Below are 138,734 nucleotides of genomic sequence, written 5' to 3' on the forward strand. Positions count from 1 at the left end.
CCAACATGGAGAAACCCCATCTCTACTAAAAATACAAAATTAGCCTGGCGTGGTGGCGCATGCCTGTAATCCCAGCTACTCGGGAGGCTGAGACAGGAGAATCACTTGAATCTGGGAGGCGGAGGTTGCAGTGAGCCAAGATCGTGCCATTGCACTCCAGTCCGGGCAACAAGAGCAAAACTCCATCTCAAAAAATAAATAAAATAATATAAGGAACATAATACGTTAACCTCGCAGTCTTTTTGGGAGCAAAGGGTTGGAAATGGCCTGGCACAGGTGAACCCTCAATGAGCTTAGCCCTTGTGTTCATCTGAGGTCTCACTGAATTCTGGCAACCCTCAGAAACAGGCATCATCAGCCGGGCACGGTGGCTCCTGCCTGTAATCCCAGCACTTCGGGAGGCTGAGGAGGGCAGATCACGATGTCAGGAGATTGAGACCATCCTGGCTAACACGGTGAAACCCCGTCTCTACTAAAAATACAAAAAATTAGCCGGGCATGGTTGGGGGCGCCTGTAGTCCCAGCTACTCGGGAGGCTGAGGCAGGAGAACGGCGTGAAACCAGGAGGCAGAGCTTGCAGTGAGCCGAGATCGCGCCACTGCACTCCAGCCTGGGCGACAGTGCGAGACTCCGTCTCAAAAAAAAAAAAAAAAAGAAAGAAACAGGCATCATCACCTCCACATTACAGAGGAGGAAACTGAGATGTGCCCGAAGCCCCCAGGATGCCAATCCTGTGCTCCCAACCCTCCACGCCTGCACCACCTCCAGCCTAGTAGCTGGCACCCTGGTGCCCACACAAGCCCAGTTAGCAAGTGTTTTTTGTGGCATGAATGAAAATGACTCACCAGGTGCCTGTTTGCCCCCTCTGGTAGGGGCAAAATTTCCTTGGGATTATTTGGTGTACTTAAACTGTATGGTTGACGCATTAATGTCACTTCCTTAGAGGCTGTCAGTCACTGCCCACTCCCAAACATTAGCTCTCTAAGAAAGGAATGCAGGAAGAAGCATGATGGGTAGAAATGGGGCAGAGCAGCAGGGGCGGGAGGGATTCTCAGATTATAGCTTTTTAGACAGCTTGACTTTCGTATATGTAAACACCTTCATATCCAAAAAATAAACCAAAAAAGAGGAGGGGGAGAAGCATTAGCTTATTATTAAAATTGATTAAATAGGGTGGGCACAATGGCTCATGCCTGTAAATCCAGCACTTTCAGAGACTGAGGTGGGAGGATTGCTTGAGCCCAGGAGTTCAAGACCAGCCTGGGCAACATAGTGAGATCTAATCTCTACAAAAAATACAAAAGTTAGCCAGGCATGGTGGCACGCACCTGTGGTCCCAGCTGTTAGGGAGGCTGAGGCAGGAGGATCCCTTGAGCCTGGGAAGTTGAGGCTGCAGTGAGCCATGACTTCACCACTGCAGTCCAGCCTGGGCGACAGAGCAAGATCCTGTCTCAAAAAAAAAAAAAAAAAAAAAAAAAGAACTATACTTTTCACTGTAAAAGACAAAGATCAGCTCCATATTATTTTCTCTCAGGGCCTCTAGTTGGTAACTTCCACTCGCTGTCTGATGTCACGTTGTCCATCCCAGAAGGTCCTAAAGTCCAGGGAGGCAGGGGAACTCTCTGCTGCATTCCCCTGGCACCCCATTCAACCAAGTGCTGGTGAACAAAATGGCTCTTCGCAGGCTGACCAACTGACCACTGACTCCCAGCTGCCACCCAGCCCCAAGGCCCAGGCTCTGCTTACCACCTGCCATTCCAGGGCCTACTGGCATTTCCTGGCTTTGGTAACACACCTGATACCTGATGCCTGTAAAGGGGACCCACCTTTACTTGGGCCTCACACAGGGGGAAACCCTCCACCAGGCTGTGAGCCTGTGGGTCACTGGGTCTTGACGGCCAGCACCGGAAGGGGCCTTGAGCTATGTCCAGGATTTCAAAACGCCCTAGGGGAACCTCCCAGGGCCCTCCACCCGCTTCCCAGGCAGACCTATCAGCCAGACAGCTTCGCTCTTGCCTCTGGGTTGAGACTGTGGCAATAATGGCTCTTGGGTTGACGAAAGGAAGTAAACTGTGTTGGGTAAATGCAGACGGACAGATTCTTTTCCAAGCTGGTGAGACCAAGGCAGGCGAGGCTGAGCGCTGCCCTTTTATCAAGGCTTGACTGAATGACCTCATCCAGAGTCACTTTCAGAGCTCGCTCCAGCACTCTCCTTCATGGAGCCCCAGGGTCAGCAGTGGAGAGGGTCAGAGCACCCCCACAGCGAGATGACCTGGGCTCGTCTTGCCTCTGCCACCAGAGCTGTGACTGTGGGCAAGATATTTTACAGCAGGACCAGTTTCTTGTCCGAAGGCAGGGCTATTAACAGGACCTAACTCAGGATACTTGTGTGGATAAAATCGTGTGTGAAGAGCTTTTAGGGCCTTGCTTCTCAAAGAGGGGCCCCAGGCCATCAGCACACCTGGAGTGTGCAGGGGGAAGCTCTCAGCCCCACCCCAGCCCTCTTTACAAGACCCCCGCGTGGCACCTGTGGCGTGGCACCTGTGTGCACTCGTGTTTTCAAAGCCCCCGGACATCCCAACCACAGCCCAAGTGTTCTGAAAGTGGCCCCAGCCACACCTGCCTCCAGGGCGAGGGCTTGTTCCTCACTGACTCCTGCTGCTCCCAGCAAGACCCACTTCCGGGTCTGCAGGGAGAGGCCCTAAGGGCACAGAGGTGGACAAAGGGCTGCCTGCATCACTTTATCTTTTCTACTTTATTACTTCAAATTAACAACCACGATAAAGCTCAAAAAATTCCAATATTTACACAGGAAAAAAGTACAAAATTCCCCCCAAAGTTCTTCAGTATTTTTTTTTCAGTTTTTTAAATTACAAAGTAATAAAAAGCTTTGCTCTTTAATTAAAAAAAAAAAAGGAAAAAGGGGAAACAGAGGTAAATAAATTAGGAAAACACACACACGGAGAAAACAAACAAAAATAAAATAAAATAAAAACAAAAAGGTGTTAACTAGGAAGGATGGGTTAATCCAAAACCCAGCCCTGACTCCAGGCTCCTCCTCAGAAAGGTGGAACCAGGCAGAGGGGGGACCCCAGGTGACTGTCAGGACCAGGGAAGTGATTTATAACTCAGAGCCAGATGCCTTCTGGAAGCAGTCTCCATGGATTCTGCCCTAAAACCAGGAATGGAAGATGGAGCTGCCACCGGCTGATGACGGGCTGGGGGGGACCAGTGGCAGCGAGGACCCTCTGAGCTCTGAGGGATGCGGAGGTCACCGCCCACCCCCATGTCCTTGTTAGTAGACACAGGAGAACAGGAATTCGGGCTGGCAGGCGGGGCGGGCCGTGGCACCTGCTGTCTTGGGAAACACAGGTCAACACATCCACACACACACACACACACGCAGGGGACGCCGGCCCCCACCACCTCCCCACCCACTCCATGGAGAGGCAGAGGAGGAGCCTGGAGGCCAGGGGGACAATGGAAAAGCCCAGCACGGGAAGTCAGCCACTGTCATCTCAGAGTGGGTGGGGCTGTGCGTATCTCCTGGATTCTGAGGCTCGGGAAACTCGGTGGGAACTGCCTTCAACTGACTACACCACTCCCTGATGATGCTCGAGGGCCGGCTTTGGCTCTGGGACCTGTCACTTCTCCGACATGGACCCGACCCGTTCCTCTCCAGGCAGGTGGTGGGTGGGGGCAGGAACAGGAGGCCGGGCAGGCCCTGGCGTCTGGCTCCTGTAGCCTGGTGTTGTCAGGGGAGCATCTGGCAGCCTGAAGGTTGGGGGCAGCGGGCACCACAAGGGGGCAAGAATCCTCAGTGCTGAGGGCATCTCATCTTCTTGCCATTGGCAAAGAAATCAAAGAAACAAACTCCATCGTCGGTTTTGTGCTGGGTTTTTTTGTTGTTCTTTTGAGTGGTTTATTTTTGCCTTTTTTTTTTTTTTTTTTTAAAGAAAATACAGTGAAGACACTAGAAGGGAGAAGGGAGAAGACAGGTGAGGTACACAGCTGTCTCTGGCTACTTTTTTTTTTTTTTTTTTTTTGAGATGGAGACTCGCTCTGTCCCCCAGGCTGGAGTGCAGTGGCACGATCTCGGCTCACTGCAACCTCCACCTTCCAGATTCAAGCGATTCTCCTGTCTCAGCGTCCCGAGTAGCTGAGATTACAGGTGTGTGCCACCACACCCGGCTAATTTTTGTGTTTTTAGTAGAGATGGGTTTTCACCATGTTGGCCAGGCTGGTCTCAAACTCCTGACCTCAAGTGACCCACCTGTCTGGGCCTCCCAAAGTGCTGGGATTACAGGTGCGAGCCACTGCACTTGGCCCCCCAAACTCCTGTCTTCTCGTCCCTTGGTCTATCTCCCTCTGGGCCCCAGAGCCCGGCTCAAGGCCCAGCACGCTAGGAGATCCATCTTCATGTGACAGAAACGGATTCTCTCCCTTCTCTGCCCTCCTGGTGAGCATCTCCCCACCCCACCCCCAAATATCTGCCCAGCCCGCCATGGACAGCTTGGTTCCTGGGCCTGAGATCCGAGGAAGGCCAGCCCTGTTCATGCCTCCACTCTCTTGTGTGGATGAATTTCTACAAAACAGACCACACACAGATTGTCCCAGTGTAAAGTCGAGTCCCCTGACGTGTCAGACTACTGCCTACAAATGGACACACATTCCCCAGAGAGCTCAGATTATACCCTCGAGAAGCCCAAAGAACCCCTGCCGCCTCCCATTCCCCAAGCCAGGCCCCAGAGTGGGGCATTTCCATACCCCGCCTCAAGGCCTGGTGCAGTCCGGGAAGAACCAGCAGGCTCACGCTGGCCAGAGGGCCTCTCTCAGTCCTACTACAGAGGCCTAAAAAGGGCTCCTTTGCTTCCTCCACAGCCCTGTTGTGAGTCTTGTGCAGGAATTAACTTGCGTAACAGCCCAGAGGCTGAGACAGGGCTAACGCCGTGGGAGAGGTCAGAGTGTGAGCCCATGGCCCCGTCTCTGCTGGGAACCAACCTTCCAAAATATGTTAAGGCAGAAGGAGATAGAGACCTGGCCGAGGGCAGAAAAAGTTTTCCCCGCAGAAACTAATCCATGAGGGGTCAGGCCTGAGCAGAGAAACCCTTGGCCCCAAGTCAGGCAGCCTCCGAGGTTTTAAACTACTTGAGGCCCCTTAGAGTTCTGGGGCGCCTGGTACCATCTTCCACTGCCACTGCCACCCACCCCTCCACAACACATTGGTCTCTTTCTGGGGCCCTGGGAGCTTCTAGGTCGGCTGGGCTGGCTGCATCTGCAGCAGTCATGGACTCACCTAAGCAAACACTGGTCCAATGGGGGCTCTCCTCACTTCCCGAGATGGTCAAATGGCACACTTGTCTTTTGAGGGTGGGGAGGGAGAGAGAGGGAGGGACAAGCTTCAAGTCAAGTCCCTTAGCCGCTGGCGATGGAGATTTGGCAAGTCTCTCCCCACTGAGGAGGTGTACCCCCACCCCCACCTCCAGGCAGCCCCTCAAGCTGAGGGAAGGCCTGTGTGATTCCAGTGACTCTAAGATGTCCCTGTCTGTAGCTAAGAACGTTGCCCAGGGAGGCAAACCTGCTACCTAAGTAGATGGCCAATGAGGGTTCTCTCGCAGGACTCCCTCCTCGCCCACAGGCAGGAGGACGAGGGCAGGGCTCCCACCCACCTCTGCCAGGCCACCTGCCCTGGGCAACTACAGATTCCCCCTTCCCAAGTGTCCCCATCCAAACATAGCCCCAAAGAGGATGGGACCTCACCGCCCCTACACCCCATGCTCTTGCCAATGCTCACAGGGGCTCCTGGGGGCTCCCTGATGTCAGGGAGCAGCAATACCTCATCTCTGAGCCCCTGCTGCCCACCCTGGCTGGGCCCCTGGCAGCGAGGACTGGAGCCCAGCTGTGCCACTTGCCAGGGAATGTTACTGCCCTGAGCCTTGGTCAATGACTCTGCTCAAGAGGGCTCATCAGACCTCAGAGGATTAAACGAGGCCAAGTCCCGGCTCAACAGAAGGGGTTCACTCCAAAGCAAGCAGCGTCGATGGAGAGGGAAGAACAGAGCCACGGCCTGACCTCCCACTGGGGGGTCTCTAACTCAGTTCTGAGGCCCAGAGGGACTGGCAGGGGGGCAGCTCACCTGTGAGGCTGGGATCCGGGAGACCTCTTGCCGCCCAGTGAGGTCTGAGGAGGAGACGTTGGCGGGCGCACCCCTGTGCAGCCTCATACTCACCTTCCTCTCCCGGTCGACCCGCGAGATCGCTCTGGGAGAAGTATTGCCTGGAGGGAGAGTGGGAAGCCACCCTCAGAGTAGGCACAAACAGCCCCCCAGCCACCCTGAACCCAGCCCACTGCCTGAGTCCCTGCTCACCAGCCGGCTGGATGCGGGAGGCTGGCGTGGAAGCCACGGGCTCGGCGGCACTGCGGAGCCGGTTGGCAGTGGCCCCTGTGGGTGGGCCAGGGGGCAGGGCTCGGGTCGCGGACCCCCGTAGCTGCCCCATCCTCTCCTCGCGCTCGTGTTCTCGCCGCTCCCGGTCCACATCCTCGGGGTTCCGGGCTGCACCCTGCAGGGATGCAAGAAAAGACACCAGTCAGCCCCAGAGGCCAGGGTGCTCTGGGCCCAGCAGCCCTGCAGGGCACAGCAGGGGAGGGAGGCCAGGTGGATATCTCAGAAACCTTCTGCTCCAGCCTCCCTGACAAGCGTGGGAAGCCAAGACCCACAATCACACAGCACAGAGACACGAAGCCACACAACCACCGGAGGAAGGAGAAAGCAGGGGTCTGGGGGCAGAGGGAGGTCAGTCTGCCCTGCTCTCCTGGGATGGAGCCAGAGAAAGGACAACTAATGTGCCCAGGATGATCAAGAGCACCTCTTGGCCCTCCTGACCTGGGGCTGGGCCTGCCCTGGCCCCCCTCTGTGTACCAAGAGCCCTTAACTACTCAAGGTTGCTAAACCGAGCAGGGAAGCTGTTTAGAGGCCTCTAGCAGACTGGCTAGGGGTGTCCAGAGGGGGAAAAGAACAGGCCCAGAGTCACAAAACTAGTGGAAGGCTGGGCTAGGACTCAGACCACCTCTCCCGGTACCTAGCCAGGGGCTCTTCTCATCAGGGAGCTGTCCTTCCCCCTGCCGGGACCTGGCAATGGCTTCTGGCAGGTGCAGTGGAGGCCACAGCCAGGAGGCCCAGGGAACCCACACAGACACCGCCTGCCTTGGGACAGAAGCTCAAGGGGAGCTGGAGAAGAAAATGGGGCCACGTTCCCCACGGAGGAAGAAGAGGCCCAGCAGGCAAAGCTGGAGCAGAAGGGGTACCCTAAGCCCCCAGGTGCCCTGATGTCCAGCCACTGCCGCCCCTGGTGCAGGAGGAAGTGAGAAGGGGCCAGAGAAGAGCATATGTGGGGGCAGCGCCCGACTGCGTTACCTAGTTCATCCTGGGGCCGTCCACAGGGAAGGGCAGGGGGCTGGCAGGAAGGGGGCCGCATCTGTGGAGGAGAGAGCTCTGGGCTGAGTTGGGGGCCTGCTCATGGGCACAGGGTGTGGTTCCTGCAACCCATGTCTCTCCCAGGAGACTGGCCAAGAGGTGGGGGCGGGCCCTGTCTTTAAGCAACTCCAGGAAGTAGTGGCTAGGACCAGAATGATCCCTGAATCTTAGTGAGGCACCAAGGCCCAGAGAGGCCTTGTGACCTGCCCGGGGTTGCACAGCTCAGGGCAGAGCTAGGGTCTGAACCCAGGCCTCTGCCACCTAGTCCCACTCTGCTCTCTGCACCCCAAGAGGTCACTGTTCAGAGCCTTGCCTTAGAACACTCTAGAAGATGCATCTTCCCATCCTCCCACCCAGAAGCCTCTCAGGCACGCCTGGGACCACCGGGGCTCTAACTCCTGACCTCCGGTCCTCACCCTGGGCTCCCACTCGGTTGCAGGCTGGCCAACAGTGACTCAGCCAGAGCCACAGCAAAGCCTGGGGAGGAACACGAGCTGTGGCACCTCCGTGCCGAACCTTCTGCGGGCAGAGTCACATCAACCCTGCGAGGCAGGTCAATCTCATTTCCATGCTTGGGATACAGAGGCTGAGTGACTCGCTCCAAGGTGTGGAGCCCTGCAGCCAGCAGCCAAGCAGAGGGCTGGAGCCCCTGCCCTTTGTGAGCCCAGCAGGCTCAGGCCATTGCCAGCCCGGAGGCAAGAAGTGGGCGACTCTCCATGGTCCCATCCAACCCATAGGACGCAAGAAACACACAGCAGGGAGCTCTCTTGGCCTTTATTGCCCATAGAAAACATAAAAGGTCAGCAAAGTCACACGAGCATCCACCCGTCATCATATGGACCTCTGTCCTTGGCTGTGTTGAATTCCTTCCCGGCCGGCTGACTGGACCTCGGAACACAGTGGCTATATGTGCTGAGAGTGGCTTCCAGGCTCCAGGGATCCACAGATCCCAGCACCCCGGTGCAGCCAACAACACAGGGTGTCCTGTCTACTGTTGGGTAGCATGGGAAGGGCCTGGCCTCAGGGTGAAGGTTCCCATTGCATGTTTTCCAGGTGCTTCTGCCAGGGGACTGCTGGAGGTGGTTCAGCTCACTACAGTGGCCGTGGCAATGAGTCAGAGATTGGCAAAGGATAAGGCTGTGGGTGCCTCTGCCCAGCTTCTAACTCCAGGGCCTGCCTCAAGAGGGACTCCAGGAAGGCGGTCAGACCAGCAGCAGTGGGTGGAGAGGTGCTCCTGGCCTGGTTGGAAAAGAGATCTTGCTGGCTAGACAGTCTTGTGAGACTCCATAAGGGAGGAACCTAGAGCAGTGATGTCCACAGAACGTTCTGGATGAAGGAAATGGTCCCATCTGCCTTGCCGGATGTGGTGGCCACTGGAGGGCAGTGGCATGATCTCAGCTCACTCCAATCTCTGCCTCCTGGGTTCAAGCGATTCTCCTGCCTCAGCCTCCCAAGCAGCTGGGATTACAGGAACACACCACCATGCCCAGCTAATTTTTGTGTTTTTAGTAGAAATGGGTTTCACCATGTTGGGCCAGGCTGGTCTTAAACTTCTGACCTCAAGTGATCCGCCCTCTATGGCCTCCCAAAGTGCTGGGATTACAGGCATGAGCCACCAGGCCTGGCCGACATTTCCAGTCTTGATTAATTTTAATTCATTAAAAATGTGTCACATGTGGCCAATGGCTACCATCTTGGACAGTGTCCGTCTAGAGAATACAAAATCCATTCTTGCAGTTGTGCTGAGCTGGAGGGCCAAGCCCATCACGAACCAGACTTGGGAGTGACTATCTCGATAAGAAAGTGCCCAGTGCCCAATGCCCTGTGGTGGAAAGAGCTGGTCCCAGGTGCCCAAGGCCATGGGCCCCATTTGGAGCCAGAAGGTCTAGGGTGAAGTCAGAGAAGACGTCCCCTGCCCATATCCCATTTCCAGCCTTGCTGAAAAGGGCAACAGAGGCCTCTCCCTGAGGTCCCTAGCCTGCGAGACCCCCATTCTCTGCCTGACCTCTGTGTTACTCCTTAGTGAACAAGAAACCCAGAGAGAAGAGAAGCCCAAGACCAATGTGCCGACCTTGGCTTCCAGGAGAACAGAGCCTCGGTCCTAACCATCTAGCAGGGCGGCTGAGGGCCCTGCCATGAAAGAGGCACACCAGGATGAAGCAAGAGGAGGTGTTTAATGAGTTCAGGTTCAACACAGAGGCCGCCAACGGGGTCTGGCTATGAGTCTGTCCTGGGACCCGTTCCCACCAGGCCCCTTGTGGGCAGTGGCCACCATCCCTCCCTCAGGCTGTCCTGGCCCTCAAGGACCCCATGGCAGGGCCTTTTCCACCATGGCCTCCACTGTGCTGCCATCTCTTGGGAACAGGGGGTCATCCCATCCTCCCAAGAAACACTTCCTCAGGCCTGGCCCCGATGGGCTCAGGCACACCTGGCGACATCAGAAATGGGACCCTGGAGTCCAGACCACAGGCCAGTAGTTTTGGGGGGACAGCTCCTCCACCTCCTCCACCGGCCTATCTGGGGGGCTCTGGGTGCCCAGGGGAGCCGGGCACCTGAAAGGGACAAAAAGCACAGCTGAGGCTCAGCCTCTTGCGCTCACTGGTCAAGTGGCAAATTTTGGAAAAGCCAGACCTCAGAGGATCCTTACCAGTACGTGGGTGAGTACGTGGGCCCAGCACAGGGACAGGGGCGGGGACAGAAAGGTCCCTTCGCTGTCATGGGGCTGTCACGGGGCTGAGCCTGGCTCGAGGAAGCCCCCTTTTCCAGAAGAGATGTGAAACAAGACATACAATTTCACAGATTCCAGAGCTCTGGGTACGGCCGGCCAATGCTGCTCCCCACCCAACCCCACCCCTGGGACTCTTAAAAGAGGGAAACAGAACAACTGCCTAGCCAGACCCAGGGGCCCATGACCAAGAAGAAAGCAAGCACCATGACTGGGTCCAGGCTGGCCCGAGGGGCCACGGTGCAGGTAGCCACCTGGGATGTGCAGAACAGGAGCAGCAGGACGGTGTAGGCAGCAATCAGGGCAGCAGGGGGCGCCGCCAGCACCACCCATGCCCTGCTGCGGGCACCCAGGAGGGACCCCAGGCGAAGCCAGATCCTCCTTGTTCCGACGGGAGACAGCGCCCTGCCTGGGCCCTGCTGCCCATGGTGGCACAAGCTGTCAGCACGGATGAGGCCGGAGGGCTCTGGGACCCCAGTGAGGTCAACCACACTGTCCAGCTCGTACCTCCCGTCTGTCGGGAGCCCCGCCCGCCACCGGCTCACTCTGGCCCTCTGAGTCAGGGCCTTCCCCATCCAGTCCCCCAAGCCCGCCTTGGCCTCCAGGTGACTCACGAATTTCAGCATGTTCCAGTCAAAGACGTAGTCATAGGAGAAGCCCTGCCGGTGGAAGAGGTTGCGGAAGAGCTGACGTAGGTAAGAGTAGTCGGGCTTGTCGTCAAACCGCAGGGAGCGGCAGAAGTTGAGGTATGTTGAGAATTCGGCTGGAGAGTGTTGCAGAGGATAGAGAAGGCCACTGTGAGGCCCACGCTCCCAGACCCCCTGCAGCCAGCACTGTCCTAGCCACCCACTGTCCCTAGATACTTCCAATCTGAGAGAGGCAAGAAAAGGAGGCAACAGAGCCATGGCCTTCCCTACCCTACCGTGATGAAAGCCTAGCCTGCCTGTGAGCAGAGCCTCTGCTGCTTTCAGAGCAAGGGAAGACCTGCGAACAGTGGCCAGGAGCCACTGCCAGGTAGCCGGATCCAGGAGCCATCCATGCCCACAGCTCTTCCGCTGCCCTCGCCAAGCACCCTGGGGCCCGCAGATCAATCGTTGCCATAAATTCAAAGGACTGCAAGAGCCTGACGGGACCTTCTAACACAACCTAAGCAAGAAGAGGAAAACTTCCAATTCCTCCTCAAAAACACTGGGGAGAGGGCCCTTGGGAGATGAGGCAGGAATGTAGGCTGGGAAGCAACAGGTGTAACAGCCAGGACAGGGAAACCGGGCCTTCTGGCTGTGCCAAGGAGTGGCAAAGAGCCAGGGATTACTGCTCAGGTGCCAAGGGCTGTGGGGCAGCCCAGTGTGGGCTTTGTTGTTGTTGTTTTTGAGATGATGTCTCACTCTGTCACCCAGGCTGGAGTGCAATGGTGCAATCTCGGCTCACTGCAACCTCCGCTTCCCGGGTTCAAGCAATTCTCCTGCCTCAGCCTCCCGAGTAGCTGGGATTACAGGTGGGGCTAATTTTTGTATTTTTAGTAGAGACAGGGTTTCACCATGTTACTCAGGCTGGTCTCGACCTCCTGACCTCATGATCCACCTGCCTTGGCCTCCCAAAGTGCCAGGACTGCAGGCGTGAGCCACCGCGCCTAGCCCCAGCGTGGGCTTTGTATGGCCTCACCTTTCCCTTGGACAGTGCCTCAGGGGCCCCCAGGCATGTCCCCTCCCACTGGGCTACTCACAGGGATAGCCTTTGCAGAGGACCTCGATGGGCGTTGACATCTTCTTCTCGCTGATCCGTTCATACTTCTGGCGCTTGGTGGCTGCTTTGAGCCCCTGCCAGGGCAGGGAGCCCAGGTTGAAGTACATGAGCACGTAGCCCAGGCTCTCCAGGTCATCTCGACGGCTTTGCTCTGCACAGAGAGTCAAAGACTAGGTGAGGGACAGGGGTCCACTCAGGCCCCTAACTCATCCTCTGGGTCATGCTCCTCACAATGCACCAGGACCCTCCTGCCCCCACATCGGATGTTGCTCACTGCACGCATTTTAAACAGGCACTGCTATTATCCTCCTCCTACAGAGAAGAAGCCTGAGGCAGGGCCTTCTCAACTTAATTTGGGCCTAGTTTTTCCAGCTCAGGCACTTAATCATTCAATGACTATGAGAGGGCACCTACTGCCCCCTTGCCTGGCCCACCCCGTGGAGAGGTCACAAGCTTCAGCATCAGACAGGGCCGGGGTCAAGTCCAGCTTTGGCAATAGCTAAGCTGCATGACCTTAAGCAACCCATGTTAAACCTCTGAGCCTGTATCTTCCAGCCTGCACCAACAGGGCAGAGGAGGAAGCAGGGCCAGGGAAGGCGCCCGGGACACATAGCTTGGCTTACAAAGGGGAAGACCCGACTGTGCAAGGACACGGAATAAGCACGAGCTTGGGGGCAGACGGGGTGGGGACTTTCTCCCTAGAAAAGAGCCTGGGGGCCTCCATCAGGGTAGGGGGTGAGAGGGCTCCAGAGAGCTGGGCCCTAGCCAGTGGCCCCGGGTGCACACTGCTCCAGGCCTGGCTCCCTCACCAATGCCCAGGTGCGTGTTGATGGAAGCGTAGCGGGCCGTGCCGGTCAGGTTCTTGTTTTCCCGGTAGGGAATGTGCTGGTGGGTGCGGGCGTCCCGGTACTTCTTGGCCAGGCCGAAGTCGATGATGTAGACCAGGTTGCCCTTCTTCCCCAGCCCCATGAGGAAGTTGTCGGGCTTGACGTCCCGGTGGATGAAGTTCTTGGAGTGGATATACTCGATGCGGCTGATCTGGGGAGGAGGGGGGCCATTTGTTCAACAGAGGGGCCCTTGCCTAGCACTCTGGGCCAGGCAGGGGCTGGGGCCACAGAGGTGGAAAGGCAGAGGGAGAAAGGTCTGCCTTCGACCATGAAGGATAATTAAGGGGCAGGCCAGAGAAGGCCTCCTGGAAAATGTGACATCAGGATGAACTCTAAAGGGGGAGTTCACCAAGTTGGCTGTGAGACAGAGAAAAAGAGTATTGCAGGAAAGCTAATGGGAAGATCCAGAAATGAAGAGTCTGCTAGAAAGGCAACTGGTTCCCCATGGAAGGCTTGCCTGCCCGGCCCCACACTCACAGGACTTAGGGAGCCAGAGAGGCAACAGATGTGGGCGAGGGGCAGGCAGGGAACACGGGGGAAGTCTAGACCAGGAAGAGGTGACAGAGGCAGAACACAAAAGACAGGGCTTCCGAAGGATGCCAAACTCAGACAGGCACATGGACCTCTTTCCTTTGATATTTTTTTTTTGAGATGGAGTCTCGGTCTCTTGCCCAGGCTGGAGTGCAGTGGCAAAATCTCGGCTCACTGCAACCTCTGCCTTCAGGGTTCAAGTGATTTTCCTGCCTCAGCCTCCCGAATAGCTGGGACTATAGGCACGCGCCACCACACCCGGCTAATTTTTTGTATTTTTAGCAGAGATGGTGTTTCGCCACGATGGTCAGACTGGTCTCAAACTCCCGATCTCAGGAGATCCGCCTGCCTCGGCCTCCCAAAGTGCTGGGATTACAGACTTGAGCCACCTTTTCAGTCGAGTTTTTAAAACTCAAACTAATATCCATCCACATGCCGTGGCCTCTGGCTCTGGCCCCAGGTTCAGCACAGCTCAACATCTCCTGCACCTTTCTTGAGTTTCACACCATGAGGGGCTCTGGCGACCCTCTGCTCACACACCTTCAGCCTACATCGCAGGGCTTTTGCAGACCAAGATTAAAACCCCTGTACGAGATCTCCACATTCCATTCCAAGTGCAAAATTCTACAGTTTTGTATATTTAAGAAGCTTTCCTCCCTATGCTGATGAAGGGCTTAGTACTCAACAACAGCCTGTTAGAGGGGCCTGTTTTGGCAAGGCGCTGAATGGTCTCTCACCTAATCCCCTCAACAACCAACAAAGGAGAGACTCTCACATGAGGCCACTGAGGCTCAGAGAGGTTCGGCGTTCACCTACGGTCACTGGTCTGGAACAGGACCCAGGTCTGTGTGACCGACCGCAGGCTTTACATTACCCAGGGCAGGCCAGACGTGGTGGATCATGCCTGTGATCCCGTGTAATTCCCATCTTGGGAGGCCAAGATGGGGAGACTGCTCAAGGCCAGGAGTTTGAGACCAGCCTGGTCAACACAGTGAGACCCCCATCTCTATTTCTTACAATTAAATGATATTTTTGAAATAAATAAATAAAACTACCCCCAGGCAGAGTCCCAGGCCCTGACTCGGCAGGTCTGGAGTTGGGCCTGAAATCACATTTTAAATAAACAACTTGGCTGGGCACGGTGGCTCACGCCTGTAATCCCAGCACTTTGAGAGGCTAAGATGGGCGGATCACTTGGTAAAACTCTGTCTCTACTAAAAATACAAATATTAGCCCAGCGTGGTGGCATAGGCCTATAATCCCAGCTACTCATGAGGCTGAGGCAGGAGAATCGCGTGAACCTGGGAGGCGGATGTTGCAACGAGCTGAGATCGCACCACTGCGCTCCAGCCTGGGCGACAGAGTGAGACTCCGCCTCAAAAAATAAATAAACACCTAGAATTCTATAGCCAGTGGACAAGGTCCCCTGGCCCAGGCCCATCCTCTGGCATCCTCTGGGGGCAGGAGGTAGGGCTGGTATCCTGGGCCCACAGGCATCTGGCTGGGGATGGAGGGGATGGGGACTCACCATCTGGTCGGCCAAGAGCAGCACCGTCTTGAGGCTGAATTTGCGGGAACAGAAGTTGAACAGGTCCTCGAGGCTAGGCCCCAGCAGCTCCATGACCATCACGTTGTAGTCACCCTCAGCTCCGCACCACTTGATGGACGGGATCCCCACTGGGGGTCAAGCAGAGGGCCTCTGTCAGGGGTCAGAGGCAGCCAGCCACGCCCGGCCCACCCTGTGCTCATGGCTGCCCACCGCCACCCACCCGGCGCCCGCCGCCGCCCACCCTGCGCTCACCGCCGCCCACCCTGCGCTCACCGCCGCCCTGCATCATCTTGTAGAACTTGCTCTCGATGTGCAGCTGGGGGTGCTTTGTCTTCACACACTCCAGCTTGATGGCGACTTCCTCACCAGAGGCGATGTTGGCACCTGCCCGGGGCAGGGAGGCAAGGGACCAGGGTCACCCTCAAAGGCCAGGCAGTCCCAGGCGCCCCACTAAGCATTTCTGAGATCTGGCATGTGCCGGGCCCGGGGCCATCTGCCCTTGAGGAGCTCTTGGGGGAGGCTGGGAAGGGGGCAAAGGAGCCCCGGCAAAGGGTTCCTGAGGGGAAAGAAGGTCAGCGCTGTGAAGGACAGAGGTGACACACAAGGGCTACCCAGGGCCACAGGTTGGGGCGACAAGAAGGCCCGATGTGAGTGGGGCAAGGGTCAGGTATGCAAAAGGCTCACAGACCACCCAAGGGAGGGGGCTGAGTCCTAGAGCAAATTCAGGCAGTGAGGTCTGTTGGGTTGAGATGGTGGCACGTGCAGAAGAGGCCCAATGGGGCTGGGCTGCCGAACACACCAGAACAAGCCAGGACCACCCTGGCCTACAGGATGAGGATGGGACAGCCACAGCAACCCCTCAGTCAATGCTGATGCCTTCAGAGGCAGCCCTGCACATTCTAATCCAGTGTCTCATTCGATTCTCACCCCCCATTGTAGAGATGAGAAAACAGAGACCCAGCTCAAGGTCACATGACCTGTAAATGGCAGCCTTGAGCATCAACCCCGGCTCTGCTGGCCTCCAGCATAGGTCAGAGGTCCTGCCTGCGCCTCCCCGTCTCCCCCAGTCCACTCCTGGCTTCTCAAGGGGCTCTAAGAAAATACCCTCACACACACCAAGGCCCCGCTCTCTGCCTGGGCCCACTGCCCAACTCAAGAAGTCACAAGAAAGACCAAGCCCAAAGTGTACCTTGCCTCAGTTTCCCTGGCTGTATGGGTGGATGAGATGAAGGGCTGGGGCTAGGCTGGGCGACAGGGTGTCTCCTTCCTGGGGCCAGCAGCGAGCCCAGCAGGAGGAGTAGGACAGTGTCGCAACAGCACACAAACAGGCCAGAACAACCCCCAGGGACACAGCCTCAGGAGGAGTTCAAGACAGGAGAAAGGCAGGACCTCACATCAGAGGAAAAGATGAGACTGTTCATTAATAATGTCCCTGAACAACTGGCTGGCCACCTGAGAAAAGACACCATGGCTCACACCACAACCAGGAGAAATCTCAAGTGGAGGAAAAGTTTGTATATAAGAAATAAAGGTGGGGGTGTGAGTTGGCACAGCCCCTGTGCACCTCTTGGGTGAAGCTGAACATAAACAAACGCTCGCCCAAGCAACCCCACTCCTGAGTGTACATCCTTCAGAAACACGTGTGCACCAGGGGGACAGGACAAGGATGGACACAGGAACAAACAGCCCAAGTGCTCAGCAGCAGAAGAACGGGAACAGTGGCGCAGTCACCAGGGAATCCCAGGCGGCGGTGAAGAGGAAAGGATGCCTGCTTCACACAATGACCCTGGTCCCAGGGGTGCACTCCTCACAGCAGCCAGAGGGTGGAAACAACAAACATCTGTCACAGATGCAAGGATGAATGGAATGCAGTGCCTCCATGCGGCGGAATATTATTCAGCAATAAAGAGGAATAAAGTACCGATACACGCTACGACACGAGTGCACCTTGAAAACATTCTACCCGAGGCCAGGCACAGTGGCTCACGCCCGTAATCCCAATACTTTGGGAGGCTGAGGCGGGTGGATCACAAGGTCAGGAGTCCGAGACCAGCCCAGCCAAGGTGGTGAAACCCTGTCTGTACCAAAAATACAAAAATTAGCCGGGCGCAGTGGCAGGCATCTGTAATCCCAGCTACTTGGGAGGCTGAGGCAGGAGAATCACTTGAACCCAGGAGGCGGAGGTTGCAGTGAGCCGAGATTGTGCCATTGCACTCTAGCCTGGGTGACAGAGTGAAACTCCAGCTCAAAAAAAAAAAAAAAAAAAGAAGAGTGCAAGCACAGTTCTACTTGTTTCCATATCAAAACAGGTAACAAGACTGGACAATACAGATTTAAACACGAAAGAAAGGAAAAAGATTAAATGTCAGACGTTGGTTCCCAGGGAGGGACACCTTAGGCCATGCAGTATTCTATATGTATTTTTTGCATCCACTCAACATTTAATAAGAAATAACAATGAAATGTTAGAAGAAGGGAGAATTGCCTTATAGCCTTGGGGTTAGGCAAGGCTTTTATTTTTATCCCTGATTCAAAATCCTAAAGCCATTAAAAAAAAAAAAAAAAAAAAAGCTCCTTCCTCTCCAAAAAAGAGAAAAAAGAATCCCTTCTGCATGGCAAAAACACCGGAAATAAAGTCCTAAGAGACATACTCACTTGCAATTCTTATCACAGGCAAAGAGCTAATATGTAATGAGCTCCTACAAATCAGTCAGAAAAAGACTCAGCAGAAAATAGGCCAAAGGATTTGAAACACACACTTCACAGAGAAAGAAATCATTAATAGAAAAGCCTTACTCATAGGGAAAGATGCCCAACCTCCTTGTAAGAGAAATGCAAATTAATATGATCGTGAAAGACCATGTTTCACCTAGGATTGTCAAAAGTCTTACGAGATAACACACCTGTCTGTCGGCAAGACTGTGGGGTCGCTGAGCACTCCTCCCAGGTGGTGGAGGCGTGAACTGCTGAGTCGCCACTGGAGGGGGATTTGACACTACTCAGCCCTGACCAGCAACCCCGCTTCTGGGAGTTTACCTGACATCCTAGCATGGTGCAAAACAAGGCGGGGACAAGGCTGTCGGCTGCAGGCTGTTTGGAACAGCAGAAGCTTGGAAACAACCCAAATGTCCCTCCTGAGGGGGCTGATTAAATAAAGAATAGCCCATCCATAAAACAGAATACAATGGAAAAAGAACGAGGAAGCTCTCTCTGCACACAAGTGGAAAGACCTCCAAGATACAGGAAGTGAAAAAGCAAAGCACAGAACAGTGTATATTCCACACTCTCATTTCATTTTTCTTTAAAAAGGTGGGGAACTAAGTATCTGTGTTTGGCTCTAGCTACATAAAGAAACATTGAACAGAAATATGACTGTACAGGGCTAAGTGGGTCAGGGAGGAAGGGGTGGGGGACGCTTCATTGGATACTGTGTTATAAGTTGCAATTTCTTTCAACACCTTTATTGAGATGTAATTCAGATAACTCTCCAATTGAGTCACTCAAAGTGTGCGACTCACTGTTTTTATATATTCACAAGCTTGCGCAGCCATTACCACAATCAATTTTAGAACACAGGACGGGCGCGGTGGCTCACGCCTGTAATCCCAGCACTTTGGGAGGCCGAGGCAGGCGGATCACAAGGTCAAGAGATCAAGACCATCCTGGCCAACATGGTGAAACCCCATCTCCATTAAAAGTACAAAAATTAGCTGGGCGTAGTGGCGCACGCCTGTAATCCCAGCTACTCGGCAGGCTGAGGCAGGAGAATTGCTTGAACCCAGGAGGCAGAGGTTGCAGTGAGCCGAGATTGTGCCACTGCACTCCAGCCTGGCGACAGAGCAAGACTCCATCTCAAAAAAAAAAAAAAAAATTAAAAATTAGAACACAGCATCTTCTTATCAGCTGATACCTTCGTATCAGCATCTGCTGTGGGTTCCGCATCTGCCAATTCAACCATGGATCAAAAATACGTGGGGGGGAAAAATAAAAAATAACAATACAACAATAAGAAATAGGTTGGGTGCAGTGATGCACAACTGTAGTCCTAGCACTTTGGGAGGCTGAGGAGGATTACTCGAGTCCAGCGGTTCGAGACCAGCCTAAGCAACATAGTGAGACCCTATCTCTACAAAAAATACAAATATTAGCCAGGCGTGGTAGCACGTGCCTGTGGTCCCAGCTACCTGGGAGGCTGAGGCAGGAGGACTGCTTGAGCCTAGTAAGTCAAGGCTGCGGTGAGCTATGATCACACCACCACACTCCAGCCTGGGTGACAGAGCAAGACCATGTCTCAAAAACAAATAGGTAAATAATATAAAAATTAAAAATACAGTACAATAACTATTTACATAGCATTTACATTGTATCAGGTATTATAAGTAATCTAGAGATGATTTAAAGTATATGGAGAAGGCCAGGCGTCAGCATTTTGGGAGGCTGAGGCAGGCGGATCACCAGGCAAGGAGTTCCAGACCAGCCTGACCACCATGATGAAACCCCATCTCTACTAAAAATACAAAAATTAGCCAAGGTGCTCCCATGGGAGCGCCTGTAATCCCAGCTACTCAGGAGGCTGAGGTAGGAGAATCTCTTGAACCTGGGAGGCGGAGGTTGCAGTGAGCCGAGATCACACAACTGCACTCCAGCCTGGCGACAGAGCGAGACTCCGTCTCAAAACAAAAAAAAGTATACGGAGGATGCGCGTAGGTTATATACAAATACTACAGCTTTTTATATCAGGAACTTGAGAATCAGAGGATTTTGGTATCTGAGGGGGATCCTGGAACCTATTCCCCACAGGTACCGAAGGTGGAGGGCTGTATTTTCTTTTTCTTTTTGAGACAGGGTCTCAATCTGCCACCCAGGCTGGACTGTAGTGGCACTAACACAGCTCACTGCAGCCTCAACCTCTGGGGCGCAAGTGAGCCTCCCACTTCAGCCTCTCGAGTAGCTGGACTACAGGCGCAAGCCACCACACCTGGCTAATTTTTGTATTTTTTGTAGACAGGGTTTGCCATCTCTAGGCTGGTCTCCAACTCCTGGGCTCAAGTGATTCACCTGCCTCAGCCTCCCAATATGCAGGAATTACAGGCATGAGCCACTGTGCCTGGCCCAGGAGGGCTGTATTTTCATCACCCTGAAAACACCTGTAGCCTTTAGTGGGGTAAGGTCCTATCTCCTCGCTCCATCCCCTGCCCCCGAACTAATCTACATTCTGTCTCTATGGATTTGTCTTTTCTGGACATTTCACAGAAATAGAATCAAACAGAATCATACAACGTGATTTTTTGTGACTGACTTCTTTCACTTAACACATTTTTGTGTTTTGATTTTTAGTTTTGAGTATTTGGATTTTTAATAAAAGAAAAAGAAAAACAGAATGAATAACTCAATCTAGCCAGCAACAGGAATGAAAGTACTTTGCAAACTGTAAAGAGCTTTTGACACATCAATGCTCGTCACTGGGATCAGCCACACAGGTTTCCAGGGGACAGTGAGGATCCTTAGAGTCCCCTGGCCATGCTCCATTTCCCCATGAGCAGAGAGGCAGGAGAGTGCAGCGGTTGAAGTGTGAGTTTCAGAGCCAACCTACTAGAGCCCAAATCCTGACTTGGACATCCCCTGGCCAGGGGTCCTCGGACAAGGCACTTCACCCCTCTGAGCCCCAGGTACCTCATGTGTAAACCGATGAGACTATCTGGCTCATTGGGATGTTCTGACGGACAAACATGCTTACAAGAGTGCCTGGCACACAGTCAATGCTCCATGATGTTCGGCTTGGTGGGAAGTGCAGCCCCTAGGCTAGAGATGAGCCGGTGTCCACCCAGTGGGAGGAGGGGAAGAGGGAATAAGCCATGCTATGAGGAAAGGAGAGCCTCCGGGAGGGCAGGCTGCAAGGGCTCCTGGCTCCCAAACAGGACTGTACTGGACAGACAAGAGAGGTCACGGCACAAGCAGAGGCCCAACAGCAGCGGGTGCAGCAGGAACCATGGGGTGGCAGAAAAAGACAGTGGAAGAGGTGGGCAGGGAAGAGATGTGAAGGGCCTTGAATGGCCGGCTAAGATCCTGGCCTTCAGCCTGAGGCACCAAGGGCCATGTTCAGGTGTGTGATCACAGGATCTCTCAACCGTGGCACTACTGACACTGGAGCTGGAGAATTCCTGGTTGTGGGGCTGCCCTGGGCACTGCACAGTCTAACAGCACCCATGACTTCTACCCACTAGATGCCAGGGCACCCCTTTCCCCCTGAATTGTAACAACCAAAAGGTCTCCAGATCTTGACATATGTCTCCTGGGGGACAAAAATCACCCTGTTGAGGCTACCTGGTGGATACGAAAGGGCTGGAGGAGGCTAGAGGGGTAGTGGAAGGCCTGGGAAGGCCACTACAGAGACCAGGCAAGAGCTGACGGTGGCCCTGCCTGGGCAGGGTGCAGAGACTGACTGACACTTTGGAGGCAGGGCCTGCAGCACTTGGTGATTCGGCAGATGTGTGCAGGGAGGAGAGGTGCTGGGGAGGTAGTGGTAGACAGGACCCTCTTCCCCTCGAGCCCTTATCCACTCTTCGAGTACTACTGTTTCCATTTCTTTTTTCTTTTTTTTTTTTGAGACAGCTTCACTTTGTCGCCTGGGCTGGAGTGCAGTGGCATGATCTCGGCCCACTGCAACTTCTGCCTCCCGGGTTCAAGCGATTCTCATGCCTCAGCCTCCCGAGTAACTGGGATTACAAGCAGACACCACCACGCCTGGCTAATTTTTGTATTATTAGTAGAGATGGGGTTTCACCATGTTGGCCGGGCTGGTCTCAAACTCCTGACCTCAAATGATCTGCCCGCCTTGGTCTCCCAAGTGCTGGGATTACAGGCGTGAGCCACTGTGCCTGGCCTACTGTTTGCATTTCTGTTTGACATGTGGAAAAACAGACACCAAAGGTCAAATGATCATATGCTACAAACTTCCCAGGGACAGGGACCCAAGCTGCTAGGCAAAGCCTCTGACCCCCGCAAGTGCTGGAAACCTGCCAGAGCTGCCTCCCCCTGCAGCAGGTCCTGCCACCAATGAGTTCCTTGGTGGCCTCTAAATTCTATCAGGAAGCCGCCAGGCTTTTCTCTGAGCTCCCTTAATTCTTACAACCGCTAAGCTGAGGTTCAGAGACGTTAGGTAACTGGCCTAAGGTCTGACAGAACTGGATGGGGCACAGCCAGAATTTGAAACTTAGTCCCCAGAGTCCCTGTGTTTTTTCTCCACTCAAACTCCAGGTGAGGCTTCCTGGCAGAGGCTGTGTCTGGGAGCCGGCTGAGCATAGATGCAGGGGTGCCCCACATGCGAAGGCCTAGAAGCTAGAACTGCCCGATTTCAGGAACAGAAGATGCCCCATGAGTCAGACACAGTGGGGGGACTGCCAGTTCCCAAAACAAACTTGGACACAGAAAAGGGCTTGGACTTGGCTGGCCCTAGAGGGGCTGGGAACTTGGCAAGTTCCAGGTGGCCACGGGCGTGGCCAGCCTCACACGGGGGCCTACTTGACACCTACACAGACACATGGATACAATCGGGGACATGGGTGGACTGGAGGACAGGGGATGAAGCCCACCGTCCCGGCAGCAGCCGCGGCGGCAACCTCAGTTCCCACCCGTCAGAGGCCTGGAGTATTTCCCACACTAACTCTCACCCCTGGAACCACCTGTCAGCGAACAACACTGTTCGCCACCCCTTTCAGAGCTGAGGACCAGAGACTCTAAGAGGTCTAGAGAGTTCCCCAGGATGCAAGTCTAGCAAATGGGCCCAGATTTGGCCACCTCTGGACCCTGGATGGGCAACAGCAGTGCCTTAACAAAGCAGGCCCCTTATGATGTCTCTTGGCTGACCCCTTATGATGCAGAGGGAGGAGGGGCAGAAGCCACATCCATAGTGTGCTGGCCCTCGGGTGATCCTGGAAAGCAGGGCTTGGAGGACGCATCCAGCCCCACCTGCAGAGGCCATCTGGAGTCAGGCCCTGGCAGAGCACTGGGGATAAGAATGTGGCCAGAGTGTTGAATAAATGGAGCCAGCAAGGCTGGCCGGGGACGCCCTACAATCACCACTGTCCCCAAACCAACAAGACAGGGGCCCAGGAGGGTGCTGGCAGGATAGTGAGTCAGGGCAGGGTCCCCTGAGGCCCTTGCAGCAGTGAAGATGGGAGAGTCAGGAGTCTGACTCGCCTCCCCAGACTCAGACCCAGAGGACCCAGACCCTTAGAAATCAACTCCGAACTAGAAACTAAGACCAATGGTGGGGGCGCAGCGCACAGCACTACTGCTGGGCCCAGCACACGTGGGTATTTTACACGCCACGACCTCACTACTTTGCACGACCCCATTTTGCAGATGGGAAAGCCAAGGATGGACGAGGTCATCACCTGCTCAAGCGCATACAGCTCACAAAAGGAAGAACCAGCACCCAAACCTAGGTCGAATTTACTCTAGAGCCAGTACAAAGAGGAGTAAATCTGTACTTAGTTTTTAAAATGAATGAGATGACTATGCAGATAAACAGGAAGTCCTGTCCCCAGGGAGGTCCCACCACACAAGATTCTGGAAGTTCTGAGTGATCTTGGGCTGTCCCCCCTCCAGCCATGGGCCTCTCTGTCTCCTGTCTGCAAAAAGAGGGACGGGACCTGGGATGGGCGCTGTCTAGGAACAAGTCTGTGCCAAGAGCTGTCTCCATGCCCTTTGACCTCCAGCCAGTGGCTCCAGACTTCAGTGCTCAGCCCAACAGCTTCAATAATACGAGGGTCCTTTACACCCACTCCAATTTCACAAACAATAAGGAGCTGGGTACACTCATTTCAGATGAGAAGACTGAGGCTCAGAATGATATGGTGACTTACTCCAGGTCACACAGCAAATGAGGAACACGCTGGGGATCTGAACCCGGACTGGCCCCCACATCTCAGCCCTTTTCTTTCCTTCTTTTTTTTTTTTTGACGGAGTCTTGCTTTGTCGCCCAGGCTGGAGTGCAATGACACGATCTCAGCTCACTGCAACCTCCACCTCCCAGATTCAAGCCATTCTTCCGCCTCAGCCTCCAGAGTACCTGGGATACAGGCATGTGCCACCACACCCAGCTAATTTTTGTATCTTTAGTAGAGACAGGGTTTCACCATGTTGGCCAGGCTGGTCTCGAACTCCTGACCTCAAGTGATCTGCCCGCCTCGGCCTCCCAAAGTGCTGGGATTACAGGTGTGAGCCATATCTCCTGGCCTCCTTTTTTTTTGAGACATGGTCTCACTCTGACACCCACACTGGAGTGCGATCTCAGCTCACTGTAGCCTCAACCTCCATGGCTCAGGTGATTCTCCCACCTCAGCCTCCTGAGTAGCTGGGATTACAGGCGCGTGCCGCCATGCCCAGCTACTTTTTGTATTTTTCTTGTAGAGATGGGGTCTCACCATGTTGCCCAAGTTGGTTTCGAACTCCTGGACTCCAGCAATCTGTCTGTCTTGGCTTCCCAAAGTGCTGGCGTTACAGGTGTGAGCCACCGCACCTGGCCATCCCGGCCTTTTTCTATTCTGCTGTGAGGCTACTGTGCATGTCTGTGCATGTCACAATCCGCATTTTCTCATTGGTTTGCTTGACTAGCCTTCAGTGAACACCCACTGCGCTGGGCACTAGCAGATATTACCAAATGCCTGCCTCCCCGGGAGTAGCTTGGGGTCACAGAGAAAAACCTTTAAACCAGCTGCACCACACACTCTCCCTCCCTCTGAGCTCCAGGGTGTCCATAGGGGAGGCTCATCTACTAAGCACTCAGCAATGAACTGCACATCTGGCTGGCACTTTAGAGTTTACAAAATACTTTCCCATCTGTCATTTCATCTCTGCCTTGGAACAGTTCTTGGTCAGTCAGGCAGCATTATCACAAACTACAGATGGGGACACTGAGGCACAGAGGAGCCGCATGACCTTCCCACAGCCACACAAAGCCACGTCTAGAACGCAGAGCTAGACGTCTAACGTCTCCCTCGGCATGTTCTGTCTTCCACGCTCTCACTCATGTGGAGGGCTGTGGGCATACAGGCTGCTTCTGCCAGTTTTCTAGAGCGGTCTTGGGAGGCCAACTTGACCATCTGTGCCTCAGTTTCCTGATGTGCCAAACAAATAATCTGGTACTATCTCTAGGGGCTGCAGAAAGTACCCTGCAAGGAAGTGCTCAGGGAACTCCCAGTCTCCGTCCCCGTCTCCACTGAGGCTTCCTTAGCACATTTCATACTCTAAGGAACCCTAACCATGGGGTAACAGAAACCCCGAAGTTCTGAAGTGATGGACACGGCACACAGACTTGGTGTTCTCTGCACTGGACAGAGCTGATTTTCATTTTCCAAGGAGGGTAACCAAGGCACAGAGGTGTGTCTAGCCTGCTTCTGAGGGTGCAGGGACAGGAATGAGGATAACTCGTAGAGGGGCTGGCCACCTCACTCCAGCAACTCCAAGCCTCCACCCGCTAATCCACAAGCACCAACACTAAATACCTTCCCTTTGGACCAATAAGCACAAAGGAAGGGCCAAGACTCATGACCGTGCCCCTCAGAAGTGGCACTGAAAGGCGCAAGCCTCATTTCTCCCAGGCCAAGGGGAGGACTGAGAGATCAGTGATTTGTTTAAAATGCAACATCACAGCATACTCATACTTTCAACAGGAAGCACATCCGGAGAGAAAAAGAGAGAGAGAACTCCCTAATGAGGAGACCGCATCCCCCCACCCCACCCCCGAGGTTACAGGGGAGCCTGCGTCATCCCAAAGCCTGCCTGGGCTGGGTTCCAGGAGGCCAGGACATAGAGAGGGGGGCCTGGCTAGGGGTCCAGCAGCAACCCAAGTCTCTTCTATCTACCAATATCCTTCTCCCAGGAAGCAGGGGAGAGGATGTGAACCCCGCCTGGGTTTTCCCACACCCAGCTGGTGACCCAGCTGACCCGGGACACTGAGGCACAAAAGAACCGCATGACTCCTGCAGAAACTGGAGCTAAAAATACCCTCCAGTGCCCAGCCTGGCCTGCGAGAGGAGCCCCCTGGCCTGCCTCCCGACAACCTGCTGCTTCCTTCCCCATCTGGGATGGCCCTGGGGCAAATCATGCCCCTGGAGCCACATTCTGACTTCAGATCCCCAAATCCTGGGGTCTTTCCTCCTCTTGGTCCCACGGGCTGGCCCCAGGGGCTCCAGCTGGAGCTAGGAACACTTACCCAGGTAGATATCTCCGAAGGACCCGCTCCCGATCTTCCGTCCCAGGCGGTACTTGTTCCCCACACGTAGCTCCATGGCTCACTCTTGCTGCAGAGGAAGCAGGAACATGAGGGTCAGCGACGTGGGGAGCCGGGAAAGGGGTCCAGTCCACCAAGGCCAGGCAGAGCCACCAGGAACTCGAAGACCCGCATTCTCGAAGACCACATTCTGCAGGTGTCAGGTGGCCCACAGCCTGCACTCCACACACCTGGGGAACAGCTAAGGCAGGCTGAGGACAGGTTTCAGTGTGGCCAGAGAGGAAGCAGCCAAGCAAGCATGTCTTTGGGGGATGCTCATTCAGGGGCCCCTCAAAAGAAGCTTCTCAAAGGATCACAACGGGCATCAGCCCTCTTACACCTCCTACCCCCAGGCTCCCACAGCCTGGCCTGGTCTTCCCAAGTACTGCCCCTGCCCAGAGGCCAGACCTCGCCAGTGCCCAGCACGCCTTGCAGGAGAAAGTCGCATCCCCTACTGGGGGGAAGGCAGAAAAGAATGCCCTCGACCATCCACCTTCCAGCCACCTCCCCATCTCTACGTCATGACACCAAGAACCTCACACGGACGCCCACAGCCGCTTGGATAAACTGTTTGGAGCTGGCGTCCTTTAAGACTAGGAGGGTCTCCTAAGAGGGCCCTCATAGAACAACAAAGGGGACTGAGCCAGGGTTTTAGCCGCCTGCCCCGGATGGGTGGGAGGAGGAGTTCTGATGTGAGCAGCTTCTCTCCTTCCTCAGGGCCAGGGGGTAGCCCTCTGTCTGGCCTGGGGCAGAGTAGGGACCCCTCTGCTCTGGCCTGGGGCAAAAGTCCGGACACCCTGTTCCTGGTCAGCAGAGGAGGAAACTGAAGGCCTGGAGGCAGTGCTGCCGTGGGGACAGGGACCAGGGACTGCAGTAAACAGGGGGAGGGGTGTTTACAAGAGGACCAGCATCAAGGACTAGCAAGAGGGAACTCCTTTCACAGACAGGGTACTCAGGCTCACAGAGGCCATGCCACCTGCCCCACACCACCCTGCAGATGGTACAGCCTCGCCGAGGACAGGGCTCTGGCTGTCCCACCTGGTGGTCTCCCACACTCACAAACAGGGCAAAACAGGAAGACTGCAGAGCAGCTGTGCTGGCACAGAAGATCAGCCCCTTGCCCGTGCCAAGTGCTGCCCCCAACAACCAGGCCAGCCTGGGAGGGAGATGGATTCCAGGGACAGTGGGCAGATCCCAGGAGAGACAGGGAACCCCGGCACCTGGCTCCCAAGGAGCTCACCAGCCCTCCACCAATAACCACGAGGCAGGGACCTCCACCAGAGCTGGCCAAACTCTGGGCTCTCAATCAAGGGCCGCTGCCCACATGCTTGGCCTGTCTCAGCTGAGGTGCCACGCTGCCAGGGGAACGCAGTCCACGTTTGCAGGAAACCCACACGCCACACACCCCACGTACACACACGTCCAGCTTCCCGAGTGTGTACACTCCAACGGAAGAAAGAAAAGCAGGCACACACAGTGAGCCCTGTTGGGGGGTAAGGGGGGGTGTGCACGCAACCCCCCCCAACACCTCAGTCCATTTTCTGCCAACACCAATTCAGAGACCACACATGGCAGCCAGGAAACCCGCAGGTTAGGAAAGGAACATAAATATACCCGCATCCTATATTACATAAATACCCACGCCGGGTTATATAAATACCCGTGCCCTCTGTCTGGGTGTCTTACATAAATATACTGCACATGACCCCCCAGTCTCTCCCCACTCACCGGCTGTCTGCAGAGAACGAGGGCGGGGAGGGGCAAGCCCTTCAGGACCCCCTGACTGCTATGTGCCAGCCACCCAGACCCCCAGTCGCTCCCCAACACCCCAGGGGTCCAAGGTCCCTGGGGGAGCCTAGACTGTCCCGGCACCAATACCCAAAAAGCCTCCCAGAGGAGAGCAGAAAAGCTTCATTCAGGAATGGAGAGGCTTTTCAGTTCTTTTGCTGCTTCTCCCATGGGGGAGGGGGGGAGATAAACAAAGTGGGGGGAAAAGTGGATATAAAGGTTCAAGAGTTTCAGCAGGTTAAAAAAATTAGACAAACTACCAACCAGCATGGCACACGGGCAGTGCTTCTTACTCCCCGACCACCATCGCCTACCCCTGAGCCGGGGCCCTTGTCCCTCGGACGATTAAAATAAAAATTGAAGGGACATCATAGAAACGAAGGCAAAGGAGACCCAAACACAGGCATTGCTTGGAAGCAACTTGAGACACTTGTGTCCCCTTCTCCTCTCTCCAAATCCTTCTCCAGGAAGGAGGCTATGCCAAGAAGAAAATATGCAAGAAAACTAAGCGAAAACTTGGGGAGGGGGCTCACCCCACTTCGAGTTAGGGTATTAAGAAGAGCTTGGGAATCCTCTAACGACACCCAGACACTGTTTTGCGTTCCTTAGAGACTTGCAAGACATCAATCTCTCACACAAAAATGGGAGAATCCGATCCGACAAATAACCCCCACCCCTTTCTTTCTCTCCACAAAGAAAAACAAATCAGTGGCCTGGTGACCACACACCTCTTCACCTTAGGACCCCCAAACGCCCGTCATCCAACGAGCGGGCGCAGCCTTGCGAACCCCCAGGTCCGGGCGCCGGGGCCGGGAGAGCAGGGGGCGCCGGTGATTGTCCGATGAAACCCTTACGCGGGCCCGAATCAACAGTATCCGGCGCCCAGCACCCCAAGCCCCCTCCCTCAGCGTCCCCGAATCACAGCCGGAGTGGCCGCCTGGCCGGCCGGAGCCTCGGAGGGTCCAGCGGGGGGAAGCGGAGGCAGGCCGGCCGGGGGGCCTCCCCCGCGAGCCTGCAAAATAACAGGCCCCCTCCTCCTCGTCCCCAGCCGCGCCTTTGTCCTCGCCGGGCCGAGCGGGCGGCGCCCGGGCTGCCCCCCCTACACCCCAGCGCGAACGCGCGTGTGTCTGCCCTCCCTTCCCTCCCTCTCCAGCAAAAACAAAGAGGCTGAGGGAGCCCGATTCCCCCCAGGTTTGCACCCCTCCGCGGGCCCGCGGCCCCCCAATATTTACCCCGCCGGGAAGGCGCCGATGCCGGGCCACTGCTCGGGGGGCTGCCGCGGGCGGGGGCGGCCCGCCGGGGCGGATGCCGGAGGATTCGCGGAGCCGCCCGGCGCGCCAGCCTCTCCCGGCCCAGCCGCCGCCGCCGCCGCCGCCGCCGCCGCGCTCCGCTCGGCCCCGGCTGGGCTCTGGCTCTGGGCTCTCGCCGCCGCCGCCGCCACCGCCTCCCTCCTCCCGGCCTCCTGCCCGCCCGCCCCCGCCGCCGGCTCGCGCGCTCTCGCACCGCGCGCGCCCGCCGGCTCCCATTGAGCCCCGGGCCCGCCCGCTGATGTCATCCCCGGCCCGCCGCCGCCGCCCCGGAGGATTTAAAGGGCCCGCGCCCTCCGCGCTGGGGGCCGCAGCTGCGAGACGCAGTTCCCCAGCCTCAGTGCAGGCGCGCGGGCTTACGCGTGGGGGTGGGGGAGCACACAGATACTGACACCCTAATGCAGTCCAGGGCACAGGTGGAAAAGACGGGGTGGGGGGGGCAGAGGGAAGAGGAGGGCGCACAAAAAGTGGAGGTGAGGGGATGGGAGGGGAGGGTCTAGACCCAAAGTCTCCTCTCCCCGCCTGCCAGGATCTCTCTCCTCTCCAGGCAGAGCACTGGGCCCCTGCGAAAACAGGCGGCTATTCACGACACTGCAAAAGATGTTAGACTGCTGGAGGTTCAGTCCGCCTCCAGGTTCCGAGTGCCGCAGAGAACACAGGCCAGGTTGATTCAGGGCAAGAGATTTGAGGAGACAGCTAGGGATGTCGACACAAGGCCCAGAAAGGTAGCCTGGGCTCATACATTCTCCTCCCGTGGAAAAACGAAGGGCAAAGACCTCTTCTTCTTTTCCCTGAAGCTCAAACTGTGATGGGCACAGAGAGGACCCCTCAGATCCCAACCTCATTCTCCCCTGTTGAAGGAGGGGTGCCACAAGTACCAAAGCACCGACACTTGAGTCTGGGCTCCGAGTGGTGCACGTTTAGCCAAGTCACCTCCCAGCTCTGAGCTTGGGTTTCCTTAAACAGCAAATGGGAGGAAGGACCCTGTCCTCCCCAGGTCACAGAATTAATAAAAGCTTCTACCGGCACCCAGAGCCGCGATGAAAGGTTGCAGAACAAAGTCATTAAAGTGATGATATTTACACTGAGCCATGCAAAGCTTCCAATTGTGACACACCTATATTCACACAGTTGTGACTGTGGACACGCAAAATGCCTGAGGCCCTGCGTCCAATCCCGGAAGCACAGTTCCTGGGAGGAGTCACTTCTATAATAGCCGTATCTTCCCTCCTCGAGGCTGAGGGACTGAGTCACACACGTGTCCAAACGGGCAGGAGCCCCACAGACTAAGTCCTTTCGCCGGCCAGGAAACTGGCCCAGAGAGGGGAAGGGCTTTGCCCAGGACCACAAAGCCCAACAGGACAGCTCTGTTCTCCCAGCGATCACCAGGAAACTGGGTCTATCTAGAGCCCATTTCCAAGAGCAGGAGAGTGAGAAGCCTCCTCCCAGGAGGGCCTGCCTTCAGTGACACCTTTGCCAGAGCAGGGGGTCACCAGCCAGGTGGTGGGCTTTACTTGGCCTGCGCGGTGCTTTCTGTTGTTGTTTTGTTAATTAATCCCCAAAGTTTTTTTTTTTTTTTTTTTGCTTTTTGTTTTTGTTGGTTTTGAGATAGAGTCTCACCGTGTTGCTCAGGCTGGAGTGCAGTGGCTCAATATCGGCTCACTGCAACCTCTGCCTCCTGGGTTCAAGTGATTCTCCAGCCTCAGCCTCCCTCCTGAATAGCTGGAATTACAGATGTGCACCACCACACCTGGCTAATTTTTGCCCAGGACCACACAGTATTTTTAGTAGAGACGGGGTTGGCCAGGCTGGGCTGGAACTCCTGACCTCAAGTGATCCGCCTGCCTTGGCCTCCCAAACTGCTGGGATTATAGGCGTGAGCCACCATGCCTGGCCACTCCCCAAAGTTTTAAAACTGGAAGATTTCATATTTCAGATCCAGATTCCCTGTTTCTCTGGAGGCATTAGGAGATCCGGTAACTCTGGGCCCAAGTTCTCAGCCGGCCTGAGCACCACCCCACTGCCACCCATTTTGTTTCTTTCCTCACATGAGCCCAGGCAGAGAGGCCTGGGCACAATTGAGCAGGGGGTGAAGTCTGCCCCTGTGTCCTCCAGTCCTTACCACCCCTAACCTTCCAACCTGGGCCCTGCTTCCCAAAGCCCTCCTCTTCTTCAGCACTTTCAAGGCAACCAGCCCTGGGAGAGGAGGTTATTTGTTATCTCATTTAATCCTCTCAAACAACAGCAGATTACACTGTATTCTTTCAGAGAAGGAATCAGGCTCCTCCCAGTGCTTGCCTAAGGGCACAGATCAACCTCTCCCTTAAACTGGGCCTGGCTGGAACAGACCCCCTGCCCCTTCCTAACCCAGCCAGATCGCCAGGTCTGACTGCAGCACGTTCACGTTCTCCCCTCTGCATTCAGGACTTGTAACCACACCTCCCACCCCAGCACCCCCACCCCACCCCCTGCCCCAGTTAAGATCCTGCTCAGTTCCCTGGGCCAGCCAGGCTGAGGAGCCCGGCTCATCCCCAGGCCTGCTAGGGAGCCTCCCTGCCTCGCCATTGGAAGGACATGCTGTTGTCCACTGCCTGAGTTGTGGGCCCAAGTCCTTGTCCTTCCTATCCCTGGAAGACCTGTCTGTGGGCCCTTCCAAAGAGCTTTGCAGTGAAGCTATAAGGGAAGGCAAACCATGACACAAAACCCAGCTGAGGAGGGGAGACTGGTCCAAAGTGAAAAAAAAAACCTTACGTGTTCCAGCAGCCCCACAGCCTGACTTCTCTCTCCGACTTGGTTCACAGTGATTCCTCTCAGATTTAACTCCTAACTTTAAAACCCAAGGGTGGGGCCGGGCACGCCCCTGTAATCCCAGCACTTCAGAGGCCAAGGCGGGTGATCACCTGAGGTCAGGAGTTCAAGACCAGCCTGGCCAACACGGTGAAACCCCGTTTCTACTAAAAATACAAAAAAATTAGCTGGGCATGATGGCGGGCACCTGTAATCCCAGCCACTCGGGAGGCTGAGGCAGGAGAATCGCTTGAACCCAGGAGGCGGAGGTTGCAGTGAGCCGAGATCGTACCATTGCACTCTAGCTTGGGCGACAGAGCGAGACTCCGTCTCAAAAAAATAAATAAAAAACAGAACAAAACAAAAAACTCAAGGGTGTGGCAAAGTTCCCCTAGCTACCTTCTCTGCAAGCCAACAAGAAGATGAAATCAGGCTAGAATAGGTGTGGGGTGAATTTCCAGCTCCGAAGGGGCCCACCCTGGGTTTCAGCTGCTCTGCATTGGTTCAGGAATAGTGGCTCTCACAACACCTTTCCAAACTGGCTTTTGTCGTTTTTTTAGAGACTCACTCTGTCACCCAGGCTGGAGTGCAGTGGCAGGATCATACCTCGCTGTAGCCTAAAATTCCTGGGCTCAAGCGATCCTCCTGCCTCAGCCTTCCAAGTAGCTGGGACTACAGGCATGCACCACCACACCCAGCTAATTTTTAAATTTTTTATAGAGATGGGGTCTTACTGTGTTGCCCAGACTGGTCTGAAACTCCTGGGCTCAAGTGACCCTTCTGCCTCGCCCTCCCAAAGTGCTGTGATTACAAGTGTGAGCCACTGTGTTCCCAAACTGACATTTTTTACCTGCTCCCTATTGCAGACCCTTCAAGACCACTTGGCACGCAGGAGCACTGGGCTGGGATCCCAAGGACAGCCCTGGAATTCCCAGATAATGACGATATGGCTGCAGATAAACCCAGAAAGATTTCAGTACCTGCCCCAGGAATCTCAGTCTTGACTAAGGACTCATAGATTTACTAAACATCAAGGGCTGGCCTGAAAACGGCCCTCCAGGATCTGTCCTCCACTCCCCGCACCTGGCTCTCCTGACCTCAGCTCCTGTAAGTTTTCTTCTTGCTCACAGCCCTGTAGCCTCACTGGCCTCCCATGGAATGAACCTCTGGCCTCAGGGCCTTGGCAGGGGCTGTTTCCACTGCCTGGTGCGCTCTTCCCGCAGAGCACCAACCCCCCTCACCTCTCACCTTTCTCAAGTCCCCTTCAGAGGTAGGCCCTCCTGGTCTCCCAGTTTATTTATTTATTTATTTTTTGAGACAGAGTCTGGCTCTGTCTCCCAGGCTGGAGTGCAGTGGCCCGATCTCGGCTCACTGCAACCTCCGCCTCCCGGGTTCAAGCAATTCTCCTGCCTCAGCCTCCAGAGTAGCTGGGATTACAGGCGTCCACCACCATACCTGGCTAATTTTTGTATTTTTAGTAGAGATGGAGGTGTCACCATGTTACCCAGGCTGGTCTTAAACTCCTGACCTCAGGTGATCCATCGACCTCAGCCTCCCAAAAAGCTGGGATTACAGGCGTGAGCCACCACGTCTGGGCCCAGTCTCCCAATTTAAAATCCTGGCGCTGGGCCACAGGCGGTGCCTCACGCCTGTAATCCCAGAACTTTGGGAGGCAGAGGCAGGCGTTGCTTGAGCTCAGGAGTTTGAGACCAGCCTGGATAACATGGCGAAATGCTCTCTCTACAAAAAATACAAAAATTAGCTGAGCATGGTGGCTGGGTGTGGTGGTGCATGCCTGTAGTCCCAGCTACTTGGGAGGTTGAGGTGGGAGAATCACCGGAGCCCAAGGAGGTTGAGGCTGCAGTGAGCCTTGATCATATCACTGCACTCCAGCCTGGACAGCAGAGTGAGACCTTGTCTCAAAAAAAAAAAAAAAAAAAAAAAGAGTGAGACCGTGTCTCAAAAAATAAAAATAAATAAATAATTTTAAAATAATAATAATAAAGGCCAGGCACAGTGGCTCACACCTGTAATCCCAGCACTTTGGTTAGGAGGCCGAGGCAGGTGGATCACTTGAGGTCAGGAGTTTGAGATCAGCCTGGCCAACATAGTGAAACCCCATCTCTACTAAAATACAAACATTAGCTAGGAGTGGAGATGTGCGCCCGTAATCCCAGCTCCTTGGGAGGCTGAGGCAGGAGAATTGCTTCAGCCTGGGAGGCAGAGGTTGCAGTGAGCCGAGATCGTGCCACTGAACTCCCGTCTGGATGACAGAGCAAGATTCCATCTCAAAAAAAAAAAAAAAAAAAAAAATAGGCCAGGCTCGGTGGCTCATGCCTGTAATCCCACCACTTTGGGAGGCCGAGGCAGGCAGATCACGAGGTTAGGAGTTCGAGACCAGCCTGGACAACATGGAAAACCCTGTCTCTACTAAAAATAAAATAATAATAATAATAATAAAACCCCACCCCCATGGGTCACTGCCTTCCCCTTCTCTGCTGTCTGTTTCTATTTTTTTGTTGTTGTTGGTGGTGGTTTTTTGAGATAGAGTTTTGCTCTTGTTGCCCAGGCTGGAGTGCAATGACGCGATCTCGGCTCGGCGTGATCTCGGCTCACCGCGATCTCGGCTCACTGCAACCTCCGCCTCTCGGGTTCAAGCGATTCTCCTGCCTCAGCCTCCCGAGTAGTTGGGATTATAGGCATGTGCCACCACGCCCGGGTAATTTTGTATTTTTAGTACAGACAGGGTTTCTCCATGTTGGTCAGGCTGATCTTGAACTCCCGACCTCAGGTGATCCACCCGCCTTGGCCTCCCAAAGTGCTGGGATTACAGGCATGAGACACCGTGCCGGGCCGGGCCTCTGCTGCCTGTCTCTTTTTCTCCTGGCCTGTATCACTATTTAACATGCTCTGTAGGGGACTCCACATCACTATCTAACATGCTCTGCAGGGAATTTTTATTTTTTTGTCGCATTCCTTACTTTGGGGTCTAAGCTGCATAAAGGGAAGGAGTTAATGCTATTTTGGGCACCACTGTATCACCAATATCTAGGATCTATTCCAGCACATAGGAGGTATTTAACAAAGATTTGCTGGATGAGTGAATGAATGGACGGTGAGGAGACAGCCTCCTGATCTCTGACCAACTCCAAGTGCTGTCACCCACCGTTCGCCAGGCTCTTTAGAGACACGTGGCCTGTACTGACGAGGTCAGCTCTCACTGCACCCTCGGGGGCTGGGGCTGGGGGTGGCCTGCCAGGGTCTGTGCCCTTAACCGCTCTCCCAGGCTAATGGAAGAAATAGTTTCTTTTGGCTGGGCGCGGTGGCTCACGCCTGTAATTCTAGCACTTTGGGAGGCTGTGGTGGGCGGATCACCTGAGGTCAGTAGTTCCAAGACCAGCCTGGCCAACATGGTGAAACCCTGCCTCTACTAAAAACACAAAAATTAGCCAGGTGTGGTGACTCACGCTGGTAATCCCAGCTACTTGGGAGGCTGAGACAGGAGAATCGCTTGAACCCGGGAGGCGGAGGTTGTAGTGAGTTGAGATCGCGCCACTGCACTCCAGCCTGGGCGATGAGTGAGACTCCATCTCAAAAAAAAAAAAAAAAGAAAGAATTTCTTTTTTTCTTTTGAGATGGAGTTTCATTCTTGTTGCCCGGGCTGGAGTGCAATGGTGCGATCCCGGCTCACTACAACCTCCGCCTCCCAGGTTCAAGTGATTCTCCTGCCTCAGCCTCCCGAGTAGCTGGAATTACAGGCATGTGCCATCACGTCCGGCTAATTTTGTATTTTTAGTAGAGATGCAGTTTCACCATGTTTGTCAGGCTGGTCTCGAACTCCTGACCTCAGGTGATCCACCTGCCTCAGCCTCCCAAAGTGCTGGGATTACAGATGTAAGCCACCATGCCCCGCTGTGGACATGATTTCAAGAAAAGTCCTAGGTGTCCCCCATCAGGCTCCTGCCCCTGAATCCATCCGCTACAGAAGGAACTGTGGACTCCAGTTGGGAGAGCTACAAGCTTCATTTATTCCACTCTACTGCTTTTTTCATTTTTTGTTTGTTTCTTTGTTTTTTAGAGACAGGGTCTTGCTCTGTCACCCAGGCTGGAACTTAGTGGCATGATCATAGCTCACTGCAGGCTCGAAATCCTGGACTCAGGCGATCCTACCACCTTAGCCTCCTGAGTAGATGGGACTATAGGTGTATGCCACCATCACAGGCTAATTTTGTTTTTTGTTGTTGTTGTTGTTTTTTGGTGAGCGGGAGATTTACTCTTGTTGCCCAGGCTGGAGTGCAATGGTGTGATCTCGGCTCACCGCATCCTCCGCCTCCCAGGTTCAAGCAATTCTCCTGCATCAGCCTCCCAAGTAGTTGGGATTACAGGCATGTGCCACCACACCCAGCTAATTTTGTAATTTTTTTTAGTAGAGACGGGGTTTCACTGTGTTGCCCAGGCTGATCTCGAACTCCTGACCTCAGGTGATCCGCCCGCCTCAGCCTCCCAAAGTGCTGGGATTACAGGCGTGAGCCACTGCGCCCAGCCACAGGCTAATTTTGTTTGTTGTTTTATAGAGACAGGGTTTCTATGTTGCCCAAATGGGGTCACTACATTGTTTGAGCTGTTCTCGAATTCCTGCCCTCAAGTGATCCTCCCCCATCAGCCTCCCAAAGTGCTAGGATTGAAGGCGTGAGCCATCATACCTGGCCCCCCTCCACTGTTTTACAGATAGAGACACTGAGGCCCAATGAAGAAATTAGCCTTGTCCAAGGTCACAGGCAGCATGTGATGGCAGCTCCACATGGTTAAGGAGCTAGCTTCAAATAGCATTCTGCGACCAGGCACAGTGGCTCACACCTGTAATCCTAGCACTTTGGGAGGCTGAGGCAGACGGATCACCTGAGGTCAGGAGTTCGAGACTAGCCTGGCCAACATGGAGAAACCCTGTCTCTACTAAAAACACAAAAATTAGCTGGGCATGGTGGCGTGCGCCTGTCATCCCAGCTACTCGGGAGGCTGAGGCAGGAGAACACCTGAACCTGGGAGATGGAGGTTGCAGTGAGCCGAGATCCCGCTATTGCACTGCAGACTGGGTGACAGAGCAAGACTCTGTATCAAAAAAAACAAAAACAACAACAAAAAAGAAGCTAGCTTCAAATAGTATTCTGCAGCCAGGCACCGTGGCTCATGCCTGTAATCCCAGCACTTTGTGAGGCCAGGGTGGGTGGATTGCCTGAGCTCAGGAGTTCGAGACCAGCCTGGCCAACATGGTGAAACCCTGTCTCTACTAAAAATACAAAAAAAAAAAAAAATTAAAAAATAAAAAATAAAAAACTAGCCTGGCATGGTATGGTGGTGGTGACTGTAGTCCCAGCTACTTGGGAGGCAGGAGAATTCCTTAAACCCAGGATGTGGAGGTTGCAGTGAGCTGAGATCGCACCACTGCACTCCAGCCTGGGCGATAGAGCAATAGAGGGAGACTCCTCTGTCTCCAAAACAAAAAAACAAATAGTATCCTCCCATTTTGTAACAGTGTGACACTAGGCAAGTTCCTAAAATTCTTGAGTCTCATTTGTAAAATGGGGATAATATAAATCACAAAAACAATGTAGCCCAGAAGCAGCCCTGAGTAAGAGGAAGATGCTTACATTACAATGTTGCTATTCTTAGGAGCCGAGCAGAGTTCAATGCAGGGCTCCTGACTTGGGCTTCTCTGAGCACCTGAGCCCTGCAGGCTGTATCCCCCGCCTCTCCTTTCCTTTTGTCACCCTTCCTCTGGAGGGGCCACCGCTAGCCCCTTCTACGGTGGGAGTTGGAGATATGCAAACCTAGTTGGGCCCAGGGGAGCTGCTAGCCTTGCCCATCTTGGTCTTGGCTCTCGAAGGCCCCTGTGGGAAGCTTCTCAGGGTCCTCCCCTTTTCAGGCCCTGTTCATGGAGAGTCTGTGGCCCACAGGCTCCAGAGGTTCCCCCGCCCCCAGCCCTGCCAGCCTGAACATGCTGTCCTGGGGCACTCTCCTCTCCTTACCCAGCTAGGCCTTGGCTCTTTGTCCCCAGACCCTTCCATGACATCCTACCCACCCCTCACTATTCCCAGGGCACAGCTTTGGCCCCAGGCTCTCTTTTCAGGCACTTCTTCCAGGGAACCTCACCACTGGGCCGTGCCCGGTCAGGTCACTCCTGCCAGGGCTTCCTCCCTCCTCTTCCATCTTCAGCGGAGAGGCAGCAGGGCAGGGTAGCAAGGTCTGGGTTTGGTCCCTGGTCAGTCTGAATTTCAGCGCGACCTTGGAGAATCCACAGCCCTTCTCTGAGGAGCTGGACAAAGTGAGTGCTAAAGCTCTCAGTCTCCCCAGCTGAAGCTAAGGGCAGGGCTGGATGGGCAAGGACCCTACACTCCACATCCCGGGCACTAAGCTGAGAAAGACCTTGAGGTGACAAATCTGGGCTCAGTGGGAAACGGCTCTCCCCGCACCCCTTACCCCCATATTCAAAACCTGAGCAGCTGCCATGAGCTCTACCTTCCAACTGGATTCTGAACCCAGCCACTCTCACCACGTGTGTCTTCCACTTGGCTACTACAGTGGCCTGTTAACCACTGAGATCTGACTGTGGCTACTGAAAATACACCAGTGGCTCCTTCTTCCCTTAGCATGAAATTCACATTCTTTCCCAGGGCCTGCTATGATCTAGCCCCTGCCTGCCTCAGACCCCATTTCAAACCTCACTCTCCCTCCCTCACTGTCTGTCATCTCACCATGCCTCAGGGCCTTTGCCTGGCTGTTCCTCTGCCTACAATGATCTCCCCAAATCCTCCATGACTGCCTCCTACTCAGGGCTCAGATCACAACTCAAAAGTCACCTCTGCACAGAAGCCCTCCTTGATTGGTCTTCAGTGGGCTTCCTTCCCCTCTGTCCTTCCTGTACTGGGGATATCCTGCTTTTTTTTTTTTTTTTTTTTTTGATACGGAGTCAGTCTGTCGCCAGGCTGGAGTGCAGTGGCGTGATCTTGGCTCACTACAACCTCCGCCTCCCAGGTTCAAGCGATGCTCCTGCCTCAGCCTCTTGAGTAGCTGGGATTATAGGCGCGCACCACCACGCCCAGCTAATGTTTGTATTTTTAGTGGAGACGGGGTTTCACCATATTGGTCAGGCTGGTCTGGAACTCCTGACCTCGTGATCCGCCCGCCTCAGCCTTCCAAAGTGCTGGGATTACAGGTGTGAGCCACCGTGCCTGGCCAGCTGCTTTATCTTCTTCATGGTGCTTATGACTGGCTGAAACATTAACTTGTTCATTTTTAATGCTCTTAGAGTCTCTCCAAGACAGAGAAATCTCCCATAGGTGCTCCTGTGGGTACCCAACTGGTCATGGGTGCCCTGTAAATACTTGTGCAATGGTGATGTTGTGTGTGTGATCTCGGGGGTGAAGGCAGGGCCTGACACTTTCCATCCTGAGCCAGATGTTCCCTAACAGCCCTCCCTCAGGGCCACCTTGCACCACCCATCCCTTCTCATGGTGGCTGCCTGTCCTCCTGCTCTGCTGGGGCCCTCTGTCCTCCTGCTCTGCTGGGGCCGTCTGTCCTCCTGCTCCACTCAGCATTCCCTGTGCTGTTGCAACTCCCAGAGGAGCCAGGAGCGCCTGTCACGTGTCCCCAGGAGCAGGGAGCACTACATAAATCCTCGGCATCCCCAAAGGGCCACCCGTGCCCGGCCTCCAGCTCACCTCTGCCTGCTTCCTTCCCTCAGCTTGGCCTGTCACCCCCGGCCCTATGGGCTCCTCTGACCCCTCTGCTCATCACAACATCCCTTGTTTGTGCTGCAGTCAACCAGCGCCCAAACCTGCTCCTTCTGTCCTCTGAGAAGCCAGGGCTTCCCGTTCCCAGCTCACACAACCACTCATTAGCTGGGCTCCGGGAATGAGGATGATTGCTGCGACTAATAATCCCGATGCCCACAGCAGCGCTCCTCGCTCGGCATAGTTGGTGCGACTCATCATCCTGCCACATCACACGTTCACCCACAAGCATTTCCTGATGCCAACTCCTTGCAGGGCCTCAGAGGTCTGCGCTGGCCCCAGCTTGCCAGGAGCTGACGATCCGACAGGAGAGGCTGAATAGACACAAGAAAAAAGAGGGACCTACAGTATTGAGAGAATACGCTAGACAGTGACCGCCACAGGAAAGTCAGTGTCTGGGGGCAGTGGTGGTGCCAATGGCTGGCGAGCAGCCGTCTCCCCTTCGCCCTGGGCATTTTGTGATGTGGGCAGTTGCTATTCTTGTAATTTTATGTGAAGTGCTACACAAATACAGCATTGAGACAAGTCTCCGACCCCTCCTTCCCCTGCCATCAGACTGTCTCCCTAAGCCCTGTCTATAGAGAAATTCTGAAGTTGACACGGGGGTGGAAGGGAGGAGGCAGGACTTGAAAGTAGGTGGGATGCCGGGCACGGTGGCTCACGCCTGTAACCCCAGCACTTTGGGAGGCCAAGGCGGGCAGATTACCTGAGCTCAGGAGTTCAAGACCAGCCTGACCAACATGGAGAAACCCCGTCTCTACTAAAAATACAAAAAATTAGCCAGGCATGGTGGCGGGCGCCTGTAATCCCAGCTACTCGGGAGGCTGAGGAAGGAGAATCGCTTGAACCTAGGAAGTGGAGATTGCAGTGAGCCAAGATCATGCCATTGCAGTCCAGCCTGAGGTTGCACTGAGCCGAGATCACGCCACTGTACTCGAGCATGGGCAACAAGAGAGAAACTCCATCTCAAAAAAAAAAAAAAAAAAAAGGTAGATGGGTGTCGGGCGTGGCGGCTCACACCTGTAATCCCAACATTTTGGGAGGCCAAGGCAGGCAGATTGCTTGAGGCCAGGAGTTCAAGACCAGCCTGGCTAACACGGTGAAACCTCATCTCTACTAAAAATACAAAAAAATTAACCAGGCATGGTAGTGGTGCATGCCTGTAATCTCAGCTACTCAGGAGGCTGAGGCATGAGAATCACTTAAATCTGGGAGGCAGAGGTTGCAGTGAGCCATGATCACACCACTGCATTCCAGCCTGGGTGACAGAGTGAGACTCTGGCTAAAAAAAAAAAAAAAAAAAAGTAGGCCGGGCATGGTGGCTCACGCCTGTAATCCCAGCACTTTGGGAGGCCAAGGTGGGCGGATCATGAAGTCAGGAGATGGAGACCATCCTGGCTAACGTGGTGAAATCCGGTCTCTACTAAAAATACAAAAAATTAACCGGGCGTGGTGGCACGCACCTGTACTCCCAGCTACCCGGGAGGCTGAGGCAGGACAATCACTTGAACCAGGGAGGCAGAGGTTGCAGTGAGCCAAGATTGTGCCACTGCACTCCTGCCTGGGTGACAGAGCAAGACTCAGTCTCAATAAAAAATAAACAAATTAAATAAATAAATAAATAAATAAATAAATAAATAAATAAATAAATGTAGGGGGGATCTGGATGGTGGTTGGCTGGGGGAAGGAACAGCCCTGAGCAATAGCTGAACGGTAGGAACCTCGGATATTTGGGGGTGGGAGGGGCCCACTGTGGGGAGACCAGTCAAATGGCACCCAGGCCTCCCTCAGGGGAGAAGGCTGAAGAGGACGGGAGAGGTAAGAGGATCTCTAATCCTAGGAGCTGACTAGGAGATTTAGCCAATGGCTTTGCTCAGAACAGCTTAGAGTTTTGCTCATGGACAAGAGGAGAGAAAAAAACTAGGATTTACTGGATGGACAGCGTGCAGGCTCCCCACTGGGTACTCAGCACTGAATCTGGTTTAATAAATGCCACAGGAATCCTGTGAGCTGGAGATCACCCTGCCCATTTTGCAGGTAGAAACCTGAGGTTCACAAGGAGTTCAAGATCAGTTCAGGCAACAAGGGAGACCCTGTCTCTATTCAAAAAATAAAAAAATTAGCTGGGCATGGTGGCACATGCCTATGGTCCCAGCTACTCAGGAGGCTGAGGAGAAAGGATCGCTTGAGGCCAGGAGATCGAGGCTGCAATGAGCCAAGATCATGCCACTGCACTCCAGCCGGGGCAACAGAATAAGATCCTGTCAAAAAAAAAAAAAAAAAAGGAGGAAACCCGAGGCTCAGAGAGTTTAAGAGAATCTGACCAAATAATGCATAAAAGTTAGGAAGGGCCTGGCGCAGTGGCTCACGCCTGTAATTCCAGCAGTTTGGGAGGCCGGGGTGGGCAGATCACGAGATCAGGAGATCAAGACCATCCTAGCTAACATGGTTAAACCCTGTCTCTACTAAAAACACAAAAAATTAGCTGGGCATGGTGGTACGTACCTGTACTCCCAGCTACTTAGGAGGCTGAGGCAGAAGAATCACTTGAACCCCAGAGGCAGAGGCTGCAGTGAGCCGAGATTGTGCCACTGCACTCCAGCCTGGGTGACAGAACAAGACTCCGTCCAAAAAAAAAAAATTGGCCAGGCACGGTGGCTCACGCCTGTAATCCTAGCACTTTGGGAGGCCGAAGCGGGTGGATCACTTGAGGTCAGGAGTTCGAGACCAGCCTGGCCAACATGGCAAAGCCCCATCTCTACTAAAAAAAAATACAAAAATTAGCCTGGCATGGTGACGGGCACCTATAATCCCAGCTACTCAGGAGGCTGAGGCAGGAGAATCGCTTGAAACCAGAGGGTGGAGGTTGCAGTGAGCCAAGATTGCGCCACTTCACTCCAGCCTGGTGAAAGACCAAAACTCCATCTCAAAAAAAAAAAAAAAAAAAAAAAAAGGCTGGGCACGGTGGCTTGAGCCTGTAATCCCAGCACTTTGGGAGGCCGAGGCGGGTGGATCACGAGGTCAGGAGATCAAGACCAACCTGGCTAACACAGTGAAACCCCGTCTCTACTAAAAATACAAAAAATTAGCAGGGTGTGGGGGCGGGCGCCTGTAGTCCCAGTTACTCGGAAGGCTGAGGCAGGAGAATGGCATGAACCCAGGAGGCAGAGCTTGCAGTGAGCCGAGATCGCGCCACTGCACTCCAGACTGGGAGAGAGAGCGAGACTCCGTCTCAAAAAAAAAAAAAAAAAAAAAAATTAGCTGGGTACGGTGGCTCACTCCTGTAGTCCCAGCTACTTGGGTGACTGAGAAAGGAGAATTGCTTGAACCCGGGAGGCAGAGGTTGCAGTGAGCCAAGATCATGCCACTGCACTCCAGCCTGGGAGACAGAGACTCCGTCTCAAAAAAAGGAAAAAAGCCAGCCAGGCGCGGTGGCTCATGCCTGTAATCCTAGCACTTTGGGAGGCCAAGGCGGGCAGATTGCCTGAGCTCAGAAGTTCAAGAACAGCCTGGACAAGATGGTGAAACCCCATCTCTACTAAAAAATACAAAAAATTAGCCGGGAATGGTGGCGTGTGCCTGTAGCCCCAGCTACTCAAGAGGCTGAGCCAGGAGAATCACTTGAACCCGGGAGGCAGAGGTTGCAGTGAGCCAAGATCACACCACTGCACTCTAGCTGCCTGGGTGACAGAGTGAGACTCCATCTCAAAAAAAAAATCGCTTAGGAAGAACTTCTGTTTTCCTCTCCAGACCTAGCCTGGAGCCTCACCCTGCCTTGGGGACTGGGCACCTTCTGCCTTTGTCTCCCTCAATGCATGGTAACTGGGCACCCCTCTCAGGACACCACAAGTCCGATCACCACTCCAGAAGCACAGGGATTCTGGTGACCGTTAAGGTAGCTGACTCCCAGGCAGATGTCTGCACCCCATCAGGTTCACTAACTAACCCAGTGGGGTGTAAGAAGAAAAAAAATCAGAATTTGTATTCTTTAGTTTTTAATCTGAGCCTGCTAAATATTCTACTTCAATGTAGGTTTTTAAAAATTTATTTATTTTTTGAGAAGAGTCTTGCTCTGTTGCCCAGGCTAGAGTGCAGTGGCTCTATCTCTGCTCACTGCAACCTCTGCCTCCTAGGTTCAAGCAATTCTCATGCCTCAGCCTCCCGAGTAGCTGGGACTATAGGCCTGTGCCACCACGCCTGGCTAATTTTTTTTTTCTTTTTTTTTTTGAGACGGAGTCTGGCTCTGTCTCCTAGGCTGGAGTGCAGTGGCGCGATCTCAGCTTACTGCAACCCGCGCCTCCCGGATTCAAGCAATTCTCCTGCCTCAGCCTCCCGAGTAGCTGGGACTACAGGCGCAAGCCACCATGCCCGGCTAATTTTTGTATTTTTAGTAGAGATGAGGTTTTGCCATGTTGGCCAGGCTGATCTCGAACTCCTGGCCTCAGGTGATTCACCCACCTCGGCCTCCCAAAGTGCTGGGATTACAGGCATAAGCCACCACGCCTGGCCAATTTTTGTATTTTCAGTAGAGATGGGTTTTTGCCATGTAGGCCAGGCTGGTCTCAAACTTCTGGCCTCAAGTGAGCAGCCCGCCTCAGCCTCTCAAAGTGCAGGGATTACAGGCATGAGCCACTGTTCCCAGCCCCTAATGTATGTTTTATAATGCGCTTATGAACACAGCAGAACACATATACCTAAGTTATAAATACTAAATATACAATTAAATACAAAATGAATGCTCAAAAATATTTTTGTGGGTTTTTTTTCAGTCTTTATTTTGTTTCCTTTCATATGTAGTCCTGCAGATCAAAAACATTTTCCCAGATGGGGTATGCAACCACAGTTTGCATTAGTGTTGGAGACCCCTGGAACGAGTTCTCACTTGAGGGGCAGCAATGATAAAGATTACTTGAGGCTGGCGCAGTGACTCACGCCTGTAATCCCAACACTTTGGGAGGCCGAGGCAGGATGATCACTTGAGCCCAGGAGTTCAAGATCAGGCTTGGGAACATAGGGGACTCTCTCTCTACAAAAATAAAAAAAATTAGTCGGGCATGGTGGTGCATGCCCATGGCCTCAGCTACTTGGGAGGCTGAGGTGGGAGACTCGCCTGGGCCCAGGAGGTCAAGGCTGCAGTGAACCATGATCACGCCATTGCACTCCTGCCTGGGCAACAGAGCAAGACCCTGTCTCAAAAAAAAAAACAAAACACTCTGCTTCAAGAGGCTGGATTCAAATTCTTAATTGGCTACTTTAAGCTCCAGGCTATGTGGCTGGATGAGTTTATAGGACCTTCCTAAGCCTCAGTTTCCTTATCTAAGAAATGGCGGTGGCAATAGCACCCACCTCAGTGGGGATTAAAAGAGCTGCTGTGGCCAGGCGAGGTGGCTCATGCCTGTAATCCCAGCACTTTGGGAGGCTGAGGAGGGTGGATCACCTGACATCAGGATTTCAAGACCAGCCTGGCCAACATGGTGAAACCCCATCTCTACAAAAATACAAAAATTAGCTGGGCATGATGGCTGGTGCCTGTAATCGCAGCTACTTGGGAGGCTGAGGCAGGAGAATCGCTTGAATCCTGGAGGCGGAGGTTCCCGTGAGCTGGGATCGTGTCACTGCACTCCAGCCCGGGCGACAAAGTCAGACTCCATCTCAAAATAATAATAATAATAATAATAATAATAATAAATCAAAGAGCTGCTGTGCATAAAGCCTGTAGCTCAGAGCCTGGCATGTGAACAGTAGCTGCGGTTATTAATTCAGCTACAGGGCCTTGGCCTGGCTAGTTATTAATTCAGCTACAGAGCTGGGCCTGGCTGGGCCTTTCGGTGGGTCCAGAGATGAAATGTACATGGGTCTTGCACGGTGGAGCTGACCTACTTAAGGAGACCCAAACCTAGGAACTGGTCATTATAAATTAGCGTGAGCAGGGCTAAGACAGAGACAGGGATGTCAGTAGACACTGACAGAGTGCAGGGATTCTTCGGGAAAGCTCTGATGCCTTGTGCAGAAAACAACAGAGAGATGTCTGAGAACACAGATGTAAGTCAGACACCCTCTTAGGTTAGAGAGGCAGTGTAGCCTAGTGATGAGGGGGCCTGGAGTTAAGACAGACTGGGATTGAATCCTGGCTTCCCTTGGGCAACTTACTTAACCTTTCTGTGCCTCAGTTTCAGTATCTTTTTTTTTTTGAGATGGAGTCTCCCTGTGTCGCCCATGCCTGTAATCCCAGCACTTTGGGAGGCCAAGGCGGGTGGATCACCTGAGGTCAGGAGTTCGAGACCAGGCTGGCCAACGTGGTGAAACCCCGTCTCTACTACAATTAAAAAATTAGCCAGGCATGGTGTCGTGTGCCTGTAATCCCAGCTACTCGGGAGGCTGAGGCAGGAGAATCGCTTGAACCCGGGAGGTGGAGGTTGCAGTGAGCCAAGATCGCACCACTGCACTCCAGCCTGGAAACAGAGGGAGACTCCATCTCAAAAACAAATTAATTAATTTAATTAAATTAAATAATATGTATCCATTTCGTAGAATGACTCCAAAGTGCCTAGAACAAGAGACAGCCACACGAGGTCCTCAATAAGTATCAGCTATCAGATTTTTGAACAGACATGTTGTGGGGCTGTGAAAGTTTCAGAAAGTGTCATTTCCCAGGCCCAAGGCAGCGACTTGCTTCTGGGTCCTGGTGCTGTTATTTCAAATGACTAACATTGTGACTATGTAATGAACCACTTCCAATTTTCTGTGAATTGGAAGATGACTGTCCTAATTCTGTTTTAGAACATCAGAGACCCCTGGATACCCAATTGTTAGGGGAGCCTGCTAACCAGACTCCTGTCCTGGAGTGGCAAGCCAGGCAGAAAGGGATGACCTTGAGGGGGGGTCACAGACCCTTTCTACAAGATTATTTTAATGCTAATGCTCAGACACTCCCAACAGGGCTCAGAGCCCTTTTGCTCTCATCCAGTGAGAGCGTGCTGTGGGTGCACATTACAAAAAAGCCCGGTTAGAGAAATGGAGCAAGCCCCCCAGGGTCTAGAAATGGATGGCTCTGGGAAATGGGGATTTCCCATCCCACTGAGGTGTGGCCACAGGTTCCCAGCACCCAGACCCCCTCTGAAGATGGCCAGGGAGTTAAGAAGATGAGGGGCCAGGGTGGGGGTGTACAGTCAGAGACTGAGCAGGCCTTTCAAAGTGGGAGGAGGGCCTGGTAAGTAGGTAGCTGGGGAGTTATCATTCCCATTTCACAGTTGAGGAAACGGAGGCCCAAAGCACAGAGACTTCTGTTTTCTCTAAGCAAAGATTAGCCTGGTACAAGTACAGCTGATGACCCAGCCCTGACATCCTCCTCTCCCTAACTCCCCCATCCAGGCATTTGGTGTAGACACCTCTGAGGGAGTTAGGAGCCCTGGGGGCCAAACCAACTCGGTTACTGTTTCCCATGTGGATCTTGAACAAATCACCTGTCTTCTGAGCTTGTTTCCTCATCTGTACAAGGGGTTGGTTACTATGCCCCACCTTCACCCCTTCCTATTTTTCTTCCAATCCCCTCACTCTGAAGCTTGCCCAGAAACTCATCCCAAAGGGGCAAACCCATCTGGAGGCCTGGAGGTCATTGGCCCTGGCTCAGGGATCCTGTCTGCTCCCAGCCCACAAGGAGCGGATATGGGCCAACCTAGTGGTTCGTGTCCACCTGGCCCAGACCCAGAGATGTCTTCATTCTGGGAGTTTTCCCAAGAGCTCATCCCCGTCCTTCTCTCCCCAGCGCTTCCCGTTCTCTGGTCCCTCAGCACCTTCAGTTGGTCCAAGTCTTTTCTACAAACACACAAACATGCAGACCCTTTTTCTGCCAGACCCATGATGGCGGTGTTTGTGGGGACAGGGCCTACATAATTTAGCTCATTTAATCTTCACAACACCCTGGGGAGGTAGCTCTATGTACCCACTTTCCAGATGTGGAAACTCATGGTTACAGAGAGCAAAGGTCTTTCTCCAGATCCCAGTGTTGGCGGTGGAGGTCTTGGCCTGTTTTTTTTCTGTTACGTCTCCCTGTCTCCCTTCACAATCTTCCATGGAGTGTTCAGAATGGTACCCAACCATGGCCAGTCTCTCAAATGTTACATTATGCAGCCATTAAAACAATGATTACACATACACAAATGACTCACCACAACGAGAAAATGCTTATGACACAATATTCAAGGGAAAAGCAGGACATAAAAGTTGCAGATACAGTATGATAAAATTATATGAAAATGGTTGTGCATGGAAAAAAGACTGAAAGGAAACACACCAAAATATCCAGAGTGATTGCTTGTGTCCTGGTACTATGGATGATTTCTTTCCTACTTTTCTACTTTTCTACATTTGCCAAATAGTCAATCGGCATACAGTTTTACAACAAAGAAAAGGCACCAATGATAATAATGATAATAATAAAAAGAATGATAGGGCCGGGTGCGGTGGCTCACGCCTGTAATCCCAGCACTTTGGGAGGCCGAGGAGGGCGGATCACCTGAGGTCAGAGTTTGGAGACCAGCCGAAACCCTGTCTCTACTAAAAACACACAAAAATTAGCCGGGCGTGGTGGTGCATGCCTGTAATCCCAGCTACTAGGGAGGCTGAGGCAGGAGAATTTCTTGAACCCGGGAGGCAGAGGTTGCAGTGAGCCGAGATCGTGCCAGCAACAGAGTGAGCCTCCGTCTCAAAAAAACAAAACAAACAAATAAATAATAATAAGAAGAAGAATGATAACAATACATTTGCGGTTGAAATATTTGGAAACCTGCTGCTTCCTCTTCAACTTCCTCTCCTTCAATTCCCTCCAAAGTCTACGTTTTCAGGACAACGTGACTATAACCCAGAGACAAGGGAGGATTTGTGGGGAGCAGGCAGTATCTCCACAGACCCACGCCCACCTCCTCCTCCTCTCCTTTGACCCGGTTCTCCTCTCTGTCGAGTGAGGACCCCCACCCCGGGCCCTCCTCCCAGCACCTACCCCAGCTGCTGCTGGCGCTCACCTGAAGCTTGCTGGCCGGCCTTCGAGATGCGAAGTGCGCACACCTGCGCCTGCAGGTGAGGACTCCGCTGGGGAGCGCTCCGGGAGGAGGGAGCCGGCCGGGGGCGGGGCCGCGACGTCACCGGCCCCGCCCCGCGCCGCTTCCCGGCCCCGCCCCGCCCCGCCCCGGTTTCCCGGCCCCGGGGGTTTCGTGGTTCTCATGCTTGCGGGGTGAGGCGCTGGGACACTTCTCCCGGCACGCACGCCCCACATGGCTTGGGCCCCGGGCGTCAGCCGCGCCCGCCTTGGAGGGAACCTCCAAGTGCGGTCCTCGGGGGTGGGCGGACTGAAAGGGGAGGTCCCGCTCTCCCAGATGAGCATCTTTCTGATCTCCCAGATCGGAAAGAGCTGGGATCCCCCACCCCACCTCCACCCCTGGGTTACTTAGAACTCTTGGGGCCTCGGACTTCAGGTTCAGATCACCTGGAGTAAGGGATGACCTCGGAGGGATGAGGAGCCTCCGAAAGGCCTGTTTCCTTCTTCTCGCAGCCCACTCTCTGTACTTCTCTCTAGCCCGCTCCAACACCTAAGAGAGAGATAGGGACATGGAGATCGGGGTGTTTGAGTCAAGTTATCTTTGGATCTGACACCTGCGCTCGGGAAACTATCCATCTTCTTTGTATTATCTGAGACTGCTTGTATTTGGCAAATTTTTTTCTTGAAAATATCAGCCTGCTGGTGGTGGCAGAGATAAGGGTCTCCGCTCTGTGGGACATGTTCCAGCTGCCCAAGAGTCGTAAATTAGCGTTTGCCTTAGGGCAGCAATTCCATTTCTGGAAATCTCTTCCAAGGAAGTCATGCAGAATACCTGTTCATTGTGGAGATCTTTTTATTTACTTTTTTTTTTTTTTGAAGCAGGGAGGGTGTTGCTCTGTTGCCCAGGCTGGAGTGCAGTGGTGTGATCACGGCTCACTGCAGCCTCGAACTCCTGGGCTCAAGCCATCTGCCCACCTCAGTCTCCTGAGTAGCTGGGACTACAGGCGAGCACCACACCCTTCTAATTTTTCCATCTTTTGTAGAGATGGGGTCTCTGGCCAGGCGTGGTGGCTCATGCCTGTAATTCCAGCACTCTGTGAGGCAGAGGTGGGTGGATCACTTGAGGTCAGGAGTTCAAGACCAGCCTGGCCAACATGGTGAAACCTCGTCTGTTCTAAAAATACAAAAATTAGCTGGGTGTGGTGGTGCATGCCTGTAGTCCCAGCTACTTGGAAGACTGAGGCAGGAGGATAGCTTGAACCTGGGAGGCGGAGGTGGCAGTGAGCAGAGAACGCACCACAGCACTCCAGCCTGGCAACAGAGTGAGCTCCTGTCTCAAAAAAAAAAAAAAAAAAAAAAAAAAGGTGGGGTCTCACTATGTTTCCCAGGCTAGTCTTGAACTCCTGGGCTCAAGTGATGAACCTACCTCAGCCTCCCAAAGTGCTAGAGTTAGAGGCGTGAGCCACTGCACCCAGGCATTGTGGAGTTCTTTATAATGGGGAGGGTTGGGGCTGGTCTAAGTGTCCAGAGAAGGGGGTTCTTTAACAGAGCAAACACACAATAGAACATTATGCAAGCATTAAGTTATGTTTACAAACAGCTTATAATAATATGAGGAAATATGTTATAATATGAAGAGAATAAAAGCAGGATGTCAATGTGTGGTGACAGCAGGGTCACAGCTATACTTAAAAGCAAAACAATTTATGCACAAGGAAGAGTCTGGAAGGAAAATGTTCACTACGACTATTTCTGGGTGGTGGCACGATGAGGCTTCTTTATTATCCTTCTGTTTCCCTGCTGCTTTTTCAACATCTAATAAGCTTATATCACTTTTATAAAGTTTCTTCATTTCTTTTTTTTTAATTAAAAAAATTTTTTTTTGATACGGAGTCTTGCTCTGTTGCCCAGGCTGGAGTGCAATGGCGCAATTTCAGCCCACTGCAACCTCCGCCTCCCAGGTTCAAGCGATTCTCCTGCCTCAGCCTCCCGAGTAGCTGGGACTATAGGTGCCCGCCACCGTACCCAGCTAGTTTTTTGTATTTTTGGTAGAGACAGGGTTTCACCATGTTAGCCAGGATGGTCTCGATCTCCTGACCTCGTGATCCGCCCGCCTCGGCCTCCCAAAGTGCTGGGATTACATGCGTGAGCCATCACATACGACCTAATTTTTGTATTTTTAGTCGAGGCGGGGTTTCACCACATTGGCCAGGCTGGTCTCGAACTCCTGAACTCAGATGATCCGCCTGCCTTGGCCTCTCAAAGTGCAGGGATTACAGACGTGAGCCGCTACGCCCAGCCAAGTTTCTTCATTCCTTAAAAAGTTCCCAGTTTCAGGGCACGGTGGCTCACACCTGTAATCCCAGCACTTTGGGAGGCCAAGACAGGTGGATCACTTGAGGTCAGGACTTTGAGACCAGCTTGGCCAACATGGTGAAACCCCATCTCTACTAAAAATACAAAAATTAGCCAGGCAGGGCGGCACACATCTGTAATCCCAGCTACTCAGGAGGCTGAGGCAGGAGAATTGCTTGAACCCGTGAGGCGGAGGTTGCAGTGAGCTGATATCACACCATTGCATTCTAGCCTGAGTGACAAGAGCAAAACTCCATCTAAAAAATAAAAATAAATAAAAACGTAAAAATAAAAATACAAAAATTAGCCAAGCATGATGGCGGGCACCTGTAATCCCAGCTACTCAGGACACTGGGGCAGGAGAATGGCTTGAGCCCAGGAGGCGGAGGCTGCAGTGAGCTGAGATCACGCCACTGCACTTCAGCCTGGGTGACAGAGCAAGACTCAAGAAAAAAAAAAAGTTCCCATTAGTTGAGCACCTACTATAATCTAGGATAAGCCCCTTTCATGTAATCCTTGCCATAGTCCTGGGGTAGGAATTCTTATTTGTTCATGTTACAGATGAGGAAAGAAGGGTCTGAGAGGTTGATTCCCAAAGTCACATGTGTAGAAAGGGCCAGAGGCCTTTCTGTTCTAAGCCCAACAGGGCCTCTTAGGCAGACTCCTGGTGAGCCACCAGGCTAAAAGGCTACCAGCCCCCACTGGGCTAAAGGGAGTCAAGGAGCAGAGTTTGTTTACCCTTGGGCAACAGCTTCAAAAAAAGGCAGTGTGGAAGGAAACCACAGAGTGTGAGGGGCAGGAGTCTCACCCTGCCTTCTTCCTGAGGGGGAGCCCCTTCCTCCCACCCAGGGGGCTTTGAGGCTGGCAGTGCCCACCCAGAAAGGACCCAGGGAGGACAGAGCTTCCCAGAGTTCAAGCTGCAAGACTGAGAGGTCAGCTATCAGGCCCATCCACCAATAATGTAATATATATATTATACATAATATATATATTACATATAAATATATAATATATAAAAGTATATATAATTTATATAATATATAAAATATATATTTTATATATTATATAAAATATATAATTTATATAATATATAAAATATATAATTTATATAATATATAAAATATATATTTTATATAATATATAAAATATATAATTTATATAATATATAAAATATATATTTATATAACATATAAATATATAATTTATATATTATATAAATATATTTTATATATTATATAAAATATATATTTATATAATATATAAAATATATATTTAATATATTATATAAATATATTTTTTATATTTTATATATAGCCGGGCACAGTGGCTCAAGCCTGTAATTCCAGCACTTTGGGAAGCCGAGACGGGCAGATCACCTGAGGTTCTGGAGTTTGAGATCAATCTGGCCAACATGGGGAAACCCTGTCTCTACGAAAAATACAAAAATTAGATGGACATGGTGGCAGGAGCCTGTAATCCCAGCTACTCAGGAGGCTGAGGCAGGAGAATCACTTGAAACAGGGAGGCAGAGGTTGCAGTGAGCCGAGATTGCGCTACTGCACTCCGGCTTGGGCAACAAGAGCAAAACTCCATCTCAAAAGAAGAAAAGAAAATGTCAGTAGCTTTTAGTATATTCACAAGGCTTTGCAACCACTAATACTATCTAATTCCCCAATTTTTTTTTTTTTTTTTTGAGATGGAGTCTCACTCTGTCGCCCAGGCTGGACTGCAGTGGCACCAGCTTGGCTCACTGCAACCTCCACCTCCCAGGTTCAAGCGATTCTCCTGCCTCAGCCTCCTGGGTAGCTGGGACAGGCACCCGCCACCATGCCTGGCTAATTTTTGTAGTTTCGGTAGAGATGGGGCTTCACCACGTAGGCCAGGCTGGTCTTGAACTCCTGACCTCAAGCAATCTGTCCACTTCGGCCTCCCAAAGCAGTGGGACTACAGGCGTGAGGCACCATGCCCAGACTAATTCCCCAATATTTTTATTGACCTAAAAAAAACCCCCAGCTGGGCGCGGTGGCTCACGCCTGTAATCCCAGCACTTTGGGAGGCTGAGGCAGGCGGATCACGAGGTCAGGAGATCGAGACCATCCTGGCTAACACGGTGAAACCCCGTCTCTACTAAAAACACAAAAAATTAGCCGGAGGTAGTGGCAGGCACCTGTAGTCCCAGCTACTCGGGAGGCTGAGGCAGGAGAATGGCGTGAACCCAGGAGGCACAGACTGCAGTGAGCCGAGATTGCGCCACTGACTCCAGCCTGGGCCACAGAACAAGACTCCGTCTCAAAAAAAAAAAAAAAAAAAAGAAACCCCATCTCCACTCGCAGTCGCTCCCCACTTCAGCCCTCCCCCCAGCCTCTGGGGACCGCTAATGGACTTTTGTCTCTGGATTTGCCTCTTTTGGACAGCTCATGTAAATGGAGACAGCATCTGGCTTCTTTCACTCAGTGTCGTGTTTTCAAGGTTCATCCATGTTGTAATGTGTGTCAGGTCCTCCTTCCTTTTCGTCACCGAGTAAGATTCTAGACTGAGCCCCACAGTCTGGATTTAGTCGACTGCATCCTTCTTGGGGTTTTTTTGGTTTTGTTTTGTTTTTCTGAGATGGAGTCTCACTCTGTCATCCAGGCTAGAGTGCAGTGGTGTGATCTCAGCTCACTGCAAACTCTGCCTCCTGGGTTCAAGCGATTCTTCTGCCTGAGCCTCCCAAGTAGCTGGGACAGGCACCTGCCATCACGCCTGGCTAATTTTTGTAGCTTTAGTAGAGACAGGGTTTCACCACATTGGCCAGGTTGGTCTTGAACTCCTGACCTCAAGTGATCTGCCCACCGTGGCTTCCCAAAGTGCTAGGATTACAGGCCACCGCATCCAGCCCTCGTGGGTATTTTGTTTGTTTGTTTGTTTTTTTATGGAGTCTTGCTCTGTCGCCTAGGCTGGAGTGCAGTGGTGTAACCTCGGCTCACTGCAAACTCTGCCTCCTGGGTTCAAGAGATTCTCCTGCCTCACCCTCCCAAGTAGCTAGTATTACAGGCATTCACCACCATCCCTAGCTAATTTTTGCATTTTTAATAGAGACAGGGTTTCACCAGGTTGGCCAGGCTGGTCTTGAATTCCTGACCTCAGATGACCTGCCCCCCTCAGCTTCCCAAAGTGCTAGGATTATAGGCGTAAGCCACCGCACCCAGCCCTTGGGTTTTTTTTTTTTAAATGTGCTCCACTACCCCCATATTTCCCTAAGCTGGTAATCAAGTGTAGATCCTAGAGGCTGGTAGCTTGATTTGATTTGAATTCAATGATTTTATCAAGAATATTTTGGCCAGGTGTGGTGGCTCACGCCTGTAATCCCAGCACTTTGGGAGGCCAAGGCCAGTGGATCACAAGGTCAGGAGTTCCAGATCAGCCTGGCCAACATGGTGAAACCCTGTCTCTAGTAAAAATACAAAAATTAGCAGGGTGTGGTGGTGGGTGCCTGTTATCCCAGCTGCTTGGGAGGCTGAGATAGAAGAATCACTTGATCCCGGGAGAGGGAGGTTGCAGTGAGCAGAGATTGCACCACTGCACTCCAGCCTGGGCAACAGAGCAAGACTCCTTCTCAAAAGGAGTCTTTTTTTTTTTTTTTTGAGACGGAGTCTGGCTCTGTCGCCCAGGCTGGAGTGCAGTGGTGCTATCTCAGCTCACTGCAAGCTCTGCCTCCTGGGTTCACACCATTCTCCTGCCTCAGCCTCCCGAGTAGCTGGGACTACAGGTGCCTGCCACCACGCCCGGCTAATTTTTGTGTATTTTTAGTAGAGACAGGGTTTCACCGCGTTAGCCAGGATGGTCTCGATCTCCTGACCTCATGATCCACGCGCCTCAGCCTCCCAAAGTGCTGAGATTACAGGCGTGAGCCACAGCGCCCGGCCAAAAAAAGAATATTTCATAGATGACATTGTGTCCTTCCTGGTGCACCAGAGAAGGAGGCCCATAGGGTTGGGCCGCCCTACCTTTTAGTGACCTTAAGGTTAATCAGTGGCTTTAGGTGTTGTTAGCCTCATCCTTCTGCTGCAAAGTTTCCCATCAATCTTTTACCCAGTGGATTTAGCATCCATTGGTGATCATTGACCAGGCATGCAATTTCATCCTTCAGTTTGTAGATTAAAAAACTGGCCCAGATGGGTGTGGTGACTCATGCCTGTAAGCCCAGCACTTTGGGAGGCCAAGGCAGGTGGATCACCAGAGGTCAGGAGTTCGAGACCAGCCTGTCCAACATGGTGAGACCCCGTCTCTACTAAATAATACAAAAATTAGCTGGGCGTGGTGGTGGGTACCTGTAATCCCAGCTACTCGGGAGGCTGAGGCAGGAGAATCACTTAAACCCAGAAGGCAGAGGTTGAGTGAGCAGAGATCTTGCCATTGCACTCCAGCCTGGGCGACAGAGCAAGAGTCCATCTCAAAAAACAGAAAAGGAAAAGAAAAAAGAAAAAAAACCCTCAAAAACTGGCCAGGAGCAGTGGCTCACACCTGTAATCCCAGGCTGAAGCGGGCAGATCACTTGAGGTCAGGAGTTCAAGACTAGCCCGACCAACATGGTGAAACCCCATACCTACTAAAAGATACAAAAATTAGCCGGGCGTTGTGGCGGGTGCCTGTAGTCCTAGCCACTTGGGAGGCTGAGGCAGTAGAACAGCTTGAATCCAGGAGGCGGAGGTTGCAGTGAGCCAAGATGGCGCCACTGCACTTCAGCCTGGGTGACAGAGCAAGACTCCATCTCAAACAAAAAACAAAAACCAAAAAACGGAGGCCACGAAGAAGAGAAGGGATTTGCTCAAGATCCCAAGACTAGTCATAATCGATAGCAACTACACATTGTGCCCTTGCTCTGCGCCTGGGACTGTTCTAAGGGCTTTTCATGAGCTGACTCATTTAATCCTCTCAACAACCCCCTGTGGTTGGCCTTATATTATGTTCCTCCTTTTCAAATGAGGAAACTGAGGAGGCCCCAAAATGGTGGTGGTGCCACCTTTTTTTTTTGAGACAGAGTCTTGCTCTGTCACCCAGGCTGGAGTGCAGTGGCGCAGTCTCAGCTCACTGCAAGCTCCGCCTCCCGGGTTCATGCCATTCTCCTGCCTCAGCCTCCCGAGTAGCTGGGACTACAGGCGCCGGCCACCACGCCCGGCTAATTTTTTTGTATTTTTAGTAGAGACGGGGTTTCACCATGTTAGCCAGGATGGTCTCGATCTCCTGACCTCATGATCTGCCCACCTCGGCCTCCCAAAGTGCTGAGATTACAGATGTGAGCCACCGCGCCCGGCCGAGGTGCCACCTTTGATGCATCGGTTGCTAATTCACGTTGGGAGATCCTGGAGGACCAAGAAACCAGAAAACACGGTTCTTGCTCTGGTAAGTGTAGACATGGACAAGGTGATCAGAGCCATAAGAGAGAAGGGATGGGAGTCACGAAGCCTTCCCAGAGGAGCTTCACTGCAGCTGGGCCTTCAAGTATGTGTAGGAGTTTGCCGAGGCAGTAAAGGCAGAGGCCCACCATCTGAGTCAGGCCTGGGGTGTGATTCGGGCCGGGGCAACGACTCCATTCCTCATCACAGACAACCTTCCATGAATCTCTGCCCTTGGGCAGGAGGAAGAGGGAGAGGGTGTGGCTTGGCCCATTGCATACTTGGAGTCTGTGGACAGCATTACAAGATGAGGATTGCTGAGAGCTCTGGACTAGGAGTCTGAAGATGAACCTTCTTCTTCTTCTTTTCTTTTCTTTTTTTTTTCTTTTGAGACAGAGTTTCACTCGTTGCCCAGGCTGGAGTGCAATGGTGAGATCTCGATTCGCCGCAACGTCTGCCTCCCGGGTTCAAGCGATTCTCCTGCCTCAGCCTCCCAAGTAGCTGGGATTACAGGCATGCACCACCACGCCCGGCTAATTTTGTATTTTTAGTAGAGATGGAGTTTCTCCATGTTGGTCAGGCTGGTCTCGAACTCCCAACATCAGATGATCTGCCCGCCTCGGCCTCCCAAAGTGCTTGGATTACAGGTGTGAGCCACTGCGTCCAGTCCTAAGCTGAACCTTCTGTGGGCTGCAGAAGACGCCTGGGTGCTGTACTCAGGTGCGGTCCCTCCCCTCAAAGGCCTAAGATAAACGGATAGAGATGGAACTGAGGGTGAGTCATTCCCAGCCCAGAATGGGGAGAGGTCATCCAGCTCTGGTCCTAGCTCCAGCTTCAAGATTCAGACCAGAGAGATTCACCCGGACCACTGACTTGAAAAGAGCCCCAGCAAACTTGGATTCAAAGTGCCCCTTGAAATATATGTGTATTTGCTTCTATGTACATACAGCATCTCTGGATGGGCCCAGAAGAAAAATATTTGCGAGTCATGCTTTTTTTTTTTTTTTTTTTGAGACGGAGTATTGCTCTTTTGCCCAGGCCAGAGTGCAGTGGCGCAATCTCGGCTCACTGCAAGCTCCACCTCCCGGGTTCACACCATTCTCCTGCCTCAGCCTCCCGAGTAGCTGGGACTATAGGCGCCCGCCACCGAACCCGGCTAATTTTTTGTATTTTTAGTAGAGACGGGGTTTCACCGTGTTAACCAGGATGGTCTTGATCTCCTGACCTTGTGATCCGCCCGCCAAGGCCTCCCAAAGTGCTGGGATTACAGGCGTAAGCCACAGCGCCCAGCCCATGCTTTCTTTAGTATATAAAAAGCAGTTACAAATCAATAAGAAAAATACTAACAATATAATATAAAAATGACTAAGAATAGTAAGAGACTGTTCCTAGGAAAGAAAATACAAAGGTTGGGGACAGGGCGGAAGGGAAACTGAGAGGGAAGGAGACTGTACTGTACCCTCTTTGGTAACTTTTTTTTTTTTTGAGACAGGGTCTCACTCTGTCGCCCAGGCTGGAGTGCAGTGGTGTGATCTTGGCTCACTACAACCTCCGCCTCCCAGGTTCAAGCGATTCTCCTGCCTCAGCCTCCCAAGTAGCTGGGATTACAGGTGTGCACCACCACGCCCTGCTGACTTTTTGTATTTTAGTAGAGACGGGGTTTCACCATGTTGGCCAGGCTGGTCTCGAACTCCTAACCTCAGGCGATTTGCCTGCCTCAGCCTCAAAGTGCTGGGACTGCAGGCGTGAGCCACCGTGCCCGCCCAACTTTTGAATTTTGATCTATGTGAAAATATTTTCCATTCCATAAATCGAATTAAATTAAATGACCAATTTCCCCATTTTACAGAGAAGGAAACTGGGTCAACAGAATCTGCAGGCTCCTCTCCCACAAGGCCCAGGGTGAGGGCAGAATGGTGAGGGAAGGGGACCTGCCACCAGGCATCCTTGGGAGGGTGCTCCCCTTGGCTTCCTGATTTAATGCTCAGCTGCCTCTCCAGTTTGCAGATGTGGAAATGGAGGCACAGAGTGCGAGAAGGACACCCCAGGCTCACTGGCTGGGGTACAGTGGGGACCTAACACCCTCCTTGAGCCCTGTCACCACACAATGCCACCCCCAGCTAGGCATGACCAATTTCTCATTTTACTGGCGCCGGCCTTCTTCAGCGTCAACTTTCTGGTCGTTTGACCAAAGTGGACCATTGTTTCCCCAAATTACACTTTAACAACAACAACAAAAAAAGGCTAAGCCGATTGAATGATGGTCACGGGACTGGACAATTTCAAAGCAGATTTATTGGGGACTTGACTCAGCTGGCCATGCCATTCATTAGATTACTTGGAGAGTTGACTTTAAATTTAGTAGGCATTGAATTCACTGGCTTTCTGAATAGGCCTGGATTTGGAAAGAAATTCAATTAACTGGTTCTTTGACTAAATTAACAGGGTTCTTTTTCTGATTGAATTATGGCAGTTTCTTGGAAGACTTCACTTGCCTCTTCCCCGAAGCTTCCGTGGACCTTACCAGGGAGTCCTGAGGGCCGTGGGGAGTCCCGCAGCTCCAGCGGCTGATTCTGAAGGCTGCTTCCTTCCGAGTTGGGCCCTGGGCCACTTCTCCTAGGAGCCCCTTCCTCCGGGTCCACACTGGGTGCTAGCGAGGTGTTTCTAGGACTGTTTCCCCAGCAGGCTCTCAGCTCTTTCGGGACAGGGACTGTGGGGCTCACCTGGGTCCGGGCACTGGACAGAGGTCTTAGCTCAGAGCAGGGGCTGGGGCAGGATGGGAGTGAATTCAGTGGAACCGACCCCAGGCCTTCTGATTCCAAGGCTGAGGGACTCACGCTTCTGCCCCACTGGGACATCAAGCTTAGTTCTTCTCTCAGTGAAGGCAGGTGCTTCCCAGTTGACTCCAGTCATCCACCACCCCATCCCATTCCGGCCAGCAATGAGCACCCACAAGGCCAGATCTCCAAAGTGCACCAGGATTTACAGTTTACAAAGAGCTCCCACCTTCTCTGTAATCCTCAGAACGGTCCATGAAGGCAAGGGGGTCTCTTCCCTCTTTTACAGTTGAATGGCCCAGGGCTCCCAGAGGGGCTAGGCCTTGCCTAAGGTCACGTGGCCAGTGGGCAGGGAATATCAGGACTCCAGGCTGAGCCCAGGAGGTGTGCAGCGATCATAGGGGGCCCTCATCCTGTGCTAGAAGCAAGGAGGGATGAGGGCTGGAGGGTCTCAGCTCACGGAGCACAAGGTTCAGCTGAGCTGGGGTCGGTAGAAGGTCAGAGAGGATGCCCGGCACTCCCAGGAGGTGACAGGTGGCCACAGGAGTGGGAAGGGGAAACGGAAGAGGACTTGCTCACTCAAGTGTCAGCAGATCCGAGGGCCTGCCAGGGGCATGAGCAGGAGCCTGGCGGGCCCCCCCGCAGACTGCTGCCCTCAAGAGATGCAGGGCCAGGGCTGAGGAGGAGGCAGGGAGGCTACTCACCCTTGCTTTGCAGGATGAGAAAAGCTGCGGAGAAGGAAGAGGGCAGCTCTACCTGGGATGATGGCCAGGAAGGCAGTGCAGAGGCGGCGGCGTTGACCTGGTGGGGAAATGATCATTCTCCTGGCCAACCCGTGCCCCTCTCTGTCCTAAATGCTTTTCACACTCTGCCCCTGGGTGGCTGGTGCTATTAGCATCCCCACTTAACAATGGCTGGAGAACCCTGGTGGCAGAGGTCAGTGACTTGCTCAAGTTCACATGGCTAGTCTTGAACCCTGGCAAGGGGGCTACAGGGCCTGGCTCTTGACCCCAGCTCCCTCGGAGCACAGAGGACCCCCAGGCAGGGGACAGCAAGAGCAAGCCCATGGGGCTGAGAAGGGGTGGCTTTCGGAGGACAGGCTTTTCGCTCATTTTTGCTTTTTGCCTAAAAGCGGAGGGAAGAGCAAGCTGGAGGTTAGCAGACTCAGTTGAGTCCCCACCATGTGAGCTCCCGACTGTGCAACTCCACCTCTCCAAGCCTCAGTCTTCCAGTCTATAAGATGGGGCTAAGATTCCTGCCTTGAAGCTTACGAAGACAAAACCCAATGCCTGGTGTATACCAGGTACTCAGGAAAGTGGGTTCCTGTCACCCCTCACACCCCTGGGGAGGTCAGGGACAGAGTCTGGAAAGGTCTCTTAGTCCAGGCCACCTTGTATACAGAAAGCAGGCTTGTCACTGGCCAGAGGCATCCTCCAGAGAAGGAAATTCTTTGAACCTCCAGATGCTGATGGCACGGGGGTGATGGCGGTGATGAGGAGAATGGGGATGAGTATGAAGGCGGTGACGAAGAGGGTAATTCTGGTGACTAAGTTCTGGTCACTCCCTGACATTCAGGCAGGCCAGGACAGGCTTGGCTAAGCACTGAGCATAGCTCTGAGAGGCGGGAGGTGGTGAGTGTGAGCACCCAGCTAACTCTGCTATGGGGATGATGCACCTGTCACTCTGTCACCTGACCGTGCCCCACCCTCGGGTCATGGCCTTGATAATTCCCTGTGTCCCCGCCTTTGCTGCTCTGACGGAGCACATCCTGTGGGATTGGCTGCCCAGGAGGCCACATTTCCTAGAAGGGGAGACACCTCCCTGAGGTCACACAACAAAGCTCGAGCAGGACAGGAACCCAGGGGTCCTGACTCTGTTGGGTTGTCCCTACCAGTCCCACCTCCTCCATGGAGTTCAGAGGTTGGACAGGAAGGCTGCAGTGAACCAATCCCTAGGCTGATTCCAGCTGAGCCCCTACTTTGTGTTGGCACCAGGAAGGGCCTGGAATTTGTCAAGACAGGGCCATCAGAGGATGCCCCTGTGAGCCATCCAGGAGGCAGAGGAGGGAGCAGGGTCAGCCTGCCAGGCTGGGGAAGGGCATTCCTAGAGGAAGGGAAGGCGAAGGCCAAGAGGTAGCAGGGACGGGCAAGGTATGGAGGTCTAGATGGAAGTAGAGGCTGCTGGGAGGCTGCTCCGAAGCTGCTCCTTGAGCTGGGTACAGGTGCCCACAGGCCTAGGGCAGGGCCTGCACAAGGAGTGATGGGAGAGGTCAGCGGGTCAAGTGCCAGGAGCCTTAAATGCCAGACCAAAGCCTCTGGACTGTGTCTTGTAGACCACAGGGGTCCTAGCAGGTTTTTAGCAGAGGACAGAGCTCAGGGTCTTCCCAGATGGCAGGGATGTGCGTGACAGCTGGGGTAGGCGCGGGGCGGATGCTAAGACTCTAAGGCTCCCTGAGTTACGGTGACCAAGAGGCCTTGTGAGCGCGTAGCATCTTGTCCACATGACTCTGTGTGGGGAGGGCTGGGAGATAGCAGGGTAATGGGCCCCTGGGCAGTAAGACCTCATTTTGTTGTTGTTGTGTTTAAGACAGGGTCTCCCTCTGTCACCCAGGCTGTGTGGTGGTGTGATCACAGCTCACTGCAGCCTCATCCTCCCAGGCTCAAGCAATCCTCTCACCTCACGCTCCCAAGTAGCTGGGACCACAGGCACACACCACCACACCCAGCTAATATTTTTATTTTTTGTAGAGACAGGGTCTTACTCTGTTGTCCAGGCTGGTGTCACACTCCTGGACTCAAGCAATTCACCCACCTCAGTCTCCCAAAGGGCTCGGATTAAAGGCATGAACCACTGCACCTGGACTCTTTAATTTTTTAAGTAAAAATTATTTATTTACTCTGGAGACAGGGTCTTTTTCTGTCCCCCAGACCGGAGTGCAGTGGTGCAATCATGGCTCACTACAGCCTCAACCTCCTCCTGTGTAGCTGGGCTACAGGCGCACGTTACCACACCTGGCTAATTTTTTTTTTTTTTTTTTTTTTTGAGACGGAGTATTGCTCTGTCTCGCCCAGGCTGGAGTGCAGTGGTGCGATCTCGGCTCACTGCAAGCTCCACCTCCCAGGTTCACGCCATTCTCCTGCCTCAGCCTCCCGAGTAGCTGGGATTACGGGCGCCCGCCACCATGCCCGGCTAATTTTTTGTATTTTTAGTAGAGACGGGGTTTCACCGTGTTAGCCAGGATGGTCTCGATCTCCTGACCTCGTGATCCGCCCGCCTCGGCCTCCCAAAGTGCTAGGATTACAGGCGTGAGCCACCGTGCCCGGCCCACACCTGGCTAATTTAAAAAAAATTTTTGTTGAGACGGGGTCTCACTATGTTCCCCAGGCGGGTCTCAAGCTCCTAGCCTCAGGGGATCCTCCCGCCATGGCCACCAAAGGGCTGGGATTATACATGTGAGCCACCATACCTGGCCAGGAAATAATTTTTAAAATTGCGGTAAAATACCTATCATATAAGATTTGTCATTTTAGCTGGTTTTAAGCGTAGGTTCTGTGGCACTAAGTATTTTTTTTTGCGGGGGGGAACGGAGTTTCACTCTTGTTGCCTGGGCTGGAGGGCTGGAGTGCAATGTCGTGATCTTGGCTCACTGCAACCTCTGCTTCCTGGGTTCAAGCGATTCTCCTGCCTCAGCTGGTGTTGAACTCCTGACCTCAGGTGATCTGCCTGCCTTGGCCTCCTAAACTGCTGGAATTACAGGCGTAAGCCACCGCACCCGGTCAGCACTAAGTATTAATACATCCACGCTGCTGTGCTCCTCCCCCTACTGCCCGCCCCATCTCCAGAACTTACAGGGAACCACACAACCAGTTCCTTCCTGAAAGCTCAGAGGACAGGCTGCCTCCTCCAAGGAGTGATCCTGACTTCCCAGGCAGAGAATTTCTGCAATAAGCATTAGGCCTCCCCTGTCCCCAGATCCCTGCCCAGAACCCAAACACGGGTGGAGCCTCCACAGGGCTTCCCACCCAGCCTCCTGCTTCCACAGAACAGGATTCACTCTGGCCAGAGGAGGAAATTCTTTGAACTTCTTTGAAGTCCATGATGGTGATGATGATGATGACGGTGACAGTGGTGACGATAATGGTGGTGATGATGAGGATGGTGACGGTGATGGTGATGAGGATAATGGTGATGGTGATGATGGAGAAAAGGAGGAATCTCTGGCTCTCCTGATGATGTCTTTCTCTGACCAGTACAGTCTCTGGAAGGCAGGATCATGTGTTTTCCCACCCTCTGCCAAAGATGGGAGCAGCCTGGGTTGGAATGCAAGGTGGCAGGAGCATACCACAGCTCTGTCACTATGATGGCAACAGCCCCATCCCTGTCCCTCACAATGGCCCTGAATGTGGCCCTGGTTGTCCCTGCCTGTGTCCTTCCTTGTCCCCCCAACCAGGGAGCTCCTGGAAGACTAGCCTGGGGTGCCCCCTTCACTGGCCCCCCAACATGGCCCCAGATCCAGTGGCTGGAGGGCCTTCCCAGTCTTGCCCTCACTTCCCAGCTGAGGAAGCTGTTCACACACCCCAGGCTGTCCCCAACATCAGCACTGGAACATGGGACCTGGGTGGGCTGAAGGGCCCTCTTCAGTGTTTCTTTTTTTGCTGTGAGTGGGAAGGGCTGGGGAAACTGAGGCACAGGTGTCTTCATTTGCCCAGGTCACCCTAGAAACCTACTCTCCTTGCTGCTCTCTGGACTCTGGGGCCACATAGGGAGGCGGCCTGCAGGGCCCCTGCCCAAGAGCCAGGTCAGACCGGAAGCTCAGTGCCGGGTGTAGGAGCTGAGCAGATCTGGGCTCAAATTCCAGTTTGCTCACTCCTCTGGTGGTCACAGCGCCTTCCTCACCTGTCAGTGGGGTGCATGATAGTGCAGCCTCTCACACTGGCTGGAGCGGCCAGTAAGGCAAACACCCCAGGTCGGGCCCAGGCTCGAGGCGGGGGCTCAGTGAATATCCCCTCTACCTTCTTTTCCTGCCCGGAGGTCTGAAGGGGGCAGCCCAATGGTATAGACAGGCCTGGAGAGAGGGTGGCTCAAGCCCTGGCCCCGCCTCTGGCCCTCTGTGACCTTCAGTATCTTCGTCGGCCTCTCGTGGCCACTGGGCTGTGTATGCAGGACAATATTCATTCTCAGGGTCTGCAAAGGCCACCCCCAGCCTTGTCCCTACCTCCTGAGGCGGGTGGAAGGGGCTGATGAAGGTCAGCCCAGAGATCTTGGAGTGAAAGGGGCAGAAGGCCCAGGGCTGGCTGCGGTGGACCCTCAGGAGGTGATGAAGCGAGGGTTGTTCCCCAAGTCCAGGGCCTCTGGAGCCTCTGCTTCCTGCTGTGTGCACGGGTCCATAAACAGAAGGGACCGCCAGTTCTGGTTCCATTAGACATCCAAAAAACAGGCTGGGCGCGGTGGCTCACACCTGTGATCCCAGCACTTTGGGAGGCTGAGGCAGGCAGATCATGAGGTCAGGAGTTCGAGACCAGCCTGGCCAACATGGTGAAACCCCGTCTCTACTCAAAATACAAAAATTAGCCGGGCATGGTGGTGGGCACCTGTAGTCCCAGCTACTCGGGAGGCTGAGGCAGGAGAATCACTTGAACCTGGGAGGCAGAGGTTGCAGTGAGCCGAGATCGTGCCACTGCACTCCAGCCTGGGCAACAGAGAGACTCTGCCTTAAAAAAAAAAAAAATCCAAAAAACGTGAGCGAAGGGGTTGCTAAGTCCTTAGACTTAGAGGGAGGCCCCCGGAGACCACTTGGGTGAGAGTCCCAGGCTCGGCTCTGCCCTGTCCTCCATTTGAGGGCTTGGGCAAGTCCCCATACCATTTGGGCCTCAGTTTCCCCATCTGGACATGAGGGTTTCCACTGGCCCAGAGTTGGGCTGGGAGTCAGGTGTGACCTCAGGGGACTCGTGGTGCTCTCCTGGCTCTTGGTCTCCACCTGGGCCTGGACTTTTCTGTGGGACCCATCAGGGACACTCAGCAAACGCCCCTTTGCATTTGTTTTATTTATTTTTATTATTTTATTTTATTTTATTTTGAGACAGAGTTTGCTCTTGTTGCCCAGGCTGGAGTGCAATGGCACAATCTCGGCTCACTGCAACCTCCATCTCCCAGGTTCAAACATTCTCCTGCCTCAGCCTCCCGAGTAGCTGGGATTGCAGGCATGTGCCACCACGCCTGGCTAATTTTGTATTTTTAGTAGAGACGGGGTTTCTCCATGTTGGTCAGGCTGGTCTCGAACTCCCGATCTCAGGTGATCCGCCCGCCTCGGCCTCCCAAAGTGCTGGCATTACAGGCACGAGCCACCGCGCCCGGCTGTTTGTTTTTATGTCTTCTTTTTTCTATTTGTTAATAAAGCTCGCTTGGGGTCAGATTGCTAGGACCAAAAAGGCCCTGGCAGACAGCCTAGTCCATTATATAGACAGAGAAACTGAGGCTCTTGAGGCGAGGCGACCCGCCAGTGCCCTCCGGTCCAGCCCAGGCTGGGACCCGGGAACTCGGGCGGCGCTCGCCTGCTGCCCCCGTGTGGCCGCCGCGGGCGCTGCAGGCGGGTCCTGGTCACGCGGGGCGGGGCTGCTTCTCGTTGCCAAGCCCAGGGCGGACGTGGGGAGCACCCATCGGGAGAAGGCCTGCCCTGGCCACCTGAGACTGCGACTCCGAGAAGTGCCCTGAACGAGTTCATCTCCAAAGGGAAACCAGGGACGCTTCCAGGAGGCAGTGTCCTTGGAGCAGGTGGTCGGGAGTGCCCCGGGCGCCCCACCTGGAGGAGTCCAGCCCTGGGACGAATTCTGCGCTGGCCTGAGAACAGCGAGGGCCTCGGAACCTGGCGGAGGGGTTCCAGCGGCTTGGTTGCTGTGGACTCCAGCGAATGCCTTAACCTCTCTGAGCCTCCTTTTTCTCAGCAAGAAATTGGTGTACACACACACATACACGCGCGCATGCATACACACACACACACCCTTCACAGGCTGTTGTGAAGATTAATTAAGTTGGTATTCAAAGCATCGGGCCCAGCCCCGGGTTGCAGGTGGGCTGTGTTCAGCCTCTCCTCTCTCCATCCCTCCCTTGCAGGAGTTTGGGCTGGAACTGCTCCTCCCAAAGGTGTCTCCAGGCCCTGTCAAAGCCCAAGGACAGAGCTGGAACTAGCCCTGACCACACAGTGGGAGAGCTTCCTGTGTTCTCCCCTTCCCTTTGATGGGGTCAGGTCTCCATCGAGTGCTAGCCGTCTACAACACCTTATCAACCTCGTCAACGGAGAGGCAGAGGTCGGCTGTGGTCCTGTAATCCCAGCACTTCAGGAGGCTGAGGTGACAGATCACTAGAGCCCAGGAATTAGACCAGCCTGGGCAACATGGTGAAAACCTCTTTACAAAAAATACAAAAATTAGCCGGGCATGATGGTGTGTGCCTGTGGTCCCAGCTACTTGGGAGGCTGAATTGGGAGGACTGCTTGAGCTCGGGGGTTTGAGGTTGCAGTGAGCCAAGATCGCACCACTGCACTCCAGCCTGGGCAACAGAGTGAGACCCTGTCCCCCTAAAAAAAACAAATGAAACCAAAACAAAAGTCAGAGAGGCAGGTCCTGGGCCTTGGGCCCAGCACTGACCAGCAGGAGTACCTGGCTAGAATAGAAACTCCTTGTTTGACTTCATTGTATTTCTTTTCACTTTTACCTTCCATATGTGGCTAGTTGATACTGGTTTCCACTTATGTAGGGATAGGAAGTTTCCTTTTAAAATAAAATTGTTCCAGGCACAGTGGCTCGCGCCTGTAATCCCAGCACTTTGGGAGGCCGAGGCGGGCGGATCACTTGAGGTCAGGATTTCGAGACCAGCCTGGTTAACATAGTGAAACCCCATCTCTACTTAAAATACAAAAATTAGCTGGGCGTGGTGGCACACACCTGTAATCCTAGCTATTTAGGAGGCTGAGGCATGAGAATCGCTTGAACCTGGGAGGCAGAGGTTGCAGTGAGCTGAGATCGCGCCATTGCACTCCAACCTGGGTGAGAGAGTGAGACTCAGTTTCAAAAATAAAATAATAAAATTGTTCAAGTAAAAAAAAAGCAAGTTGATTTAAACACGTTATTCTATAATTTTAATAAAATAGTTTAGAGGTGCGCACTGGAGACAACAAAGGTGACAGTGGAGTGACAAGATCTGAAGCCAGCACTAGAAAGCCTCTACATCCCGCTAATCAGCAGGTGAGGCTGGGCCAGGAGCCTCTCTTTTTTTTTTTTTTTTTTTTTTTTTTTTGAGACACAGTCTCCCTCTGTCTCCCAGGCTGGAGTGCAGTGGCGCCATCGTGGCTCAGTGCAACCTCCGCCTCCTGGGTTCAAGTGATTCTCCTGCCTCAGCCTCCCGAGTAGCTGGGACTACAGGCGCGTGTCACCACACCCTGCTAATTTTTGTATTTTTGTATTTTTAGTAGAGACAGGGTTTCACCATGTTGGCCAGGATGGTCTCGATCTCTTGATCTCGTGATCTGCCCACGTCAGCCTCCCAAGGTGCTGGGATTACAGGCATGAGCCACTGCGCCCGGCCAGGAGCCTCTCATTCTATGGACTGAAGTCACACATTCAATCCAGCAGGGATATTCCGAGCCCCGCCATGTGCTGAAGCCTGTACCTGCTGTGTCTCCTCTTTGGTGGGGAGACAAGCCCCCAGCCCAGGCAGGGTCCCCACCAGGCTGGACATAGACCCATTCTGGGTGAATGTGAGGGGAAGAAATTGAGCGTGCCCGGTGGTGGTGGAGCCAGGAACAGGAAGGCCTGGAGCCAGCCTGCGCTCCGCCCATCCAGCAGAGTCTCCACTTGGTGTGGATTTGAAAGTGATCTAACATGTCGTCCTCTCTTGTCACCCAGGCTGGAGGGCAATGGTGTGATCTCGGCTCACTGTAACCACTGCCTCCCAAGTTTAAGCGATTCTCCTGTCTCAGCCTCCCAAGTAGCTGGGATTACAGGCGCCTGCCATTATGCCCAGCTGACTTTTGTACTTTTAGTAGAGACGGGGTTTCACCATGTTGGTCAGGCTGGTCTTGAACTGCTGACCTCAGGTGATCCACCCACCTCGGCCTCCCAAACTGCTGGGATTACAGGCGTGAGCCACCGTGCCTAGCTCCTGACTCTGAATTTATATGCTCCTGATAAGCCATCATTTTCTTACACTTATTCACACATGAGTGCTTAACAATAGAAAAAATGACATACCATTAGTACAGTTAAAAAAAAAAAAAGTGTTCAGAGAAACTAAGCAGCACAGCAGCGGCATCAGAATCCCTGTGTCAGCTGTTGAACAGTGGAAACACACAGCGGCAGGCTTTCAGTCTCCTGGGATGCTGTGTTTTCATTAAAAGTTTACTGTACACCACATTTTATTTTTTCTTAGGCAAGAAGAAACATCAGAAGCAGCTGAGGGACCAAGAAGCGGGTCCGTTAAGGATAAGGAGACATTCTGCCGGCTGGCTTTTAAAAATGTTTCCTAAGGGCCTGGCGCGGTGGCTCACACCTGTAATCCCAGCACTTTGGGAGGCAGAGGCGGGCGGATCACTAGGTTAAGAGATTGAGAACATCCTGACCAACATGGTGAAACCCCGTCTCTACTAAAAATACAAAAATTAGCCGGGCGTGGTGATGTGTGCCTGTAGTCCCAGCTACTCGGGAGGCTGAGGCAGGAGAATCGCTTGAACCTGGGACTCAGAGGTTGCAGTGAGCTGAGATCACACCACTGCACTCCAGCCTGGGCGACTGAGCTACACTCTGTCTCAAAAAAAAAAAAAAAAAAAAAAAAAAGTTCCCTATAGAGTCATCTGTCTTATTAACAATGGTTTTTGTCTCAGATGACTCCCTTCGATTTTTATAAACTGACCTCATCTTCATGTTGTATACCTGCATTTTCACTGCAAACCTGTCACAGAAGGTCAGGTGTGGAATTTTCCACTTTTGGCATCATGCTGGCACTCAAAAAGTTTCACATTTTGGAGCATTTCAGAATTTTTGGATTAAGGGTGCTCAGCCTGTAGTCAGATATAGTTGCATAGAGTGAGGGCATTATCCAAATAGATTTTTCAGTGATTGTGCTTCTTAAAAAGCAGACACATTTACATAACAATGAAGAAGTGGAAATCCTTTGCATCTTTAACCAGTCTTTTACTCTCATTCTCCTTCCCTCTTTTATAATCTTCCGTTTCAACTTAGGAAACTTATATTTCTCTATGCCAACTTTGTGAAACCATGCAGAATGGCCGTATCCAAAATTGCATGACAACAAAAAATTGTGAAAATGTCTGTCAAATCCAGTTGTTTAATTCTTTTAAAACTATGAGTATGAAATTATTGTTATTCTACCACTTACTGTTTTGAAAAGAGTTCAAGGTTTTAGCTAGGTTATTTAATTGATGTTAAATCTGAGGGAGTTCCAAAAATGTGAAGAAAAAAAGAACACATAATTGTCCGAAGACTTAAGATCCTGAAATGTGATTCAGTAAACATAGTCATCTGTAGTTTCAACTTGGAAATTAAAAACGAGAAGATAACTTTTATCCTGTTTTGAGGAAAAAAAAAAGCCTATATTTAAAGGTTAATCTACATGTTCACAGAGTAATTAAGATTGTATTAAAATGTCTTTGTTTCTATTTAAAGTTTGTTATTCTATAACACAGTAGTTGCTTTTTTCTATAAGATCTTCAAGGCTGAGGACCGAGGCTCATGCCTGTAATCCCAGCACTTTGGGAGGCCAAGGCGGGCAGATCACTTGAGGTCAGGAGTTCAAGACCAGCCTGGCCGACATAGTGAAACCCCATCTCTACTAAAAATACAAAAAATTAGCTGGGCATGGTGGTTCATGCCTGTAATCCCAGTTACTTGGGAGGCTGAGGCAGGAGAATCACTTGAACCCGGTAGGTGGAGGTTGCAGTGAGCCGAGATTGTGCCATTACACTCCAGCCTGGGCTACAGGAGCAAAACTCAGTCTCAAAAGAAAAAAAAAAACTTCAAGATAACAGTTTAATTTTAAAACAATTGTTTAATGAAAAAAGGAAGGTTAGGGACTAGAGAATTTTTGAAACAATAATTATGATAGGAATATCAATAACAAAATGTTTCTGAAGCTATAAATGTAAGCTAAAAATATAAACATCATTGACTAAATCCAGTCTTTGATTAGAACTAGTTTTTTCTCTATTAAGGCTCTTATTTTCTACTAGCACTAACTTGTACTCAACCCTTAGTACATATTCTCTCACTTTTTAGTAACCATTGTTATGATAAATTGAAAAGCCATTCAAATAAAATTTTGTGTGAATTAATCTGTTTGCCAGAGTGAAAAGAGAAGTAACAATAGGTAAACAGAACACTTGGGGCTCTAAGTCAGGGACTTAAAAGTGGTGCGCTTAGTGGATAACGCTTCTGGCCACCTAAAGTTTGTTTCTGAAAACTGAAAGGAGTTTCAGTGGTGATAGCTGGGATCACAGGCGACCGCCACCACGACCGACGAATTTTTTGTATTTTTAGTAGAGACGCGGTTTCACCATATTGGCCAGGCTGGTCTTGAACTCCTGACCTCCAGTAAACCACCCGCCTCTGCTTCCCAAAGTGCTGGGATTATAGGAGTGAGCCACCACTTCCAGCCTACATGTGTCTTTATGGGAGAAGAGTGTTTCCTGTAGGCAACAGAGCAATGGGTCTTTTTATTTTATTTATTTATTTATTTATTTTTGAGCTGGAGTCTTGCTCTGTCACCAGACTGGAGTGCAGTGGCACCATCTTGGCTCACTGCAACCTCTGCCTCCCGGGTTCAAGTGATTCTCCTGCCTCAGCCTCCTGAGTAGCTGGGATTACAGGTGCGCACCACCACACCCTGCTAATTTTTGTATTTTTAGTAGAGACAGGGTTTCACTATGTTTGCCAGGATGGTCTCTAGCTCTTGACCTCATGATCTGCCTGCCTTGGCCTCCCAAACTGCTGGGATTACAGGCGTGAGCCACCACACCTGGATGGGTCTTGTTCTTTCATCCATTCATCCACTCTATCTTTTGATTGAAAAGTTTAGTCTACTGACACTCAATGTTATTATTGATAAGTAAGGACTGACTCCTGCCATTTTGTTATTTGTTTTCTGGTTGTTTTGCAGTCTTCTCTTCCTTCTTTCCTTCCTGTCTTTCATTAGTGAAGGTTAATTTTCTCTGGTGATATGATTTAGTTTCTTGTTTTTTATTTTTCGTGTATCCATTGTTATGTTTTTTGGTTTGAGGTCACCATGAGGCTTGTAAATACTATCTTATAATCCATTATTTTAATCTTATAATAAGTTTTCATAAACAAGTAAAAAGAAAACTAATAAAAACTCTACAACTTAACTTTGTCTCCCTATTTTTTAACTTTTTGTTATTTCTATCTTATTATACCATCTATGTCTTGAAAAGTTGTAGTTAATATTTTTGATTGGCTCATAGTTTAGTCTCTCTACTTAGAATAAGAGTAGTTTATACATCATAGTTACAGTGTTATAACATTCTGCATTTTTCTGTATACCTACTATTACCAGTGAGTTTTATACCTTCAGGTTGTTACTTATTGCTCATTAATGTCCTTATCTTTCTGATTGAAATACTCCCTTTAGCATTTCTTCTAGGACAGGTCTAGTGTTGACAAAATCCCTCAGCTTTTGTGTGGAAAAGTCTTTATTTCCCCTTCACTTTGAAGGGTATTTTCACTGGATACACTGTTCTAGGGTAAATGTTTTTTTCCTTCAGCACTTTCAATATGTCATGCCACTCTCTCCTGGCCTGAAACGTTTCTACTCAAGAGTTTGCTGCCAGATATATTGTAGCTCCATTGTATATTATTGGTTTCTTTTCTCTTGCTGCTTTTAAGATCCTTTCTTTATCCTTGATCTTTGGGACTGTGATTATTAAATTCCTTGAGGTAGTCTTCTTTGAGTTACATCTGCTCGGTGTTTTATAACTTTCTTGTACTTGGATATTGATATCTTTCTGTAGGTTTGGGATGTTCTGTTACTATCCCTTTGAATAAACTTTCTACACTCCCCACCTCCTCTTTAAGGCCAATACCACTTAGATTTGTCCTTTTGAGGCTATTTTCTAGATCCTGTAGGCATGCGTCATTGTTTTTTATTCTTTCCTTTGTCTCCTCTATGTATTTTGAAATAGCCTGTCTTCAAGCTCATTAATTCTTTCTTCTGGTTTATCAATTCTGCTATTAAAAGACTCTAATGCATTCTTTGGCATGCCAATTACATTTTTTGGCTCCAGAATTTCTGCTTGATTCTTTTAAATTATTTCAATCTCTTTGTTAAACTTATCTAATAGAATTATGAATTCCTTCCCTGTGTTATCTTGAATTTGAGTTTCCTCAACACAGCTATTTTGATTTCTTTGTCTGAAAGGTCACATGTCTCTGTTTCTACAGGATTGGCTCCTGGTGTCTTATTTAGTTCATTTGGTGAGGTCATGTTTTCCTGGATAGTGTTGATGCTAGCAGATGTTCTTTGGTGTCTGGGCATTGAAGAGTTAGGTATTGATTGTAGTTTTCACTGTATTTATTGTAGTTTTCACTGTCAGGGCTTGTTTGTACCCATCTTTCTTGGGAAGGCTTTCCAGATATTTGAAAGAACTTGGATACTGTGATCTAATCTCTATCTGCTTTAGGGGGCACCCCAAGCCTCCTAAACTCTGGTTCTTGCAGACTCACAGTGGTACTGCCTTAATGGTCTTGGACAAGATCCAGGATAATTCTCTGCATTACCAAAAAGAGACTCTTGTTTTCTTCCCTTACTTTCTCCCAAACAAACAGAGTCTCCCTCTCTGTTCTGAGGCACCTAAAGCTTGGGGTTGAGTGACATAAGCACCTCTGTGGCCACCACTACTGTGACTGCATTGGGTCAGACCTGAGGCCAGCACAGCACGGGGTCTTGCCCAAGACCTGCTGTAACCACTCCTTAGCTATTGCAGGAGTTTGCTGAAGGCCCTGGGGCTCTACAGTCATCACATGGTAAAAACAGCCAGGCCTGTGTCCTTCCCTTCAGGATGGCAAGTTCTCCTAGCCTCCAGGTGGATCCAAAGGTGCTGTCTGGGAATCAGGGCCTAGATCAAAAACTGTAAAAGTCTACCTAGTGTTTTATTGTGCTATGGCTGAGCTGTCACTCAAACCACAAGATGCAGTCCCTCCCACTATTTCCACCCCTGTCCAAAGACAGAGGAGCATCAATCCATGGCCACCTCAAACACAGGCCATGGGGGGGTACTGCCAGACCACCACCAATGTTCTCATAAGGCCCAAAGGCTCTTAAGTCAGTTTGTAGTGAATGCTCCTGTTAATTATTTTTAAATGCTTTTTTTTTTTTTTTTTTTGAGACGGAGTCTCACCCTGTCACCCAGGCTAGAGTGCAATGGCATGATCTCGGCTCAATGCAACTTCTGCCTCCCAGGTTCAAATGATTCTCCTGCCTCAGCCTCCCAAGCAGCTGGGATTACAGGCAACCACCACCACACCCAGCTAATTTTTGTATTTTTAGTAGAGACGGGGTTTCACCATGTTGGCCAGGATTGTCTCGAACTCCTGACCTTGGGATCCTCCCACCTCAGCCTCCCAAAGTGGTTCTTATAAAAGTACAAAATAGCTTAATGCATTATAAAAATAATCAAACTTACCCTTCTACAAATACTCGAAGAAGAACATCCATGAGAAAAAATAAGGCAATAGCTAGAGAAATAGAACGATACTCAAAAGGAATATAAAGTTTGCTGTCAGTGAAAATTAGGTCGGCAAGGACGAGCGTGACATCCAGTAAGACCAGGAAAACTCCAAATAGTCTAAAATAAGTAAGTAAGTAAATAAATAAATAAATAAATAAATAAATAAATAAATGCAAAGATAAAGGGGCATTTGTCCCTATAGCTATACTATATTTAAGCCACTGATCAGGTACCAAAATGTTATTATTTAGTATTAAGCTGCCCAGTGGCAGGAAAAACTGTAATGCCTTAGGATCTCAGAAAAATCACTGTTTTCACCCAATAGAAGCAGTTCTTAATAAACAAAATTCTCACCAAACCACTTCACAAGATATTATCATGGCCTTTTATAGTAGACACAGCAGACCAACACCTCAAGAGAGAAAAGTAAAACTGAATTAAAATCACCTGTGTCTGTTTACAAACTCTTCTTAAAATTTGAGAATTTCATAAGAAGTTTATACCAACTTCTCATAAAAAATAAACCCTCATTAATCTGGATAATTCTAAAGAATTTATTAATAAAAACCAAATGAAAGCATGAGTAACATAAGCTCTTAAAAGACCAAGATTTTTCATCAGTGACATTTTCAACAAGTCCATGATTCCATATTTATGGGTGCTTCTAGCAGAGTGATGGGCACATGAGTCTTGAACTCTAAAGTACCTCCTGCCACTTGCTGTTACATATTCCAAATACATTCTCCATAAATTGATTAGACTATTTCCTAGTCTATGAAGGTGAATTCGTCTTTGAAGTACTTTTTTAAAAACTTGCAGCTCAAATTCAAATATTATTAATTCAAAAGGAAACAATTATATTGCATAAATCTATATCATAGTATGAAATCTTACTCTTATGTAGAGTCTAAATAAATTGTTTCCAGAATTAAAGAGTAATTCCAGATGTATAAGGTACTAATAAAACACTTTACTAATAATTATAGAATTTTAACATTTGATTTTCATTAATGTTACTTTTGCAGATGGAAGAAAAACAATATTAATGTTACTATTAATCTTAGGCAAAAGCCACTTATTTGCAATTCTTAATGTCCAGCTTAAACCAAAATTCCATGATAAATTAGATTCCATTAGATGGGGCACATGGCTACTTAGCAACTGATGGACAGTGGAAATGCTTTTTTGTTATTTTATTTCAGTGTTTCTCATTGAAGTATTAAGTCTCATATATATATATGTATGTATAGATACATATGAGACTCATATTTTTTTTTCTTTTTTTTTTTTTTACATGGAGTCTTGCTGTGTCACCAAGGCTGAGGTGCAATGGTGCAATTTCAGCTCACTGCAACCTATGCCTCCTCGGTTCAAGCGATTCTTCTGCCTCAGCCTCCTGAGTAGCTGGGATTACAGGCACCCACCATTATGCTTGGCTAATTTTTGTATTTTTAGTAGAGATGGGGTTTCACCATGTTAGCCAGGCTGGTCTTGAACTCCTGACTTCATGTGATCCGCCCGCCTCGGCCTCCCAGAGTGCTGGGATTACAGGCGTGAGCCACCGTGCCCAGCCAAGTCTCAGATATATTTAATACATGGTGTTTTCTATGTCTCACATACCCAAATGCAAAGGATGATACAATTGATGCACAATTTTCTTAATCTTGCTGCTGCAAAAAGAAGTAAAAATAAAATTAATCAGATTTCTTCTAACATATATTGTAAATTTAACCAAAAAACAAAGGTCCTTATAAATATAATTTTAAAAGAAAATCATTCAGAAGCTGTATAACAAAATGCTTTTTACTAATAGCTAAAATTTTATTCTTCCTGCTCCATGAGTATTTTACTTGTTTACTATGCTATCCAGAAGACAGTAAACTTTGGATGTTTAGTAACATTTCCATTGCATGCAAAGCCCCAACCCCAACTTTATGGCAATACTAAACTTAAACTTGTGGTCATCATCTCAAGGAGTATAGCATGAAGACAGAAAAGGGTGGTAGAAGAGAACTGTATTTTAATGCCAGCCTGGGCAAATCATCAAACTTTGGCCAGATCTCAGTTTCCACTGCAATAAAATAAGGTGTTTCAGGAAGGAGCATAGGGAGTAAATGATGCTCTTGTCATCTCCTCAAACTAGACACCTAGTGAACAGATACACATTAGCAAGAGTGGCATATGAGGTTGCAAATGAACTTCAGAGGTAAGACATTTTAGTAAGATATACTTCAAAGGAGAAACACTCGTAAGACTGGGCTCCTTCCATTAATCAAAGGAAGGAGAACCTGTTTGATGGAGCCTCCAATAATGCCTCATTTTACCTTATGGCTGGAGACAAGGTAGCTCATGAGGAACAATTTTTTTTGTCCTACTGAAGCCTCCTGTGTTGAAGGCTCTTCAGGAGGAGAAGCCTCCAACACAGGAGGCTTCAGTAGCAGAAGTCTTCAGGAAGTTTCTGTCATACTGAAGCCTCCAACGCAGGACTCAAATTCCACCCCAAGAGCCATGAATCCTAAGACAATGCTCACAGCCTGTGCCTAAGAGTGAAGAACAAAGAGGGCAGATACTGAGCAGAACTGGGGCACTGGCAATTGGCCTTTGACATGAGCAGACATTTCTCAAAAGAAGACATGCATGTGGCCAACAAGCATATGAAGAAAAGCTCAATATCACAGATTAGAGAAATGCAAATCAAAACCACAATGAGATACCATTTCACACCAGTCAGAATGGCTATTACTAAAAAGTCAAAAAATAACAGATGCGGGCAAGGTTGCAGAGAAAAGGGAACACTTACACATTGTTGGTGGGAGTGTAAATTAGTTCAACCACTGTAAAAAGCAGTATGGCAATACCTTGAAGAGCTAAAAGCAGAACTATTTGACTAAGCAATCCCATTACTGAGTAGATACCCAGAGGAATATAAATCATTCTACTATAAAGATACATGCATATGAATGTTCACTGCAGCACTATTTACAATAGCAAAGACATGGAATCAACCTAGGTACCCATCAATGACAGATTGGATAAAGAAAATGTGGTACATATATACCATGGAATACTATGCAGCCATAAAAAAAGAATGAGATCATGTATTTTGTGGGAACATCGATGGAGCTGGAGGCTCTTATCCTTAGCAAACTAGTGCAGAAACAGAAAACCAAATACTGAATGTTCTCACCTATCAGTGGTAGCTAAATCATAAGGACTGATGAACACAAAGAAGGAAACAGACACTGGGGTCTACTTAAGTGGGGAGGGCAGGAGGAGAGAGGGGAGCAGAAAAGATAACTATTTGGGTACTGAGCTTAATACCTGGATGATGAAATAATATGTAAAAAAACAAAAAACAAAAAACCTCCCTGACACAAGTTTACCTATGTAACAAACCTCACGTGTACCTCCAAACCTAAAATAAAAGTTAAAAAAAACAAAATTGGCCTTTGATGAATGATGTTAGGTTAACCTGAGATAAAGGAAATCCCCAATCCTTCTCATCTTCCCCTCTCCACCTGGACCCACCACCTCCGCCCAGGCTTGGGGAGTTAAGGCTGATGTAGATGGAGGATCAATTGGCCAAAAGAGGTGAATTCTCTCCTCAAGTTGCCATGCCCTTACTACAAGAACCTCTGATCCCACACAGTCTACTGGATCTCTGGGTATCAAGGAAATGTCATAAATCTGAACTCACTTGACAATGTCACCATACAGAACCAAGTCTGACAGATTACGAAGGCATGAAGAAGTGGCTTGGGTGGCTTTAGCCCCTTAATCTGTTTGAGTGTCCCCTGAAACTATACCAAGTAAATACACAATTGAGACTTTTTTGGTTAAAAAAGGTGTACTATGTAAATGCAGCTTCAAGCAGTTATGTGCAGAGTTTGCAGGGAAATAACTATGACTCAGTAAATCCATACCCAGGAAAAGTACTGTTCACACTCGGGAACAACAGACAGACACTCCAACATGAAGCAACACGAAGCATAGCCTCCATGTACCTTTCCTAAAAACGATTACTCAAAGTGCTTGAGTCAGCTGAGCAATGAATCAAAATGAAGAACACAGAAATAAGGAAGATGACTTACAGAGAAAAGATGATAAATAATATAAACTCAAAATTAGGTAAGTCTAAATAATAATTGTTAATGTAGCATAAAAATGTAGCAGGTGAACAAAAGCAATGGCAACAAAAGCCAAAATTGACAAACAGGATCTAATTAAACTAAAGAGCTTCTGCACAGCAAAAGAAACTACCATCAGAGTGGACGCAACCTACAGAATGGGAGAAAACTTTTGCAATCTACTCATCTGACAAAGGGCTAATATCCAGAATCTACAAAGATCTCAAACAAATTTACAAGAAAAAAACAAACAACCCCATCAAAAAGTGGGCAAAGGATATGAACAGACACTTCTCAAAAGAAGACATTTATGCAGCCAAAAGACACATGAAAAAATGCTCATCATCACTGGCCATAAGAGAAATGCAAATCAAAACCACAATGACATACCATCTCACACCAGTTAGAATGGTGATCATTAAAAAGTCAAGAAACAACAGGTGCTGGAGAGGATGTGGAGAAACTGAACACTTTTACACTGTTGGTGGGACTGTAAACTAGTTCAACCATTGTGGAAGACAGTGTGGTGATTCCTCAAGGATCTAAAACTAGAAATACCATTTGACCCAGCCATCCCATTACTGGGTATATACCCAAAGGATTATAAATCATGCTGCTATAAAGACACATGCACACGTATGTTTACTGCGGCACTATTCACAATAGCAAAGACTTGGAACCAACCCAAATGTCCAACAATGATAGATTGGATTAAGAAAATGTGGCACATATACACCATGGAATACTAAGCAGCCATAAAAAAGGATGAGTTCATGTCCTTTGTAGGGATATGGATGAAGCTGGAAACCATCATTCTCAGCAAACTATCGCAAGGTCAGAAAACCAAACACTGCATGTTCTCACTCATAGGTGGGAATTGAACAATGAGAACCCTTGGACACAGGAAGGGGAACATCACACACCAGGGCCTGTCATGGGGTGGGGGGATGGGGGAGGGATAGCATTAGGAGATACGCCTAATGTAAATGACGAATTAATGGGTACAGCACACCAACATGGCACATGCAGGAATATGTAACAAACCTGCACATTGTGCACATGTACCCTAGAACTTACAGTATAATAATAAAAAAAGTAGCAGGTGAAAATGTAAATAGATGATTCTAAAAGTAAAGATAAATAATATAAAATCATGAATAATAGTATTGATTTGAATTTTTAGGCATTCTTACACTAGGATTCAAGGTGTGGAAGAAGATAGAAGTAAAGGCAGGTTGCATTTCTTATCTTTCACAGATACAAGTCCAGTTTTATTCTCGATATTGATGGATAAAATGGTATAATTATGTTTTCTAAACATTTAAATATAAACATTGATAGACTAGATATGGGCTTCTGACTTGCATATCAACAAAAAATGCAAGGGATAAAAACAAATCAATTAATAGCAAAATATAGACAAATTTACAAAGAAAATATCAAAGTGTTTTTAATAAAGAAAAAGATGATAAATAAAACCAAAGATACCAGAAATCATAAATACAAACATATTACTCTCATATTGCATATTGAGAAATACTCTCAGATAACTTTGAAATTAAAGGCATTACATGCTATAAACGAGAGACAAAAACTAAATTTAAATGACAATTCAAAAATAAAAAGATAGAGGCCAGGCGCGGTGGCTCACGCCCGTAATCCCAGCACTTTGGGTGGCCAAGGTGGGTGGATCATGAGGTCAAGAGATCGAGACCAACCTGGCCAACATGGTGAAACTCCATCTCTACTAAAAATACAAAAAATTAGCTGGGTGTGGTGGTGCGTGCCTGTAGTCCCAGCTACTCATGAGGCTGAGGCAGGAGAATCGCTTGAACCTGGGAAGCGGAGGTTGCAGCGAGCTGAGTGGCGCCACTGCATTCCAGCCTGGTGAGAGAGCAAGACTCCGGCTCAAAAAAAAAAAAAAGAGAGAGAAAAAAAGATATGAGATACTAAACCTTAAAACACTAAAAGTTCCAATATTAATATCAAAGTTGAATTAAAAGCAAAAATATTAACTATGAACATGACTCATTTTTTATCAATAGAAGGTGGAAGCTACATGACACTAACAAGACCATGTTTAATGAAATGGGATTTGTATTGAAGGCAGGTGCTATCTCTCCCACTGGACACATTTTTCTCTTGTGCAGACTCTGGGGGTAGGGAGGTGGCCATGATGCAAAGCACGAAAAACACTGTAGTGACTCTGGTCTTCCTGCTCACTCTAGATCACTAAAACAGGGTAAGGACAATACAGGGGGATGACATGTTCGTGCTGAAAAAATTATGAGTCACTTAGGAGAAAAGTAAATTTCTACACTTTATACCTTAAGACAAAGTAAATTCAGGGCAGATATTTTATTTAAATGAAGAAAATAAATTCAAAACAGAAATTTTGGTGAATATGTTTAAAATCTTGGGGTAAGAAGGACTTTCTGAGAATAACATTAAAGGCAAAATCACAAAGAAAAGTACAGATACATTTGGTTACATGAGGATTAAATGCTTTTATATAGTGAAAAGCAAGACAACCTGGGAGAAATTGCTTATATTACATAAAATAGAAAAAGGATCAATAGATTTAACTTTTCAGTCCAAAGCCAGAAAAGGATAAATGAAGGTGTGTCAAAGAACGTGCATTAGAACAAATATATTTACTAATATCAGAGAAATCAATGATGGCTAGTGTTAAGTGTGGGAGGGGAGAAATGTACACTTAGCATCTTGATGTTAAAGCACATATCAGTATCAATAGCGTCACAATCATTCCCTGACACAGAATTTCCACTTCTGATAATTTATAACAAGCAAATAACCAACAATATACAGAGATTTAGCCTCAAATATATTCATTTTTGTAACAGTTAAAAACTTGTAAAAAACTTAATTGTTCAGCAATATCTATTAAATGAATTATAGCACATCAACACCATGAAATATCACACAACTGTTACAAATAATGTTGTAAGTGCACATGAATATATATTAACAAAAAAAAACCATGATGTCATTAAGTAATAAGGTTATTTACAAAAGAATAAGTATGGTCTCATATCTGTAAACAAAAAAAGTATATGCTTGAAGAACTTAGAAGTGCATGCATCAAAGTTTAAGAATGACTATATGTGGGTAGATTTGTTGATTGTATTTTCTAATTTTCCTTTAATGAACTCTTACATTATTTTCAGTTTTTAGAATAAAACCTATTTACAGATCTACAGTTTTCAAAGTATATTTGCATGTTATTTTCATTTTATTACTAATTTTTTACAATACAATATCCAGTACATAGATTGCATTATAGCCAGTTTACATTTGAATAATCTGAAAGTTAAAGAGGGTTAGTGACTTGCTGAGTATCAGGTGAATGAATATATGATGCCAAAGCCAAGCACTGATTCCAGCTTTTACTATAAATCCAGTATCATCCCCCTGGTATGAAACACCAGCATTTCTCACAGGGACTACTGCAAATTCCTCCTATATCTATGTAATGAGACTTTGCAGTTTAAAAATAAAATAAAATGAAAACCTGCTTTATTTTGTTTGGAGTCGGGAAAGAAGGAAATGCTTGCCTCGCTTAATCTGTCTAATTTTGTTTCAGCCCTGGGCAGCTCCATTACAGAAAACGTATAGCTAATCTGCAGACACACAGTTTAATTCAGTGGCAAATTCAGGGTAATTCGAAGAACTACTTGTATTTGCCCTCTTTGTTTCCAATCTTTGTTTAGACACCAACAGCTTACAACCATGGTGAGTTAACTTCCTCTATGGCAGTACTTCCTCTCCAGCATCGACACAAGCTGGTGAATGGTTATACAACTGGGCAAGAAAGAAGCAGAAGAAAAATCTCCTGAATATGTCTGCAGTTCAGACACAAGCCAGTTTAAGAATGTATTGTTTCATTACAGTGAGTACATGATAAAATGCCTTCAGGTCAGTGCAACAGGAAGTACTCTAGTAAGATTAGAAACAAATAAGAATAAAATCCCAATGAGCATAAAGAGGTCTTTAGTCAGCAAAATACATTTGCTTTTGCTATCAGTACTATTTGCTCATAGGCAAAATCTACAAAATTGGGAATCACACCATATCCAGTAAAAATGAGAAACGTTCACTATTGATGAGTTAAGTAGCATTCTGCATTCCTGTTTTTTAAAATAACTTTTAATGGAATTAATTTCCTCTAAGAATACTTTTTACATTTTCAAGCTAGAAGAACATTTATTTCTGAATGGATGGAATTTTTTTTCAAAATAATACTTGACAAGAATTCAACTGGAGTAAATACGGTGTACCCTCCCACCCATACATTTTGATATCTTTCCATAGTTTCCCTTTTTCCTTCTTGCCTCAGCGGAAGCCCTGTTTCACTAAAGATAAGAGATCCATCAATGGCTCCCTCCTTTCAAACTTCAAACTGACTTACTCATATGAAGCAACATTTTCAGCATCTCCAACTTCAAACTTGGAAAGTCGTTCTAACATTCTTTAGCCACCAAAAAAACAAATGCAAAATATATCATTAGATATTTGCTACACAAAATAGTGATGAAAAATATATTCGAATAACAAGAATCCCATGAATCTAAAGGATATAGTAAACATGACTTAGCTCACTGGAAGACCTAATATTTAAGAAAGAAAATTACAATCATTAACCAGAAACTCTTTCCTCATGGATACTTCCAACACTGAATTTTGCATATTTTTATCTTCTTTTCTCTCTCTGTCTCTTTCTATATATATGTATATAAAGATATATAAAAGAATATGTATACAGATATATAATATATAAATAATATGTGTATAGACATATCTCAAAGACATTGTGGGTTTCATTCCAGACCACTGCAATAAAGCAAAAACTGCATTAAGCAACTCACACAAATGTTTTGGGTTCCCTGTGCATATAAAAGTTATGTTTACTCTACACTGTAGCCTGTTAAGTTTGCAATGGCATTATGTTCAAAAAACTTATGTACATATCTTAATTAAAAACTACTTTATTGGTTAAAAAATGCTAATGATCACCTGAGCCTTTAGCAAGTCATAGTCTTTTTGCTGGTGGAGGGCGTTGCCTCCATGTTCATGGCTGCTGACTGATCAGAGTGGTGGTTGCCAATGGTTGGAGTGGCTGAGGCAATTTCTTAAAATAGGACAACAATGAAGTTTGCTGTAGCAAATGACTCTTCCTCTCACAAGTGAGGATTAAGTGGTGAAGCCATCAGGTCCTGGACTTTGTTGAAAGCCTTTTTATTACTGATTCAATCTCGTTACTTGTTTTTGGTCTGTTCAGGTTTTCTATTTCTTCTTGGTTTAGTCTTGGTAGGTCGTATGGGTCAAGGATTTTGTCCACCTCCTCTAGGTTTTCAAATTGATTGTAGAGTTGCTCATAATAGTCTCTAATAATTATTTTTATTTCTGTCATATCTGTTATGAGGTCTCTTTTCCTTGTTTCTGATTTTACTTATTTGGGTCTTCCCTTTTTCTTAATTAGTCTAGCTAATGGTTTGTTGATATTTTTTAAACCTGCTTTTTGTTGTTAACCTTTTGTAATTTTTGCCTCAAATTTGTTTATTTCTGTTTGGTCTTCATTATTTATTTCCTTTTAATAATTTGGGGGTTGGTTGGTTCTTACTATTCTAGTTTCTTGAGGTAGAATTGTTCAGTGGTTTATTTGAAAGTTTTCTAGTTTTTTTGATCCAGGCATTTATTGCTAAAAACATACTTCTTTTTTTTTTATACTTTAAGTTCTAGGGTACATGTGCACAATGTGCAGGTTTGTTACATATGTATACATGTGCCATGTTGGTGTGCTGCGCCCATTAACTCGTCATTTACATTAGGTATATCTCCTAATGCTATCCCTCCCCCCTCCCCCTACCCAACAACAGGCCCCAGTGTGTGATGTCCCCCTTCCTGTGTCCGAGTGTTCTCATTGTTCAATTCCCACCTATGAGTGAGAACATGTGATGTTTGGTGTTTTGTCCTTGCGATAGTCTGCTGAAAAAATGATGAGTTCATGTCCTTTGCAGGGACATGGATGAAGCTAAAAACACACTTCTTAATAACTGCTTTTGCTGTGTCCCCTGTTTTGGTATATTGTGTTTCTAGTTACATTTGTTTCAAGGAATTCTTAAATTTCATTCTTAATTTCTTTCTTCACTCATTGTAACTCAAGGGCATGTTGTTTAATTTCCATATGTCTGTATAGTTTTGAATGTTCCTCTTGTTATGAATGTCTAGTTTTATTCCATTGTGGTAAGATGAGATACCTGATAGAATTTCAATTTTTAAAAATTTGTTGAGACTTGTTTTGTAGCCTAACATATGGTCTATCTTGGATAATGTTTCATGTGCTGATGAAAAGAATGTGTATTCTGCAGCTGTTAGGTGAGATGTTCTGTATGTTTGTTATTTATGTCCATTTGGTGGAGTTTAAGTCTGATGTTTCTTTGTTGATTTTCTGTCTAGATGATTTGTCCAATGCTGAGAGTGGGATACGGAAGTGCCCAACTCTTATTGTAATGGGGTCTATCTCCCTCTTTAGATCTAGTAATATTCGCTTTATATATCTAGGTGCTCTGGTGTTTGAGTGCATACGTATTTACAATTATATACATACTACAATTATATTTCTTGCTGAATTGAACCCTTTATTATTACATAATATTCTTGTTTGTCAATTTTTATGGTTTTTAACTTGAACTCTGTTTTGTCTGATACAAGTATAGCTATTCCTGCTCACTTTTGGCTTCCATTTGCACAGAATATCTTTTTCCATTCCTTCATTATCAGTCTATGTGTTTCTTTACCAGTAAGGTGAGTTTCTTTTAGATAAAATATAGTTGGGTCTTATTTTTTAATCCACTCAGTCAGTCTATATCCTTCATGGGGTATTTAATCTATTAACATTCAAAGTTATTATTGGTAGGTGAGGAGTTACTTCCAACGTTTTATTGTTTTCTGGTTGTTCTGTATATGTTTTATTCCTTTCTTCCTGTTTACTTTTGAAGTTGGGTAGTTTTCTGTAGTGATAAGGTTTCATTCCTTTCTTTTTCTCCTTTATGTATTGACTCTAATAGTGAGTTTTAAAGTTTTGCATGTTTTCATGATGGTGGTTATCATCTTTTTACTTCCAGATGTAAAACTCCCTTGGGCATTTCTTGTAAGGCTGGTCTAGTGGTGATGAATTATCTTGGTTTTTGTTTATCTGTGACAGATTTTATGTCTTCTTCATTTGTAAAGGATAGCTGTGATGGGTATAATATTCTTGGCTGAAAGATTTTTTTCTTTCAGAACTTCGAATATATCATCCCATTCTCTTCTAGCCTAAGGTTTCTGCTGGGAAATCAGCTGTTAGTCTAATGGGGATTCCATTATAAGTGTGTTACTTTTCTCTCGCTATTTTAAAAAATCTTTGTCTTTGATTTTTCACAATTTGACTATAATGTCTGGGTTGAATGTATTTGGGGTTCTTTGATCTTCCTGGAACTAGATGTCTAGCTCTCTCTCAAGAGTTAGGAAGTTTCATGCTATTTTATTAAATATGTTTTCCTCATATTTTCTCTACACTTTTCCTTCTGGAATGCCCATAATATGAATATTTGATCAAATTAATGGTGTCCCATAAATCCTGTAGGCTTTTTTCATTCTTTTTTATCCCTTTTTGCCTGCCTGTGTTATTTCAAAAGACTTGTCTTCAAGTTCAGAAATTATTTCTTCTGCTTGTTCTTGTCTGTAAAGCCATTGATTGTATTTTTTCATTTCATCCATTGAACTGTTTAGCTCTTAGGGCTTCTGTTTGGTTATTTTTATGATATCTGTATCTTTACTAAATTTCTCTTTCAAATCATGTTTTCCTGATTTCATTGACTTGTCTATCTGTATTACCTTACATCTCACTGAGTTTCCTTAAGATTATTCTTTTTTCTGTCATTTCATATGTTTATGATGGGGTTCTATTACTGGATAATTATTATTTCCCTTTGTAGGTGACATGTTTTCTTGCATTTTCACAGTTGCTGTGTTTCTAAATTGATTTCTACGCATCTGGTGAAAAAGCCACCTTTTCCAATTTTATGGAGTAGGTTTACTTGTATGAATTTATTTGTATGAATGGGTCTTGGATGTCTGTTCATTGGGGTATACTGGCCTTGGTTCTACATGGATGCAGTAAGTGTTGTCTCCATGTAGTTTATTCAGCTGTGATCCACACTAGTAACATTTGCAAGTTACTCAGTGGCCTAGGTAAGGAAGTTTGTAGTGATGGTGGTGCAGCCTTGCCAGGGGTGGGCTCACTGGGCTGTTTCTCAGGGTAGGGGTGTGTGCAGGCACACAGTGGGTCAGAAAACTTGGAGTATGGCTTTATGCGGCTGGCCATGGTGCTGTCACTCTAGCCAGGAGCATGGGGATGCAGCTGCTCAACCAGGGCATGACTGCCAGATGTGCTTTGCAGGACAGTTTCTCAGGCCCAGGATACAGACACACAGCTGTTTGCCTGGCCTGGAAGCATGCACTCCAGGAGTGGCCTGAAGGGCTGTTTCCCATACCTGGTATGTGGGTACACAGCTGCTCATCTGGCCTGGGGCCAGTCTGCTGGGGGAAACTCATGGTCCAAATATATAATAGCTGCATAGCTGCTAAGCTGCACCGAAAATATCTTTGCCAGGACTGGCCAAGAGGGGGGTTTCTCAGGCCTGGGATACAGTCAAATGACTTCTCAGCTGTCCTGGATGTGTGTCTGCTGGGGGTAGTCCATAGAGCTATTCTAGCTCAGGATGTGGGTACACTGCTGCTCAGCTGGCCTGGGTGGTGCCTGCCAGGGGAAGCCCAGGGGACTGCTTCTATGAGCCAGGATGTGGACACGAGGCTGCTCGGCTGGCCTAAGGGCATGTCTTCTGGGAGTAGCCCATGGAGCTCTTTCTTAGGTCCAGGACATGGACATTCATGGCTGATTGGCTGGTCTGGAGGTGCATCTGCTGGGAATGGATACAGGACTATTTCTCAGGCTCATGCAAGGTTGCACAGCTGCTTAGTAGTTGGCCTGGGAGTGTTTCTGTGGGGGGTGGCCTAAAGGGCTGTTCCTCAAGCTGGGACATAGGTATGTGGCTGCTTAGCTGGCCTGACAGTCTACTGGCCAGAGTAAGCTCCCAGGGTTGTTTCTCGGCCCTGAGACTCGGGCATACACAGCTGCTTGTCTCTCAGGTCTGAGAGACAGGTGCAAGGCCCACTCGGTGGTGTGCCTGCTGGGGGCAGCCTGTGGGACTGTTTCTCAGGCCCTTATTAAAGGCAGAGGGCTGCTGGGCAGGCCAGGAGCATGTCTGTGGTGGATGGGGCCTGCAAGGCTGTTTCTCAGGTTCTGAGCATGGGCTCATAGTCACTCTGTTGACCTGGGGGTGTATCAGCTGCTCAGAGGCTTAGGGGCCTCTCCCACTTGGGAGAGGGCATGTAGTGGTTTGGCTGTCTTAAGAGTGAATTTACCCTGGATGGGACTGCAGATTATTCCTCTGTCTGAAAGTGTGGTGGTGGGGGTTGATTTCCCTCCACTGCATTACTTGAGTTACAGCCAGTCCTGGGACCAACCTCCACACAGCTGGGATTGTGGCTTTAACCCACCCATGTGGGCTTGGTGTACTGAAGATAAAGCTCCAGTGCTGGAGAGGCACAGTGGCTACTGGCCCCCAGAGGAGGGCACACTCAAGAGATGACTCTGGTCTCAAGATGGTGCTGTGTTGCTGCAGCTTAAGTCTCTGGGGGTGGGAAGTCTTCACCTTGTACTCCTAGTCCAGGACATGCAGCTGTGCCAATTCTTGGCAATACTCCAAACTGGCCGGAGGGCTTGCAAAGACTGTGAGATTCTCCTGTTGTAAAGACTTTGTGTTTGTGATGGCAGTGGGGCTGGTGGGGATCTTCTGCCTACCTTCACCCTGCAATGAGAAGTCCCTCCTATCTCTGGGCCAATTCAATCCAGATGGAGCAGAAGGGGCTGCACAGGCTGAGTGCTTCCATGCTGTGGCAACTTCCAGTCACCACAGATGTGTCTCCACTCCTTTGCTGCACTCCAGGACTATCCCTTTGATACTCTAATCAAATCTTAGATGTGTATTTCTTGCCTCGGTTCTTTTTTGTAGGGGAGATGAGCACCAGGGATCTCTAGTCACCCATCTTGCTTGATTTAGCATAATTCATAAGGGCCCCAGGATTTTCAGAATAGTCAATGATTGCTGGCTTCAACTTAAAGTCACCAGCTTCATTAGCCCCTAACAAGAGAATTGGCCTGTGCTTTGAAGATGTGAAACCATGCGTTGACTTCTCCTCTCTAAATATAAAAGTCCTAGATGGCAACTTCTTCCAATAAAAGGCTATCTTGTCTACACTGAAAATGTGTTGTTTAGTTTGGCCACCTTCATCAATTATCTCAGCTAGATCTTCTGGGTAACTTGCAGCTGCTTCTGCATTGGCACTTGCTGTTTACCTTGCACTTTTATGTGATGGAGATGGCTTCTTTCCTTAAACCTCATGAACCAACCTTTTAGCTTCAAGCTTTTCTTCTGCAGCTTCCTTACCTCTCCCAGGCTTCACTGAATCAAAGAGAGTGAGGGCCTTGTCCTGGATTAGGCTTTGGCTTAAGGGAATGCTGTGGCTGGTTTGATCCTTTATCCAGACCACTAAAACATTCTCCATATTAGCAATCAGACTGTTTTGCTTTCTCAACATTTGTATGTTCACTGGAGTAGCAGTCTTAATTTTCTTCAAGAAGTTTTTTTGGCTTTTCTGTTTTGTTTTGTTTTGTTTTTGTTTTTGTTTTACATTCACAACTTGGCTGAACTGGTGCAAGAAGTCTAGCCTTCCTCACAATCATTTCTAGCTTTTGGTTTAAAGTGAGAGACATGTGACTCTTCCTTTCACTAGGACACTCAAAGACCATCATAGGCTTATTAAATGGCCTACTTTCAATATTGTTGTGTCTCAGGGAATAGGGAGGCCCAAGGAGAAGGAGAGAGATGGGGGAATGGCTAGTCAGTGGAGCAGTCAGAACAAACATGTCATTGATTAGGCTTGTCATCTTAATATGGACATGGTTCGTGTTGCCCCAAAACAATTACAATAGTAACATCAAAGATCAATGATCACAGATCACCATAACAGATATGATAATAAAAAGTTTGGAATATTGCAAGAATTATTAAAATGTGACAGAGACACAAAGTGAGAACACGCTGTTGGAAAAATAAAACCAGGAGACTTGCTCAATGTAGGGTTGCTACAAACCTTCAGTTTACAAAAAAGTAACATCTGAGGGGCAATAAAGTAAAGCACAATAAAACAAGATATACCTGCATATACACACACATATATGTATATATAAACTATATATGTGTATATATACATATATATGCTAAAGGATATATACATGTGTTTACATATATATATACGCACATGCTCATATATATATTAAAGGATATATATATGACTACTGATGTTATTAATTTGGGTCAGTGCTAAAGAATATATCTATATATAGATATATATACACACATTTAAATATGCACATATGTAGACATGTATATAGATATGTATATAGATATGTGTATATATACACACAAATACATATATCTATATATACTACATATATAGCTAAAAGATATATCTGTGTATATATATACACACACATATATACATATGTGTTATATGTCTGTGTGTGTGTGGATATATCCTTTAGCACTGACCCAAATTAATAACATCAGTAGTTTTCAATGACACCACCATTGAAAGGTGAGTTATATCAAAGATATATCAAATTAGCAAAAGACTACTGATGTCATTTTATCCAGGCCAGTGCTAACGATTAAAAATGTACACATCAGGTCAAGTGACTTCAGAGACATACTTTTCTGGTTGAAATTATGTACAATTGCTCTACATTCATAAACTGGCTGAACTCTGAAAATTTATATGTCAATGATTTGGAATCTACTATTAATATATCATTTTTTCCTAGAAGAAAACCTTATATTATGTAAAGGTGCTCTTGGGCCTTAACAATCTAATGAATCACAATTTAAGTGCAGTTCTTTATTACTTCATTTGTGAGTGAATTTTACCAATCTTAACATATGCCTCTCTTCTTTCTCTCTGTATTTTGAAATCTCGCCCATCATTGATGACTCTACCACACATTACTCTTTTTAATTCAATGGGGTAATAGCTAAAGGATTAAAAATGAACATAGCAAGACTCCACATGTTATCCTAGACTTAATTTTCTGATACAAATTAGCAATAATTATTCTACAATTTATAATCTAGTTACCCTGAAAAATGGACATTAATCAGTTATTTATTTGAAACATGGTATTTAATTTTTCTCTGGAAATGAGGTTTTAGATGTTTGTAATGGAATTTTTCAGCCTGTGAAAAAAACTTAATGAATCAAGTTTATATACATTTCTTTACTCCTAAACCTAACACCCAAGTTACTGTTTCTGGCAAAATTTACATAAAATCAACTTCAGTTTGTAAACACCCACCTTGCTTGCCCTTGTAATTTTCTGCCTTCTCACGTTCAAATACCACTAGTAACTCTTCACCAATCATGGATGTCTTTCCTGCCCCTCAGATAGGGTTAAGTAACTACAGACCCAAGGCAGGGCCTCCATACAATCTGATGGTGGGTTTACCTTTGGGGCAGTAGCCTCATGTGGTAACAGACGAAGAGACCAGGGGTCTATTAGCTTTGTTCTTTTCTGTTGAGAGCTCCTCAGCTCCCTGCCCACTGTTACCTCCTCCTTGCACCAAATAGGACTGTTGCCTCTTTTGGCTCACTCTAGTAGAGCGTCATACAATACACACGTTCTCATATTTTCCTAAGGTTTCAGGGTGCTGCTAAATAAGGGTGACCAATGGAATAGGAATAAGAAGCATTCCTCTTAAGACCTATTCCTCTTTTATCCAACTAGATCAAAGAAAGAAAGGTACATGCAGATACTACAGTAATAAGACTTTAGAAAACAGTGTCTAAAACACTCTGTATTGTTATGGATGCTCCATACAATGAACTTCCCAAATCTGAATCTCTCTTTTCTACATGTATACTTTTGTGTGTGTCTATGTGTGTGTTTATATCTAGCTTTTTATTTACTTAAACCTCAAATTTTGTGGAAGGTCCGTTCATGTGTTACTGTTGTCATTTCACTGAAGGCAGTGCTGATGGAGTAAAAAGGTACATAGACATATAATGAATTTCTCTTTTTTGACACTATTAGCAAATACATTTTTTGCACCAAAAGGAGTAGATTTTCCATAAATATGAAATATATACATATGTAATAAGTAAGGGTATGCAAATCCTACCACATAAGCCCAGTAAGTGAAGTCCAACAATTAACAGAGACTCATTTATCAATGGTCAGTTAATCAGAGATTAATTAAATTATATATAAATTAAACCTATGTACATATTAGAAATACATTTTAGCTAGGCGCCGTGGCTCACATGACTGTAAACCCAGCAGTTTGGGAGGCTGAGGTGGGTGGATCACGATGGCAGGAGTTCAAGACCAGCCTGGCCAATATAGTGAAACCCCGCCCCTACCAAAAATACAAAAAATTAGTCTGGCATGGTGGCACGTGACTGCAGTCCCAGCTACTCAGGAGGCTGAGGCAGGAAAATCGCTTGAACCCGGGAGATGGAGGTTACAGTGAACCGAGATCGCGCCACTGCACTCCAGCTTGGGCAACAGCGAGACTTCATCTCAAATAATAATAATAATAATAGAAATACATTTTAATTTGCCCATGTCTCCAACATCCTATAAAATAAATTCTTTTAAAAATTTATTTATTGGCTTAAAAATCAATACTACATACAAAACTCACATGCTATTGCTTAATGAGCAACTACAGAATTCTCACCCAGATGTTTCCTTAATCAGCCACTGATTAAACACAATCCTTTTATTCCTTCTGTAAAATCTTCATTCATTTTGCAAGGTTTCTTGAGCATTACACTGTAATTAACTTGAATCAGGTTTTCCATATTACTTACAACTTTATGATTTATTTCCAGGAGAGGTTTTCACATGACTGGGAAAACCCTCCACCACCTCCTTCCTTTCACTGATCATGCTAGTCTCTCCTGCCCATGAGACACAGTGAAGTACCCGCACACCTGAGGAAAGTGGCATCCAGTGAGGTGATGGGTTTGGGTTGGGTCTAGGCACCAACCTCACATGTGGACAGAGCTCTCGAGGGTGTGGGACAAGTCCACGTTCCATTAGCTCTGTTCTTTTTTTCCCAGGGCTTCACTACTCCTTATTGGCTGCTATCTCCTCCATGTTGCAAATAGGATTCTCTCCTTTCTTGGAACACTATGGTAGGGTCTCAAACTCAGGAAACCTGAATCCCTTGAAAAATTGCCTACTAGAAATTGAGGGTGACAAATATACTAACAGGAAGAAGCAGCTCTCCTACGAACTGACCTCCTTATACAACTCCTTCAAAAAAGGATGCAAAGTTATCTACAAATGCTACAATGAGAATTGGAAACCCTGTTAAAAAACACTCTGTATGGCCATGCAGGCTCCTGAGAGTAAATTCCACAAATGTCCATCTGTCTCCGTGTTTTGTGTTTCCATTTTGCGCATGGGTTTGTTTGTGTAAATGTGTTGACAAAAGTGTGTATGGATGAAGATGGATGGATATATTTGTGTATGTGCTTGGTGTGTGTATAGCTCTATGCACTCTTATGCATACGTGTGTCTTCATGTATTTATAACTCACCTTTTACTGATAGGTGACACCAGGGCTGCTCCTTTAAATTCACCTGTGTGTGGGCTAGAGGATGATAAAAGAATACAGTCAGATAGGAGACACGATTCTAAATTTACTTTTTTGGAAAATTAGCTTTTATTACTCTAGACAGAAACCAATTAATTTCTGTCAGAAATCTGAGTCCCATAAAAAAACTGCTTAGTAGGAACTAAGGGAGGCAAATACACTAACAGGAAGAGGCAACTCTCCTATGACCAGCTCCTTTTTATACAACTCCACCAAAGAAGGATGCAAAGTTACTAACAAATGCTACAATGAGACGAATTGGAAACTCTGTTAAAAAAAAAAAAATCTCTATGGCCATGCAGGCTCCTGAGAGTAAATTCCACAATGTCCATCAGTTTCCTTTCTCTTTGGTCTGTTTCCATCATGTGCATGGATTAGTTTGTGTACGTGTGTTGGAGAGAAGTGTGGATGGATGGATGGATGGATGGATATATTTGCTCATGTGCCTGTGTGTGTGTATAGTTCTATGCACACTTATGCTGATGGGTGACTTTATTTATTTATTACTCACCTTTCTTTCGCAGGTGCCTCCTCGGTTGCTCCTTTAAATTCATTTGTCTGTGGACTAGCGGATGATAAGAGAAAACAGTCAGAGAAGAGACTTAATTCTGAATTTATATTTTGGAAAAATTACCTTTCATTATTCTAGACAGAAACCAATTAATTTCTGACTATTCGTGTGTATAGCACTATTGGAACCTGGAATGTCTTTTTCTCTTTATTAGAAATGAGGATTTATATGGCGACAACCAAAATCTTAGGCGGGGGAAAATAATAATGCTTCCCTATTTAAGTAAACCTCTTTATTATGACCTCAGTCCAAATGTGTGACAGACTTTGTGGTGGCAGTTATTTCAAACTCAACTCCAGTTTGTAGGTAAGTCAGCCCTCTTATTCCATTCAATGTCCTGCTTAAAAGGCCCTCCATTAGCTCCTTATGTTCACCCAGCATGGTGGTTTCTCATGCCCCACAAAAAGGGTCAGGTAACTAGAGGTTTGACACAGGGGCACAATCCAATAGGATGGTGATTTGAGGTTTGGTGCACCAGCCTCCGTGGTGGCAGAGTTCTGGAGGGTGGAGAACACCTCCAAGGCTCTTAGCTCTGTTGCTTTCTGCTGAAGGCTTCACAGTTCCCCAAGTACTCCTGCCTCCTCCTCACTCCAAACAGGATTCTCTCTTCCCTCGGCCCACTCTGGTATGTCTCATACACAGAAATCTGAGTTTCTAAGGTATTTGCCTGCTACTTACTAAGGGTGACAAGACAGTAACAGACAGAAGCCTCCCTCTGTAGTCTGTTTCTCTTTTTTCCAAAACGACTGGAAAAATGTGGAAGTTTACCTATACCTGCTACAGTGAGAAGATAAATAAACTGTGTCAGACACTCTGTATTGCTGTGGACACTCCTCAGACTAAATCCCACTAATCTCAATCTCTCTCTCTGTCTGTCTCTCTCTGTCATAGTTATGTTTGTGTGTGTGTTTGTGTGTACATCTTTTATAACTCACATGTCCTTGATGCCTCCATCAATGCTGACTGCCGTCAGCTCATTTGGATGGGGACTAAAGAACAAATATGGTCAGAAACAGACACGATGCCTAATTCTAAATGTTTTGCACCAAATAGCTACAGTTACTCTATGAGTTATTCTCTGGTTACACTTTAAATATTCACATGTACTTATATCACTAAACTGACCTGGTATGACTTTTTTTTTATTAGAAACGAGGTTTTATACGCCAACAGTGAATATCTTAGGCTGTGAACATAGCGATGCGTCTAGGGGAAGTGACTGTATCTTCACCTCAATGTGTAACAGCCTTTTTTGAGGGGATTTAATTCCAGTTCAACTTTAGTTTGTAAGTTATCCTTCTTATAATCCCATCTGAATTCCTCATTCTCATTCACCTCCAATCACCTCCTCACTTTTCACCAATCCTAGTTGTCTTTCCTGCCCAAGAGTTAGGGCCAAGTAGCAGAAGACATCAAGCAAGGGCTGCATCCCGTGTGATGATGGGTATGGGCTCAGGCAGTCAGCCTCACATAGTGGCAGAACTCTGGAGGGTGGGGAATACTTCCAGGGCTATTATGTCTGTTCTCTTCTTTGACTGGGAGTCTCTGCTCTTTGTCCACTGCTATCTCCTTCTGGCTCCAAGCAGGATTTGCTTCCCCCTCGATCCACACTACTAGTACAGTCTCATTCTCACAAAAACAAAAAGTGACAAACACTAACATAAAAAGCCTCCCTCTGTGAGTTCTTCCACATTTTCCTGCCTCCATCGAAATAACAAAAGAATATTCTTCACAAAGCTCATCCTGAGAAGACTCTAAAACTAGTCTCAAGGGAACTCCTCATTCACATGGATGCTCGTGAGAGTCAATAGCCCGAATCTCAATCTCTCTGCATGTTGTGGGTATGAATGCATGTATATGTGTGTCCATATATACATCTATACATGTGTAATTGTATTTCTGTAGTTCATATGTTGCATTGGCCAGTCTACCAGAAGACACTCTTTCAATTCACACACACGGCAGTGCCGAAGAACTTAAAACATACATAGTAAGACAACATGTAACTCCCAGACTTAACGTTTTCAGTGAAAAACAGTTCCAACTAACTTTCAACATGTAAACTGCTTGAACCTTACAGAATTCAGGTGCATTTGGTTAGTTAGAATCTGCCATGCCATTTTCCCTACACATCATACTTTATATAATTGTAGCACACATTTTGCATCTATCCAAGACTCAGTGACTCAAGATTTAACTGAATTCTCTACCACTGAAGCTGACCAATGTGTGACAGCCTTTTGAGGGTAAATTTCTTTTCAATTCAACTCCACTGTGCAGGTGGTCAGCCTGCTAATCCCATTAAGGGCTGACTTCCTGAATGCCTCCGTCACCTCCATCCTTCACCCATCATGCTAGTCTTCGCTGTCCATGAGACATAGGAAAGTAGCTGCGGGCCTAAGAAAGGGCTGCATCCAGTGAGGTGGTGGGTTTGGGGTTGGGTCTGGGCACCAGCCTCACATGTGGACCGAGCTCTGGAGGGTGAGGGACAAGTCCACATTCCATTAGTTCTGTTCTTTTCAGCCCAAAGCTTCACTGCTCCTTGTTGGCCACTATCTCCTCCGTGTTGCAAATAGGACTCCCTCCTGCCTTGGGCCAATCTGGTAGGGTCTCAACTCAGGAAATCTGAGTCCCATAAAAAAACTGCTTACTAGAAACTAAGAGTGACAAATACACTAACAGGAAGAAGCAACTCTCCTATTACTTGCTCCTCTTTATACAATTGCATCAAAGAAGGATGCAAAGTTACAAAAAAATGCTACAATGAGACGAGTTGGAAACTCTGTTAAAAAAAAAATCTCTATGGCCATGCAGGCTCCTGAGAGTAAATTCCACAATGTCCATCAGTTTCCTTTCTCCTTATTTTAGGTTTCCATCCTGTGCATGGATTAGTTTGTGTAGTTTGTGTGATGAAGAGAAGCGTGGATGGATAGATGGATGGATGGATGAATGGATGGATGGATGGATATATTTGCTCATGTGCCTGTGTGTGTGTATAGTTCTATGCACACTTATGCTGATGGGTGACTTTTTTTAACTATCTATTACTCACCTTTCTTTCGCAGGTGCCTCTTTGGTTGCTCCTTTAAATTCATTTGTATCTCAAAATAATAAGAGCTATCTATGACAAACCCACAGCCAATATCATACTGAATGGGCAAAAACTGGAAGCATTCCCTTTGAAAACAGGCACAAGACAGGGATGCCCTCTCTCACCACTCCTATTCAACATAGTGTTGGAAGTTCTGGCCAGGGCAATTAGGCAGGAGCAGGAAATAAAGGGTATTCAATTAGGAAAAGAGGAAGTCAAATTGTCCCTGTTTGCAGACGACATGATTGTATATCTAGAAAACCCCATTGTCTCAGCCCAAAATCTCCTTAAGCTGATAAGCAACTTCAGCAAAGTCTCAGGATACAAAATCAATGTACAAAAATCACAAGCATTCTTATACACCAACAACAGACAAACAGAGAGCCAAATCATGAGTGAACTCCCATTCACAACTGCTTCAAAGAGAATAAAATACCTAGGAATCCAACTTACAAGGGATGTGAAGGACCTCTTCAAGGAGAACTACAAACCACTGCTCAAGGAAATAAAAAAGGATACAAACAAATGGAAGAACATTCCATGTTCATGGGTAGGAAGAATCAATATCGTGAAAATGGCCACACTGCCCAAGGTAATTTACAGATTCAATGCCATCCCCATCAAGCTACCAATGACTTTCTTCACAGAATTGGAAAAAACTAAAGTTCATATGGAACCAAAAAAGAGCCTGCATCCCCAAGTCAATCCTCAGCCAAAAGAACAAAGCTGGAGGCATCACACTACCTGACTTCAAACTATACTACAAGGCTACAGTAACCAAAACAGCATGGTACTGGTACCAAAACAGAGATATAGATCAATGGAACACAACAGAGCCCTCAGAAATAATGCCGCGTATCTACAACTATCTGATCTTTGACAAACCCGAGAAAAACAAGAAATGGGGAAAGGATTCCCTATTTAATAAATGGTGCTGGGAAAACTGGCTAGCCGTATGTAGAAAGCTGAAACTGGATCCCTTCCTTACACCTTACACAAAAATCAATTCAAGATGGATTAAAGACTTAAATGTTAGACCTAAAACCATAAAAACCCTAGAAGAAAACCTAGGCATTACCATTCAGGACATAGGCATGGGCAAGAACTTCATGTCTAAAACACCAAAACCAATGGCAACAAAAGCCAAAATTGACAAATGGGATCTAATTAAACTAAAGAGCTTCTGCACAGCAAAAGAAACTACCATCAGAGTGAACAGGCAACCTACAGAATGGGAGAAAATTTTCGCAACCTACTCATCTGACAAAGGGCTAATATCCAGAATCTGCAATGAACTCAAACAAATTTACAAGAAAAAAACAAACAACCCCATCAAAAAGTGAGCAAAGGACATGAACAGACACTTCTCAAAAGAAGACATTTATGCAGCCAAAAGACACATGAAAAAATGCTCATCATCACTGGCCATCAGAGAAATGCAAATCAAAACCACAATGACATACCATCTCACACCAGTTAGAATGGTGATCATTAAAAAGTCAGGAAACAACAGGTGCTGGAGAGGATGTGGAGAAACAGGAACACTTTTATACTGTTGGTGGGACTGTAAACTAGTTCAACCATTGTGGAAGTCAGTGTGGCGATTCCTCAGGGATCTAGAACTAGAAATACCATTTGACCCAGCCATCCCATTACTGGGTATATACCCAAAGGACTATAAATCATGCTGCTATAAAGACACATGCACACGTATGTTTATTGCGGCACTATTCACAATAGCAAAGACTTGGAACCAACCCAAATGTCCAACAATGATAGATTGGATTAAGAAAATGTGGCACATATACACCATGGAATACTATGCAGCCATAAAAAATGATGAGTTCATGTCCTTTGTAGGGACATGGATGAAATTGGAAATCATCATTCTCAGTAAACTATCGCAAGAACAAAAAACCAAACACCGCATATTCTCACTCATAGGTGGGAACTGAACAATGAGAACACATGGACCCAGGAAGGGGAACATCACACTGTGGGGACTGTTGTGGGGTGGGGGGAGGGGGGAGGGATAGCATTGGGAGATATACCTAATGCTAGATGACAAGTTAGTGGGTGCAGTGCACCAGCATGTCACATGTATACATATGTCACTAACCTGCACATTATGCACATGTACCCTAAAACTTAAAGTATAATAAAAAAAAAAAAAACATACTGTTCTGCCATACATACAGATACTCATTAAAGATGAGGGAGAAGGGCATGGGGTGGGGGAGAATGTACCAAAACCAAAGACCACAGGATAATAACCTCAGAGCAGAGACTCTCTCTCCAGTTATTTTTTCTTTTGTATGTAATGGAGGGGATTCTTATTATTTACTCTGATGAAGAAGTTTACATCAAGTGTTCAGCTTCCTTTGTGGGTTAGAGAGAATAACCAGAGGGCTCAGTTATCCGCTCTGAATAACTATGTTTGTTTAGTGTTTTCTAGACAATATTAAATTTCACTAAAATAAACAAGGTTGATAGGATTTGGGGGGATAACTCATTGACTCAAGCTATCATTTTATAGGATTGTGAGAAAACAAATAGTTGTACATTTAAAATACATTCATGTTCTAGCTAGAAGAGAGGATTTTGAATATTCTTACATCAAAGACATGGTAAATGTTTAAGGCAATGGATATGCTAATTACCATGATTTGATCATTATGCAATGTAAAATGTACTGAAACATCACATTGTACCTCATAAATATGTACAATTTATTATGTGTCAACTAAAATTTTGAGTATAAGAAAAAATAAACTTCAATTGTAAGAAAACAACCCAACTTTTAAAAAATGGGCAAAATATGTGAACAGATACTTCACTAATAAAGATTTGCAACTGGCAAATAAGCAAATGAAAAAATGGTCATCATCACTAGCTATTAGAGAAATGCAGATTAAAACTATAATAAGAAACCACTAGATACCTATTAGAATGTCTAAAATTAGAAAGATGGCGTGTTGACAAAGATAGAGAGAAACTGAAACTCTCATACAATGCCAGGAATGTAAAGTGCTAGATCCACTCTGGAAAACAGTTTGACCGTTTCTTAAGTTAATTAGGTCTTCCAGTTCCCACTCCAACACGTAGAGAACTTGGAAGTCATCACTCCCATCTTCACAACGGAAAAAAAGATAAACTGAAAATCAACAACTTTTCTTAGATCTGTCCGAGAGTAGAGGTCACAGGGAAACCACCTTCTCAAAAACTAGAGAGATGGGTGACTATAGAAAATCACAGTTTACCTGAGAGCAGAAGCCACAGAGCCAGTAACGGGTAGGAACACTTCAATGGTAATCAATAAATTTACTGGTGGCTGAGTGTGGACTAGCTTGAGAGTTAAAAACTTGTTGGAGTCCCGTCTTGGGGGCCCCTTATACTTTCATGAATTTTACTTCCAGAAACCCCACCAGGTTCTCACGATGAAGGCTGAAGAAAATTTCCTCAGGCTCTTTACACAAGGAAAAGGGAAAAGCAACCATTTCAAAATATACCCTAATTGGAGGATAGAGAGAGTGAGTGGGTATAGCAACCATTTTGAAATGGTACCTAATTCAATTGCTTCACTTTTAACTAATATATAGGGCATCCTGTTAAATGTGCTTGTTAATTAAATCACTGGCATTTTATCCAGTCAGTACACTTATTAAATCAGAATTTCATCCAGTTAAAATCCAGTTTAAATCAGTGCTTTACCGACTTAAATCTAAAATGTCAAGTTTTAGGTCAGAAATTGTTAAATTCAGCTGAATACATTTTAAATGCCACTAAAATGCACATGTGGATGCCATCCGCAGCCTCCCTAAATCTAAAGACTATAAGAACTGTGAAAATTAAGATGAAAACATTAAAACACTTTAGTAAAATATTTTAAATCCAGTGTATACAAAACAATTTAAAATTTGTTTCATATACAAACAAATCTGCATCCAATCTAAGTGCCCAAACACCCCCTTAGAGATTTTGCACATACAGAGGTCAACAAAATGAGCACAGAAATACAGAAACTTTTCCTAAAATCCCCATGCAAGAAATACTTAACACCTCAGAATGGTCACTCATCTTGGCCAGGGAAACCCTGATATATTTTGGTTCACTGGATATTCAAAACCTCAATCCACTGTTCAAATCCCGGCTTGCTTTCCACAACTTTCTGCCTTCAACAAGCACCGGGTGGGGCTTCCTAGTCCAAACAACAAATAGGGAAAGACATACACAAAGCTCCTTTGTGAATGTATAGATTTAAAATAAAATCCTCAACAGGGCTGTTTGAACATGGCTTAGTCTTTCATCAGAAAATGGGTCCTCTCATTTTTTTAATCTACCTTTCACATCATGCACTGGCCAGGTGGAAAATTACTTTATTTAGCTCTGTTGCTTCTGGTTTAGAAGCTAATTTTCACTCCTGGAGAAGAATTAACTTCTAAAGCCAATACCCTCTGCCTTTATGGCAAACATTGGATAGGCATTGTTTCTAAATAGTCCCAACTACTTAAAACTTAAGTCAGTTAATTCCACCCAAGAAAACCAAAAGGCATGCAAACTACTCCCAGCAAAGTAACCTTAAAAAACAAAAGCATACTTTACTTTCCTCCCTCTCTCTACTTCCTTAAAGGGCAAGGAAGGCCTGTAGGCTCAGAGAAGCCAAGGAAACATCTCCTCCTTTACACTCCGAAATAGAAATTCTCATACTCCTTGTTATCTTTAGTTTTGAATAAACTAGATCTTTAACATTAAGCTTTTCTAAATAAGACTGAAGATCAAGGATTAGGGTAAAGGAAAGAATGTCCTGAAGTCTCTTCTTTGTTGCTATCACAATGGAGGATCAACACATGGGCTGGTGACCAGCTTGGTGTGATATAATAGAACACTCCAGAGACCCGAGTTCTAGTCACAACCTTCAAGTTGTCACTGCCACATACCACATCTTTCTATTATCTATTTAACGCAGTTGGTTAAACTATAGGATGGCCTTTACAGTTCCAATATTCTGTGGTTCTGGGGATAGATCTACACACTGAAAAGAATATTCAATTACTCTGCTAATCAGAATGTGAAGTGACTTAGGTTTCTATACATAGAAGCTTAAGTTTCATTTGCTTATTCAACAAGTATCTACTGAATGCTAGCGTCCCAGGCAAGTTTTAACTGAATAACAGCACATACCCTAGAAAAACAGTTATCAAATGCTGACAACACTGTTTTCCCTGGCCAAGAACAAAGACTCATTTATTTGAGGTCCTTCCTATTTGTAGATGCTAAAATATGCTTATTTTTTAAAAAATCAAACAGTGGCAATAGGCAATAGTGGAGTTTTTTGGGTTTTTTTAAATGTCCTTATTTAGCAAAATCAAAGTTAGGTGAGAATTTGAAAAAAAAAAAACTAAGTCCCTATGTCAGCTCTCAACATTATTACTGTATTTTAGAAACTTGACTAATATGTGAAACTGTAATTTTGGGGAACTCCACTTCTCTACTGACATCCTTTCCAAAAAGAGACACCAGCTCTACAGTCTCGGGATTAGAAATATGATGTGAGGCCGGGCATAGTGGCTCACACCTGTACTCCCAATGCTTTGGGAAGCCGAAGTGGGTGGATCACGTGAGGCCAGGAGTTGGAGACCAGCCTGGCCAACATGGTGAAACCCCTTATCTGCTAAAAATACAAAAATTAGCTGGGCATGGTAATACACACCTGTAATCCCAGCTACTTGGGAATCACTTGAACCCAGGAGGTGGAGGTTGCAGTGAGCCAAGATTGCGCCACTGCATTCCAGCCTGGGCAACAGAGCGAGACTTTGACTCCCCGCTCTTGCTCAAAAAAAAAAAAAGAAATATGATGGAGTGTTATTTCCCACTCAGGGAAACAGCATAACTTAGTTACTGAAAATATTTATTAATAGACAGATGTTTTGGTTCCAATTCTCAATTATCTGGGTTAAAGAAGTTACCATCACTCTCCACACAAGACCTTGTAGGATTATTTCTCTGCAGTGAAGGACAAGGAAGGAGGTTCAGTGGGAAACGATCTTAGGACAGAGGAAGCTTCCACTTTGCCTGGGAGGGTGAACAGCCTGGGAGACCTGGAGATGAGGGCAGGCATTCTAGGCCAAGGGGTCTTCTTGTGTGGTCAGATGGGGAAAGAAACCCTCCTGGCAAAACAGCAGCAATTCTCTCTCCAGGAAAGCTTCTGAGACTGACTCTAATAGTCAATTGTGACCAACTGTCCTAGGCTCCCAGGGCCACAGCAATCCTTAGGCACCCCAAATGTGCCATCCCTGACTACCCAGCACACCCTACCCCCAAAGCATTCTGACAGCTCAAGGATGACTTCCTCTGAAAACCTCTGTCCAGATCTAAAACCATCCTGTTTGTTTGCTTGTAACTGTCTTTTTCTAAAAGTAACACCTCAGGATGGAGACTCTGTTGCCTTGTCCACTGCTGCCCCCAATGCCTGGAACAAGGTGCCTGACACAGGATTAGGCACGTGACACACAGCTGGTGAATAAACGTCATGGAATTAGCACACGTGTAGAATCAGTATGCACGTTTGGCCACAGTCACTAAACGTAACTGATCAGAAATTAAAATTAAGTTGCATGTTCATCAAAACTTCTACATGGCTATCAGTGACTGCCATCTAATTGCCATTCTGCAATTTTAAGAGTACAATTTCAAGAGCATAATAAAAAAAATCGTATTTAATCACACCATAAAGTTGATCAGCACAAGCAAAACAAAAACTGCACTATTTGGATTTATACTCAACTCTCCTTACGACCCTCCAAAACAAAAATGCTGGGCATCCTAGGGCTATCTCTGACAGCAAATGCCTTCAGCTCTTGACTTAGAAACTGCTAACATACTAGACAAAACACTTCCTTAAACTCTAAGACAATGAATAATACTTTAAACCAGGTTTACATCGCTTAAAACCAATTTGCTCATCAGTAATCGTTAAAGTGGTTGTAACAATAAAGACGTTAATAACAGAATACAGCAAAATAGAAATTCTAATCTACTAACAGCAAATCACCATTCCAATTGAATGGGGTGTGTGCACAAACACAAGCCTTCCCAGAAGCCTCCAGCTCTCCACACTCCTGCACACAGAAGGCAGCAGTAAACGGATGGCACTGCTGATAAAGTAAATTGTCTTTCTCGACAAAGAACTGGAGGGGAAAAGGAGGATATTATAATCCAACACTATAATCTAAATGCTTCTAGCTTGCAAGAAAGTGAGCATTACGAACACGCTGAGCTTACTGACAAGTACTTCACAAAAATGGTTTCCAATGTTTAAAAACAGTTTAAAATCTTTACTCAGGTAAACGACAGAACTTAACTCATATACCCCCTAACACCTAAGGCAAGTGGGCTATTGAGTATAGCCATATTTTGAAAGAAACTTCTATTGGGATTATTTCAGTAGATACTTTTAAAATTTACCAGAGCGTAATCTTTGAAACCCAGTAGGAACCACACTGCTACAAAAGGCTGGAATAGAAGTGTGATGTTCTTTAGGTCACTAATTACACTCTGATTTGTCACTAAAGCTACCATGAATTCTACCACTACCTATAGATCTTGAAATTAGCAAATAGGACACATTATACACTGCTTAATAAAAAGCACAGTAATCTGTGCTGAAGTACAACTAACTAGGTACAACAGCCACTTTGCTGACAATTACTGTAACTTGGGAATATTTTTCTTTACATCCTGATGTACTCAAACTGTTAACTTTTAGAAACAGCACAGCCTCTTTGTTTCTTCTGCTTAACAGGTTATCTTACACTGTTGATATGGAATATGTATCTACCATAATATGAAGCAATAAGGTATTCAAAGTCCTCAAAAACACAGAAAAATTATATTTATACACAATTTGTCATACTGCTAACAAAGCTACTTTTTCCCAAGTTACTGAGGTGTCCAAATAAGGAGTTATTAAAAATTCAACTTAAATTACTATTCTCTGGCCAATGCATTTGTACCCTGAAAACTACAAAATTATCTCCAAGATCTTGCTAGAAGTTTACATTTTCTCTGAAAGTTTTTCCTCTGTCTTTTACACACAGTATTTTTTCTTAATTTGACAAGTGGAGAAAACTCTGCATAGCCATCTACTAACAATCAAAAAGCTACAGGTTTTTTTATTTTTTATTTTTAATGCTCTAAATTCTTCAACACTGTTTCAAGGAAATTACTAGGGGTCACACCCATGAGGCTAAATGGTCAACCCAACTTTCCTAATTTAGCTGTGGAAAGATGCTTCCAAGTTAAGCGAAAGAAAAAGATTGGAATATTCAAAGTTTATATTTAACGTTACAGCCTAAACTCTTCAACTTGGGAAGCTTGTAAAGGAAATAATTTCATTTTGCTAAAATTGTTCATAAATTACCAATTTTAAATAGGATTAGAGACCAAAGTACTATAAAAATATAATCATATAGCATATTTGAGTGTCATTAACTAGAAACTGCCTGAATTCATCCTAAATCAGTTAAGGTCAGTTAAGGGATCTTAGTAAGAACTTAAAGTATAACATACTAGTTTTAGTTTCAATATTAACAGATACTGTCATCTGCAAAGTGGTTTTTAAAAACATCCTGATCTGAAAAAAAGTTATAAGGAAAGTGAATTTTTAAAAACTTTAATTAAGCAAGATTAAGCATTGCTATCCATTTTCTCCTATTACTACTACTTAACCAGTACAACCTTAAATATCTGTAAAAATTTGACAGGCCTAACTGCACCAAAAAAAAAGATTTCAGCAAATTAATTAACTGTTAATAAACTGTTCTATCTTTACCTGCACTAACTCTCTGCAATGAAAACACTGAACGTGTATGCACACATCTATCTATATATATATACACACACAAATAACTATACCCACTACTAGACCAGTACACCATACCACTTTTTCCAATGAGCGCTCTGAATTAAACACAATTCAAGTAACCTAGCTAAATACAAGCTTAGGCAATGCCTTTTAAGGCATAAGATCATTATTCTGCAAGATTTAAATATTCCCCTCCCCATCCTATCTTTTGCTGACTACATACTAAAGTTGTATATCTGGCTCTTTCCAGTCACCTGTTTGCTTTCAAAATCAAGGGGGAAAGTCTCCTTTCAATTAATAATACAATCATTGTTCAGTCGATTTATAAACTGAAGAAAAACTCTATATTGATTACAAAAGAAAGAGAAACACTTCTTCAGTATAACTGAGATGCTTTATGTTATCCTTATTTGATAGAGGTAGAAGTAAAAGTAACTATTATTCCTAATGCTGATTCAAGAAATGTCTAGAGTCTACATTTCCAGTCCATTTAACTACATTTTAAATTCCAAAGGTTTCCATACACACCAGAAAATAATGGAACACCAATACAGAAACACTACACGAGTCTGTTAAAAACCTAGCTTCTGAGTCTGGGGGAGCTTTTCTATAGGAAGTACAGTCATGTGGAGGTCAGAAACAAGTTTTGTAAAGCTTAATAAGAACAAAGGCTAAGTAAGGAATCCAACTAACTCTCTCATACAACTTCTTCAGCTGCCTTTTCAGGTTTAGTAATTTTATTTCTCAACTTTATCATAAAATTACCAAACTGTCCCCAAATTTCCAGTAACTCAATTATGCTGATACCCTGGGCAGGAAGTAATGGAGATGTTCAGAACAGTCAGTCAACAAATGTTCAAATGGAAAGCATTCCAACGTTAAATATAAAAGTGTAGTATGTGGCGGCAGCTGGCTAGCGGGGGCTTCCCCCCTATTTATCTGGAAGATAGATGTGTACAAGAATTGAGCATGTCATCGTGAGCTGCAGATTTTAGGAGAGAATGGTCCCTGTTCTTCCACTTTCTTAAAGTCAGATTTCTATCTCTCCTCATGGTCTAAATTCAAAAACCTTTGCCCCAGATACCACTGCAAATTTGTCCGTTATTACTGGTTGGGGAAAAATAACCCAGTTCACCTTACTCTAAAAACATGAGCATTTCAGAAAAGTTTTTATACTGCCTCTAAAATGAGGCCATTAAGTGATATTCAATAATCAGGCTTCCTTCACCCGAATTCAAGAAATTTCCTTTGTGTAATAAATTTTTTTTCTTCCAAGTGCATTTAAATGTTAACACCCCTCCCCCCCGCAGAATCTGGAGAAGAGGTGTGCGGATCAAGGCCCCTCCACCCGCCATTGTCTCAAGTTTAATTTACATGCTGTAACCAAACCCTTCACTCTTCAGAATATTTAACAAGATTGAGATTCCTTTAATTCCATGTTGGTAGCTGTTCTGTAAATACCTTTCAGGTTTTTACTTTTTAATATCCCAGTAATCTAAAAACTATTCTGTTTTTAGATTTCAATTGAAGTAACTGGATTTAAAATCTTATTACATTTATTTTATTAGTGGAATACTCAGTTTATGCAACTGTCTCGTGTTTTCCATTCCTACTTTCTAATTCTAAGGCTTGAAAACAGCCATTGCTCAGTCCTTCAGCTTCACCTTCCCAATTCATTCATTAAACATTCTGCTCAGGGATTAAACTGAAATGGGAAATTAGGAAGGAACCATTTAAAACAAATCATACCCAGCAACCTCAAAATCTATAACATACAGGCCATATGGGCATACAGGAGATGGGACAATTTTAATTTTTTTTTAAGCAAATGGAAACAAAGCTTCATATAAAACATAAAAAGGGTCCAATCATTTACTTTCAAATAGAGTCAGCTAAAAGTAGCTCCTTTTTTAAAGTGGCATCTTTCAGGCAGTCAAGAGTCATTAAAACTACTCCAAAGTTCTTATCAACCAATATCATGTTTGTGACAACTGTGAGAAAAGAATGTAATTTTATAAAGTGGGAAAACAGCACATCTTTTGGGACCCCTGAGGCTCTAATCAGGCATCTCAGAATTAAGAGTGCTCCAGGGTTGGGAAATGGCTACCCTGCTGTGGCAAAAACATGCCATTTCATAATAAATGTTGTTAAGAGAGAAAAAAGTGATAAGCATGTACCTGCAATGAGGAGATAGAAGGACTTAGTCATTGCCAGGCCATTATATTCCTTAATTATTTCATCAGTCTATAAGTGACTTGATGATTAAGTCTTATTTTCAGATTTCCTCCAAAACAAGTCCACTGGAAGGGGATTAGGGGCTCCTACTCCTCTCTGAAGTTTTCCTGCCAAAAATGGAGGCTTACAAAGAAAATGCAAATCTACCCCCACCTTAAAAAAGTAAAGGCAGTCAAAGTCAAAACCTTCACTGCTCCTTCCTCCCCTACTACCTGGAAAAAAATTTTGACCTGTTACCAAAATAGATTCCTCAGGGTAAAGGGGAGAAAAGTTTTCTACAAATTTTTTCTAAGTGGTGTATTAGTTCCTTTTTTTGAGTAAGAAGTGGAAGGGAATAGGAACCCAACACAACTGCTAAACTTCGATCTCACAAGTTATTAAAAAACAGCAAAGGTCAAACTGCAAAGCGTTAGAAAAATGTGAAGACAAAAGGATTAAAAGAGTGGGACACTAAAGAAAAAAGTGTGTGTCCTTCACCAATAAGAGTCATATCTTGTCCTCTACTTACTCCTTCTGTAGGCAAATAAAGACAATTCTAAAGGACTAGCTTTCCTCATCACGCCAAATAATTAAAATTCCAAACAAACAGATTATTAATCCTATTCTAACAATTAAATGATAAATCTGCCTTGTAACTACTGACAACTGTATTTTAAATAAGTTACTGCCTCTTGAATTTAAATATAACCGATTAAAAATGGCAGCAACATCAGGGTTAAGAAACAAAATGAAACACTATTAGTCTCCAGAATACTGAACAAAACAATATCTAAAATAAATATGACTTCTCAGAAGGAAAAAAGTTATCTACCATTAAGGACAGACCTTAAAAGTTCTTAGCACACATTAAGTAAGCACAAACTAGTGGCTTGCCTGTTATATTTTCAGACAAAAAGCAATGAGGTTATTCCTCTGCACTTGTCACTGCAGACACATAAAGGCTTTTAGAAACTACATCTATTACTCATTGTCTAAGTATCATAAAACTTAGCATTTTAAGTCTTGTTTGATATCAATCAAGAAAGAACATCCACTTCAGGGGAAAGAAGTACAGTAAAATAAGAACATTGTAAATGTCCTTCTCGACATATACAAAAGAGAAGGTAAAAGGCCTCCTAAGACCCCTACCTAGTGGCCAGGCCTGGACGGCAGCTGTTGCTACCTCACCTTTTCTTTTGTTGAGCTTAATCTCATGTCAAGTCATTCAACCAACTCAAAAGCGATGAAGACATTATTGAATCAACCTGAACTAAATCAGACCTAGGCTTCTTAAAACATACAGCTTAATGCTTCCAAACGATCTACAAAACTAAGAAACCTAGCTACGCTGTAGGACACACTTTCATATGCGTCCGTGTGAAGAGACCACCAAACAGGCTTTGTGTGAGCAACATGGCTGTTTATTTCACCTGGGTGCAGGCGGACTGAGTCCGAAAAGAGTCAGCAAAGGGAGATAGGGGTGGGGCCATTTTATAGGATTTGGGAAGGTAATGGAAAATTACAGTCAAAGGGGGTTGTTCTCGGGTGGATCTCACAAAGTACATTCTCAAGGGTGGGGAGAATTACAAAGAACCTTCTTAAGGGTTGGGGTCACGGCACCAAATTTCATACACGTCCGTGTGAAGAGACCACCAAACAAGCTTTGTGTCAGCAATGGCCTGGCCTGGGCTCAGAGGCCTGACACACACAGTGGCCAATTATACAGGACCCCCAAACTGGCCAGTGGACCACTGCAACGGCCATTTACTTTCTCCGCTCCAAGCCCCATAGGCTGATTCAGGAAGATAAACTGAGGCTCAAGGAATTTCGAAGTGGAACAATACACCAAAGCCTTAAACCTGAAATGACTATCCTTTTCTGGGGGGTGGGGGGGAAAGAAAAAGAGAAAAAAGTTTCTGGGGCTCTCAGGGTGGCCCAGATGCCAGGGTCCCAGAAGTGGCCTTTTCTAGCTCCTGTAACTAAACCTGGCGGAAAACTCCCCTTCTGCTCACCCCATCCGCCCAAGAATGCGCCTTCCCGTCTTCGGTGGCCCTACCCAGAATCCCAAAATGTGGGTTCCAACCCGGGCCCTGAACGTCTTCTCAAATCCCCGGGACCCACGTTGCGGCGCGCGCCCCGCGTGTCGGGTCTTGCCCCTCGGGCGGTACCGCCCAGGCAGCCCTAAAACCAGCCTCCCAGGCCCCCAGCAGCGCCCTCCGCCCCTCCACCCCTCCACCATCCCGTCCGGCTCGCAGTCGGGGCCAAATCGAGAGACAAGAGGGCTGTGCCTGAAACTGAGCGGTTTCACCACTTGGCACCTCCTGGCAGAAACTTCCCTTTAAAAAAAAGAAAAGAAAAAAAAAACAGCAGCAGCACTTTTGGGCTAGCATTTCAATCCTTCCTGCCCTTTAGAGTTCCCAGTTCTGCTTCCAGCTGGCTTTGGGTGTTCCACTACAATTGAGTTGTAAAGATATTCTTTAAGTGTTTATAGAACATTAAGACTTAAAATCTTTAAAATTAGAGGAGGGAAAAAAAAGCCACCTTATCGCACACATGCAGGAAACGCAGCCCCGTGCATCCCTGCTCAGGGATAAGCAGGCGCCCCAGGACTTCCGGGGACAGATTTTTGGGCACCCGAGGGAGTCACCCGGCGCACCTCGGGGTCCGCGGAGAGGCCCAGCCCCTCCCGCGGTCCCTTAGACCCGCCCTCCGCCTGGCCCGTGTGGACCGTCCCGGCCATTGTTTACGGGGGATGCCTGTCCCGACGCATTGTTTTGGCCATTTCCAACTTGCCCCGGCCCTTCCCGGGGCATCGCGGGGGACCCTACGCCAACGTCCCCCCTCCGCCCGCGCCCCAAGGGCCGACTGGGCAAATTGGGAGACCCGCCCCGCGGGGCGACCCAACTTTTCGGAACAGCCCCCCACCGCCCACCCCCGCAGACCCCCGGACCCCCGCTCCCGCCGGAGATTCAGGGAACCCCGCACCCCAAGCCCTTCTGAATCGTGCGGCGTGAGTGTGACGGCCAAGAGCGGATGCAGCCCGGGATCGCCCGCACCTTCCCGCCAGCGGAAGCGCAGGAGCCGGCTGGGGAGGGGGCGCCCTAGAAGAGCAGCTAGAAAGCTGAGACGGGGAACTGAGGTCATCCTGGGGGGGGACAAGACAACGAGAGCCGGGCACCTCGGGGGCGGCGCGGGAGCCTCCGCAGGACCAGGCGGGCGCCCCGGCTGGCGCGGGCGGGGGGCGCCCCCCGTTACCTGTGGCTCCGGCCCCTCGGCCATTTCCTCGCGCGGCGGCTGCCGGGACTGAGCTGACTCCACTCGGGCCAGCCGGGTTTGAAAGAGGAGGAGCGCGCGCGGAGGGGAGGGGGCGGGGAGGGCGGAGGGAGGGAGGCCTCGCGGAGTTTCTCTCGGCCTTTTGTGCGGACACCTCCCGGATTCCGCGCCCGCACCCGGCCCCCCAAAAGACACGGGGAGCCGCAGGCGAGGGGTGCAGCCATCCGCCGAGGCGCCTAGTGCCTTCGCGCCTCCAAGACCCCCAACAAAAAAGGAGCGTCCCGCACCCCCACCCCCGCCCGGAGGATTTAGGGGCCGGGCTCACCTCGGGCGCGGGGCTAAGTGCAGGCGCGGGGGGGGGTCCCTAGAGCCGCCGGGGCGCGGCGCGTCCGGCGCTGGGGGACTGTTGGGTCAGAAAGTGTTCAGTGTGCAGCTGCTGCGCCCTCCCTCGGCCCGCCGCTCGGAGACGCCCCGCCCCACCCCGCCCCGCGCCCACGTGACTAGCATAGGCCCGCCCCCGCTCCGCCCCCCGCCACAGACTCCACCCCCCGCCACAGACTCCGCCCCCCGCCACAGACTCCGCCCCCCGCCACAGACTCCGCCTCCGGGACGCGAGCGAGCGGCAAGCGCGCGCACTCCCAGTTATCGCTGGGCGACTCCCGCGCACGCACGCGCCGTGCCACCCTCCCCGCGCCCCCCGCCCCATACCCCTACTCCCGCCATCCGACTTAACGTGGCGGGCGAGCGCCGCGGCGGTAGCCGTGACAGGTACCCGGCGGGGGGGCGGGGGGGGCCGCGAGGGTGTGCGCAGGCGCAGACCCGGGTCCCGTCCCCGCCGCCCCCTCCTCTGCAAGGTGTGTCCCGGCGAGGGGAGGGCCCCGCGGCCCGAACCCCTGGGTCACCCCGAATTACAAACAAAAACCTTAACGCCGTTGCTCGCGGGTTAGAAGGCAGCTGTGCGCGAAAAACACCTCAGATTTTCTTCAAGCGTGAGGAAGGTCGAGAAGATAAAGTTTTTAAATGAGTATCTTCAGACAGCTATTTAATTGTTCTGATTTTTTTTTTTTTTTCTGAAAGGACTGGGCTTGCGCTATTCTAACTTGAGATTTCTAAACTTAGCCTAGGTTCCAAGAATCTACTTGGTTTTGATAGAAATCCATTTGGAGGAAACCGGGGACAAAAAAAGTGGGGACAAAAAAAAACAAAAAACCGCTACCCTTTCCCCTCCTCCCTACGCACAACTCATTTAAAGCGTTTCCCAACTGTTTTTTTTTCTTACTGAAAAAAAGGACAAAAAAAGATCCTGATTCCTAAGGCCTGTGATATTTCCCCATTTTAAGTAAGCCTCGAGGAACCACAGACATAACAAGCATATCCACAGTTTTTCTACCCCAAAATGCAAACTAATGCAAATGTGAGATGGATCTATGCAAGTCGCTACAAACAAAATAGCCAAATATTTGTTTTTTTACTGGCCTTCGGCATATCCAAAATGAAAAAACTTTAAAACACATCAAGAAAAGCATTTAAAATATCTATTTCCTAAATCAAAAGAAAGAACGCACTACAGAAACGATCCGGAGCTGGTGAGCAATGCAATCTTAATAAATAGGAAAAGGAATTTGAGAAGACAGCTCAGCAAAGGGGAAGAATTTGCCAAGTGTCATGTTTTGCTGTCATTTTATATATAACTACTAACCCCCCATATGGTCTGGTTACTCTTTTTTTAAAAAGGAAGCCAATCAATTACTCACAATTAATTAGCAGTGCCAGTAGATTCTTAGGCCAGCACTAAAAAACTAAATTGGGTGAATTTTTTTTCACTCAAGTCCACTGATATTGATCACTTTTAGTATTAGGATTCCTTTTCTGACAAAAGATGAATACCTATCTTTAAAATATATTTTTTAATCTTATTGTCACATTCTAAAACACAGTCCAAAAACACTTCATAAACAAGAAACTTCATTTAACTTTATGAAAACAAATGACTATGAGTCTTGCTACACAACAAAGAAACTATGAACAAGTGGAACCAGGTTGAGCCTTTAAGTGTAGCCCCATTCTACATGTTAATGGATAACCTTTGAACTCTGAGAACTTGAATGCTGTGAACACAATAGCACTGACAGTTAAAAATTCCAGTGTCAAAATCGAGCAAAAAGAAAAGTCCAAACTTTTCAGGGGGAATAGGGAAACAATCAAATATTTTGACAAATAATCGTTTCAGTAAGAACAAGGAGATTCCTGGCTCTCAGACCTTGTTGCTACTGAATTATTTTCTGAGCAAAAACAGTTGTGCTTGTTTTCCCCCTGTGCCCTCCAAAGCTACCACTTTGTTCACATTATAGCATCATGATTTGTTACTGTTTCGCTGCCTCCCTCAAAAAAAAAAAAAAGAGAGAGCGCCTTATTATGTTGTAGCTTTTAAAATTGAAAGATGATTATATTCACTGATCTATCCGCTAAGAGTTTTATTTATATGTGATCCTCCTTATGTTTGAGCAAAGAATTACAAAGAACCTTGTCCTGGAGTTGTGCCAACGAAACTGGGAAATCATTGCAAAATTCTGCCAGTGACTGACTGCTGGGTTGCAAATACATACTGTGTTTTCAGAAGAACATAGAGGGATCTGAATTCGCCCGGGAGGGCTTCCCTGAGACACATTCTTCCCTTAGAATGTGAGACTCATACTTCCCATTTATTTGGAAAGCATGTATAGTTCAAACAATTAAAATATGGAAACTCCAAAAGTAACAGGAGAACACTGCAAACATTTGGTTTTGTAATAAAAGCTAGAAACTCATAACTGCATGAAGTGAAAATTGAAAATCGAACGTTGGTCTTCCTATGCTTAGCTCCACCCACAAGAAATCCAGCTTCGCCATCACTCCCTTCCTAGGCCATCTCTAAAGGAGTCAGGTGCTACTAGATGCCAGCAAAAAAAACAAAGAATGGAACCAAAAGAGAAGCTCTGCACATGGTACTTGGAGAAGGGGCAGAAAAGCCCCACTTCACCTTGGTTCAATGCAGCAAACATCAGCTACACCTCATTTTTCACAATTGTCCAAACAGCTCAGGCAGAGCTGACTAGGAGGGACAGCCCCTTCTGCCACCTCCTGCTGCTGAGCTGTGCACCTGTCCCGCAGTTAACTTTCTCTGAGCTGAGTCAACCTGAGCCCACCTGTGGGGAGCCCAAAGCTTGGTGGAGACAGATGCCAGCTGGGGCCCTTTGTTGGGAGAAGCTAAAGGACCTGGTGACTGCATGTGGGGGCAAGAAAAGGAAGACTCCAAGGGTTTGCTCAGGACTCTGGCCCAGGAAATGGGGGACTGTGGGACTGGAAGGGGCCTGGTGGGGAGCAGCAGGGGGTGCTGAGCTTGTTTGGCACCCTCTGAGCTGGAGAAGTGTGTGGAGGCTGGGAGAGGGGCCCAGAGGGACTGGAGGTATAGACAAGACATGCTCCCAGCTTCCCTGGGTCGCAGGCCAGGCACTATTTGATAGATGAGATCATCGAGTTCCAGGGAGGAAGGAGAGCGGGCCATGTCACCAAGGTCACCCAGTGATGAGCATCCCTGCCGACAGGAGTCCAGCTATCCCAGTCCCTCCACAGTCCCTGGGACTTTGCTGCTGAGGGGCTCGGGCTCTCCGGGCGGGAGTCCCAAAGACAGGAACAGGGCAGACTTAGAGCCCACATGGAGGCTGATTCTTTGGGCGGCCTTGGGCAAGTCTCTTCACCTTTCTGAGGCTCAGTTGCCGCACCTGTGGGTGTGAAATGCCTCCTTCCATAAGGGTTGGAAGGATTAGAGTTTATTTTTATTTTTTATTTATTTATTTATTTTAATGTCATAGCGCTGGACCCAGCAGCAGGTATTTAGTAAGCCCGGTGGGTGGTGAGCATGTCCTCCCCTTCCCCTTCTGGCTGAAGCAGTTAGGAAGGCTGCCTGGAGGAGGCAGGCCTTGAAGGTAAGGGCTGATTCAGAGAGACTCAGAATGAGCACAGGAGAGACTGCCGGGCTCCCCCTGGCCCCGGGGCCCCTGAACACAGGCCAAGGGCTGTGGACCTTCTGTTGTCACAGCTGCCCATCCAGGCCCCACAGCACTGGAACCGTAGCCAGAGAGAGCTCTGCCTGAGAATGGGACAAGAAAACAAGCCCAGCCGGGTGCGGTGGCTCGAGCCTGTAATCCCAGCACTTTGGGAGGCCGAGGTGGGCAGATCATGAGGTCAAGAGATCAAGACTATCCTGGCCAACATGGTGAAACCACATCTCTACTAAAAATACAAAAATTAGCTGGGTGTGGTGGTGCTTGCCTATAGTCCCAGCTACTCGGGAAGCTGAGGCAGGAGAATCGCTTGAACCTGGGAGGCGGAGGTTGCAGTGAGCTGAGATCACGCCACTGCACTCCAGCCTGGGTGAAAAAAAAAAAAAGAAAAGAAGGAAGGAAGGAAAGAAAGAGAGAAAGAAAGAGAGAAGAAAGAAAAGAAAGGAAGGAAGGAAGAAAGGAAGGAAAGAAAAAAAAAAAAGAAAAGAAAAAAGAAAAGAGAGAGAAGCCCTGATTGCCACCAGCAGCTCATACCGATTGGCCCCAAGCCTGGCCAGCGAATGTTCAAAAAGCCTCCCTGACCCCATTGCATCTGCTCTAGGCAAAGTCTTGTTTTCTGGAAGGAAAGCAGCATTTATTAAAGACACTGCTCTGCTCTCACGCTTGCATGAGCCTCTTGCCCATAACGTTGCTGCTCTGAGATGCAAGTACCATTACTACCCTCAGGGAAGGAGAGGTCTTGCCGAACCCAGCATCTTGACTGCAGAGCTGGGGCTCTAACCACTGGGCTGCTGCCTTTTGTAAATGAATGGCTCCCCATCTCCTGCGAGCTCCTGAGGGCAGAGCAGAGTCTCCCCTGTGCCTGGCATGGGCCCTGCATTCAGCAGCCTCCTCAGGAATTTTGAATAAGTGAATAAAGGCATGTAAGGGTGACAGTTCAGTTTCAGAGTGACCCAGAGGCATCGCCCTAAGATGCAAAGATGCAGTGGATCTGAACAGTTGGAGGCGGAATCACCTGGGAATGTATAGAGTAGCTTCCAGAAGGACACACAAGGGACCAGGCACGGTGGCTCATACCTGTAATCCCAGCATTTTGGGAGGCCAAGGCGGGCAGATCACCTGAGGTCAGGAGTTGGAGACCATCCTGGCCAACATGGTGAAAACCGTCTCTACTAAAAATACAAAAAATAGCCGGGCATGGTGGTGCATGCCTGTTAGCCCATTTACTCAGGAGGCTGAGGCAGGAGAATTGTTTGAACCTGGGAGGCGGAGGCTGCAGAGAGCCAAGATCACGCCACTGCACTCCAGCCTGAGCAACAGAGTGAGACTCTGTCTCAAAAAAAAAAAAAAAAAAAAAAAGGACACACAAGGAATTGGCACCGGGGGTTGTGTCTGGGAATGGGGGTGGGAGGGAGACATACTTTTCTGCTTGAATGTCTGTGTTATATATTATAATGTGGTATCATTATAATGCGTCACCACGCGCAGGTCCATGAATGAATGCGGAAGTCAGTCGTCACCCGGGAGCTCCCTGGGCATGTGGACTCCTGGGCTGCAGCCCCAAAGGGAGGAAGCAGCAGGGCTGTGGGTGGCAGGGGCCAGGATGAGCTCCTGGGTGATTCTGTCACAGGTGGCCCTGGACCACACTTAGGAACAAAATCGCCAGCTGGGTCCTCTTCCCACCGGCCACCCAGCCAGGCTCATTTGCATGATCTTTTGCATATATTTGCATGACTTCCCTGGTTCCAAATAAAGCCTGTTAGTCCTTATCCTCACTTCTGCTGGGTGCTGAGCAAAGCTTCTTCCCTCCCGCCCTCCCCTAGCACTGCCCCCGCCCAGACCTGGCTGGCCTGGACTAACCCCGTCCTCCTCACCTCCTAGCCCCAGTCAAATATGTCATCCTTTGACCCCATCTCCACTTTCTCCTAGTCCCCCAAGGCCTGGCACACACACATCACCTCCCCCACCCCAGAGCCGAAAGCCTGTTCTCAGTCCCACACTCATTTTTTGTTTGTTTGTTTTGCTTTGTTTTTGAGACAGGGTCTCACTCTGTTGTGCAGGTTACAGTGTAGTGGTGTGATCTCAGTTCAGTGTAACCTCTGCCTCCAGGGCTCAAGCGATCCTCCCACCTCAGCCTCCCAAATAGCTGGGACGACAGGCCCTCGCCACCACGCCTGGCTAATTTTTGTATTTTTTGTAGAAGCAAGGCTTCGCTATGTTGCTGAGGCTGGTCTCAAACTCCTGGACTCAAGTGATCTGCCCGCCTTGGCCTCCCAAAGTGCTGGATTACAGGAGTAAGATACCATGCCCAGCCCAGTCTCATAATCTTTAGCCCCTCTTCTGAACTCCCAAAACACTGGTCCCCTCTTTTTTTTTTTTTTTTTTTGAGATGGAGTTTCATTCTTGTTGCCTAGGCTAGAGTGCAATAGTGCAGTCTCGGCTCACTGCAACCTCCACCTCCTGGCTTCAAAGGATCCTCCTGCCTCAGCCTCCGGAGTATCTGGGATTACAGGCACGCGCCACCATGCCTGGCTAATTCGTATTTTTAGTAGTGACGGGGTTTCGCCACATTGACCAGGCTGGTCTTGAACTCCTGAACTCAGGTGATCCGCCTGCCTTGGCCTCCCAAAGTGTTGGGATTACAGGCGTGAGCCACTGCATCCGGCCCGGTCCCCCTCTTTTCAGTGCTTCTGTGTCCTCCTAAACATCCACTGAGCACCCAGGGCTAAGGCAGGCCCCTTGCCCATCTCATTCTCCCTAATCCTCCAGGGACTCTGTGAGACAGGACTCCACTGGGCCCATTTTACAGATGAAGAAACTGAGCCTCAGGAAGGTCCCATCACTTGCCAGAAAGTGGCGGCTCTTTCCATCCCACCAGCCTGCCTCCGCAAATGTCCCCGTAGCATTTTCGCTCATCTCAAGTGAATGTTATTTGGGTTTTGTTTTGCTTCACTTGCTGTAATTAGGTCTTTGAAATTATGCAAGTCATATGCACTTACTGTAAAAACATTAAAACCGCTGGCTGCGGTGGCTCACGCCTGTAATCCCAGCACTCTGGGAGGCTGAGGCAGGTGGATCATGAGGTCAGGAGATCAAGACCATCCTGGCTAACACGGTGAAACCCCGTCTCTACTAAAAAAATACAAAAAATTAGCCGGGCGTGGCGGTGGGTGCCTGTAGTCCCAGCTACACGGGAGGCTGAGGCAGGAGAATGGTGTGAACCCAGGAGGCGGAGCTTGCAGTGAGCCGAGATCCCGCCACTGCACTCCAGCCTGCGTAACAGAGCTAGATTCTATTAAAAAAAAAAAAAAAAAACACAACACTAAAACCACCCAGGAATATTTGGGTAAAATATAAGTCTCCTCCTTGAATGCACCTGTCCCCCAATAACACTTTCTTTTTTTTTTTTTTTTTTTTTGAGGCAGAGTCTTGTTCTGTGGCCCAGGCTGGAGTGCAATGGCACGATCTCGGCTCTCTGCAAACTCCGCCTCCTGGATTCAAGCGATTCTCCTCTCTCAGCCTCCTGAGTAGCTGGGATTACAGGCACCCGCCACCACGCCTGGCTAATTTTTGTATTTTTAGTAGAGATGGGGTTTCACCATGTTGGTCAGGCTGGTCTCAAACTCCTGATCTCGTGATCCGTCCACCTTGGCCTTCCTAAGTGCTGGGATTACAGGCGTGAGCCACCGCGTCCGGCCTCCCAATAACACTTTCTAGGAAGAGCCACAGTGAACAGTCTGGGGTCTCCTTCCAGACCTATTGACCTACAGACATGATATATTCAAATATATAGACAGAATTTTTATTGTAAGATATACATGCAAAAGAGATACAATTAAAAAAATAGAGATACCATGTACTCATCACCCATAAAAACTGCTAACACCTGAATTATACCCCTGTATGTCTCTATGCCTGCACCTCCTCTTTTCTCTCTATTTATTTTTGAGACAGAATTTCATTCTTGTTGCCCAGACTGGAGTGCAATGGCGTGATCTCAGCTCACTGCAACCTCCGCCTCCCGGGTTCAAGCAATTCTCCTGCCTCAGCCTCCCAAGTAGCTGGGAATACAGGTGCCCGCCACCATGCCTGGCTAATTTTTTGTATTTTTAGTAGAGATAGGGTTTCACCATGTTGGTCAGGCTGGTCTCCAACTCCTGATCTCAGGTGATCCACCCGCCTCAGCCTCCCAAAGTGCTGGGATTATAGGTGTGAGCCACCATGCCCAGCTGTATTTCTCTTTTTTCTTACTATTGGCCACATATATGTTCCTTAAGTAATAAGTGTAAGATGAGAATTACTCAATTATTATGTGTGCAACATGTTCAACTTTATTAGGCAAGGCTAAACTATTTTTGCAGGAGACTGAACCAGTTCATACTCCCGCCCAAAGCAGATGAGAGTCCTCACTGATTCATTTCCTTGCCAAATCTGAAACCGTTCAATTTCATAATATCTGCCAAGCCAGTGAGAGTAAAATCCCAACCCATTGCGTCTTTAATTTACATTTCCCTTATTACTAATGATATTGAATATCCGTCTTGTTTATATCTTTTTTTTTTTCTTTGATGGAGTTTCGCTCTTGTTGCCCAGGCTGGAGTGCAATGGCATGATCTCAGCTCACCACAACCTCCGCCTCCCGGGTTCAAACTATTCTCCTACCTCAGCCTCCCAAGTAGCTGGGATTATAGGCATGCACCACCATGCCGGTTAATTTTGTATTTTTAGTAGAGACAGGGTTTCTCCATGTTGGCCAGGCTGGTCTTGAACTCCCCACCTCAGGTGATCCGCATGCCTCAGCCTCCCAAAGTGTTAGGATTACAGGCGTGAGTCACCACACCTGGCCCCTGTTTATATTTTCTATATCCTTAGTGATTCTTTCATCTTTTTGATGTGTCAGTCACTGAATGTTTGTCATAAAATATCTAATTATATTGGCACCAGCATTATCGAAAGAAAGGAAAAAAAACTGTTTAGAATAATGGATTTGTTAGCTTCTCCTTGATTTGCTTTATATAGTTTGAGGTTGTGTTATCAGGTGTATAAGAGTTCAGAATTGTTTTATCTTCCTGGAGTTATATACTCCTTCTTTGTTTCTAATAATACTTTTGCCTTGAAGCCTAGTTTGTCTGTTGTTAATACAATGAAAAATCTTTTGATTTTAATCTTTTTTTTTTTTGAGATGGAGTTTCGCTCTTGTTGCCTGGGCTGGAGTGCAGTGGCGCGATCTCAGCTCACCGCAACCTCCGCCTCCCGGGTTCAAGCGATTCTCCTGCCTCAGCCGCCCAAGTAGCTGGGATTACAGGCATGCGCCACCACACCCAGATAATTTTGTATTTTTTTAGTAGAGACGGGGCTTCTCCGTGTTGGTCAGGCTGGTCTCAAACTCCTGACCTCAGGTGATCTGCCTGCCTCAGCCTCCCAAAGTGCTGGGATTATAGGCGTGAGCCACTGTGCCCAGCCCTCGCCTTGGCCTTTCAAAGGGCTGGGATTACAAACGTGAGCCACCGTGCCCGGCCTCAATGTCTCTTAAATCTCATTCAATCTATAGGTTCCTACTCTATCTCTTTTATTTTCCTTGCAATTTGTTAGTTGGGGAAACCAGGTCATTTGTCCTTCATATAAAAATATTTTGTTTAATGAAATAATATAGATAATGATCTTTAGAAATACCTCTTGGATATAACAAGTGTTGGAGAGGACGTGAAGAAAAGGGAATCCTTGCATATGGTTGGTGGGAATGTAAATTAGTATAGCCATTATGGAAAACAGTATGGAGGTTCCTCAAAAACAAAATAAAAATAGAACTACCATATGATCCAGCAATCCCACTACTGGGTGTGTATCCAAAGGAAATGAAATCAGTATGTCAAAAAGACATCTGCACCCCATGCTCATTGCAGTTTTATTCACAATAGCCAAGCTGTGGTAACAACTGAAAATGTCCATCGGTGGATGAATGGATCAAGGAAATGTGGTATATATACACCATGGAATAGTATTCAGCCTAAAAAAAAGAGACAGTCCTGTCACTGTCAGCGCCGTGAACGAACCTGGAGGACATTATGTTAAGCGCAATAACACAGGCACAGAAAGATAAGTATGCATGATTTCACTTAAACTATGGAATCTAAACAAGTTGAACTCAGCTGGGCACAGTGGCTCTCACCTGTAATCCCAGCACTTTGGGAGGCCGAGGCAGGCAGATCACCTGAGGTGGGGAGTTTGAGACCAGCCTGACCAACATGGAGAAGCCCTGTCTCTACTAAAAATACAAAAAATTAGCTGGGTGTGGTGGTGCACGCCTGTAATCCCAGCTACTCAGGAGGCTGAGGCGGGAGAATCACTTGAACCCGGGAGGCAGAGGTTGCAGTGAGCCGAGATGGCGCCATTGCACTCCAGCCTGGGTAAGAAGAGCGAAACTCCGTCTCAAAAAAAAAAGTTGAACTCACAGAAGCAGAGAGGAGAACGGTGGTTGTGCGGAGGCTGGCAGAGGGAGTGGGGGTGTTGGGAGATGTTGGTCAAAGGATACGAAATTTCAGTTAGATGGGAGGAATAAGTACAAGAGATCCATTGTACATGGTGACCACAGTTAATAACAATGTATTGTATTCTTGAAAATTGCTGAGAGTACATTTTAAGTGTTCTCACCATAAAACAATAAGTATGTGGTGACACCTACATTACTTAGCTTGATTTAGCCATTCCACAGTGCATACATAATTCAAAACAACATGTTGTGTACAATAACTACAATTTTTATGTTAATTTTTAAAATAAAAAATTTTAATGATTTTAAAAATAAGTATATAAAATATATTTTATTTTATTATTATACTATATGTTAATTTCCTTGTATATATATATATATAGCTCTCAAACTCTGGAGCTCAAGCAGTCCTCCTCCTCAACCTAAAGTACTGGGATTACAGGCCTGAGCCACTGCACCTGGCCTACAGTTATTATTTTTTTTTCTTTTTTTAGTATTTATTGATCATTCTTGGGTGTTTCTCGGAGAGGGGGATTTGGCAGGGTCATAGGACAATAGTAGAGGGAAGGTCAGCAGATAAACATGTGAACAAGGGTCTCTGGTTTTCCTAGACAGAGGACCCTTTGGCCTTCCGCAGTGTTTGTGTCCCTGGGTACTTGAGATTAGGGAGTGGTGATGACTCTTAAGGAGCATGCTGCCTTCAAGCATCTGTTTAACAAAGCACATCTTGCACCGCCCTTAATCCATTTAACCCTGAGAGGACACAGCACATGTTTCAGAGAGCACGGGGTTAGGGGTAAGGTTATAGATCAACAGCATCCCAAGGCAGAAGAATTTTTCTTAGTACAGAACAAAATGGAGTCTCCCATGTCTACTTCTTTCTACACAGACACAGTAACAATCTGATCTCTCTTTCTTTTCCCCACATTTCCCCCTTTTCTATTCAACAAAACCGCCATCATCATCATGGCCCGTTCTCAATGAACTGTTGGGTACACCTCCCAGACGGGGTGGTGGCCGGGCAGAGGGGCTCCTCACTTCCCAGACGGGGCGGCCGGGCAGAGGCACCCCCCACCTCCCAAATGGGGCAGTGGCCGGGCGGAGGCGCCCCCCACCTCCCTCCCGGACGGGGCGGCTGCCGGGCAGAGGGGCTCCTCACTTCGCAGACGGGGCGGCCGGGCAGAGACGCTCCTCACCTCCCAGATGGGGTGGCAGTCGGGCAGAGACACTCCTCAGTTCCCAGACGGGGTCGCGGCCGGGCAGAGGCGCTCCTCACATCCCAGACGGGGCAGCGGGGCAGAGGAGCTCCTCACATCCCAGACGATGGGCGACCAGGCAGAGACGCTCCTCACTTCCCAGACGGGGTGGCGGCTGGGCAGAGGCTGCAATCTCGGCACTTTGGGAGGCCAAGGCAGGCAGCTGGGAGGTGGAGGTTGTAGTGAGCCGAGATCACGCCACTGCATTCCAGCCTGGGCAACATTGAGCACTGAGTGAGCGAGACTCCGTCTGCAATCCTGGCACCTCAGGAGGCTGAGGCAGGCAGATCACTCGCGGTCAGGAGCTGGAGACCAGCCCGGCCAACACGGTGAAACCCTGTCTCCACCAAAAAATGCAAAAACCAGTCAGGTGTGGCGGCGCGCGCCTGCAATCCCAGGCACTCTGCAGGCTGAGGCAGGAGAATCAGGCAGGGAGGTTGCAGTGAGCCGAGATGGCAGCAGTACAGTCCAGCCTCGGCTTTCACAACTTTGGTGGCATCAGAGGGAGACCGGGGAGAGGGGGAGGGGGAGGGAGAGGGACCAGTTATTATTTTTTAAAATGTCTTCTCGGCCAAGCACGGTGGCTCAAGTCTGTAATCCCAGCACTTTGGGAGGCCGAGACAGGTGGATTGCTTGAGCCTTGGGAGTTTGAGACCAGCCTGGGCAACATAGCAAGACTCTGTCTCTACAAAAAAATACAAAAATTAACTGTGTGTGGTGGTGTGTGCCTGCAGTCCCAGCTACTCTGGAGGCTGAGGTGGGAGGATCATCTGAGCCCAGGGAGGTTGAGGCTGCAGTGAGCCATGATTGGACAACTGCACTCTGGTCTGGGTGACAGAGTGAGACCCAGTCTCGAAAACAACAACAAAAAAGTATTCTCTCCCCTACTTACCTACTATGAGTATAGATGAGGCAATTTACTTGACAAATATTTAATGAGCACCCCACTATGTGCCGGGCCCCATGCCAGATCCTGAGAAATATAACGGTGAACAGGCCCGACATATTCCTGGAGCTTCAATCTGAGATTTGGTAGTTTGCAGAATCCTGAAGAGAGCTTATTAAAATGCAGGTCCCAGGACCCATCTCACACAGGATGTCAGGGGTGTGAGGTGGGGACCAGGAGTGGGCACCTTTTGCCAATTGAGTCTAGCCCTGTCCTACAATATGTAAGCCACAAAATGATCCACATCACATCAATTTAAATTTTCCAGCAATTACATTAAAAAGTAAAAAGAAGGCCGGGCATGGTGGCTCACGCCTGTAATCCCAGCACTTTGGGAGGCTGAGGCGGGCAGATCACCTGAGGTCGGGAGTTCGAGACCAGCCTGACCAACATGGAGAAACCCCGTCTCTACTAAAAATACAAAAATTAGCTGGACGTGGTGGCGCATGCCTGTAATCCCAGCTACTCGGGAGGCTGAGGCAGGAGAATCGCTTGAACCCGGGAGGCAGAGGTTGCAGTGAGCGCTATTGCACTCCAGCCTGGGCAATAAGAGAGAAACTCCGTCTCAAAAAAAAAAAAAAGTAAAAAGAAGGCTAGACACGGAGGCTCATGCCCGTAATCCCAGCACTTCGGGAGGTCAAGGCAAGAGGATCGCTTGAGGCCAGGAGTTGGAGACTAGCCTGGCCAACATGGTGAAACTCGTCTCTACTAAAAATACAAAAAATTAGCCAGGCGTGGTAGTGGGCGCCTGTAATCCCAGCTACTCAGGAGGCTGAGGGAGGAGAATGGCTTGAACCTGGGAGGCCGAGGTTGCAGTGAGCAGAGATCGCGCCACTGCACTCCAGCCTGGCCTACAGAGAGACTTCATCTCAAAAAAAAAAAAAAAAAACAAAAAACAATAATTTAAAGATAGTTTGCGATTTTTCTTTTTTTCTTTCTTTCTTTCTTTCTTTCTTTTTTTTTTTTTTTTTGAGGCAGTCTCGCTCTGTTGCCAGGCTGGAGTGCAATGGCGCGATCTTGGGTCACTGCAACCTCCGCCTCCCGGGTTCAAGCGATTCTCCTGCCTCAGGCTCCCAAGTAGCTGAGATTACAGGCGCCCGCCACTGCGCCCGGCTAATTTTTGTATTTTAGTAGAGACGGGGTTTCACTATGTTGGTCAGGCTGGTCTCGAACTCCTGACCTCAGGTGATCCGCCCACCTCAGCCTCCCAAAGTGCTGAGATTACAGGCGTGAGCCACCGCGCCGGCCTGCAATCTTTCTTACTACTAAGTCTTTGAAATCCGGTGTGTATCTTACATTCACAGCACACCTCAGTTACACCAGCCACATTTCAAGTGCGCAGTGTGACTCGGGGCTACTGTGTTGGACAGCGCAGCCCGGAGGCTGATCTGGGTAGCCCGGGGGCCACGCTGGGAGCAGCGCAGGGCTGGATCGTGTCTGTGAAACTCACTTTGCAGACTTCGGTGCTCCAAACAAAATGAGGGAACAAAGTCATACCCGGACTCCAATTCCGCCTCCCACTCCTCGCTGTCTGCCCCAAGGTCCTTCCGCCCCGTCCTGGCCACGTGACCTTGGGAGTCCCTTCGCCTCCAGAGCCTTGACCTGTACACCTGAGAAATGGGCGTGGTGACTCCTGCTGGCAGCAGCAGTGGTGCGCATGGGGAGACGCGTGCGGGGAGTCAGGCGCCCCCGGGTGCTCGCGGCAGGAAGGAGTGAAGCCTGCGGGCGCGTGTGGGGGCAAGAACTGAAGCCGGGGGAACCAGACGGGCTCCGGGTGCGGGGGCTCCGCTGGGGCCACGCCAGTCCGCTTGCAGCAGCCGGCAGCTCCGCAGGCGGCCACCGGGCGGCGCTGTGGAGCAGGGACCCCGGGGCCCGCAGGGACCCGCGGAGGAGTGAGAATAATTAGTAACCGCCCCTGTCTGGGGTGCACTTCCCGGGGGAGGGGAGAATGAGGTCACTCTGGTCCCTCTGTGACAGGAGGTAAAACAGGCGAAGAAGCCCATCCCCCCAACCAACCCTCCTAATTCAAGTCGGCCAACACTGCGGCCATGGGAGGATCCGGGTTTGGAGTCGGGGGCTCTGGGTGAGGTCCTGATTCTGACCTCTGAGGGACCTCGGGCTGCTCGGCCTGGTCTCCCACCTGTAGACGGGGACACCTGTGCCTCCCTGCAGATGCCGGCTGCAAAGGGGCGTTGCCAACTGTCTGGTGCCGAGCCAGAGTCGGTGCGTGCCTGGGATTGAGAGGCGAACTTTGAGAGATGAGGATAAAAATAACAGCTGCCGATGCTGAGCTAAATGCCTACTCTTCTTTATACTCTCTTAACAGCCGGTGAGGTTGGTATGACTGTTGCCCCCATCTGACAGATGGGGTAGCTGGGCCTCCAAGGTCTGGTGTGGCCTTACCTGGCCCAGCAGAGCGGGACCCTGATTCCAGGGTTCTGTGCTGCCTTCTGACCAGACCTTGGCTTAGACGGGTTCGGATGAACCTTCTCCTGCACACACCCCCACCCATGGCTTTTTCCTCCCTCCCCTCCTGGGCTCTCAGACCCTCTGGCCTTCCCTCCCCTCCCCAAAGGCTGCCAGGGCCCACAGCCAGGACCCCCAGTCTCCCCATTAAGATCAGAAGCCTCTCCATGCCCACAGCTCAGGCCTAGCCAGTGAGAGTGGTCCTCTGGCCGTAATAGTGGTTTCAAGACAGGCATGGGACTCAAGCCTGGCCAGTGTGGCTGGATGTTGGGACTCTGGCACCTAGAGCAGTTGGGAAACCTGCCTGGAGGCCTAGGGGCTGGGAGCCTGGAGCCCGGAGGCCTTGGGAGATTTGCTTGAGTCTTGTCTTCACCTTCTATTTTGTATTTTTCTAGAGAGACAGGGTCTCACTATGTTGTCCAGGTTGGTGGGCAGTGGCTATTCACAGGGGCAATCAGACTCGAACTCCTGGCTCAAGCCATCCTTCCACCTCAGCCTCCTGAGTAGCTGGGACTACAGGTGTGCACCACTGCACCCCACTTGGCTTCCCCTTTAATGGAGGAGCTGCTGACTATGGTCTTGTGCTCTGGAATGCAGCCAAAGCACCTCCAGCTTTCCACCTGCCCGCAACCCCAGTTCTGTGCCCACAGTCTGCCTCCCACCCTCCCGTCCATCTGCACCCCGTCCCCACATTGACTCACCAAATCTAGAGTCTGATCATTGGAGGGTCCCTCGCAACCCCTTGCCTCCTCCAGAAAGAAAGGCTTGGCTCCACTCTCTTTTTTTTTTTGAGATGGAGTCTCGCTCTGTCTCCCAGGCTGGAGTGCAGTGGCGCGATCTCAGCTCACTGCAGGCTCTGCCTCCCAGGTTCACACCATTCTCCTGCCTCAACCTCCCGAGTAGCTGGGACTATAGGCACCCGCCACCACGCCCGGCTAATTTTTTGTATTTTTAGTAGAGACAGCGTTTCACCATGTTAGACAGGATGGTCTCGATCTCCTGACCTTGTGATCTGCCTCCCAAAGTGCTGGGATTACAAACCTGAACCGCCATGCTCGGCCTGCCTTTGTTTTTTATCTGTAAAATGTGGCAAAGGGCTGAAAGCCCCCTAGCTCCTCTGGAAGCCAGAAACATCCTGGAAACATCTGGAAGCCCGATGATGGCAGCCCCCTTTTTAATTTAATTTATTTATTTTGAAATGGTGTCTCATTCTGTCGCCCAGGCTGGAGTGCAATGGCGTAATCTCAGCTCACTGCAACCTCTGCCTCTTGGATTCAAGTGATTCTTGTGCCTCAGCCTTCTGAGTAGCTGGGATTACAGGTGCCCGCCACCACGCCCAGCTAAGTTTTGTATTTTTAGTAGAGACAGTGTTTGAGGCCAGGCTGGTCTCAAACACCTGACCTTAGGTGATCCGCTTGCCTTAGCCTCCCAAAGTGCTATGGGATTACAGGTGTAAGCCACCATGCCCGGCCCAGCCCCCTCTTTTATAAGGGGACTTTGTATATGCTGTCCCTCTGCTTGGACGTCCTTCCTTAGTGTCCCTAGAGGGGGTAAGAGCATGACTGGACCCAGGCAGCCTGCAATCCAGTCCCAGCTGGAGACAACAAAGGGCGCTCTGGGCTGGGGGCACTGCAGGTGCGAGGCCTCTGGAGTGGGAAGGCATAGGTAGCTCAGGGGGAAGGTTCTGTGGGGCTGGACGAATATATTTTATGGCTCAAGTTCTAATTCAGCAGTCCTGTCTCCCTCCTGCCCCTGGGAGAACTTCTGCTTTCCCTGGAATGGGGCTGTGGAAGGATAGACTGGTCCGTGGGTCCGGGTGACCTAATTTGAATAATGCGAATGGGAATGCTGAGATTCTGATATGCACGATGGTCTTGGGGCCTATGGGTCGGGGGGAATGAAGACCCTGGGTTGGAATTGGAATTGGAACCCAACCAGGAGGAACAGGCAGCCCAGGGGTTTGGTGGATGGTTTTGGGTGACAGGGACGTTACCAGGAGGCAGGAGAGGCCCAAGCACACCACTTGGCAGTGCCTGGCAGAGCAGGGCAGGGCGCGGGAGGGCGGGTGACAGTGGCTGGTACAGGTTTCAGCAGTGAACACCTCCCGCTGCACTCTGGGCCTCCCCATGGAGGAGCTGGAAGCTAAAATAGGACTCTATTTTGGGGGCCTGAGGCGAACTGGAGTCACTTCCCTGCCAGAAGTGAGAAGTTGCTTCAGCCTCTACAAGGGCAGGCCCTCCCCTATGCCGGAGTGGCAAGGGGTGGGCCCTATGAGTGCGGCCTGAGGCACAGGGTGCGGGCCAAGGAGTGGGAGAGGACCGTGGCTGCTGAGGGGCTGGGGGCCTGGCCCACAGACATCATCTCCCTCCGTCCTCAGGGCAGCCGTGTGAGGTAGGAGCTGGGGCTTCCCCATGTTACAGATGAGGCTCAGAGAGGCCAAGTCACCTCTCCAAGGTCAGTCAGTAGCAAGGGGCAGAGCCAGGATTTGGCCAGGTCTGGATGACACCTGAGATGTAATCCCAACCCCAGCAGTGGGCGTGAGCGGGACCTCGACAGGCAGAAGGAGCAGCTGTTTCCTGACCACCTGCCGGGTGCCTGGCCCTCTGCAGTGAGGCCCTGTGTCCCGCCCCACAGGAGGCTGCAGCCTCGCCCCTTCTCACAGACAGGCCTGAAGCCAAGAAGGCAGGCCTGGGAAGCTCCAGCCTCAGGTGGGCGTCTGAGTTACTGCCCAAACGCAGGCAAACCCTTTTCCTGTCTGGGCCTCAGTGTCCCCATCTGTACTTCCAGGAGATCGGGCCACAGTCCCAAAAGACCCATCCAACTCTTTTTTTTTTTTTTTTGAGATGGGGCCGCTCGCTCTGTCGCCCAGGCTGGAGTGCAGCGGCGCGATCTTGGCTCACTGCAACCTCTGCCTCCCAGGCTCAAGCGATTCTCTTGCCTCAGCCTCCCAAGAGCTGGGATTACAGGCGCCCACCACCATGCCCAGCTAATTTTTGTATTTTTAGTAGAGACAGGATTTCACCATGTTGGCCAGGCTGGTCTCAAACTCCTGACCTAAGGTGATTCACCCGCCTCGGTGGCCCAAAGTGCTGGGATTACAGGCGTGAGTGAGCCACCGTGCCTGGCCAAGGCCCATCCAACTCTGATGTTTATAACATGTCCCACGGGGAGGCTGGCAGAGAGCTGGGCTGGGAGGCAGCTGCAATGACCCGGGGCTTTGGAAGCCTGCCTTCCCCAGCAAACCCATTCCCCAGGTCTCTCAGTGAGGCCCACCTGCGGCCGGGGGAAGAGGAGGAGTGTCTTTCCTGATGCAGACCCCGCTCCATGCTGCAGTGGATCCACGTGCACGATGCCATGTAGTTGCAGGTTGACACCCCTGTGAGAGAGGGACTGTTGTTATGGCCTCTTTTTTATAGTTGAAGCCCAGGGCCAGGAAGTCCCTGGGCCCAGGACCACCCGAGAGGGAGGTCATGGTTGGGACCCTCACCCAGGCTGCGGGCTCCAGGCCCCACCCTTCTGCCGCCACCTTCATGATGCCACAAAGCCGAAGTCTGATTTCATTATCCCCCTGACCCCAAGCTGGTCTTTGACTACCAGGAGGTGGCAAGGCCATTTGCGGCCCCCTCCACACCCAGTCCTTTCCTGCAGTGACTGGGCTGTGAATAGCCTGGCCCATCCTCTCCACGGCCCCACCTTTGCCGTCCCCATGCTCAATTGCCCATATCCTCCCTCCTCTCACCTGCCATTTCCCAGTCATTCATGTGTCTCGCGCTCTCCTGCCCACTGAGGTGCCTCTGGCAGCTTCCCAGGTCCTCCCTGACTGGTTTTGGAACCCCAAAAGTGGCCCCCCTATTCCTGCTGCCCCATTCAATGTCCCGCAGCAGCCCCAGACACCTGGAGACTGGCAGAGGCTGCGAGAAGGCTGGCCCCGTCCAGGCTGCCACTCTGCCCACCCGGGCCTGCTGGCTTCCCGTCCCTGCCCAGCCCCTGCTCCAGGCCACTCAGCTGCCACGTGCAGCTCCTGAATGCCACCTCCGTCACCCACTCCTCTGCTCCCAGCCTGCCCAGAGCTCCCCACTGCCTACAGGCAAAGGTCCCAGGTCATTAGTGTGTCGTCCTCACCTGCTCACCTGGCCCAGCCCCCAGTACGGCCCCACCCATGCCATGCACCCCCCTTCAGCCTCACTCACCTCCCAGCCAACCTCTGCCAGGGTGCAGAGGCTGAAGAGTCTTCAACCTTAAGGCCAGAAAGCCTTGGGCAAGACGTGTCACCCTTCAGAGCCTCCTCATCTGTACAATGGGGGAATCACAGAACCCCCCTCACAGGGCAGATGGGGGGTGTCAAATGAGAAATCAGAGAGTAAGGGGCTCCATCACCTGGAAAGTGCACCATTCACTGTGACCCTTACCGTAGGGGATTGCTCAGATTCCCCTCCAGCGGTGATAAGAGACTGGGGGTGGGCCTGACAGGGTAGGAGTCAGGGGCGGTGGAGGAGATCTCACAGCCAGGACAGAGTCGCCGCCTGCTCCAGCCCACAGGGCAGACATCGGGGTCCCCATCTGCAGAGAAGAAGATAGGAGGCTTGGGGCACACAGCTGCCAAGCGGAACTGGCATTGGCGACAGGCCTGTCCTTTGCCCCCAACACGCACGCAGCGGGGCTTCTTTGTCCCCTCCAGCCTCTGGGCTCTGGGTTTTCTTCATCTCCTTTTTTTTTTTTTTTTTTTTGAGATGGAGTCTCACTGTGTTGCCCAGGCTGGAGTGCAGTGGTGCCATCTTGGCTCACTGCAACTTCTGCCTCCCAGGTTCAAGCAATTCTTCTGCCTTAGCCTCCCAAGTAGCTGGAATTATAGCCACCACACCTGGCTAATTTTTTGTATTTTTAGTACAGACGGGGTTTCACCATGTTGGCCAGGCTGGTTTCAAACTCCTGACCTCAGGTGAACCACCCACCTCGGCCTCCCAAAGTGCTGGGATTATAGGCGTGAGCCACCGTGCCTGGCCTTCATCTCCCCGATTTGGGTTCCAGCCACTGCTGTAGTTGCTGGGCTGTCTTGGTCTCTGCATCTCCTTAGCCTCCTCTGGCTTTTCCATGCAGCTCCCCCACCACTCAGCGCCCCCCGGCATTCTCCCGGGGCCATCCCTTCTTTGGCCCTAGCTCCTTTTCTCTAATGCCCACCTTCCTGTCTGCCTGGCTGCATGTGGGCCTAGGGTTTTGCCATCCTGGGGTCCCTGAGCACCCAGCTGCTTCCCCACAGACAAGCCAGTCCTTGTAGTGGGTGGGAGGCTGTCATTTCCCCTCCGTCTGTGCCCCGACACCTGTTGCTGTCCACCTGTGACTCAGTGTGGTGTCTCCGGACCCACAAGCCGGTGCCTCCTCTGCTGGAGCTCCGCTTGACCTGTTTTGCATTCTCTTCTGCCTCCCTCGGGCTCACTCTTGGCCCCTGGGCCTCAGTAGGCCTCCCTCTCTCAGCCCTTGTCTCTGTCATTTTTTGTCTCTGACTCTCTCAGTGTCTCTTTCTGTGTTTCTCCTCTCTCTCCCCATCTCTGTCACAACCTATCCCTGTCACCTCCTCCCACATCAGTGTGTAATATCCCTTCCATCCTCACAGCTCTGTCGCCTCTCCCTGAACCCTTCCCGCCTATGTGCACTCACCCTTAGGCCCTGCACCAGGTGTAGACAGAGGCCCCGGGGGGAGGTGAGGCAGGAGGGGCTCAGACAGGCCTGGGGGACGTTCCAGGGATAGCAAGGGGAGGACAGTGAGCTAAGCCTCTGCCCTGCTTAGCAGGAGCCCCAGGAGGCCAGAGGGGCAGGTGCTGGCCTCCAGACCCTCATCCCAAGGGGCCACATCCCAGAAGGTAACCCTGGTGACAGGCGGAGGGTCAGGAGCCTGGCTCTGGATAGGGCTCTGTGGCTGTTCCTCTGTGTGATGTCTCTAATTCCCCCACCCTCCCCTCTCTTCCTCTGAACTGGGGACAACCAAAGGTCTCTTCTTGGCCTCCTTCTCGCTGTGGGCACTGTGAGAGCTGAAAGCAACCTCCACCCAGCAGGGGCTCTGGCTTACTCGCCCCATTATCAAAGCCCCTGCGACCGCAGTGGGCGGCTCCAGCGACCATGACCAAGAAGCCCTGGCTGCTGTCCCAAGCCAGAGCAGGTAGCGGCAGGGGTTTGCCCATGGTCCCACCTGGCGTCGGTGGCAGGGCCCAGGCCAGAGGCCGGCTTCAGGACTGTCAGCCCAGGGCTGAAGGGTGGGGTCCCAGCTACATCTTTGTCGGTTTGGTTCAGTGCTGAACGGTTTCTGCTAAAACAGGCCTTCCTTACTCACAGAAGGTGCTCAATGGGTTTTCATTGCGTGACCTTGAGACGCCCTTTAGAATCTGTAGTGGGTGGGGCCGGCGTGTGAGCTGAGGGCCAGGATCCAGGCACTTGCTTCTGGCTGTGTGGGAAGGTCCTGCCAGGTTCCAGGCAGCAAGTGGAGTGAGGGGTGGCCAGTGATTGGGGGAGGGGCAAAGCTAGGCTTGGCCAATTTTGCTAAGTGCCTATCTCTGTCTGTCCTCACCTCTCCCCCAGACCTCCTGCCAGCTTCTGAAGGCCAAAGGAACAAAATCCTAGGTGGTCAGGCACATCAGGACCCTGGAGGTCATCAGGTCCCAGCTCCTTTTTTTTTTTTTTTTTTGAGACCGAGTCTCACTCTGTTGCCCAGGCTGGAGTGCAGTGGCATGATCTCAGCTCACTGCGACCTCTGCCTCCCGGGTTCAAGTGATTCTCGTGTCTCAACCTCCTGAGTAGCTGGGACTGCAGGTGTTCACCACCATGCCTGGCTAATTTTTGTATTTTTAGTAGAGACGGGGTTTTACCATGTTGATCAGGCTGGTCTCGAGCTCCTGACCTAAGGTGATCCACCCACCTTGGGATCAAAGTGCTGGGATTACAGGCGTGAGCCACTGCACCTGGCCTAGCTCCTAACTTTGAAGATGGGGAAAATGAGGCCCAGGAAAGAGAAGAGAACACCCAAGATCACACAGTGGTCAAACCCAAGCTCTCTCTCTAGCCTTCCAGTTTTCACAGACTTTTTTCCATGGCTGCCAGGTAGCTCAGAGGTCCGTTTTCAAATTGTGTGTCTTATATTGTAAGCCAATCCAAATCCCTTCCAGAAGGCAATTCGTATTTATTTAGGTCCAGTAATGTACCTGACACCATGCCATGCCTGGTCACATATGGGATCTCATTTAACGCACACAGCAAGCATGTGAGATAGATATGAATGGCTCTTTCAGATAAGGAAACAGGCTCAGAGACATCAATTAACTTGCCCAAAGTTGCACAGCTAGTAAGTGGCAAAGGCAGGATTCAAATCTAGGACCCTCTGGCTCTGATACCCATGATCTTTCCTCTCTGTGAATAGGCACATAGAGGCCAGTGCTCTCGGCCCCATGCCCTGGTCTCATTATTGTGCCCATTGCCTGCCATTCTTCCTCATCTTCATTCACTCTCTTGACTAGGAGCCCCTTTGGTGGCTGTGAAGGGGAATATTGGTTATTTATTTATTTATTTTTGAGACAGAATCTCACTCTGTCACACAGGCTGGAGTGCAGTGGCATGATCTCAGCTCATTGCAACCTCTGCCTCCTGGGTTCAAGCAATTCTCTGCCTCAGCCTCCTGAGTAGCTGGGATTACAGGCCCACGCCACCACGCCTGGCTAATTTTTGTATTTTCAGTAGAGAAAGGGTTTCGCCATGTTGGCCAGGCTGGTCTTGAACTCCTGACCTCGTGATTCACGCACCTCGGCCTCCCAAAGTGCTGGGATGATAGGCATGAGCCACCATACCTGGCCAGGATATTGGATTTAAACCTCCTTCGCTTTCCAATTCCTGGGACCCAGGTCTACATCGTCCTTGTAGGAAGATTCAAAGGCTGAAGGGTGCATTTCTACAGCCTGCCAGACAGAGCCCAGAATTCTGTTAGCTTTTGAACCTTGTACTCAGCTTATGCAAACAGGCACAAGAAGAAAAAATAGTGAACAAAGATGTTCATCACTGCGTTGCTCCAGGTCTCAGTTTCTCTATCTGTAAATGAGGGGTTGCCTTGATGATCCATAATGGTGTATAATTTTTGATCTTCTATAATTTGATGAACATTCTATAGTCATTAAAAATTGAAGGCCGGGCGCAGTGGCTCGCGTCTGTAATCCCAGCACTTTGGGAGGCTGAGGGCGGATCACAAGGTCAGGAGTTCCAGACTGGCCTGGCCAACATAACCCCGTCTCTACTAAAAATACAAAAAATTATCCAGGCATGGTGGTGCACACCTGTAATCCCAACTACTCGGGAGGCTGAGGCAGGAGAATTTTTTTTTTTTTTTTTTTTGAGATGGTGTTTCACTCTTGTTGCCCAGGCTGGAGTACAATGGCATGATCTCGGCTCACTTCAACCTCTGCCCCCCCGGGTTCAAGCGATTCTCCTGCCTCAGCCTCCCAAGTAGCTGGGATTACAGGCATGTGCCACCATGCCTGGCTAATTTTGTATTTTTAGTAGAGACAGGGTTTTTCCATGTTGGTCAGGCTGGTCTCGAACTCCCAACCTCAGGTGATCTGCCCACCTTGGCCTCCCAAAGTGCTGGGATTACAGGTGTGAGCCACCATGCCTGGCCAGGAGAGTCTCTTGAACCCAGGAGGCAGACGTTGTGGTGAGCCGAGATTGCGCCATTGCACTCCAGCCTGGGCAACACAGCGAGACTCCATCTCAAAAAAAAAAAAAAATTGAAAAGATGCAGAATCCATCAATACCCAGAAAAGTCAATACCTGGAAAAAACTGCAATGAGAAAAGCTAGACGCAGGAAGCAGTCATCTGATCGCAGCCATGGGCTCTAACAAAGACAGGGGTGAATGCAATGAGGTGAAATAGCTGAGTCGGATGCCTCCTAAGTTCTTTTCTATTCTTCTGTGAGCTATTTGAGTTCATAAGGAAGATAAATCTTCCAGAAGCTGGTGGGAAGGAAGCCATGGTGAATCTACAAGGATTAGGCCTGAACCGTGGAATTCCAGGCAGGCAGGCAGGTGTGGCCAGATGAGGGCGGAGTTTTTTGCTCCCATTAGATCCGCCCTCTTCCCCCCTCCCTGTCTTCCTCCCTTTCTTCCTCTTCCTCCCTCCCTATCTTCCTCCTTTTCTTCCACATGCATGATACCCTCTTCATTCTCTCCATCCTGCCCACCACTCCTGCTCCCCCAGAGGCTGTGACCGAAGTGGGGAAGAGAGGGCAGGGCCGGGCAGAGGGGGTCTCCCTACCCTGGCTCTGCAGGGAAGCTGGTGTGGCATGAGGAGGGCTTGGCAGCACTTTAAGGCCCCTTCAGCCTGCCCGTTGGCACAATTCCAAGCTCCGTGACATCTAAGGTTCTTACACCCCCAGACGCAGCAATCCCCCCAACCTCCGTCAGCGCCACAGAAGCTGGAGTGGAGTGAGGGATCAGAGGAGCGGCACGAGGAGGGAGGCAGGTGGGAGGGCTGTGAAAGGGGAACAGGTGGGAGAGGGAAGGTGAGTCAGCCCCGAGCAGAGCTGAGCCAGCAGGAGTTTGCAGCGCAGCCAGGCCTGGGAGCCTCCCTGCAGCTGCGGGCTCTCGGCACCGCGTGGCCCCCTCCCCGAGTGCCCACAATGGCACTGCCCTTTGGCACTCCAGAAGTCCTGGCTTTGGGCTTTCACTTGCCTCTTCTGTGTGACCCTGCCACAGGTCACCTTGCATGTGACCAGAGAGACCAGGCCTCTCCCAAAAGAGCAACTACCACAAGCATATGAGTAAGCTGCAAGCTGGTGAAGGGCCTGGGGGGACCTTGGAACTCCCTATGTTGCTCTGGATGGTGGATGATGGGCCCTCTTGGGGGTAACCCCACATGTACCCCTTCCCCACCCTGCATCCAGGCCTCTCGCACATCTTAGAGGAGGGTAGACATCCCCTAAGACGTGCTCTAGGTGGAGGCTTCTCAGTCTGGGAGCACCTGAGCCTGAATCCTCTTCGGTTACTGCTCGTAGACCAGGAAGCCGTGGCATCCTGGGGATGTGGTGGGAGGAGTGGGGAGACCTGGCGAGACCCACCCAGGGCCTGCAGGGCTGGATAGAGGGACGTCTCTCATGAGCCTCCAGGGTCAGGATTGAGACCCTGGGGTACTCACCTGACAGAAGGGGACCAGGGGTCCTTCCAGAATGTGGGCAGATGCGCCACTGAATTTGCTTCTTGCTGAGCGGCCCCCACAGGCTTTTCGGTGGGGGTGGGGGCCAAAGGCCACAGGTGCACTCTGGGAAATCAGGGAGGGCACAGAGGAGGAAAGGAAGCAGCCCCTCCCCCTCATTGAGCCCCCACCTGGGAGAGGATGGAGTGAAGGAGAAGCAGGCTCCCGGGCCTCTGACCATCCTCACTTTGTTTCCAGCCAGCCCCCTGGTTCTCTGGGCCTCTATTTATTTCCTCATCAGTAAAAGGAGGCCATAATCCTTGTCCTGGCTTCCTCTTGGAGTTTCGTAAGAGTTCAATGAACCCAAGGATGTGAAAGGTGTTATGCAAATGAGAGACATTATGAGTTATCTATTGGGAGGCTTGGATCCTGAGCTTGGCTCTGTCTCCAGGAAAGAGGCCTCAAGTTTCCTTCTGCAGCAGCGCAGCATACGAGGTGCACAGTGATCCACCCGAACGGCAGCTATGCTGCCGGGGCTGGTGAGACGTGGTCATTCACAAGGCAGCTCGCTTGTGCTTCACAGCAGGTAAGCTTGCCTGCTGGTTCCCTGTTTCTAGAGGCAGCTGGCACCTTTGTGTGGAAGATCCCTGGGACCCAGAAGGGTGCCTTCTGCTTCCTTACAGCCTGGGGCACACAGTCGGCGTGTAGAGTAGAAGTCGGGTGGGAGGAACCCTCAAACTCCAAGGCTCTGGGATAGATGACCAACTATGGCCACAGCTCCCTCCTGCTCGGCATGTCCTTGGCAATGTGACTTTGCCTCTTTCCCAAAAGGTGGAGTCTAATTTCCCACCCTTTGAATCTGGGCTGGCCTCGTGACCTGGACTCTGGCCGATAGACTGCAGTGGAAGTGATGTTATCCAAGTTCAAGGGGCTAGGCCTCCAGAGACCTTGCAGCTTCTACCTTTGCCCTCTTAGGTTGCTGCCCGGAGTCGCCATGAAGGAATGTGATGCAGCCTATTGGAGGAGAACCAAACCCCACCCCACCCCCCGCCAGAAAGCCATACCAGCTGCCGACATGTGCATGGGCTCATCGGGGGTTTTCCAGGCCCACTGATGTTCCAGCTGAGCACAGCTGCCGGGTGAGCCCAGGAAAAATCAGCTAGGAACCCCAGCCCACCCACAGGACCCTAAGAGAGGATGCATCATTGGTCTCTGTTTTGTGCTGGCTGGTTATAGAGCATAGGCTAACTGAAGCCAGAGAAGGGAAGGGACTTACCCAAGGTCCCACAGAGAGCAGAGACCAAGCCTGTCTTGGCCAAGTCTGTGACCAGGTTTCCTGGCCCCTGTGCCCTTCCCATCAGTGTCCTGCCACCAGCTCTACCAGCGGTGTGTGGATCTGCATGTATGTAGGGAGGTGTGGATCAGGTGGGCCCTTCCCACTTCCACCTGAGTTAGGAAGGGTTGGCTGACGTCCACACAGGGCTGTCCTGCCCATCATTGCAGGCGGGAGGGATGGTTAATCCCATTCTGCAGAGGATGAAACTGAGGCCATGAGCTGATAGTCACACAGCTACTAGGTAACAAAGCTCTGACATCAAAGCTTTTGGTTCTTTGATGCCAACTCCAGATCCTTCTATTGACTCGCCGGAAGGAGAATGGCAGGTGATAAAGTTCCCTCCAAGGGTCAGTCACTCAGAAAGGGCCACATACACAGGCACACACAGGCACACACATAACACATAGGCACATACATGACACACAGGCACACATGACACACACAGGCACAATTACATGTGTGCTTGCTCACTCTCTTTCTCTCCTTCTCACCCCTCCATCTTCAACCAGCCTACCCCTAATGGACCATATACTTTATTAAAAATATATAGCTACGGCTGGATGTGGTGACTCACACTTGTAATCCCAGCATTTGGGAGGCCAAGGTGGGTGGATCACCTGAGGTCAGGAGTTCGAGACCAGCCTGGCCAACATGGTGAAACCCCGTCTTTACTAAAAATACAAAACTTAGCTGAGTATGGTGGCTCATGCCTGTAATCTCAGCTACTCAGGAGGCTGAGGCAGGAGAATCGCTCGAACCTGGGAAGCGGAGGTTGCAGTGAACCGAGATTGCTCCATTGCACTCCAGCCTGGGCAACAAGAGCAAAACTCCATCTCAAGAATTAAAAAAAAAAAAAAAAATATATATATATATATATATATATATATATATATATATATGGTTACAA

At 48.9% G+C, this 138,734-nt stretch overlaps 2 protein-coding genes across 27 annotated transcripts; both read right to left on the bottom strand.

The window, feature by feature from the left end:
- Positions 1 to 2,736: 2,736 nt before the first annotated feature.
- Positions 2,737 to 48,940, bottom strand: CSNK1E (casein kinase 1 epsilon). Of its 15 annotated transcripts, none has more exons than XM_063603295.1 (12): positions 48,877 to 48,940; positions 26,128 to 26,215; positions 15,183 to 15,293; positions 14,889 to 15,037; positions 12,752 to 12,980; positions 11,923 to 12,093; positions 10,814 to 10,962; positions 7,415 to 7,475; positions 6,368 to 6,560; positions 6,137 to 6,276; positions 5,297 to 5,361; positions 2,737 to 4,585 (listed from the first exon to the last, which is right to left on the bottom strand). In XM_063603295.1, the coding sequence occupies exons 2-11, from the start codon at positions 26,201 to 26,203 to the stop codon at positions 5,345 to 5,347; spliced, it is 1,296 nt and encodes a 431-aa protein (XP_063459365.1). In that variant the 5' UTR covers positions 26,204 to 26,215; positions 48,877 to 48,940; the 3' UTR covers positions 2,737 to 4,585; positions 5,297 to 5,344. The 15 variants fall into 15 exon arrangements, with proteins under 15 accessions (XP_063459365.1, XP_063459362.1, XP_063459364.1 ...); XM_063603292.1 differs by lacking the exon at positions 48,877 to 48,940 and adding an exon at positions 29,205 to 29,367 and having other exon boundaries at positions 2,737 to 3,973; XM_063603294.1 differs by lacking the exon at positions 48,877 to 48,940 and adding an exon at positions 28,709 to 29,065 and having other exon boundaries at positions 2,737 to 3,973.
- A 3,626-nt stretch (positions 48,941 to 52,566) lies between these two features.
- On the bottom strand, positions 52,567 to 111,626 carry LOC117977447 (putative tyrosine-protein phosphatase TPTE). Of its 12 annotated transcripts, none has more exons than XR_010111796.1 (7): positions 111,454 to 111,610; positions 93,628 to 93,681; positions 93,060 to 93,113; positions 82,703 to 82,762; positions 75,767 to 75,816; positions 56,902 to 57,363; positions 52,567 to 56,587 (listed from the first exon to the last, which is right to left on the bottom strand). XR_010111796.1 is itself a non-coding variant. In XM_063603304.1 (6 exons), exons 1-6 carry the CDS (start codon positions 111,350 to 111,352, stop codon positions 57,356 to 57,358), a joined length of 468 nt encoding a protein of 155 aa, XP_063459374.1. In that variant the 5' UTR covers positions 111,353 to 111,403; the 3' UTR covers positions 56,599 to 57,355. The 12 variants fall into 12 exon arrangements, 4 of the variants coding, with proteins under 4 accessions (XP_063459375.1, XP_034804729.1, XP_063459374.1 ...); XR_010111792.1 differs by lacking the exons at positions 52,567 to 56,587; positions 56,902 to 57,363 and adding exons at positions 58,898 to 69,975; positions 74,102 to 74,263; XR_010111797.1 differs by lacking the exons at positions 52,567 to 56,587; positions 56,902 to 57,363; positions 111,454 to 111,610 and adding exons at positions 58,898 to 69,975; positions 74,102 to 74,263; positions 111,111 to 111,401.
- Positions 111,627 to 138,734: the final 27,108 nt, after the last annotated feature.

This window comes from Pan paniscus, chromosome 23, assembly GCF_029289425.2.
Source record: "Pan paniscus chromosome 23, NHGRI_mPanPan1-v2.0_pri, whole genome shotgun sequence".
In the NCBI taxonomy this organism is placed as follows: domain Eukaryota; kingdom Metazoa; phylum Chordata; class Mammalia; order Primates; family Hominidae; genus Pan; species Pan paniscus.

Bases quoted from the DNA above. Each gene is read 5' to 3' on its own strand.
- CSNK1E (XM_063603289.1), bottom strand. From the start codon at position 26,203: ATGGAGCTACGTGTGGGGAACAAGTACCGCCTGGGACGGAAGATCGGG. The intron at 12,981-14,888 runs GTGAGTCCCCAT...CCTCCTCCCCAG, and splicing joins TGCTCTTGGCCGACCAGATG to ATCAGCCGCATCGAGTATAT. The intron at 10,963-11,922 runs GTGAGTAGCCCA...AACACTCTCCAG, and splicing joins CCTCTGCAAAGGCTATCCCT to CCGAATTCTCAACATACCTC.
- LOC117977447 (XM_034948838.3), bottom strand. From the start codon at position 111,352: ATGGCTGCACCCCTCGCCTGCGGCTCCCCGTGTCTTTTGGGGGGCCGG. The intron at 93,114-93,627 runs GTGAGTAATAAA...ATCATCCTCTAG, and splicing joins GAGGCACCTGCGAAAGAAAG to CCCACACACAGGTGAATTTA. The intron at 57,364-93,059 runs GTGAGTTATAAA...CGTTTATCTTAG, and splicing joins GTGTCACCTATCAGTAAAAG to GCCTTTGAGGGGAGGGACCG.